Source organism: Mastacembelus armatus, chromosome 23, assembly GCF_900324485.2.
Source record: "Mastacembelus armatus chromosome 23, fMasArm1.2, whole genome shotgun sequence".
In the NCBI taxonomy this organism is placed as follows: Eukaryota; Metazoa; Chordata; class Actinopteri; order Synbranchiformes; family Mastacembelidae; genus Mastacembelus; species Mastacembelus armatus.
In genome coordinates, this window is record NC_046655.1 from 8,659,500 (window position 1) to 8,772,250 (window position 112,751).

Below are 112,751 nucleotides of genomic sequence, written 5' to 3' on the forward strand. Positions count from 1 at the left end.
TTGTTTTGTTTTTCTTCACTGAATTTTTCCATCAAGAGCAAGTCTCATTTTGGTATCTATATTCACTTTGCAACTTTATTTTAGTGTTATAAGGCATTTTGACATAATAGAGTTGAACACAGTGTCTTATTTATATAGTCAAGCAATTTTTTTATTCAAAGAGTGCTAAGAATAGCCTTTATAGGGCAGGAATTGAGGTATCTATCTTTTGGAAAGTGATACTAACAAAATTTGACTGCGTGATTTTGTTTGCACATCCATAGTGTGGAAGGTCTAAATTATTTCTTCCACCATTTATTTATTCATGTATTTGTGGAGACTAGAACTCAGCCTATAACACATTGGATACAGGATGGAAATCCCAGAGATAGGTTGCCAGTCTGCCCCAATAAACAACATACTAATAGACAAACACATTCAAAATGATGAGCTTTAGCGTTTCCAATCCCCTAACCTGAGAACAGACTTCACAGAGAAAGGCTCACAGAAATACTACAATACCCAGAAGGTCATAGGTCAAGGTCTGAAAGACAAGCCACCTGCTGCTTTTTCCTGTTTACCTCCTGGCGCCACTGTTAATAGATGACATCCTATGCTCTGCTTTCACTGGATGTCTACACAGCCACACACACTGCTGACCCATCACCCATCCCACGCATAACTCTCAGTCTCTCTGCTCCCTCTTGTACTCTAACATTATTTTCTCTCTCCATGCCCATCACTCTGTCTGTCTTTATTTCTCTCTCTGATTGTCCGTGTGTGGACAGAAAAGACAGACGGGGTGGTGCTGTATGTAAACACAGTACAGACAGGGGTTGCAGAAAATCCCAGTCAGACAAAAGAGATACCAAGGGCAGAAACTGAGAAACAGGAAGCATCATCAATGATCCATATCCATATCACTAAAGGTCTACTACCATCCATAGCCAGTGAACCAATCAGAGCATGACACATGTTCCTAGAGTCTCATACCCCATGCCTACAATTTTTCAGACCCCCCTTGGGGCATACGATGGATGGAATACACAATGGCTCCCAATACCAACCTATGGTGATGTCTGTCTGCCTATCGGTACTTCTTTTCATCCATCCCTGCAAATTACCTCAGAACGACTCCTACCATGAAATAGACACTTCCTCCTCACAAGAGTTCAAGCCCCAGGCAAGCAAAATTAAATCATGCAATCCACTTCTGCCCTGACAGTCTAGACTGAGAGAAAGAGTAAGGCATAGAAAGGTGGAAAGGTCAGTCTACAAAGTCTGAAGTACAGGACAGAGATTATCTGGCAACAGATACACAGAAGGCACCCAGAGAGCCGGAGTAAGTTAACTAATTGGGTTTTCTCAGAGCTGAATAAACATGGAGTGGAATATATATATATAGGAAATATGGGAAGGAAGATTTAGGAGAGTAATTAGAATAAGCAAAGGTCAAGGGAGGAACAGAAGACTTGTAATAGTCACAGTGAGGTGACAGGAAACTAAAGAGGAACTAGAAAAAAGTCAAAGAGGTTATACAGGTGTGGAAGATAAAAATGGGAGAAATTTACAGCTACTGAAGAGAGAGAGCAAGGCACAATTCAAAGGATAAAATGGGGGTTGGATAAACGAAAGAGGTGACAGTTCTCAGATGAGCTGGGAAGAAAGCGATAAGAGGTTATTTGAAAGTTGTATAAAGTCCTGTTTCCACTGCAACTGAGATTTTTCTCTTTAATATCTAGGCAATAGTCCAAAAATATTTAGGCTATTCACTATTTCCTTTACCGTTCAAATTTATCATGTATCGTAAATACGTAAAGTATTTCAATAACAAGATAACAGTCTTGCTATAATGGTGGCCCTGTGATGATATACTTTGGTACAGCAGTGCATTGAACTAAATGTTAAGGCAAACATACCAAGGTTTACTAGCTCCATTTATCATGTTAGCGTGCTAATATTTATTAATTAATACTAAACAAGTAAAACTAGTGTTAGATGTATTTCATGGATCACCAAAATTAGTACAATACCCCCAAGTTTTCCCAAGTATCTGTGTAGGCCAGTTTGCTAAAACAGAAATACTCCTGGGAGGTAATAGAAGAGAGAAAAATGCTTATGCAACTGGGTGGGGGGCATGGGAGGTTACAAGTCTGCAGCTGTGTGAAGAATAATAGATTCTGCTGAAAAAGAGCAGCCACGTGAAGGGTGGTAAGTGGGGTAAGAGGTGAAAAGGGGAATGAAGGTTAGAAAGAATCTGAAGCAACGTGAAAGGGGGAGGAGGTGGTGAAAAGGTTATTTAAGATGACAAGGTTAAAAGGAGGGTCACGAAGGATACTGCAGAGAGGAGAGCAGAGAGGATAAGATGAAATGAAAGAGGAGGTGAAGATAAGCAGAAAAATAAGATGGGTGTTGCAGGCACAGATTAATAATACTAGTAATTCCACTGGGATTTGTACAGGAGAAGAGAAGAGAAGAAGTATTTGAAAAAATAAATGAGATGAGCAGAAAAGAGTGAGTGCAGTTAAGACTCCAACAACAGCAGGTTGTATTAATTATATGCATTATATTTGAAGATATACAATAGAATGGAGAAAATATGATTCATAAAATTATAATGGTAGAGAGACAACCAGTGAATGCACAAGTGTGAGGGTGAGTCAGACCAAAATGAATTACAATATCAGAAGGAGAGGAGAGAGCATTTATAGAGCAGACAGGGAGAGCAGTGAAGGGTAAGACTAGGTGAGAGAGGGTGAGCCAGGGTGCTGTGCTGCTTTATGACCAGGTGAGCCCCCAGAGGGTGTCAGGATTGCACAGAATTCCTAATGAGGGAGAAACTGCAAACAAGAGCCTGCACTACATCCGGGAATAGTGCAAACCTCCTATCAGTTAGACTGATCGTTATCCTCCCCCTCTTCCTCCTACCAACTCTGGAGGGAGCACAAATTCACACCAACTTTCTCCTGTAAGTTACAGGCACACAGTAGCACTGAAAATATCTCCAGATCAAAAACTGTATATGGACATGTATAAAATTACAATAAATAAATTACAAGGGGGAAATACACAGAGACAACCACAGCATGAGCCTATCAGAGACTGGGCATACAACACATTACTCTTCCCAACCTGACCATATGAGACAATGTGGGAGCATGGGGGCCAGCAGTCCATTCAGTAATGACTCAAATTGGAGGAAATAGGTTCTGAAATTACATTTGTAGGGTTCTCATTTTAAGTGCATGACTGCGGATTCACATTCATTTCCTTTGGGACTCGGTCAAGCATCACATCAATCAAACATCACGTAGCTTCATCTTACAACCATTCACACCCTGTAATGAGCCTAACAGGACATATCTGATGGGAAAATGTTTTTGTATGCAACTGAAGAGAGCCTGCCAAGCACCTGGTACATTATTTTCATCTGTGTACAGTCCACAGTCCTTTAAAAGCTAAATGAACATATTCAGATTTCAGGCTCAAAATGAGTCTTATATGAATAACGCCAGTAGTGGAGTTAGCTTTAAGCCCCTGTTGTTAATATTTCAGCACACAGTGATGAGTATAACACACTAAGGCCACAGAACATACATAATAGTCTGTCATGGCTATTCAGGGATATTGGCCATTATTGATGCATATAAATAAGCACTAAGCATTAAAATGCACTACATGCAAACCAGTATTATTTTTGTTTCTATGAATGAAAACAACATTTACCCATTCAGGGCCCACCCAAACCACAGGAGACTGTATCACACTGCTGCCATCTAGTGTACCATCAAAGTTAGGAGTGTTGCAAAAGCAGGTTGAAGTGTTTTCCATTCTATACTTTAATGTTCTGATAACACATACCAGGAATTGTTGTGTCTCTAACATTTTTGGCAGCATTTTCACTCTTTAATATCCAATATTTGAAGGACGAGGAACAGACTAGCTATCAGTGAAATACCTGGATCACAATTAGTGTCTAAACCAGGTCTTTTAAATCTACAGGTTTTGATGAGACTGATGCACAAAGGAGAGTCATTATGTTACATGCCAACAAGGAAATAAACATGCTGATTTCTATTCCATATAAATTACACATTTTACAGCTTCCATTATAACTGTGCCACTGTGCAACATCAAGTCTGAAAATCATCTGAATAGAAGACATTAATTACACACTAGGATGGCTATGTTTTCTGAAGCTAAGCACCACCCATGGTGTTGCAACATAATTCTGTGATATCATGAGATAATTTACAGCTCTGCAAAAACATCTGGGTTTCAAATATATTTTCTTATTTTACTCTGACTTGCTTCTCATGGGGTAATTAATATTTGCTGGTTCAATGCCCTCTGATAAATGAATCTCTGAAATATATACAGTACAGGGCAGAGTAATAATACATAGGACTCCAATAAATGAGGCAGATTAGGTGCAGGGATTAGCTTCACTTTTCAAAAGGCCTGAAATTATCTATGTAGAAATTCATTTTCTGTGATTACTCTTTGCCAGATCATGCTTAATGCTGAGTGTCTAGCCATATTCTGCCTTAAACTTACAATTAATCTTGATAAAAATCGTCTGTCTGATTTATGATTATGCTGGATTTAAAGCACAACTAAATGTGTCTCCTCCAGCCAGAAATCCTCAACATCTACATCTCTACCTCAGGAAATAAGCAAGGAGATTTAGAGTTTCTTGTGTACTGTTTATAAGCGATAATCTAATTTGTTTATGATAACTGCATTATGCTTTACAATAAATGGGAAAATGAATTATTGATCTTCAAAGGCATGAAGAATAATAGTTGCTATTACCTGCAACAGTACACAGAGTGCAGGCTGAGAGGATGAAGCAGAAGTGGATATGCAGGCTATATGTAGGTGAGTGAGAGGGAGTAATATCTTGTTAGCCATATATAATTCTGTATTTGACCCAGACTATTTGAAACTATTTGTCCTGCTATTTATAGCTGAGTCTGCTGTGCTAGTTGTTGGGTCTCTGCTAAGTGGGTTCAGGCTGGAGTTCACCCTGTGTCCAAGTGATTCTGATGGTTTGAAACCATGCAGGGACAAGCCGTTATCTCTGTGGCCCAGAAAGACCACTAATATCTCTGTTTCCTCTGAGTGCACACACAAGTACACATGCAGGCACATGAATTCACACACAGCATAAACATATACACACACACAGACAAATTGTAACTGTAACCTACAGAGACATGCTGACACTTATATAGCACTCACAATGAGCGAGCAAATACTGTTAAATATACAGTGTGAAGCTGCCAAAAAGCTAAAAAAAACAAATACACAAATTCAGACTCTCCCCATGGTAACACAAGCACAAGCTAATCTACAACTCTTTCTAAGCACTAATGCATGCATTCAGCACACACAGATATTATTTTCACTAACTAACAGACACATCTCAAACTGAGATGGTAGCACCAAACTGCACTATGAAGTCCTGTGTAGACACAATATCTGGGCTCACTTCACAGTGAGTGAAAATGAGCCTTATCTATACATCACTGTTTTTGTTACACACTCAGCGGTGCCCATCTGTGGCCACTCAGGGATATTGCAAGCCATCCCATCTGTATGAACCTACTTGTACTCTGTATTTGCCTGCAGGCTGTGTAAGAGGTTTTAAACAAGCTTCACTAGATTTGAATCAGAAATCCCACCTTTACATGTATTTTATGTTCTGTACAGAGAATGCCAAAATTTTCAGTACACCTCTGAATACACATCACCACAAACGCTGATTCACATCTGATGTGATGAAATATATTGAAACCTATTTTCAAATGCTTCTGTTTGCACAGCTGCTCCTATTCCAATACCTATTGCTAATTGTTAGTGACTTTGACCATACTTGATCGCAGTTTGCTCGTAGCCTCACATTGAGCTTATAAAATAGCTCATAAAATTTTAATTATATAGATTTATCCCCTGCTACAGCTCATTGGTAGAGCAGCAATTAGACAGTATTAAGAAGGAAGCGGTGCAAACTATCTGGGGGCTGCATTAACATCAGACATCCTAAAAAAGTCCCAACTTCCTGCAGTTATTACAAACCTATGTATCTCTTTCTTTTGAGAAAGATAAGAGCGACGATTAATTCTAATGAAAGGTGATGGATTGATCTTTTTTAAACGTGTATAGGGGAGATTGATATGGCCCTGTCGTAGAAACACCATAATCTGATGTAATTAGTATTAACGACTCGTAATTAAACAGCGTCAGGACGTCGCAGGGGGACGTGAGGTTTGTTAATGACCGCGTCAGAGCCAAAACGCCCAGTCTCCATCACAACTACCGCCTCCGTCAGGTTTTCAATTATGTTGCTTTCATGGGCTGTTGGGAATTTGGGATTATTATTACGATGCTAATGTTAAGACAAGAGCAACAAAACCTCGTCCGACCAGTTGTTTCTCTTAATTGACACTGACTAACCCATCATTAGATGGGTTAAACGGCATATCAGACATACCAAGACTATTGATATTTTTCCTGAAAATGCTGATACTATTTATATCAGCAGCAATTTGTAGCATGTCTAATCTGTTTGAAGGACATTTAAGAGGCGATAAACCAGTTGTACCAATTGCTTATTAATGATAATTATTTTGACAAATATGTCAAAACAATATTTAGTCAGACTTATTAAAACTGGCTTTCAAAGCTATATGAAAGAAAACAAATGGACTAAAATACGCTTGTTACGGAAAATGGACGTAGAGAACTTGAACATTATGTAAACAGGACTTCTGAGATCTGAGATCAGAATATCCGTTTTTTCTGGAGGGTTAGTGAATGCAGCAGTCTGTGCAGTTGCAGGAGATGCTTGCAGCCGCAGCTCACTTCACTGTATACAGCGGAATATAACAGAAAACAATGTGCAGAAACAGGACAACTGAATTTCTCCAGACAAATTGATCATGGACAGTCGGTGGCGAGACGGTCCTGGCAGCCGATCAGGAGACCTGGTCGGTGCCTCAAAAATGGTACAAATGTCCCGCAAAGAAGAACCGTCCGGAGAGATCGAGGACGCGGCGGGGTCACTGCGGGAGCTGCCGCGGTGGATGCGGCTTTACTTCTACGGGATGCACGGCGTCACTCTGGATGTCCTGATCTCCTCCTTACATGGGGTTTTCAATGATCGGGACCCTAAACTGGTGGGCTTTTCCTCTCCGTACCTTTGCATCATGCATTCACTGACTCACTTTGCTCTGGAGAAGATTTACTCTCAGAAGAGGTGCTTCCGAGGTCGGCCTGTGGTGTTTCATCTTGTTTTCTATCCGTCTGTCTACATCGGGCTGCAGATCCTCATCGGGAATGTAAACACTTTGACCGAGCAGGTTAGGATGTTATCAGGGACGCAGCTGGCAGTGCACTACATCCTGGCTCTGTACTTCGCCCAGGTGTTTCACAGAGGACTGTCAAGGCTCAAGTATCACGCCTCTTGCCCGGCCGACCTCCAGAGAAGCCCTGGGCCGGACCACAGCGGTCATAATCGGGTCTCCTTCCAGGCTCTCCCCGGCTTTTTGCGGTTCTTGTTTTTCGGGATGCATGGCTTTCTGGACGAGGTGCTTTTCACTTCTGTATTCAACTTGTTGGAAAGGTCGGACCGGTCCCTCAGCGGCTACACCTCCCTGTGGTCGTTCCTGATGTACGGGAGCTGCAGCTTCATGGTGGAAAAGCTCTACCTCCACCTGCACTTCAGCAGAGGCTGGGGGACGTGGAGGCGCCTCCCCATCTACATCTGCTTCATCTACACCTGGGAGTTCTCCTGGGGTCTGGTCCTGAGGCAGTTCGGCGCCTGCTCCTGGGACTATTCCCACTATCCTCACAACTTCATGGGGCTCATCACTCTCCTCTACCTGCCCGGATGGGTCTGCCTCAGTCTGTACCAGGACGTGCTGTCTAATGTCCTCCTTAGGATCAGGTGCACCAAAGATGTAAATGAATCGAGTAGTGAGAAGGGAGAGGTCAATGGGGAACTGGAGTCAAAGGAAAAAATACTTTGAAGTTTTTTCATTTTAGAGATTACCATCTGTTCACCTTAATGACAAGAGACAAGACATTATTTATTCTAGACATTATTTATTCAGGGCATATATAGTAGGTCTTTAGCCCTATAGTTCCATCCATCCATCCATCCATCCATTTTCTATACTCGCTTATTCCTTAACCAGGGTCACAGGGATCTGCTGGAGCCTATCCCAGCTCTCTTTGGGTGGAAGGCAGGGGTACACCCTGGACAGGTCAGCCCTATAGTTCTAGATTAAAATTTGTCAATATATTGAAGTCCTGAGAATAATTCATTTGGTTCACAGAGCAGAAGATGCGTTAGAACATTTTGTGCAGTTTACTCTGGAGTCTGGACATTTGTTACCAGTAGCAGATTAGACATCTTCCAGATATCAGCTCTGCAATGCCCAATATCCTGGGACCATTAATGAAGATAAAACACCTAGGACCCTAATTGTTTACCTAACCCGTTTAAATTCTTTAAACCTACTGCCATTTTTATCTCTCTAATGTAAGATATTGTTATATTAGCAAGTTTACAAGAAGTATGAAATATCTTTTTTACTGACTGCAGCAGACTTGTCATCTTATAGACATTATGGCAGGACTAGTTTGGGTCAGATTTATGTATCACATATGCATTGGCATGCTTTAACTGTAGCACATATATATGCATGCTAAACAAGAAAAAACTGAAATATATATTTAAAAAAAAAAAAAAAAAAAACTGTTTCCTAAAAATCAAAAGCCAGTATTTTAAAACAGAGTTATTAAAGCAACTCTGCCAATTTTCTCTCTTTCCTACAGTTTTTAAAATGATCACCTCTATTTTTAGCTTAATTTTCACCTAATGTGATAATGACCCCCATGTAAAAAATGTCAACTATTAGAGCAGAGATAAATCCCGTAATGTATGTAGCAAAAAAATTGTAGCTGAATAGATATGAGGAGCCAAATCAGATTTTACTGTGAATCTTTCATGAACCACACATTAATTTGCTGGTGTGCCTTCCTGTGCAAACTGAGTCAACTGGACCCAAAGAACCAAGGCCAAGTATCCACGAGGTTCCTCTTATTTAAATGCTACAGTTTTAAATTTGGGTCCGTATCCCATGAGACATTTCAAAACCATGTCAACATTTGGAGCTAAATATTCTTTAGCATCAATAATTGACAGGCAGTTTCTTTATGTTATCATTAATTAGTTACACAGAAAATTTATCTCATCTGAAATGAAAAGAGCAATAAATAACAAATGTCAATACACACCAACTAAAGTCATTCTCCTATGACCACCAGTGGTGGTCTAACCATCACTTGATGTTTGCTCATTGAAAGCTGCAGGTGTAACTTGATGATGTTCTGATATGCACTTAAACAGGACCACTTATTCAGCCACACTGTGCTAATTTTATACTAATACAGGAAGAATGGCTCATAACTGCATAGTCAAAGAATTAAGGTCTTGCACTTGTCAAATAGTACTAAATAACAGCTTTGCTTCGTCACCTTTTTAACCTTACATAAAACTTTATTCCATCCCCACATCTAGCCAAGTCAAATTATCTCTACAGCACATTTGCTAAGCAACTTTATGTCAAACCAGTGGACATTTAAAGTAGTTTTTGACAGACAGCCTTGTAACAGTAGGTTTTGCAGTGTGTCAAGCAGCCTCAGAGCTGATGCAAAAAGAAAAACCATGGTTCAAGAAAACATATAACTTAAATCCATTAATCATCTTAACTTTAAATGACTGTAATACAGAGTTTTTGTAAATTCAAATGGAATTGGTTTTAGTAAAACATTCCCTAAAAACTCCAGTGGTTTGGTGTTGCAGTGGTCTTATGGCTGCTGAGCAAACCAACTGAAGTTCCTTACACTGTGACTAAAGAAATGGTGATGAATTTAACAAACTTGTTATAATTTTACAAGTTATATTAGGTTACTAACAGTCATTTGGAGTTAATTTCTGAAACTAAGCACCTGGTGAGTTGATGAATTTACTAGCAGCTATAGGTGTTTTACTAACAGTTGTATTTTAAGTCAGTGCTGGAATCAATCCTGTAATTTAGGAAACTGCCGTTTTATAATTTCCTTATGATTAGAAAAGCGTTTGTTCTAAATACAGCTCTCAAGGCTGATTATTTGTATTGACTTGTTGTGGAGCTGCATTTTCTTAAATCTATTGATAGTGATTTACTAGATACATAGCTTGAATGAATGTGAAATCTGCTCTTGTAGAATTGAGTCCATTTTAAATCATCCTACATACGTCAATACAGTGCAAAAGTAATGTTTGTATGGCCTTGTATGCTCGGGAGTGACACTGAAATATATTAGAATATTTCATTTTATAATAATTTATTGTTTGACTTTTGATGATTTCTATTGAGCAATCAAATTGGATTTTGTCTGGTGTATTTAGAAAGACAACTGACACAAACATTGTATCTTATAGTGTCAAAAACACAGCCTGTTTCAACCATGTCAAAAACACATATTGTGTGTTTTGTTTGTTGTTCTACTTGGCAGCTACACTGATGTTCTTAAACATGAGACATTTTTACTTAAGCTTTTCCATGGCCGAATAACTGTACTTTACTTTTGAGTTGTGTTACTAATTAACTGAAAAAAATACCAAACAGCTTACAGCAAATCTATAAAACTTTGGAATAAAATGCAATTTGATGTAACAATGAAGTAGTAGCATGTACTGTATGACTTCTGTTTCAGTTAAAATAAAATTTTTCTGTGACATGACTGTGCCTCCTACATTTCTTTACTTTCAGTACACTTTTGTTCATGCCAGATTACTTGTTCTTGTCATAAAATAGACAAGCAGAATCCAGGGAAAAGGTAGGATCTCCTCTTTATTTGACCATTCTAGTTATAAAGGAGAATGTAAAGCAAATGTTAGTGTTTGAGTAGCTAGAAACTAGATGATTTGGTGCCCTGGGTGTTTCAGTTCTGGACAAATGTTCCCTATCATAAGCTACAAAAAAGCTCTGCAACCTATTTCCTGGCTGACTCATACCACTGGTATGGTTTTGTTAACTGTACACAACAGTTTTGTGTAGATTTGTGTTTGATCATATGCAGATACCTTAAACAAGTCTCAGCAAACACAAAGTCCAAAGATTGTCCCAAATACTTATATGGCAGGTAATGTTGGCTTATGCCTGTAAGTTGCTTTTTATAGCAGAATACACAGCAGTTCCTGGTACACATAAACCTACTTGTGTTATTTCTTCCTTGATGAGACAAGGTAATAAAATAAACAAATGAACTAAGACAGGAAGAGGAGGAAGCAAAAGGGTTCAACAAAAAGCCTACACACTAGTCCTTGATGTTTGAGTCCTGAACTGGTCTATATGTCATGTTTGCATGACATTCAAATACTTGCTGTTCTAGGGAATACTGACAACCATATTAACTGACGTAACAACTGGACAAGTCTAATTAATTGGTAAGCAACCAGTAAGTGATTAAACTGAGGTGCACAGTCAACAAATGGTACTCATTCTCCTTATACCAGAGAAGATCACTGTGACAAAAGCAAACACTCAGCCACACACACACACACTCACCACCCAGAGGAGCCTGAGTGAATACACACATGGCCTGCAGTATCTGCTGACAACACCACAATGGGAACATTACACACTAAGTCTTTCGTAAGGACTCATTAGCACTCTCAGTCAGAAATATGCAACCACTGTGTGCAAACATGAAAACCAGGCTTCATACTAATGAAAACAGGAAGTTGGCCTGCTTGTTTACTTCAGCACAGGGCTGATTTTAGATCCTTTTTTAGGGGTGGTTAAGCACACCAACATTTTGTCTCAACATAATAATAATAATTAATCATCTGGCCCATTATTAACTAACATAAGATGTTGTAAACATGCTAACTCAAAAATATTGTAAATCAATATAGATCAATTTAGACCTCTTATTAGATCATAGATCTGATGTTATCATAGATCAGATGTTAAGCTGGCCATTTGGTTGACAGTACAGAGAGGGAGAGAGGAGGACACAGGGAGAGAAGGGGAGAGAGCAGAATCAAGTTGGCAGAAAAAGCACTGGGCACATAAGGTCCTGCGTGAATGTAACTGTCTGCACCCATAAAACTCTGATCCTAGAATCGACCCTGCTTCAGCATTATTTCACTATTTCAACTACTTGGAAATTACCCTTGTAATGTTATGGCTCCATTGATCAAACCTGTGATATATGACTAGAACAAGACTGGACTCACTCTAGGCTGTGGTGAACAGATGCACGCAGAAGAAAGTAGAGGCCATTCTGGACTACACTGACCATCTTCCTCACAACACCCTGAAGGACCAGAGAAGCAGCTGCAGTGGACGACTCACTTCACTGCACTGCAGGACTGAACCATACAGGAGATCCTTCATCCCCACTGCCATCAGGCTCTACAACACCTGAGCCAATGGAGGATAAACAATGGACTGTTAATTTGTTTGCTTTATTACTAAGACAGATAAACATAGAGAGAGAAATATATAGAGAAGACAGATAGACAGATACAATTAATGACATACTATGTATAATGTTAAAGAGGTTCCTAACAGTGGCAGGTAATACTCAACCCTGCTGGCCCTTTAGCTTTTGCCTCACCAAAATATTTTGACAAAGTGAAAAACCCTGCAGCTCTATGCTCCTTCTGAAGTTCATTGTTTGGATGTGGTTTTAGAAAAAAAAAAAACATCAACACAACAAAACAAACACAGTAACTTGTACAATTGCTAGTTCAAATACCAAACCTAAGTGTGCTACTCAGCTAGCTGCTAAGCATATAACTAGCTCATTAGTATAGTTAGCAAGCTAAATACCACTGTCTGGGGAATTGGTGGAAACAGAGCAAAATGAAGACTGAATATTGGACTTACATTTATTCGAGTAGTCGGGAAGGCAAAAATACCTTCGCTTCATGTCTGCCAGATGTGTAAGTAGCTAACAAGTAGATAACTGTTTGAAGCTAATGGCTTCTGTGACTAAAAAGACCAATAAAGCACCTGCAGCCTGTACATGTCCCCACAGTCAATCAGGATAAATAAGTGAAAACACCTGTGGAGGAGCATGGAGCATGGAGTGGGAGTGAGCAACCTTTGTGTTATTGTTTCATTAACAACAGCATACTACCCCTAAAAATACAACATACAATATAGTCCAATGACTAAATACTAATTGAAGTAAGTAAACAAAGTATATTTTAAAGAATATAGTGAATAAAAGACTGATTATTGAAAATAGAGTCAATCTGTTCTCTCTGTATTGTGACATATTCAACACAGAAACACGGTTACACCCTGTCTCTTTTCGTTTTATTTACATACACAGTCAAATCAGACACAAATATCAACTGTGAAAACTAGTCACAGACATTCCATATGTTTTTGATATAGCACACTGTTTGTTAATGTTTCCTCCCAGGAGCGGATGCATAACTGTATACAGACCCTTGATGTTAGCCCTGGTCTTTGGCAAGACTATTTATCATCACATACTCTATATGTTTTCCTGGGTCCTTTAAGCACTCTAAGTTTATTGATGGCAGCATTTATTTTTATTTTTTCATTTAGAAGCAATATCAAATAGATCCATGTTCATTCAAGTTGCATTATAATGGCAACCTGATTTTGTGGTTCAAGAAAGGCAATAAAGGCAATTCAGCAGAGGCAATACACCTTTGATCACTGGTGATGCAAATTGATGGAGCAAACATGTAAAAAGGGCTTTGAGTGCCTGGATTTCAGTGTCCAGCACATGATTGTGACTGGTCTGTGTAATTCCTGTGCATTCCTGTGCATAACAGCAAGGAAACAGGCATATAAATGACAAATTTTATCATTAAAATAATTTACTCCAATAAATAATACATTAAACATATCAAACTGTAAGAATACAAAATAAACTTTACATGATGAGGTTACATTCTGTAGATTTTAACCATTCAGTGAAAGTCACTATCATCAAGCTAACCACAGTCCTTCTATGGGTATTGTCAAGGGACATGACTCCTGTATTATCTAACAGAACTCTGTGTGCTTCACTTTCTATTATCACTATTCTGTCGTGTCTTTCAGCAGTCCAGCAGTGGTCTGTGGTGTGGTGTTACCTGTTTATCATAGTCCGCACTGGCCCCCCCACAGCACAGCACCAGACACTCCCACTGCTGCACTCTCCCCAGTGGTGCTGAGCAGATCCCCCTGTTCACCAATGCTTTTTTACACATACACTAAAAAACACCCATAAAGATTCAAAAATGAGACAAATAACAGTGTGTATGCATGCGTGGTGCACAAATGCTTGTACTCTTTGGTTGTAGGCATCAATACACACATCGTACAAGGGGAGAACAGAGGATAAGGATTACATGCTCAGGTGAGGTCTACCACCTGAGCAGGGTGTCGTTACAACAGAAACCAAACTCCTCTTAAAACTGCACCTGCGGGCTGAACCTGAATTGCTCAGATGAAGAAGTAACCTAAGATGTATGTAATCTAGTCAGTTGTGTCACCCATTAATGAGATGTAATCTGTTTGATGGTGGCTTTAATTACTTAGTAAAGATTAGGGAGTGGCTGTTATTAACAGAATGTCAGGGATGAAAATGAGGCATGTATAAAACAAATCAAATTTAAATCACGATTATTTACATGGCTGAGAAAGTGTGTGTTCTGATCAACAAAGACAGGCTGAGTGTAAACAAATACAGGTGCAGTGTCACTTTGTCTGGGCAGGGCAGAGACTGTCAGTGCTCTCAACACGACTATTCACCGTTGGTGTAGCTTTGGGGTTATTTGCCCAAGAGGCCTGAAGCACAAGGATGCAGGGAAAATATATATATATATTTTCCCTGCATCCTTGTGTGTGTGTACATATATATATATATATATATATATATATATATATATATATATATATATATATATATATATATATATATATATATATATATATATATATATATATAAGGAATTTAAAATCTGCAAATAAAATATTATATAGATATTACTTCATTTCTACCCTGTGATCCTAACTATCCCGCAGGTAGACAGAAAGGTAGTGCAAGACTCCTATAGTCAGAGCAGCTCATCATTCTTCCTCCTCTCCTCCTTGGAGCACTGGCCTGTGATGACTGGCTCCAACAAGCCATAGTCATAGCAGTTAGGAAACAGGTAGAAGCACCAGAGATAACTGGGTCTCATATTTCTGCCCATTGCCAACATCCCTGACATTAATGTCCTGGCTGCCAAATAGAAAGAGAACAGTTATCTATTAACAATTATTAGTTCTCCCTAATTAAATAATTAGTTTCATCAGTCTTAATTCTGATCTGGCACTCTGTTTTGCTTTTTCTGTGGCCTGCTGCACTCTGAGGGAGCAGTTGGCTGCAGGCCACAGATACTGGTAGATTCTTTTAGTTACTCAGTTTCTTTCCCATAGGGGGCACCATTAGTCTCCTCCAAGCCTCAGCTTTTCCTGGAAGAAATGAGGAGACGTAGAAGCAAGAAAGACAGGATGTTGAAGAAGGTGTCAAATGTGCTTTAGTGGAAAAGAAACGTGAATGTTTGACTTTTAAACCTACGTACCTGGATGGGATGTAATACTTAATATCTGCTCTGGCCTTGTTCATACTGGCTTTTAGGCTTCTTCTCTGAGGGATGTCACCATAGAACTGTTTTCTACTAGTGAGATCTATGTGTGGTTGGAACAGGACAGAACAGGAACTGACCTGGGACCTACAGCAGAAAAACTATGACTTCACATTTATAAGCTCCTGTCAATGAATACCAGCAGTAAAATAATTTAAAAAAACAATACGTTAGAATGTTCTCACACTATATGTTGTGTAAATTTAATTAGATTATCACCAGCTATTCAGCAGATCATGTATTATATTGTACAATGTAATGACAGCATGTGCTTTGCAGCTTTAGTAGAAATATAAACAAATTTTCCAACATTCAATAAGGGTGAGGTGTCCAGTGAGATATTGAACCTACCCATGTTGTCAGGGCAGCTAATGCAAGAACTGACTTAGGATACCTTGTTCACTAATAGCATTTAATCCAATTTTGACAGTGAGTTTGTGGTTTCTTCACCAAAAGGCAACACGCTGGCAAAGAAAAATAGGTGGTTCATCAGAGGTTGCATTTCTTGATTAAAAAAAAAAAAATCAACTGTGCAATGTGCAGCATCTTTCTAGCTGTCTTTTTTTATACAGAAAGGATCCAAGCTTATGGAAAGTGTTAAAGGTAATATATTAATAATCAAACTGGATGACAGGTTGGTGTAAAAATGCATTATAATATAGTATAGTTTGAGACAAAGATGAATAATATTTCTTTATATTTTCTAAGGTACAACACAACACAAGTAAAAGCCATGCACATGCTGCTCTCCAGTAAATTTAAGTTTAAAGATCTTAGATTAGATTAGATTAGATTAGATTAGATTAGATTAGATTAGATTAGATTAGATTAGATTAGATTAGATTAGATTAAAACTACCATTTTTGGCTAGCATCAAATTAGAACCTCTAACTACCTACTAAGCACTGGTAATAAAGAATTTCTGGATAGCCAAGGATTAAGCACCTTAGGATAAAACACAAATGGTCTATGTACTGATGCATATCTCCTTTTTTTAGAATACATTGTTCAGTCAAATAATAAATCACATCTCAAGTTGCTCAGGTATGGTTTACACGATAGCAAATGAATAAATAATACACAATGGACCTATTCCTGGTCCTTTCTACGAATGATAAAGGAAGCCTCAGCCACCAAGCTTTGCTCTTTGTGTGTACAAATACTTTGCATAACTGTATGAGCTGTATTGTTTTCTTCCAAAACAATGACAATGCAATACTGCAGCCTCCATTGTTAAAATGAAAAGAACACTTTGATAATTGCATCATCAGATGGGCAGCAACCCTCATCACTGACTTTATAGGACATAGTATGCAGTATTAAACATAATAGACTGGGGTGGGGATGGTGGTAAATGGAATTTGATACAGTAACCAATGTGCTGCATGCTCTGTGCAGCATCAGAGGTTTGATATTCAGAGTAGTGCTGCCATCTGTTGGTTAAAATGCACAGATTTACCCCAAAACAGTACAGCACCATATGTTATATCATAGTACAGCTGATGCTGTAATCCAGTGGTTCCCTTTTTGGGGACCACCGAAAGAGAAGTAGATGTTTCTCATGATTCTCTCTCAAATGTTATGGTTAGTCATCTTACAGAAACCACAGTAAACTACAGAAAAACTGCCCGGCAACTATTCTGTTTTGAACGTGCCAAACGACTTTTAGTTTCAGCTTTTCAGGATGTAAAATCTTTAATCTTAATCTTTAAGAGGACTTGGATTAGTAAACTGGATGTCTGTGGATTTTGGACAGATGGTTAGAAAAAACAAGAAACGTCACCTTGGACTCTGGGAAATTCTCACACTTTTCTGACATTTTACAGACAAAACTATTAACTCATCTAAACTCTGATCATAAGGCAAAATTCTACCCCTGGCAAACCACAATACTTATTTCTGCTTAGGAAAACCCATTGTGTTATTTTCAAAATTCCACAGTCGATCATGCTGGGTGATGAGAAAAGACCAGCCAGATTAAATATGCATACATGGGCCTGTAGGGGATATCTTCCTTTAGAATTCAAAATATAATATTCATAACCTCAGTTCTATTTTGTTGTGAAAGTGGGTCAGGACAATGTTTCTGGGTAGCCCCCATGTGTCTGCACTGGTACAAATAACTACTATAACACATTCAGTATTTTCACCTAGATACTGCAGAGCTTCCCATTCCTTAAATACACATAAGGACATACCCAAACACACATACGCATGCATTACGGACTGTCCTCATGCCCACACCTCACACATTTTGGACAGCATTGTTCAGAAATGTCAGTTAGGTATTTTACGCAATCAACAGTATCTGTTCTCACTTCAGCTTTCGTGGTATTGTCTGAGTAAGTGCATACCAGGCTGCATTAGCTGTCTGCATCATTGAATCTATCTGAATAGGGCATCTGTATCCCTCTCAGGATGTGTATGGATGCAGAATTTAATGCCTTATTTATTTAACTACTTTTCCTATGTTACAACAGACAAAAATATTAGGTTCATGAACTAGACTGAATTTGTCTGTAAATTGATCTTTGAAAAAGAAGTTTAGAAACTATTTTATGAACCACAAGGAACTGAAGCCGTGTGTACAATAATCAAAAGTTTCGTAGTTAGTCACCTCATGCCACCAGCATTATTGTAAAGTACAAGGCACGTTTCAGGGGGAATAACTGTAAATAGGCTATTTCTCAGTAATATTAAGCACATTCTTAGGTTTGACTGCTTCTCACTTGCTTTTTTTAAAAATGTTCTATCTCTCATCAGTCCATCAGCTAATTTCTCTCTTGCATCCTGTTCTCTCTCATTCATAGCTTCAAAATTCAATTTTTTTTTTCATTACCGTGCCTGAAGAACATAAGTGCTTTTATAACCACTTATTCAATAAGAATATACCTCGCTAAACCGAGGCTAGGTGGAGTAGTGCAGAGTTTCCTCAGGTGTTTCTCTGCCTGTCACTCAGGTTTTTCAAGTTCTGCAAGACTCTGTAGCGCAAGTAATTGAGGTGAAGTGGGTGGAAATACATGGAAGTACGTGTAAAATGTATATTATATGGTGAGTCAAGGTGAGAATTAGTTCACATCAGCTTTGTTGACAATGTCATGTACTGAAGACATCTGTTTCAGTCTGAGAGCGATTTTCTAAGTTCATTTGCTATGTTCAAGTAAATAAAATTTTGCAAATATACCAGTAAAATATGTAAATGTGTAAAATGTGGATGTTGTATTTCAAATAATAAGATATAATAATGAACTCATGGCTCATACTCATCCAGCAAATCTTATCTAACTATTCTTGTTTATTAGAGTTTAGTTAATATCAGTGCCATTCACAAAGGCTGTTGTCTTCATAAGCTCTACCCTCATACAGGCAGTAAAAATAACCTGAGGTTCAAACACATCACACACAAATATTATTATATGCACATATGTTTATATGCAAAGAAACAGAATAAGGACTCTCTGCACCTCCAAAGGGAAACAACAGAGGCATGAAGTTATGAACAAAATAAAGTATAGCAGGCATCACTGGTTTCTTCAATGAAAGTCCAAAAGACCTGGACTTATATTTAGTATTTTCATATTTAACTTACTCTTAGCCTTACTAAATGAGATTACTTTATATGTGCAAGAAATGTGTTTCAAAATAATAATGTGTTTAAAGGAGCTACACAAATATGGACAATAGCAAATTCACTTCTTCGTATTAGTCTGTCAGTGAATTAATCTCAAACGAAAGTCTTTTCTTTATACCACTTCACGCCCATTTTAAAACATGTTTCACACCCATTTTAAGCATGAGCATTACTAACGCCCTTAGGCACATTATTAAAATATGTACAAACCAGCTGCCCTTGTTAAAGGCCACTTGCATTAGCCTTCGAAATACATGTATGTAATAACATTTGAGTTCCCCTTATTGTGATCTATAAAACATTCCCTACTGTATATAAATCTTTGCAAATGTTCGTCATATTTGTTTCTTTTTGTGGTTCTCGTTTGACCAACATTCTGGAGAAACACACTGAAATGTACACTTTGAAATATATGTCAAGCATGACACTACTACCCCTGAGGCTATATATAGTAACTGGAGCACTTAATTCTGTTCATTTTATTTATAGGCAAACAGCTGTATCATTTTATTGCAATGAAAGGAAATTATCTTTGCATCACCCCTGAAATATTCCAGTTCAGTGGGGCGAACCATTTCATTTCCCAGAGAATCGTTATTGTCTACGACATCAGTGGCCTTCACAGCTCTGCAGCTGAACCATGCCCTGACCTTTCTGACTTCGAGAATAAAATTGCATATTATTATAATCAGAGGGAAGTGGGTCTTTTATGAGTAGCTATTAAGGCTCGAAGTGGACATTTTAAATGTAGGCTATTGCTTTGCATTAATTTTAAGTTAAGTCATTTCTGTCACATGAAGCATTATAACATTATCTTGGCAACTTGCACCTTATTTCTTATCTCCTCCCTTTCTGCACTCGCACACATTCCTGTCATAAAAGCCACGGGCGGGCAGGACCAAACCATTTCTATGGAGAGTGTCCTGGAAAGTGCTTTTTTTTTTTTACAAAGCTGAATTCCCTCATCGGGGTTTTTAGAAAATATATCTGAACGTCAAAGCTAACAACATATAAACTTCTCAGCCTTTGTCGTGACTATATTTTGTTTTCATGATTATCTAGGACGCAGCTGGGAAACGTGTGAACCCCATTCCCGGAGAGTGGACTGATCCTAACACTGCCATGTTGGATGGAACTGGCTCCGGGCTCTCTGCTGATTGTACTTCCCAGGAAAGTTTTTAACGTTTTCCGTCGTCGCCCCGTCGCTGTTATTTTGACCTCACTTTGAAGAGGAGTGGGACATCGCAGTGCATTCCTGAACGGCAGACGTTTTGGCTGCACCCCAGTCTTGCGGACCCCCGGGATAAACGGAGCCGGTGTGAGGGGGTCGGAGGCCACGGATGACCGAGGGATTGTTTATGTACCTTTTGGGTCTCACATAACGAGCTAGAGTCGGTGCATACTTCAGAAACCGATCGCCAATAATGAGTGGACACCAGCCGCAACGGCGGCAAACAAATGTCGGTTCGATACTACTGACACAGCAGGAAAATGAATGCCTTTTCGCCCACCTTGGCAGGAAATGCATCGTAAGTTTTTTTCCATCAAATTGTTGTGTGATAGCTGGCTAAGAAAAAAAAGCTAATACAGCTAACTTGCACCGTGTTTCCTGTCCCGACACGGCACACAATGCTAACTGTGAGGGGTGACTGTGTATTTGTGGCCTGTAGTTTTATGCTGTGATTTTTGGAGATGGCCTGTGTGTTTTCCTCGGGAAATATTTGAGACTTCGAAAGTGATGGGGTTGGTTTGTTTTGACAGCAGAGGCGACTAGGGAGGGCTAGCGGGTGTTGGTAACGTCCCGTTTGGGACGGTGACATTTGGGCAACCAGCAAGTTTCGCTCAAGCCCTTCAGGCCTCCGCTGGTTCGCCTGTTCACCTCGAGCCTGACACACCTGAAATCACCCAGGAAATCTTGAAATACCTCTGTCACCCAGTCTAACCGCACCGAGACTAGCACAGGCGCAGCGGAGTCCCAGTCGGGAGTTTCGGGGCTGTAAAACCCATCAGGGCAAAGGGATGATTTTACACTGGCATTACATAACACAGCTGGACCTAGGTTGTTTTCGGGAAGCGTGTGCGTCCATCGAGAAGAATGTGCCGAGTAGTTAAACGTCCTCCTAATAAAAAACCTGCCACTCACCAAATCTGACGATGGCGGTGGGAGTATCCCGCTATACCAGTGTGACTGCAGTCAACATCATTGGTGCACTGTCACGACTCAGTTTTGTCAGTCCCATATTACGTAACACATTTAGCATTCAGCTGACTCATTTTTTAAAATCATCTTCGTGCACTGTGTCTGTAGCATATCATAGTTTAATATGGTGCATTTGTAGCTGCATCAACACTATTAGACCTCAAAGCTAATCCTCATATTTCTTCAGTGCTTGATTATTTATTTTTTCCTCTTTATAATCTCGCCGGGCAGGTTTTTCTCCCTTTTTTGTTAATGCACGGCACATCTTAATATCCATCGACCATAAACCATTTCTGAAGGAAAACTGGTATTAAATGACTTTGAGGCATCAGAACAGTGGAAGTTTGCCCACCAGTGTCTTTGAACTAGCCTTTAGTAATTTCACACCCAGATTATGGTTATTCTCACACATGAGACATGACACTGAATGTATACTGTTAGACTTAATATAGTAATGCTCATGTACATCCATACTCTGACTGGCACTGTGGTATAAGTGGTTGCTTGTGCAGGGCTGTTAGGAGTATCTTATGGTGACCCTTTGTTTTAATCAACACTGTAGTGCGCAAATGTTGTTTCCAGCACCACCAGTCTTTTGCCATAACCCAGGGTGCTCTCAGCAAAATTAGTTTACTTCCTTAAAAAGGTGTGTGTGGCAAGTTTCCCAGTAAGAGCCAAATAAATGAGAGATCTATTACAACGGCTTTACAGCCACAAGATTTTCATGTTTGAAATAATGAAAGGTGTCTTTTTTTTTTTTTTTTTTTAACCTAGTTTGCTTAGGTCATTGTTTTGCTTAGTCGCTTAGGTGACAAGTCTTAGGTGATAAGACTTGTCACCCAGTCTTATCACCTGGAAAGAATGTCACAACTTCACTTGTTATTGATTGTCTTTATAGATAAAGCATGTTTTATAGTTTAGGCGCCCAACATTATTACGCTGTTGCTGTATGAGATACCTGTGTGCACATGTTTGCTTTGGGAAGCTACATTTCCTCTCCCATGATACACCATGTCAGACCTGTGTGTGATCACATGTTGGGATGTCCCCGCCTTCTCGTAAAATATGAAAACACAGGTTTCTGAGGCGTACCTCAGTGTTCTGTTTAAAAACCCAGTGACACTGCTCATTATGGCATTCCGGCGATTGTGTCACTCGACGTGATAGAGATGAGGAATCAGGAAAATTCCTGTCGTGCATCCAGTGGGACGACGGAAGAGACTGACGTGTGTTAACCAATCTAGTTAGAATACCTAGGAGTGATATAATGGCAGACTGTGTGTTATATGTTTTACGTATTATGATGAAATGAGAGTATCACAGTCACCTTTGCTTTGTTTCTCTGTACTCTGTATTTCCTGAGACAAACAGCCCTTAGCTGACTATGTGCAAGTGAATTAGACTTGATTTATTCAAGCTGGGGATGGTCTGTTTGTGTAATAGCTACTTCATTGAAAGTAGCAGAGCTGTTCTTGCCTGTTTGACTGATTCTATGGCTGGGGGTAAAGACCTAAAGAGGGGAATTTTGTGCTTAACAGTGATACAAAGGGTCATTTCTTTGCAGAGCATTGCCTCATGAGTTGTCTTAGTAGTGTGCCTAAAACATAGAAATAAAAGTGCTCACACAAATCCCACAGCTATCATTGTTGCCTGTAACTTGGACTGCACCCAAATCACTTTAGCCACCTCTAAAAGTGGCAAGTGCTCATTAAATCATTAATAAATTATGTCATTTTATTGGGGGTGCTTTATATAGTTAAGTATTTTCATTTTCTCAGAGCATATAAATATTTGATTCAGTAAATCGCTGTACTAATGCGGGTTTAGGAAGTTAAACAAAAATATGCAATCAGTCATGGTCATGTTTGCTTGCATCATAACTTTGCTTGGAATTACTCACAACCTGCACACTGTCATTCACTTGCATTCACAGTGGTCTTACTCATTGGTTTTGCTCATTGAAATTCCTTGTGCTGTTTTCACCATCAGCAACACTGTCTGACTGGGCAAAAGGTGGAAGGGATCCAATTCACACTATGTGTTGTGTGTGCTTTTCTGTCTGTTTGTGTGTGTGTGTGTGCACGCAGACTGCCTGATCAGCAGTCCTGTCCTACAGGAAGTCCCGTGGTCAGCCTCCTCTTGTGTTTTGTGCAGGAGTAGAACATGACTCCTCTTTTCCTCCCTCTTTCTAATTTTCTCTCCTTCCTTTCTCATTTGTAGTCTCACCTCTATTTCTGTCCCCCATCCTGCCCTTCTGTCATTTATCTTTATCATCCTGCCTCATTCAGGCCTCTTTCTTTTCTGCATCAGCCTCTTATCCACTTATCCTCCTGTTTATTTCACCAGCTTTCACTTGCTTCTCCTCCAGGAGATTTTGTGAAGAGGTGCAACTCTACCTAACGTGGACCAATGTGGAACATCTTGACCAGATGGTTGATGGGTGACATTCAAGCAGAACGCCAACCATAATTTTCTTCTCCATAGAGCAACAAGGACATAGCCCTATTTTCAATATATGTCCACATTTATTTCTAATTTTTCAGTGGTGTATTTCTCACATCTATCAGTATTGTTCTTACTTACGAGATTACATGCATAGCACCGTGTACGTAAAATACAAGGTGAAGCAACTTCATTCTTTTTCACTTGGCTCACCACTAAGTTTCCATGGAACCTGTCTGCTTTTCTACATTTCTTGTTTGGTCACATGTTTTGGTCACATGTGTGGCACTTGTGCCTTCAACACTTATGATCACACAATATGACAGTGGTTTCACTGCTTTCAGTATCTCAAATCTTAATATTTCACTCCAGAGGTTTGTAGTTTTTGGCATCATTAGCTTTGACTTTTGACATCAAAATTACAATTGCCCCTTTTAACCACAGAAGTCTTATAGATAAAATTTGTAAGAACTGTGTGTAATTATTTGGTTTCTTTGTTCTTTGTGTGAACAATTAAGATTGTGTTTGTGACTGTGTGCTGGATGGGTGATCAGTGAAGCTCAGATCACTACGCATGTATGATACTGAGTGCATTTGAGAACAAGTGCGTAGGACAGAAAGAATTTATTCGTGAGAAAGCGAGCATGTAAGGGCGAGCGGGCGTTTTTGTCGGGTTTTGATGACGCAGTAGACAGAGCTCCACTTCCTGCAGCCTTTGGCCCTGTCAAGAACAATCGGTGCTCCTTGGGAAGATGAAACCTAAGGGACTTGCAGCCTGGGCACTGTTACAGCCGCTGTTGTTGAGAAAGCCCTTCAAAAAGCAGAATTTGTTTTAATCTTTGAATTTTAGATATTTCTGATCCAAATCCAAAAAGGCAAGAGCTGTCACCCTGCTATAAAAATATCTTGTGCATGCAGTGTTGAAAAACAAACTGCCTCTCTGGGGACATAGTTTAATGTCTATAATAATGTCAACAGGGAGGTGGAGGCTGGGCTGTACAGTTAAAATCCATACTGCTACAAACCATCACTACACTGTAACATTTCTTCTGCATGTGCGAGCTTGGTCTGTTATCTCGTGGCTGTGTTGTGTGCAGTTCAGTATTAGTCATGCAATGTGGCTGCATTAACCTCAATGCTACTAGCCTTCCATGCCCTTTACCCCCCAAGGCTGTGTAGCCCATGTGGCCAACCTCCTATATGAAGACCTGTTTTTCATGGGCTCAGTCCTGCATATGTGAATTACCGCTATCATAGCGCAGATAAATGCCAGATGATTGCTGTAACATTTCCCTAAAAGCTTTTTCTTCCAGTCCAGAATAAATCATTGCTTCTGCTTAGAGTAGTTTTGCAGGTAAAACCAAGGACAATCCTTAAATTGTATAATAGCCTCCTTTGTTCTGCCCTCCCCTGCATTTAGTCTGCAGCAGCGGCTGTGCATCGTAAAAACGACGACTAACACCATTTAGTCCTAATAACCCACAAAGAGAGCCTGCTGTCAGTGTTCTGAGATATCAGTAACAGATAAGTGTTGCTTGCTGTCTGACAAAAGATTTCCAGAAACCTAACATGCATTTTGACCCACAAGTATGTAGTTTCAGTCTCTGGTTCCTACACCAAGAAAGTACTTGGTTTCAGATGGTCCAGGAGCTATTCTCATAGAGATTGTTGTGCTGAACCCTGCTCCAAGCTGTGTGCACTATTCAGTCATACTGTCAGCAAACACTGGTTGTTGCTAGTATCAATATTAGCACTAGGGACAGGTATTGCTGTTAATGATGTTTAACCTGCAGCAGTAGTCTGACAGCCAGACTGAAAAAACAGCAACATAAAAAGAGACACAAATGTGAAAGCAGAAACATATCCACACAAAGGTTTCACATGTGGTCTCATTGCATGCTAAGTCTCCTGAAATTGTGAAAATATCACCAGGAGTTTCCATTAATGCCTTTGCTTTCATCTCTGTGGTGATGGCTGTGAACCTCAACCCCTCAGTGTGAGTAAATCCCTGCAGCAACCTGTAAAATATGTGGAAGTCTGATCTGGAGCTTTGATTGGGTGCCTCCCTGTGTAGCCTGTAGGTTCACGTCATTATACAATGACTGCTTAAAAACATTGGTAAGTAGCATGGAATATGCTACATAAGATGAGATGCCTAAAACTGGCTCATCTCTGTAAATTTAGGTCATGTTATGAAATAGACTGACTCAAGCTCAGTCATGTTCTCTGAGCAGCCATCATTCCAGGTCATTCCACTGATTTTTTTTTTTTTTTTTTTGGAGATACAAGTGTGGACAAGTTAAAGGCTTAAATATTGGTTGTTCTGAATGTATCCCTGTATAGTTATAGCCCTGGTTTTATGCTCTGTCTCAATAATGCCTCAAAACTGTGCCTTTATTGCTCTCTCGCTTTGCAAATTTACCATAAAACCACAACTTCTGCGCAGCATGCACTTATACATCCACACTGAGTTTAAGTGGAAGACAGTTTACTATTTTATTAGTTAAGACCATAAAGATGATTTCTGTGTAATTTTGAAGCTGCAGGATATAGCACAGGGGAGGCAAAAATGCCTAAACTGTGATTTGGTAAGAACCAAACATTAGCTCTTCTGTCTTTCTATTTTTTGAGGCTGTTGAGCTCTTGTTTTGCGGATTGGCAGAATAATTCATGTGGCGTGCTCTTTAAAACAAAGGAGTCACCCAAAACAGTGTGTGCTGCTGCTGCTGTATCACAAACATCCTAGCTCACAGATCTGGAGTTTTGCAAACATTGGCTTTACCGATTTGAATAGTCAATTAGTTCACAGAAACACTGAGGACGTACAGTACTGCCTGCCACCATTAATTTGTTAAATTACTCTTGGGATTAATAATATTTGTCTTTTATGATCTTATCTCCCTTTTTTCTGTTTAGAATAGATTTTTTTTTTCTTCATGTTTTGTGCAGTTTTAAATACATTTAAATGCCTGTAAAAAAAACAACACTATTTATGTTAATTAAGCAACACAATGTAAGCATGCCTCTGTTTCTCTTTCCTCTCCTCCAGACATTGTCTTCAGCAGTGGTCCAGGTGTTCACAGCAGATAGGAACTCCACCTGGAACAAAAAATGCTGTGGGGTGGCCTGTCTGGTCAAAGACAACCCCCAGCGATCCTACTTCATAAGGGTCTTTGATATCAGGGTATGTAGAACACAGGCAAACAACAAATCTGCCTATGGATGATTTTGGCTTTTTGGTTTAACACTTGGGCAGCATGGTGGCTGTTAGCACTGTTGCCTCGCAGCAAGAAGGTTTTTCTGTGTGGAGTTTGCATGTTCTCCCTGTGCTTGTGTGGGTTTTCTCCAGGTGCTCCGGTTTCCTCCCACAGTCCAAAAACATGTATGTCAGGTTGATTGGTGACTCTAAATTGCCCATAGCAGTGAGTGTGAGTGTGTGAGGTTGCTTGTCTCTATGTGGCCCTGTGATGGACTGGTGACCTGTCCAGGGTGGACCCCTGCCTTTCACCCAGAGAGAGCTGGGATAGGCTCCAGCTGATCCCTGTGACCCTGGTTAAGGAATAAGCGGGTATAGAAGATGGATGGATGGATGGGTTTAACACCAATAGTGGCGGTTGTTACAATATCAGAGGATTGCATTCACCACAGTGAATATCAGCGGTGGTTTACCACTGTTTGCTATTTATTACGACCTTGTTTTTTTAGCCACAGAGTGGAATCTGTGGGATATCTTTTTAATAAAAAGCTACAGCATTTAGAGTCTGGTGTCATAACTGATTCATATTGCATGAATTCTTCATTCAGCATTGTCTTTGTTTTTTTCCACAGGATGGTAAGATACTGTTTGAACAGGAGCTGTACAGCAACTTCAGCGTACACCCCACCAAACCCTACTTTATCACATTTGCTGGAGATGTGAGTTGCTCACTCTACAACTTTTCACATTTCATTTTTTTGTTTCATTTGAATTTGTTGTTCATTTGTATCTGTTCACATCATAGACTATATGTATGTATATATATATATATATATATATACACATATTATACATCTATTTTGGTCTGCTACAGAGCTTCTGTGTGTGTTTACAGACATGCCAAGTGGGTCTGAACTTTGCCAGCGAGGAGGAGACCAAGCGTTTTCACAACCAATTGTTGGACCTAATGGGGAGAAGACAGAGAAAAAGCGGTACCAACTTATTGCTGCTGCCACTCAACTACAAACTATTGACCTAACACTGAAAAAAAATGACAGGTTTAGCACATTTTTATCTTTTGTTCACAATAATTTAGCTTTGTTGAACTTTTTCAGTCAAACCATGTTCCTACAGGGATGTATTAAGTTTTTAAAATAACTAATGTAGCAACAGTTTTGGAGTGGCCACATCTGTCTTTACTGTTGTTGAGTCTTTAAAAGGTGCAGTAAGAGCTGACTGACTTTCTTGACTAATGCACAGATGAAATTCAAAACCTGTCATTTTTTTACACTGCTTACCCTCACAGAGCTGAGCAAACATGGGATAAGCAAATTCATTCATAGCCACAGGTGGTGTCTTTTTAAGGCCTGGCCTTTGAATCAGCTTCCAGTCTTTTACCTTAGTGCTGTATACTGAAAATTATTGTTTGTTTTTTCCCTTTCCTTGTAACTTTCTTTTAACCTTTTTTTTTGCCTGGGTTTGGTAACTACTCTTTCCGTGCTTCTTGTCCTGATCTGTTCTTAGGACTGACATTTTTTTTAAACCTGTCAGTCTGCAAAGTAAAACTTCTTAAAAATTCTGATGACTGGCCCAAAGGGGGCACTGCGGTTTCAGATAAAAATGGGCAAAACAAACAAATGATAAGCTGTGAGGACTTTACACCTTTACACCTTAATTTGTCACGTATTGAACATAGTGATTTTGGTGAGAGGGCATTTGTGACCATTTTGCCCATAGAATGTGTTTTTATAAGATAAAATACACAGATAACACTTCAGAAGTGTATTTCTGTTCAAACTGTTCAGTTGCACTCAGTCCTTAACTTTCATCATTACTTGATTATAACTGTCCATTTTCCTTCTTCCTCTTCTGTGGGTCATTTCCTGACCTTTCCAGTGGATCGTTTCCTTTCATCTTTCCCCTTTAGCCCTCTGCACTGGGTGTCTGATCCTATCTACAAGGCTTCTTCTGTAAGATCTTGAGCCATTGGCAGTCTGAAGCTATCAAATTTCAAAGTGTGTGTCTGTCAATGTCGTGTCGATGTGTAATTTTAATATTCTTTATAATGACAAACAGAGATGTGTGTATTAATGTCTGGAGAGTTTGGTTATTTGTGGATACAATGCTCGCTGTGTGTGTGTGTGTGTGTGTGTGTGTGTGTGTGTGTGTGTATGTGTGTGTATACAAGAATGTCTGGTTTCCGTCTCTTAAATACACTAACAGAACACTTTGCTTGGCGATTTTTCCAAGTAACTTTCCTTTCTGTGCAGCACATGCACAATCCCTCCGAGCCCTTCGCTTTAAAACCAACAAACTCCTCTTCTCTTTGTTCATCTTCCCTCTCACACACGTTTGCTTCTCTCTGACCCACCACAGTGCTAAGCACAGGATTGTAATGATTTCATTTGTCTGTGTGTTCACAGAGAAGAGACGCGACCCTCCAAATGGTACGTTTTCCACCATTTCCTGTTGGTAACATCAGAAATGATCACAGAAGTGTAAAACCAGTCAGACTTGTCAGAAGACATCAGTTATTCCATCTGTAGTCACAAACAAATCTAAATACTTCTTTGTTGATTGTAAGTCAAAATAAATAGAATACTATAGGATAATATATATGATAATGATATATTATGATGATTATGCAAATCTAAACAGTCTAACATATTATTCACGCGCCCTTTATTTACGTCGTGATCTGTGAACTACCTGCTGCCACTCAGTCTCCTCTAATGGAACAGATGAAAACATTTGTGGATGTGTGCACATTTGTTTTGACATATGGTATTAGACACAAAGCCTAGTTTGAGACAGTGGGGGTGGAAGATGAACTGGTTTATGATTGACAGACAGCATGATTTGACCCTGCTGGCTTATTAATATTTATGTGTGCGTGTGTGCGCAGCAGTGCAGAAGTCTTTACTAGACAGATGACACATTTAAGGATTTAGCTGATGCGGAACAGTTTAATGGTACTGAGCCTATGAATTAAAAGGACTAGGGTTATTTAAAAGCAGTGTGTTCCATGTTCTTGTGCCCAAACTTGCTGTCAGGCAGGAGTGTTTATATTGGTTTCTGTTATGGATTTGTCATGCAAGGTTTCAGTTTCTGAATAGGTGTACTTTTGGTCTGTGAGCTGGTCTAGCTCCAAAGGAAGCCTTCCTTTTTTTCTTCTTTCCCTCTGTCTTACTCTCACTCCATTCACTGCATCATAGCCCTGTGTATGATCAGCTTCAGTCTTTTTTCTCTTCTGGCCTTTCCAATATTCACCTTCTTACCACTTGTACCCATTTGCCCTCTGCACTCCATTTAATCTTTAATTTTCCTTTTTTCTCCCTCTCTCTGTTACTCTGCCTCTCTCACTCTTTCCCCCACGTTCACCCTGTTTTGGAGATTAATGTGGGATTATGTCATGGATGGGTTTTAATGGTTATGTAAAATCCAGAACTCAATCCAGAATAGTTTGCTGGGATTAGATCCATTTGGGTGTTCTGCAGGGGGTGAGACTAGATAGGAATGGAGGTGGGTGGAGAAATGCTCACAGTGAGTCTCGAACATGATAATCTAACAGCGTACCCTGCTGAGATGGAAAGTCGGGGGAATAGAAAGCAATTGCAAAACAGATCCAAAATATGCAGAGCTCAGACAAATGGATACAGCACAGAAACAGAAATTTGGTGAACAATCCACATAGAAGAAAGCTATTGCAGTAATGGAAGGAATGCAGGAAGAAGTGTAAACTTTGGCTGTTGGCAAGCCAAGTGTTGGCTGGCTCTTTCCTGTTCAGATGGCATTGCTGGATGACAGCCTTCACAGATCAGGCAGTGTGGGTGTAAACTCCACCACATAAGGATATTCATTCAGTAAATGCAGACTGTTCAAATCCATCAAGTCGGTTTATCTTCGTTTTGGAAACTTTGGCTTTCAGTTTTCTGCAAAGAAGAATACTTTATCTAAGACGACTGGAATCACTACTGAGACGAGAAGTGAATTGTGTTGGATGCCCCTTTGGGAAGCAGTCTGTCCCTGTTGGGAGTAAAGACCTTCTTGGATGGGATACGTCTGTCAGAACTCCTTCTTTATTTCTGCACATTTATTTCTTGACTGAGAACGAAGACATTTCTGGAGCCAATACAACCACAAATCTGCACTCTAATCATTTTTCAACCTTAGTCTTTCTCTGTGTTTCTGAGTTTGCTCTTGCTATAATGCCTGTGCTCAGCCTTTGGGTAAAATGATGTTCTGCACCACATTCCTGTCCACTCCCTCTGAGGAACTTAATTGTGAGGGTGCCGGAGGAGGATCAGCAGTGGAAAGTGGCAGTCTGGGTCCAGGTAGCTGCCTGTCTTCCTTACACTGCCTGGTTCTCCCTCAGGACGAACTGTACCCACCTCTTGCCGACCCAATTGCTCGCCTCTCAATTTGTTCTGAAGAACGGGCTCACAACCTAGTCGGCAAAATGCTTCTTGATGTCAGCATAAACACTTGTGCAGCAAGAGAGGGTGGGTGTATTTGGGACAGGGTGAGAAGGCGACGCAGTCGGTCAGCCTCCCCTTCGCTCAGAAAAACTCCCAAAAGTCCATGTAGTGAGAGTGTTAAAGGTATGTGTGACTGCTGAGGCACTGATTGAAATTGTTGTAGGAATGAAAAAAGAATGAATATGTTCTTATGGCTGGCAGAAACATGAAAATCATTTATTAACCTTTGCTAAATACATGGTACAAATCTTTAATATAATTAGCATTGAGTTTACATTTTTTAGCTGTATGTGTATGGCTCAGTTGCTTAGTGTCAGCCATAGTGCACTTATGGGAAATATTGCTATGACTGGGCTGCTTGCATCTGTTCAAGTTAATTTAAAAGAAATCTTTACATTTCCATATGGTTCTTATTTATTACAGTGTAGATTAGTCATGTCCATCATCCTGTAAAAAGCTTGTGGAACTTTGTATTGTCCTTACTTTGGTAGCTCTTTGCTGTTTCTGCCTGTCATGATCGATTCAGTCATGCACCAGCTGCAAAAGTGAATTTCACTGAGCGCACAAAATGTTTGGGTGAAGAGTTGGTTACCAATGACACCAAACAGGTTTTAGAACAGATTTAAAAACCTCTACATGTGAGACATGGTCAGTCTTTGGTAACAGCTTTTTGTTCAGTATCAGCTTTCAGTCTTTTCGTTCTGTCATTTTGTTCAAATGTCTGAGTGGCAGTAATGAGGTGACGCTTTAATCCCACATGTCCTGAGCCAGTTTCACAGCCTTAAATCCAAATAAAACTCCCATTTCTTTTAAAGTCAAACAACGTCTGTAACAGTCATTAAATATTTGGTTACGTATTTGGAGAGAGGTTGTTGGCCCTGAATATCCCCATGCTTGGATATCCATATGGAGTTAGGATCATTGTTCTTATTTATGACTTGCTAAACACTTAATGCTTCATTGTTTGCCTTTAATCATTTGGTGGCCTTTAAATATGATGGTGTACACATTATTCCACATTATATAAACTGTAACATTTTCCAGGCCCTACGCTGCTCATGGCCACTGTCGACATCAAAAACCCAGAGATCAACAATGTTCAGCGTTACAATAACAACTCTCAGGTGAACAACATTGTGCACTCCTCCTTCCCCAAGAGGGAGAAAAAGGGCAAAGGGAAGAGGAAGAGGTTGACAAAGGCGGACATTGGCACACCTAGCAACTTCCAGTGAGTCAAAGGAGCCTAAAATGATATGGTCATAACTTAATATTATAACAATACACCCCCTTTTTAATAAATAAATAATATTTATTATTATTTAATGAAAGGACTTCAGCCAGTCAGTATGTTTGCTTGTCCTGCTGTGCATATCTGATACAAATGCCAATTAAACAATGTGTAAAATCTGTTATTTAACTACTATTTGGAAAAGTATTCACCCCTTGTTGTATTTTATCCTATGTTACAATGATACAATTGATTGAATAAATAAAAACCCATGTTGAACCTAGATCACAATAGCTCCAGGAATGTTGGATTTTGAGTTTGCAGTTATAGATGTGTTTTCCCATAGGGCATATTGGTCTAGACTGTGGCTTATCCCTATGTCCCTCATGTCATGTGACAAGAGGGATATGGTCTAGGGGATTAATCCAACCCTATGGAATATAAGATTAAAATGCAGAAAAGCTGTTTTTTTTTTTGTTTTGTTTTTTTCTTCACAAAGTGGTTAGATACCAATGAATGATATTATGAGCTAATTGTCCCCCTTGTTTGTATACATAATGTACTGTGTAGCTCCTTTTTCAGTTACTTCTTTTAACGTTTACACAGTCACACATCCTCTCTTTTGTTTTCCTCACAGGCACATCGGTCATGTAGGATGGGATCCAAACACAGGCTTTGATGTAAGTGGAATGCACATTACCTTGATTTACTATGTGCACTTGTTTGTATGTGAGCATCTGCACATTCTTAAAACCTAGCCCATAAGTTTGTTTGTCAGTCAGCCATCCCTCCAGGCAGCTTTTTCAAATTTAATATGAGCTATGAAATAAAAGCCAAGCTGCTTGGCCAAGTCATCAGGAGAGTTACACAAGGAGATTTTAGAGGGAAGAGAATCAACCTGCATCTGCATAATCCGCGGACTCATTCCCAAAAAGCATCATCAGTAATTATGCTGGATGATGAGCATGAGATCATGCAGGTCAGAGGGTTTAGTCTCCATGTAAATGAAAAAGATGAAATTCAGTTGAATCGGTTTCATAAGCTAATGCTTTCAAAGACTTGATTTGAACAAAAGCTTGCTCACCTCAGAAATCCTCGGCTTTAAAGCTGAGACACAAATAAGCAACGGATACATTTTATAGTAGGAACAGCTAAAAATATCTGTTTTTTTTTTTTATTCCCTATCCTTATACCATAGATACTACAGTTCTACAGTAAAAGTAAAGTACCTCCAAAACTCTCACCTTTTAAAGAGATAATCCACCCAAAATGTAGCTTCACACAGTGTGGCAGCTGTGGTCATAATGAATCAGTTGTCATGGTGACGAAAAATACTATTGTCTGAAAGTTATAGTCACTTCACCTGCTAACTGCATGGTATTAACATTTTTTATTCACATTTGTTTCTTTAGTGGCAGCTTAATAGTGCTACCCCTACACCACCAGGTGGCAGCATTGTTACTGACATTCCAGTTTGTTTTGCAGTAATGTCTCTCCACAAGGACACTGTAATGTCATATACTCATTGTTTCCCAAATGATTGATGTGCTTGATCATATTTCTAAGAGCCGCACTAGGTAATCCTACTTTTTAAATTCATCCCTGATCCTAACTGAGCCACATAACGTGTTACTCAGCCGCAAAGCTCATAAATACAGATTAAAGCTACTAAAATCGCAGTTATGAAAGCAGCAGGGAAGTCACCCTGGTACAGCCCGTCTGTTTAGTTACTGGTAAGGAGGTTGATATAGTTTTTATTTAGGGAACCCATCAGTGTCAGTTAATGAAAAAGCTCCAGTTTCAATTACAGTTTAAAGTCAGAATATTTACCAGCCAGATATGTTTTGATAAAAATACCAAAGGGCTTGTGTTCTTCTGTCCTATATCCAGTTGAATAATTTGGACCCAGAGCTGAAGAACCTGTTTGATATGTGTGGCATCTCTGAGGCTCAGCTGAAGGACAAGGAGACCTCTAAGGTCATCTACGACTTCATTGAGAAGAAAGGAGGAGTAGAGGCTGTCAAAAATGAGCTCCGAAGACAAGGCAAGACAGACACACAGCTGGGAATACAGATTGACCTGGGTCCTGTATTGGGATTTAATACATTATTTTCTTTAGAGGGAAAAAAATAATATAAAAGGGAAAATTCATGAGGGAAGATCCCACCAGTGAACATTACTGTACAGGAATCAGTGGTCAGATTTGGTATTTTGATGTAAGCACTGATCCTGTATTGTTAAATGTCATCTGTGCACACGTATTTGTAGGATACTGACCCTGTGAATTACATTGTAAAGGGTTGAATGACAAATGAAGACAATCTAACTAGTGTGGTGGTTTTATCCCCAGGTCCGCCCAGGTGGAGTGGTAGGTTCCTATGCATGACCTGCTGTGTCAGCTCATGATTGTGCATGTAGAGTCATAATGAGTTCTACCTGTGTGAGGCCTTCACAGTTACTTTAGTGTTTGCTGTTTTACATTTGATTGTACTTCAGATGGATGTGCTATCATTAGCAGAGTCTGAACTTCTATGATTAGAATTGGAGACATACCAGACTGATTGGTCATGAGGTTATTGTTGTGCAGTGATTTTTTTTTTTTTTTTAATACCTTTTTGCTGTGAAACTTCTCTCTAACCCTTACATGAAGCTTAACCACTCTTGTAAATGCTTCTTCAGATCCACTATATTATAAACACTTTGCATGTGAACTGACACTTTTGTAACCAGCAGTTGGCCTTGAGCACTTGGTCAAAAGATTGGTCAAGATTTAATATATAGAATTAAAAAGCATGTTTCTAAGTGAATCCTTCTTATGGATTTGGAGTGAAATTTAAGCCTAATTTCAATTTGTTAACATCTTAGTTGGTTATGAAAAAAGGTTGTTGAAAAATATGGATATATTTTATGAGAGTTTCGTTCAACAACCCTAGTTACATGGTAGAAAGCTACCTCAAGGGGCTTAATTTATAACTGCATGGCTTATAATAACCAAGAACTGGGAAATTTACAAGCATTTTGGACAGATATGCTGTGAGACGATCATCCACATCTTCCGAACTGTCTTTAATGGAAGTAATTTGTAGAAAAAATTCTGAAATAGCGTTTGGATGCTTTAAAAGCTGCAGTGTGAACTGTGATTGCTGCATCATGACGATGACAAGTTTCTTTTCCAACTTTACATTTTTCTCCTCTTGTTTCTCTCTTCAGCTCCTCCACCCCCTCCATCCAGAGGTGGCCCTCCACCCCCACCCCCACACCACAGCTCAGCCCCTCCTCCACCACCTCCTGCTCGAGGGCGCGGTGCCCCACCGCCTCCACCCCCCTCAAGAGCTCCCATCTCTGCGCCCCCACCTCCCCCTCCATCGCGGCCAGGCATGTCTGCTCCACCACCTCCCCCTCCAAGCCGAGGCTATCTTCCGCCTCCACCCCCTCCAGCTCATGCCTCAATTCCTGTGGCTCCTCCACCGCCACCTCCTCCCCCTTCATCCTCAATTCCATCCAGTACCGGAGGACCGCCTCCTCCTCCTCCCCCACCTCCTGGACCTCCACCCCCTGCTCCGCCGCCACCCACAGAGGCTAATGGAGGGGACAGCAGTCTGACCTCACCCGGGAACAAGTCGGCACTGCTGAGTCAGATCAGAGAAGGCACCCAGCTGAAGAAGGTGGAACAGAAAGATAGACCGGTGTCCAGCACCGGCAGAGATGCACTTCTGGACCAAATTCGACAAGGAATCCAACTTAAATCAGTCAGTGTTCCTTCATAACATACAACTCATCTATTTTTTTAAATCTGTATCCATGGCTTTAACTCTCGATACTCATGCTATCTTTTTACAGAGGGATGATGCTACAGATTCAACTCCTTCCACCCCGGCCCCCTCGGCTGGCATCGTAGGGGCCCTGATGGAAGTGATGCAGAAAAGGAGCAAGGCTATTCACTCTTCAGGTACGTACACATGTTCACTATCATCTCAACTACTATTCTGTGTAACTTTTATTTTGAAGGCTTATTCCAACTGCAATAAACATTAATCCTATCCTATGTTATTTCCTATATTGATTAATTAAGTAGATTAATTCATAGTGATTTCTTTAAAGATAAACATCAGCAAAAAGTCATACATTGTGAAAAGTGAAATGATCGAGTTTAAAGATCCAGCTAAGAGAGGATGTTTGTTACTAAGAGTTTTATTTCACAATAAATTTGAGTGGCTTCCCTTTGCACCACTTACTGTATATCACATGACACACTGTTGCCGAATTATAGATGAAACTTTCACCACTTCCTCATCAGTCTCAAGCAAACCTGTGATCATTCTTTCCATTATAAGCTTCATTAGTAGAAAATGTTTATCCCCTGCTTGAAGTCAGTTCTTAAAACGTATTAAGAGATGAAGGTTGACTCTTCAACACACAAACACACATTTCTGAAGCTGTTGCTACCACAAAATACACAAACTTGATGTGGAAAGGAAAGTACTAGGAATTTTCACTGACACATAATTCTGTGTATTTTATTATTTAATGGCCTGTATGAGCATCATTTTAGGTGTTTGTCAGATTCATGTGAACGTTGGCTTCTTTTCCACAGATGAGGATGATGATGATGAAGAGGACGAGGACTTTGAGGAGGATGATGAATGGGACGACTAGTGATTTCCCCCCCCCCCCCCCCCCCCCCCCCGCCCAATCCCTGGATAATGATGACACTAAAAATTGTTCTCATCTTTCTAAAAAAAAAAAAAAAAAGAAATCTTTAATTTCAAAATTATAAATGTAAATGTTCTATCAGTTTGCTGTATATTTTTGTTGCCTTTATGCTTTTTTATTAATCTGTGCAATACCTCATTTCATCTGTAAATGTTTGTCACTTACATATCTTAGGTGGTTGTTTATCTTTGTCATGTCAGTCTGTGTTGCTGTCGGCTCCATCTCCGTCTCTTTATAGCCATGTGTCTCATCTTTCATTTTAACGTGTTCTGCTTTTTGCCACCTCTATGTATCTTGTTTCTCCTCTTCCCTCCCACCTCCCCAACTTTTTGATGTTTATCACCTCCATCTGTCGCTCATCTTCCCATCATATGTGTTCTCTCCCTGTCACACACTCATGTTCCAAGTTCCCAGATTAACATGTGCAATTTTACATCAAGTTGTCTCTCAAACCTTAGAGACGAATGTTTTTGGTTTTTTTTTTTCTTTTTGGGGAGGGGGGGCTTAAAAACAAGTTGCCACAAAACCTTCATCAGTCCTATCGTCGTCGTTTGTCAGGAGAAAAAATATGAACTATTTTCATACCCTATTGCTCTGTAGTTTATTTTTACTTATTCAAATGATCCTAGTTTAGCACTCATATTTTCTTAAAACAAAGAAGAAAAAAAAAAGAAAATGCTCTTTTTGGAATATTTAGCTTCATTACTGTCAACTGTAAATTGCTCCAGAGTTTGAGTCTTGTTATATTTTTGCACAGACTGAAAGAGGAGACTCACTGCATGACTACAGGACATTTTCAGGTCTGTATCATTATGGGATATACATATGCTTTAAGTAATGAGGCAAAATACACGTGGACATTAAGTGGTAACACCACCACACTACATACAGAGACCACATGGGGGTAGCCTGAAGTGTTATGGATGGCTATCTGTTGTGAATTTAAGGTTTTTAGGGTTTGTTTTGGTTTTTTTTTTGGTCACTGTCACACTACAGGTAAATTTTTTTTCTTTCATTTTTATCTTTTTATTGCAGGAAGCAGAGTATTGATAAATGCCAGTTTGTTGGAATCGGGTCACTGCTCATGTAAAGTCTGAGGAATAAAGGCATTTTAGTTTTACACATCTGATGCTTATAACATGCTGAGGTTGGTGTGCAGGAACAGTGGGGCTAAAGTAGCGTTCTCCCTGTTGTAGACACTAAGTGCTGACAGCATAGGGAGAAACACTACATTCATGGCATTATTCAATCAAGAATCAATATTTTCTTGACTAATTAGTACACATTAAGGTGTAACATAGGAATCGCTTATATTAAGAACCCAGTGCTTGTTATTCCCTACAGAGACCAGATAATCATGTTTACATACATTTTATTAAAACTAAATATTTCTAAGTGCTATGTGTTTATTTAAAGGTAGATTGATCACAAAGAGCAATACTTTAAATAGCATATTTCAAATAATTTGAACATGTATTTTGAATTAAGAAACCACTGCAATGTTATCAATAGTCTTGGTGTGGTAAACTGTTTCAGACTGGCTTAAAAGTTAAAGTAACCTATATGAAGCTGTTATTTCAGCAGTTAAATTATAACCTTGTGTTGCTATTTCTGAATTTGTTATAAACCAGCTGGAGTATATGTGTGTTTCTGTAACTCTCAGCTGTTATGGCCACAAGTGCTATTTTTGTTGATTTCCTAATTGTCACATAAACTGATATTGGACAGTCATTCAGCCGGACTAATGCTTAATGTTCATTCTCACCCTGAAAATTCAAGGCTTTGTTTCCTAAAGCATACTAGCATTAAATTAGCACGATGGCAAATAACACTTTTAATATTACTTAATAAAAAACGTGGTCTTTCACATATCTATGAGCATTATGTAATAAAACTAGCTGCTAGTATTGGCTACATAGCACTCATTGACTAGTGTTACACCTGAAATGATAACATTTAGCGTTCCACTCTGAGGCATGTTCATTTTGCATAGGCCCATACACTAACATGGTTTTGAGTTACAGAAAAGCTGATGCAGAAACTTATGTCCCACAGTGTCAATAATTCGAAATGAGAAAACACTGAATGTCTAAATGTGTCCGAACTCCCTTTTTTCTGTCTGCCATATAGCAAAAAGAAATGTTTAAATTCTGTCTTTGGGAGAAAAGTTGCCTCTTGTCTGATGTAAGAGCTTACCTCTTCTGTCAAATACTGAAATACTTTTTGGGGAAAAAAAACAAAAACCTAGCCATGTTTTCACTGATGTTAGCTTCTGTAGGTGACTTGGTTGATAAGATGTTACAGACACCAAGCCTTATCAATGAGGCTGGACAAATAATGAACTCTTACATTGTACACTCCAATAAAAGGTTGATTTACATCCTTTGGTATTTGGGGTATTTTGGCTTCTTTTGCTTTCACAGCATGTTTTTCTGGATGTCTCCTCCCTCAACTTTGGCTTCAGGATGCAGAATTTGGGAAATTTAATTTTATTATATGTGACTTCTGTCTTATTTTTGCGTTTACATCAGACAGATTTGCAAAGAAATCAAGTTAATTGGACAACTAAGCAAAGTACCATCTAATTTACTTTCAGGTACACATGAGCCCAGTAGAATCAGATATAAAATGGACAATTATTTTAAGTCTCTGCAAGAACTGACCTTGTAATTAAGTGGTAACACAATAATGACCACAACTCTATGCCTATATTGTTTATTTTTAGTTATCACCGCACTAACCCTGTGTCAGTTCTGTGCTGCAGAGCTTATGAGAGGGATTAGAGCAGGTATGGCACTTTCCACTAGCTACATGGATACAGTGCTTCCATAGAGACCCGCATCAACACACACAGAAAGACAAAGTTAACGCAAATGTGCAGCTAAATGTCTCTTCACAGATAAATTTATAAAAAGACATAAGAATAATCCCATGAATTTGTTACAGTGAGGCCAGATAACCTGCCAGTAGCTAAATAAAACATCACAAGTATTGAAGAATTTTCCTTAAAATGCACTTTAAGCTAAATTTGGCCTTTAAGCATGCAACAACTTACACAGTAGAACAGTTTTTATCTGTAAATCAGTAATACAGCATGGATATATTAGTAAGCACTGGTAAGGTCAAGGGTCCAGATTGTTGTGGAGCTTGGTGGCTTCAGGGATGTACTGTGACTTAGTGTAAAATGGAAACATGCAAACCCTGCATGCTTCATTTTATTGTGGTTGAGAGACTAGTATTGTGTTTCACTGTAGAATGTGAAAATTTCATTTATAGGCAGAAACTTTACATATAAGGATGATTTTTATGGAAAGATTCCCCTGTTGACAGTTTGACAGATATGGCAAAGTGCTGTTCTTGACTAAGGGAAGCTTTATTCTTATGACACTTTGCTAAAGGAATGCATTGTGCAGGCTGAGCTGCTCTACTAAGGCTATTGAGCTTGAGTTTAAGGATGAGGTTTCTTCTAAATGCTGTATACATGTACAATGTGCTGTACAACACTATAGCCTACCAGTACTAATGTTTTTGAAGGTCAGAACTGTTCACTAGCACTTGAAGACATTGACATGCAACCCTTCTGCACTATAATTTTATAATTCATATCCAAATTGCCTGTAATCTGGGAAATGTGTCCAATAATGTCTGGTAAACTTTGCCATAATGTAATTTGAGGTTTTCTCATTGTTGACACCCCTGAGCCCTTGACTGTGCTGTCTTTGAACAGCTGCACTATGGATTTAGGAGTCGGGCATCTCTCCCAAGACACACAAACAAACATAAGAACAGGATTAGAATGACCCAGTACTAACAGGTCACATTTCTCTCTGGGTCTTTTGCTTTCGCTCTCTTATCTATCACCCCCTTCTCACTTGTTCTTGTTCTATCCCTCAGGACCTGTCACCCCTGTCCTCTGTGTCCCACTTTAAAGGCACTGTGTAGTGCAGCTTTTAATAAGGTTTATATCTCATCCTGTGGTATTTGTTCAAAGTTTCTTCTGTGGTGTCAGTGGTACTAGTAGCGAGTGTTTATTTTTTTCCCTTCACTTATCATGCATTGTGAATTGTTGAAACGAAGTGCGCAAAAGCCTCTGCTTTAATACGTGCTAACTGTAGTGGGTGTATTGTGAATGTGGCAGAGTGGGAAAATGCATCAGTGGTGCTTGACCAGTAAACTGACTCACTGATCAAAACGGTGGCCGTGCGTGCCTCCTGTATTTCTGCGTAACAGCTTGACCCTTTTTTTTTCAAAATCATCCAATAAAGGATGAGAAAACAGGGAATATACTTTGATAAGTGGTACTGTAAACACCAAACGACTATATTTAGAAATGAACACAATATTCAACCAACAACAGATCATATTTACAATTTTACAATATAATAGGGAATTAGAAAACAGTAAACAGTTCAGTCAACTTATTCCAGCATGAAAATACAAATACCACTTTCTGTTATGATTGAACACAGTCAAAATGTAAAGCTGTTATCGCAGTGCAAGTTTCCAGAATATTTTGTTTTCCATGAGTAAGTATTTTTTCTCACCATGTGCCATCATCACTGTTGGTCACTCCACTGTCATCATCACGCAGGTTTCCACGGCAACGAATAGAGATCTTTTATTTCTGATGGTATTATCGTAGATAATGTGGGAGTTCCACCTGGAAAATGATATGTCAGTTTCAAGTGCAGGTCATAAAATATTTTAAGGAATTACTGCTTTAAAAAAACAAACATCTGATGAGATAAGATGAGTTGCAAAGTTAAAGCAAGTTAGAGAAATGGTTTTATTTTTTAGGAAAATGCTCTTGACAAGACTTAAATGATACAATTGATACCACTGTGTTTAGCACTATAGACAGTTACTAGTTAGTGTAGCTGAGCATAAACAGGGGGAGGCAGTTACTGGAAACCTGCATCATTGTCTTCCGTGGTATAAGAAATGAAGTATTACTTGGCTGTTTCGTTGAATGTGTGTTGTTTATGTGTGCTATGGTGTCATATCTGACTTTATCAGAGCTCCAGTGAAGAGCTTCTATAAATACCTGCACTAAGTGGCAAGTATTTCACAGCCAGGAGACCCCGCCATCTGAGGCCAGAGCTGATTTTCCACTCTAACAGTGTAACAAGCTGTGCTGAAGCGTCAGCCAAAGTAATGCTCTCGTCAGACAAAAAATGACGAGCACCTAAAGTCAGATCGCGAAAACGAGGTTTAGACGTCCTTGGTTTCTTTTACAGCAACAGTTCCCTCTTGTTTATTCATTTCTCTCATGTCTCTGTGTTCTGTGTCAGTTTATCTTCCTCTCTGGTATTATGACTGGTATTTTTGCTGGCGATATCTTGGCCTTTCTATACCTCTCTGTGTGAAACCATTGTGATCATACCACAGTGGTGACCAGTGGTGACTGGTGCAGTGTGGAGACAGAACATACCATGTCAGCCACAGAGATGACTCAGGCAGCATTGACTCTGTGTCTAAATTAACCTTGTTCAGTCTGCCTGCTGAAGGACTGCAGTTTTATTGTAGAGTTTATTGCTCAACTGCTAATGGAGGATGAATGTTTGTTTTGTTTATTTTTTTGCCAGTTTTCTCTTTCTAAATAATCCAGGCTCTGTCTGATACAGTATTTACGGGACAATACCATTAATAGTGGTGTTAGGATGGTTGGAAATGAAAATGATGATCAGATTTTAACCATCTGATATAAAAAATCATTTAAATGTCTCTGTTGCACAAACCCTTTCGACTTACCTGTCTCAGGTTGCGGATGCTGCTGCTGCGGATGGACTCCATCAGTTGGTCATGGGCTGATCTCATTGGCGTGGACGGCCTGCTGCCTTCCTCTCCTCTCTTCTCCACAGACACGGGCCTCAGCGCGTTCTTGAGCTCCTTCAGGATGCTGCTGGTCTCGTCTTTCCCTGACCCCTTCCCCTTCTTGGCTTTTTTCACTTTTGGCTTTGGGACTTTCTTGCTGCTTGCCTCGTGTGCTTTGATGACCTCGGCTATCATCCTGGTGGGCTTCTTCTTCTCCCGCTGTGGGGGAGGCGGTGGTGGAGGAGGTGGAGGAGGAGGAGGAGGTGGAGGGGGAGGAGGAGGTGGAGCAGGTGGAGTCTGTTTTTTAGCCAGGTTGCTCCGAGGCAGTTTGGGTGAGGACCAAGGAGAGCCCCTGGGTGAGTTATAGGGTGATGAAACCGGTGTACCTCTCTAGAGACAGAAACAGGGAAATACATGGATCACTGAAGAAAATATTAGCCTACAAGTATTCAAGACATTTACTCACTGAAAATTGCAGACATAACAACTAAGCAGAGTAAAGTTACATACCAGTGCAGTAGTTCGGGGGTTCGCAGCTCCCTCTGTTGCCCCCTGTTGGCCCTGCTGCTGCCTCTGTTCCTGCAGTCGTTTCTGTCTTTGGCGGTCCTGGTTTCTGGTGAGGATTCCTGTCATGCTCATTCTGGGACCTGGCAGGTTGAACTGGTAACCCAGCTTTATCAAGGTGTAGTTTTCCCTCAGAATCTTCACCATTTCCATCTCTACCTATAGACAGATTTAGATATTTACCTAAAGGTAAATTGTTTACCATATCATTGGTTGCACAGATAATGGGTTTATTTGATGAAAGGAAATAAGCAAAAGGGGGTGGAGGAGAGGACTAACCTGTCCTCCACACATGTGTCTCTGGTTGTGGAACCGAAGCTCAGTCAGGGTGTTGTTTCCTGGAAGCGCTTGAACCAGGGCCATGACGCCCTTCCCAGTCACATAGTTGGACTCTATATTCAGACTAATGATAGATGAGTTCTCTTTGAGCATCTTAGCGATGGCCAGAGCCACGGGATCATCAGCTCGGGTGTTCGCGAGGCTAAAGACTCGCACATGTGTGTTGGACCTCAGTGCTTCTGCAAATCTGATAAGGGTTTCCTAAGAAGTAAACAAGAACCTTTATGTTTTCCAGAACATATGAACACACATATATTGTAGAATATAATTTTACTTGTATTGCAGTAAAATAGTACAGTAGAAGTATGCTTTCTACTACATAACCACAAGTAAAATGTCTAAATATTTAAATGATGAATAAATATAGTAAAAAGCTAATGTACAGCTAATGTACTAATTTGGTGCAAACTGGAGACACTGAACACAAACATGTGTTCACAGGTTTTAATTAAAAACAATTGATAACTTCAGATTATTGATTTTATCACACCACGTTTTCACTGTATTAATACCTCACTTTGGCTAAGTAGGAAAAATCACATATTTTGACAAAAATTGAAAAATCTCTGTACTTTTTTGCCATGAATTGTCTGTTTTTGTACCTGTGAGATGTCGTCAATGTTGTTGAGATTAACCTCTGTGAGTTCAGGGTCATTATTAATAACTCGTTGCAGAGCTTCATCGACAACAGTTGGGTTTAAGGATGTGTTGGTGTCAGCAGGTGGAGGGGGAGGAGTCAATCTCATAGGCTCCACCCTCTGAGGTTTTAGTAGCTTTGTGGTGTCCGCCCATGATATCTGTTGACCACAATCCTTTGAGGGTTCAGGTTTTGATTCGCTTTCTTGTTCTTCCTCCTCTGAATCTTCTTCTTCTTCTTCTGTCACAGCTTCCTCCTCTTTGTCACTCTCAATTTCTTGTTCATCCTCATCGTCCTGTCCATCACTTTCTTCCTTACTTTCAGAGCTTTTCTGTTCTTTCTCATTTTCATCATCTTTTTCATCCTCTGCTTCACTGTGTCCTTCTGTCTCACACTCCTCCTGTTCTTCTTCCTGTATATTGAGAGTTATTCACTGTTTGAAATGTGGTATAGTCAAATATATAAAAAATGTGTATTTTATATATATATAGATATTTTAGATATTTTAGATATATATAGAATATATAGTAAAATATAGTAAAGCTAAATTAACAGATGGTTTTAAGTAATGTCTCTTCCCTCTGGGTCAACTTATATTTGTTAATTTATGCAGGGGCAAGTTAGATTTGCCTCTGGAATGCTAAGGAAATATAAACATATTGCCCACACTGACCGGTTTGGGGCTTCCTCCACCAATCTCATCCTCCAACAGTCTACGCGTCTCATTTTCCCAGTACTTCATGAGGGCCTCTCTGCTGAAGGTGCCTGTCGGGGTCTTGTCTGTCTGATCTCTCTGTCTGAGTCCTATGGGCACGTTGGCATCAGGGTCAATGTCTGCCAGCTCTTTTTCCAACTCAGCCAGCTCCTCTGGGCTGAGGGAAGCCAAAAGCTCATCCTCATCGACATCTTCATACTTACTCAGCTCTCGGCGGTAACCGAAACAACTCATGGCCCAAGCCTTTTTAGCGCAGTCCAGTTAGAATCAGTTCAACACGAAACAATCCGTTCTTGAGTCACATATGATCTAGGGTAGACCCAGGAATAAAGACTTGTGAGGATAGAGAGTGCAATAAAAGAGAAGTTCCACTCTAAGGCTACTACAGATCCAAGGACAGAAGGGGGTCATTGGAAATTCAGAGTCCAGTCTAGGAGATCCTTGGTGGTTAAAGTGGAAAGTTTGAGCCAGCTCTGCTCTGCCCCAACAAGTATGATATGAGGTTGAGAGTGTGTCTGTGTCCACTCCAGCTCTAATCTCCACAGCTGCTGTTTAGGCCTTAAAGAGAGGGATCAGAGGGGAACGTACCAAAGTGTGGGCCCCATGATGCAGCGTCTTTTTTGGGAGGCACTGCTCTGAGACAGAGCCACAAAAAGCATGTGAGCTCAGAGACTGTGTGGCTTGTCAGCGTTACAGTCTGTCACTAGGGCCTGAGTGGCTTTGTTCATGGCCAAAATAGACCAACAGCACCCAGCAGATACACAAACAAGAAAGATAAACCAAGACATTGTGTCTCTATCAGCAGAGACGTATCAGCACAGCCTCCGCTGGTAATGTCGGTTGATCTGGATGAATATAAATATCAATAACATGGCAGAGAAACATATGGAGGAAAGAGATATTTTCAATTAATTTGACCTTTTAAATAGATTACATATGTGTGAGGTCAACATTATTTAAGCAGACTGATCTGCAGTCATACTAAATCAAGTTTAGAAATGAAATCATGTTGAAGACCTAGTTGTTGCATGACAGGATTCTGTTGTTTTAACACTGTATATCTCACACACAAAAAGCTTTTATCGAAAATACCATTATTTATTATGAAATGTAAAACATTCAAAATGCATATTGACTATAGACAATCCAAACAAAAGCCGGGGCTCGAAGTGAAAACGTTGTTGTTCACCCACAGATGTGTTTTCACTTTAATTAGGCCTCTTCTCTGGACTGTGTGGGTGTGTATATATTGTGCTGAAGTGACATTCCTCTCTCAGGACAACCTACGCTTTAATCATCCCTAATGCTTAATGTATTCTTTGGTAACATCATTTATACAGGACATGCATTTTTCAGTTAATTAATGGCAAACATATCAAATTTTTGATGCTTGAAATGCAGCTGACTATATAAATCTATAGGTGCAATAGAAAGAAACCTAATATATTATCTAAGGTATAATATATTGTATTAGTTCAGGGATGGACTAGGGTTGATTTTCTGACATGCCAGTGTTCATTTAGACAAAGCAGATGAAATATTCCTGTTCTTTTTGTGATTTATAATGGAAACTATTCACAGGAGAGGTCAAACACAACAAGCAAAGAATTCTGACTCTTAACATATAAAACTTAACTCAATAAGTAGAAAATCTATTCCCATTGGCTAATTTTTAGGTATGACTGGTGCTTTTTCACTAACAGTGTTTTAGTCACGCTGTAACATGTCACATAGAGGAGAGGTTACGGTACAGGTCGTACTCTCTGTAGGTCAGGTAGTTTTTGAGTCTTGGAGGAAAAGGGACAGCCTCCATGGCGTCAGGGTCATTCAGAGTCCTGAGGTTCATGCGACCTCTGATTACCAGTCGACACAAGTGCTGCAGAGTCCGCGGTTTGCCTGGGGACAGAATTTAAAAAACATATATAATGTTTCATATGTAACGCTGCATTTTACTGTGCTTTTTTCTGTCCAAAGGAATTAGCTGGTAGCTTTACTCAGTATGTCAGAAATCTCCTCCCACTCAGGCCTCTTCTCCAGGATGCGTTTGAGGCTGGGACAGATATTGATGTGGCTCACGTAATCCAGGAGCATCCTAACCACGCTGCCAACCAGATGTGTCAGCCAGGACACTGACACAAATTCACAGAACTAAAAGAAACAGAAAAGTGTGATCACTATATTGTGACTGATGGGTAATTTACCTGTTTGTTGTTTTTCGCAGAGAAGTGCATGTGCGTGGCTGAATCAGCTCTTACTGAGATAACATTATGTTGACTGTAAATCCGGTAGGTTTGGTTGTGGAGATCTGCCCAGGTACTATTCATTTCCTCTTTGTTACCATGGCAACACAGGAAACACCTGCCAGGGTAACGGTTGCAGAGGTAAAAATTAAATACAGAGCTCTCTTTTTTTGAGTACAGTCGGTAGTAGGTAGGTAGACATACTTGTTAGCTTGATATCCACTGTTGAGCAGCAATCGCAGCATGATATGGTCCTTGAGGCAGTACTGCAGGGCTGTGGGGAAAACTGTGTTGCTGATCACTGTGAAGTAACAGTTCACCTCGGCTCCATAGGACAACAACAGCTGCACCAGCTCATATCTGAATAGAAAGATCAAAGGTTATTGTAACACAACCCTGCCACCAGCAGAGATTTACTATGAATGAAGAAACACACATATAATTCATCCCAGACCTCTCAGCTCGTATTGCGACCAGGATGCATCGCAGTGGGTCCAAGTCAGTTCTCGCTCCAGCTGCCAGCAACGTCTCAGCACAGGTCACATCGCCATTGGAAACAGCAAAGTACAGAGGGGTTTTTCTCAGGTCTCCGTAGTTCTCTTGCAATTTAGAAAAGATCAGAGGGCAAGTTCCTTAAAGCCACTTTATAGGTTCACATCTTAGGTCTATGATCAATTTGTTGTTAAAGTGGTTCCACTGTAATTGTATTTTAGTGTGTGTGACTTTTTGAAATTTTCAGCTAATGAGCTGTCTTCATTTTGAGATTTTTATGCCTTTGAGCAAGCATATACTGAACTTTATGCATGAGAGTTTACTGTAATTACTTCATGTCCATTCCAGCCATTATCCATAGCTGCTTCTTCCTATTTAGTGTCACAGGGATCTGTTGTGGCCTATCACAGCTCTCTCTGGGCAAAAGGCAGGGGCAGGAATCATCCTCACACACTCAACATGCAAACTCCACACAGAAAGGCCCCTGCCGGGTTTCAGACCAGGAACCTTCTTGCTGTGAGGCAACAATGCTAACCACTAATCCACCGTGCTGCCCTACTTTCATGTCTTTAAGGTATTTTACTTTCATGCACCTCCAGCTCTACTGTACCAGAGATGTGTGTGCCTAGCAGGGCATTGACGTTGTATCCTTTTTGCAAAAGCAATTCCAGACACTCAACCTGTCCCCCATCAGCTGCTGAGTGGACAGGGCTCTGGCCTGAGAGGCGGATGGCTTTCTTTGTAGTGATGGGGATCAGAGTCCTCAGGGCTCTACAGACAGAGGGGGAGAGTGGCAGATTAGAAAGAGGAAGAGTGTGATGGACAGAAAGTGGAAAAAACAAAATACTAGAAGATGAAAACAGGACATAGATAAAAATGTTCATTAGATTGTGGTTTGAGCTACAGTGTTATTCAGTGACAAGTGAAAAACAGCGATTAACAGAAGGCTCTTTGTGGGAATGACTACAGTGAAAACACTGCAGAGCTGTGAGGTGGAGGAAGAGACATGTTTCAGGCTACAGCTTGATCAATTTGGCTGCAACATAGGAGCAAAAGAATGCTAATTTATCAAGCGATTTCTTTGTCTGGAAAAGAATTATACTTTAAAAGATATTGTTTGTTACCGCTCTGGCATAAGAAAATTGCCATATCTAGGGCATGAAGATGAGCAGTTGCTCAACTGGTCATTGCAGCGTCACACAGTTTGAAATCATGAAGGTTAACCCACAGTATGTGTCCTTCGTATGCAGCTCTGTGGATGGGCAGCTGGCAGGCATAACTAGCCACATTTGGGTTGGCTCCATGCTCCAGGAGCAGCTTGACACAGTCCAGGTTTCCAGATCCTGTTGCATCATACAGGACTGTGTCTCCATTGCTGGCCTGAGCATTCACATCGCTCCCTAGTGGAGGGCAAGGAAAGCACAAACCAAGCTGATGAGCTGATGAGTAATTTGGCATTACAGCCTCATACACTGGTTTGGGTTTTTTTTTTAAACAACACTTGAGCATTTTACCATGCTGTATGAGTATGTCCAAAGCTTCAGTATTGCCATATTCAGCTGCAATCCCCAGAGGAGTCACGCCATGCCCATCTCGAGCATTGACTTTGGCACCATGTCGAAGCAGTAGCATCAGAATGGCTGCACAGCCCACCTGTGTGTAAAAGAGGGGAAACAAGGTAATAAAGAAAGTGACTGATGGGTAGTTTAGGGGAAGAAGAAAGGAAATGTGGACTCTCTCATGCTTTAGCCGCTATAAGTGCCACACTGTTCACCTTCGCAGCTTCATGGGTGGCCGTCCACTTGGTGAGGCACACCTGCTCCACAAAGGCCCCACCCATAATGAGGGTTAAAACTATGTCATATGAGTTCTGCCTCACAGCTGCAAAAGGTAGAAAATACAAGGTGGTGATGTGGTGTGTGAAGAATATAGACTGTCCAAAAATATCCATCTTTAACCTGAAAAACAAGCTTGTTTATTTGTGGTAAATGACCGATTTATGAATGAATTAGTGTTTTGATATATAATACATGCCACAAGTACTGAGTAACTCTGTTTATGAACTATTGTTAATGAGGGTTAGTAAGTGAGTAACTTGTCGTTTGTGTGCATTGTGTGTGCAGGTGCTACCGATGAGCAGAGGAGACTCGTTCATGCCGTTGGTGTTGTGTGGTGAAGCTCCATGCTGCAGCAGCATCCTGACATTTTCCACCAGGCCGGCCTCTGCTGCCAGAATCAGAGCTGTGTCCCCGTCCTCCGTCTGCTCCTCCAGGGTCAGGTCAGTGGATGCTGCAAAAACACAGTTAAGAGTATGTTAAAGTTGGACATATACACAGTTATACTGCAGGTGTTAGATGTTGTTTATCTTTCACCCCCAGCCTTCTGCACTGAGCTCTCACCCTGCAGCACCGCCTGTAAGAGCTCTGACTGTGGCTGTACGGCTGCTGCGTGCAGAGGCAGCCAGCCCTTCCTGTCATTCTCTCTGAAGGCAGACACACAACCTGACAGCTCCTGCAGCACACACACATCACCTGTGGACACCCACCCGAGACCCAGGACACAGACACAGAAGCATTTGTAATATTCATGGATAACAGTGAGGTCATGCACCTGCACACACAAAAACTAATTTATTTGTACTTCTACCTATTGCAACTTTACTCAGTATTGTCTATCAGTCCACATGCACATTTTATTGTTATAGAGGGAGACTATTAATAGCCTTACCTTTGTAAATGGCTGACATTATCTTCATAAACTCTCCACTGTTTGGTTCATTTCTAATGGGCCAAGGTTGAATGAAGTTTTAAATGAAAGATTTTTACTGCAAACTAGAACACTGTAAAGGAGCATTATAACAGAGTCAGATATACACCCCCACCCCCACCCCCACAGAGTGATATACACCCCCACTTATAACTGTTAACAGAATCATTTTGGACATGTGGACGAGTCAGACAGCCTCATACCTGCTTGCTTGTATTGAAAATGGCAGCTTGTAGGCATCTTGAATGCTCTCTCGAATGGCAAACTCAATTAGGTCCTCATTTATTCCTTCCTGCTCGTAGTCATCCATCTCTATATCAAAGGGCAAAAAGACAACCATGCATTTTCACATCTTTCCCTGACAATACTCTGCTTTGTTTTATCTGAATGATTTGTTGTAAGCAAAAAAAGAAAGTTCTGTCACATATGCAGGGAGTTTATATTGTGTTAAAGTCCCATCTGTCTGCACTTCAGTATGTTTAGTGCTGTAGACATGCAAGTTGTTTATCAGTAATGGTTGCAGGCACAGTTCAGGCTTGAAATGGTGCGTTATGTGAGCACGGTGGTATGAATCTGTCAAATCCGAGATTACACCAAAGAATTAAGTGGCATTTCATGTTAGTCATGTCAATCTTTCTCACCTGTTGATCTGAACGCGTGCCCTTGAGAGCTCCAGCCTGCAGCCTGTGTGTTTTTGTTTTGTGGGATCCTAAGCTGTCTGAGTTATATTTAAATATGACCTGCTTTAGATGACCTGACTCAGCTCAGGATATGCCTGTCATGTTTCGCTTCCAACTCCAGGGAACAAAGTAGTCCCTGGTTACAATACTGTGACTTCATTCAAATGAGGTAACTTTGTTATATGTAAAAAAAACACACACAGTTTACATATCTACAGATTAATCTCATTTGTAACAGACTGGAATTGATAGGATAATGGAAATCAATGCTAAATATGTAGCTAAAATTCTGCACATCTACTCACGTAATCAGTAAATCCAATAATAACAGAAGAGTAGTTTTCATCCAAAATAATAAAATAATAAAATAAATAATAAAAATCAAACATATAAATAGATCATAATAACAAAAATGATAAAATAATAAAACAAAGAATGTTTGAATATCTGAAATTTAGGGATCCAAACCCTCAATTTAATAAGCACCTCTCTCTTTATTTTCACTTTCTAAACAACAGCTTGGAGAATAACCTTGACATATTCTATGCGAAATATTCCCTCGAGTGAACAAGCACCCACTTATTCCTAACGAACAAATTGATACGTGGGAGTTTATGGAAAAAGTCTCAGACAGCGTCAGTGTGTGACAGTGACTCAGCCTGGAGGCGGCCTCTCTACCACGTCAAGAGACTTCACCAATCTGTCTGGAGGGAAAGCAGACTGCCAGCCCATCCTCAAGTTTCACTACACGCTTGGACATTACACACATACACACACACGTTGAGATGAGCTCTGTCTTTGAATTGAGTACACTGAATTTCATGCAGTGGATTTGAGCGACCTTGGATTCTTGCTCCATATGAGGGAGAAAGTAAGTTTAATTTTTCTATTTTTTGTGTGTTGTGCGTAAAATGATACACTGATGTTTTCGTTGTGCTTGTAGCTTATTTGTATTTAAAGTAAGAAATTTGAATATTTGCATACTCTTTCCCACTTACACTAAAATTCAATTGTAGAATTTTAGAAAGTGATCTCACTGTGTCTGCATTGTACTAAAGAGTGCCAAGTGTTGAAAAAAGTACAAATATTATTAATGTGGATTATAAATACTGCATTTAAATTATATTCTTGTATATTTAAAAATGGACCTCAGCAGTCAACACTAAAAATGCTCATAATGAAATTGGTGAATGCTGTATTTTGCTGTGTTGCACCCTGTTTAAGTGGCGAACACATGGACACAGTTTGTTTTCATTCAATATATTGAAAAGATAGTACAATATATTGAATAGGAACCACTCCATATTTTGAACAGGAACACAAGTCCTATAGTATATTCACATTGTTCTGCTGGATTTTACAAGAATGAAAATTCCTTTTAACCAAATGCATTTCTGACTGTCACACTGGCAACTCCAAAGTCTAGTATGCAGCTCATTTTGTGTTTGGTGTTTAAAGCTGTTACTCTTTAAGGTAGACAAGCATCATTACATCGTCCATTTCCTCCTGCACTGTAGCTGTGCTGAAGTGTTTTGTTTTTTAATGACAAATTGGTTAAAACACACCCACTGCTCATGGAATTTGTATTTTCAATTAGTGTCACAATTAACAAATATTTTTATTGTAATTTGATCTGCTGGTTATTTTCTTGACTTAATGTCATTCACAATTTCTGTACAATACAACATCTGAGGGTGATGTAGAATTTTTTTTTTTTTGTCTTCATAAAGGCTGAAAACCTAAAAATGAAATGAATTGTTATATGTTGTCATATGTGACAATGTTAAATAAAATTAACAAATCAAAATCCTAAAATTAACAAATTATTAAAATATTTACAGATCACAATGAGATTGTAAACTCAACCTGGGAAAAAAATGAATTTTGATTTGTATGGACGCAACAAATACTTTGACATAATCCTTTATATTTTTAACACCCTTTATGCTTAGGAAATGCATCATAACCATCTACCTGTCTGGGTAGAGAATGTTATTGTGCTGTCCAATACAATAATACAGACATACAGATACCCTTAAGCAATTAAAAATAAATACAGCAGATTTGATCAGATGTATAGACACACATTTTTCCTCGTTTGTTCTCCAGATCTTGAAATCACCTTGTCTCCTCTTGAGTCTGTTCACAAGTTTGAATCTCTGCTCTGGAAAATTTGGGACACCAATAACTGATGATGTGAGCAAGCTGTCATTATTGGTGAGATTACTGTTGCTACGGCCTCTGATATATACCACATACATATATATTGCTGCCATGTGATTCAATCTGTGCTCATCTATCAATGATAATGCATTGTACAAATCCTTCTCTGTCATTAATGTCATTGTAGAAGCAGAATATCCCATCTGATTATGAGATTCCTGTCAGTTATATTCCCAAAGAAGTGGTAGGTATGAAGTCATGAAAATAAAACTAATGAGAGACAATCAAGTAGAGATTATTCTTGGTTTTATGGTGAAATGAGGATGTTAACTGTTAGTTTTTTTCTGGATTTCCAGGCTGGCACGTGCTGGGTGGTTTTAAATATCTATCCTTTGGAGCAAAGCCTTCGGAAGCTGGCCAGCATGTTTGGTACCATTTCCTCCAACAAGGAAAACATAATTGTCTTCATTGCAATGCTGAAGAGTTTACGCTTCACTTTTGATCATGAGGAACTAGTAAGTAATCAGCAACTTCACCCATGCAATGCAAAGTAATTGAATATTGAACTAAGCTGTAAGCTTGTAGAGTGATATGTACAATCTGCCTTGAAGTATATGCGAGACGCGTTGCACAGCAGCCCAGTTTTGAGCATGAGTGCATAATGTTTTGCACATTCAGTGACTGTTTTGCACATTTAATTCCATAATTGAGTTATTTCAGGATTGCTTGTTGTGTGATCCCCCAGGAAACAGCGATGCAACTCTTCCAGTGTCACTACCAAGAAGGGAGCTTAATGTCTGGTCTTTACTTTGACTACATCAAAGACGTTTTACATAATGCCGCGCAAGGAACATCTGGCTTCTCATGCAAGCCACCACCCTGCCTTAATCCAGAACAAACACCAGGTACACCAGTCATTTGCACTTATAGCTTTTATTTTTAGTGGATGCCTAAAAAGCTCTAGCAGCTGAGTAGACTGATAGTGGGCATTTATTGATTTGGGGTCAAAGTCTCAGAGATGGGCTGGATTCAGATATTTAATCTTGAACACACTAAAAGGAACAATGTGCTGAAAGGTCAGTGCAGCTGCTTGTAAAAGCCACCTAACTAGGTTTGTGTGTTACTGAGCATCTCAATAAAGAACCAAAGTGAATATTTCTAAGAAATAAATAAGCAAATTAATGGGATTAATGGAATAACTGTAGCTACACCTGTGGCTGAGCTTGAGTCCGACCAGAATCCTCCCTTACTGGTTCAATAAATATCAAGGGGACTATCAGATTTAACTGTAATCAATAAAATTTCTAACAACACTTCCTTCTTTCAGGGGGTCAGGAAGAAGGTCGCACATCCAGCTGGTTGAAGAGAACACCTTTGCTTCTGGCTTTCATCCCCTTTGCAGCTTGTGTTGTTCTCATAGCATGTCTGGTAAATAAGTGAACCATTAACTTTCTCCATTCAACTCAGTTTATTAACTCCTTTTTGGTGAAACATGGAAATTCATTTCCAAAAAAGATTATTATTATTATTATTATAAAATGCAAGCTCGCTTACACACTGAACTACACTGCATGGATGTAAATGTATGTGCTGAACAGTAGCATGTTATCTCAAGCACTGCTGTCTCACAGTGCCGCTAGAATGGTTTAGTGTTGTTAAAAGTCCATCTTGGCAATTTTCCTGCTATTAAAAAAAAAAGGAAAACAAATAAAAGCTCCTTTTTACTGTGAGCATTGGAAAACAGTTGTTGCACCATTTAGGCTGATAATTGCATGTATGTATAAAAGGTCAATGATGGCATGAATGGCAGAAGGCATGAATAGTTACTATACCACAATGAGCACTTACTTCAATTTGTAACACTGGCCATTTCCACCATGGTCTTCCTGTTTCCGCCTCTTTAAGGATGAAAAATTCTGCTGAGAGCTATTTCATAATTAGTTATTCAGAAAGGATGGTGTCCTGGGTATATATTATAGACTCCATTCTCCCAATTATAGTGGGTTGCTTGTTTTTCATGATATTGCTCATTGTGAGAAACCTTATGTTAAGACTTATATTAAGCAAATGTCCATGGTAGTAAATTTTCCATCAAGTACTCTGACTCTTGTGCCTTTTGGTCTCCATGGACCAACCTAATAAAGCCTGCATGGTAATGTGCCCTTGTTTTAGTGAGCACTTCTTGTAAAGTCAACAACTGCTCATCAAATATTCAGCAGTACTTTGAGGCTTCGGTATAGCTCTAATGTAATGATGTCAGCTTTGGAGATTTATTATAGTTCATTTGTTCATCTTAGAAAATAGGATACGAGAAAAGAGTTTAGGCTGTGGGTGTGATTTTCTGTATTTCTTTTTTTATTGTAGGTCAAGTCTAGAGGGCGATTACCAGTGTGCACTGAAAATAGCCAAATGGCTCCTTCTGACATGATCCCAACTGTGTCTGTCTCCATCCCACTTCAAACACTCACCCACGCTGCTGACACTCAGCCAGCGAGCGAGATGATCCCTGAACATGAAAGTGGATGAAACATGATTAATAAGGCTGGAAACTCCAGACAGCGGTATAACAACTAACTGTCCAGGTTCTTCTGGCATTAACAGGAGCCTGCTGGATAAATGAGTGTGGTATTCTTTCTCATTCTTCCTCGGCTTTTGCTCATCTGAGTGCCAGGACCTGCACTCTGAGAGAAAACTCACCTGCTGTGAAAATGTGTGGCAAAATCCCCCAGGGCACTTCTAACACTTAACCACCCAAAGAGACTTTTTTTCTGACCAGAGGACGAACTTCCTACACAATGGCTGGTTAGCTGCCAAATAAGCTGGTGAAGTACAGTAATTGTCCAGTCTTGGACACCGTTTAACAGCATTTAGTTGGCCTGAGCAGACCACATCGATTTATTTTGTAACTCCTGCCGCTCTGAATTGGAGCCATTCAGGGTGTTCCCATGCTCTAGAGCCTGAAGCCTCAATTTATAATGATAAACACTGTATGGAGGAAATCATTTCATTCAGAGCTGGGACTCCTGTCGTCAACTTGTTGGCTGTGTTTCGGTGGTTGAAGAGACTTAATACAACACTCAACACACTGAATCCCCACCTGCTCCTGTATCCTGACTTCTACTTAAACGAATGAGGAGCATATGTAAAGATGTACAATATCTTTATTAAAACAATGCATCAGAAGTGAAAGGGTGATTGAAGAGGTTGCATTTGATCTACTGCTGCATATCTCTCACATGCTGTTGCTGAAGTTATTATGATCTGTCACAAATTGCGAACCTGCTAGTCACAAACAGCACGCCACACAGTTCAACAAGAGTCCTACTTTGTGTATCAAAGATCTGACCAGATGGCAGATAGCCATCGCCAGAGGCACTTTGAATCCCATCATTGTCTCTCAAAGCTGTTGCCCAGTGATCTATAGCTGCTGCTCGGCCACAGTGAGTGTGTTAGAGATTTTAATGTCTTATTCACTGAGTCAATCATGAGAGCATGACTCCCCGAGTGTGAGCGCTCTCGTACTCTATGTGTCAAAGAGAGGGAGCAAGAGACAGGACAGACAGGACGAGCAAAAGTGAGGGCGATAGAGATAGATGGATGGACGGATGAGCTCAGTGAGAAGCATAAGGAGGGCTTGTTCTCGTCACAAAAGAACTGGCCGTAGGCTGAAGGAAATGCCAGTTACAAACACGACTGATGTCGACAGATCCCTATGAATCAACAGACTAAGAATCTTTCCAGACCGCAGGCTATGTAGCCTCATCTGCAGAGGATGGTTAGTATTTCAATAACAATTTTCTGTATTCGAATGATTTACTTCCAAAACACATCAATGAATTATGGAAAGATATACCTTTATTAAAATGATCTGTTTTCTTTTGTAGACTAGATATACAATGTATGTACATATTTACTGTGTGCTTGGTGATTTGTATGATTTCATTTTTGCCTTTGTTTTCATTTTTGTATGTTGTTAAAATGAGTATTTGTACTGTACATGAAGTATTTAAGTTATTTTGTTACATGATAAACCACGTGACTGATATATCTGCTTTATTTCAAATTCTGGTTGGTGTTTCTCTTTTATTTGTCCTGACTTCTAATATTTTTCTGTATTTTCCATTTGTTTTGCTGAGCCTCCAGCATTATGGGTAATGACTTAGGACGGTTTCTCATCTAATTTTGCTTGGTATCTCATCTCATTTTGAAAACTCATCTGTTTTGGCTGGCAAAATGATAATGAATGCCACATGACCTACATTTGTAGTGAGTTATATCAATGATTGTTTATTTGTTTTTTGTTTTATAAAATGTTTCTTGTGTCTATCCCCTGCAAGTGGTTTAAAGTGGCAGAAATTATTTTGTTACTTATATTATATGCATATTCTGATAGTGTTAGTGAACAATATAAAATATATAAAAGCAAGCGTTGTTGTTGGGTAAACAGTGAAACACCAAAAGTCAAAATGTTTCCTTAATATTTCCAGTATTGTGCTATTTAGGTAGGCAATACTAGTAAACAATTCACCTTGTGAAAGAAACACTCTTGGTCAAAACCCTTATTTTTGGCTTAGAAATGAAATGTTTTACATTTGAAAATATAGAAATGGTGGGCAGACAATCAAAGCCAACATAAGCATTTCCTGTGGTTTTGTATCTTCGTCATAACCTTCAAAATACAGTGCTTTTATTTTTTACAGCAACATCCGCCGGAAATAGTCAGACTTTTGTTTTGGAAAGTCGCTACCCAGCGGTCGCCATTATTCTTCCTGGCTTGACGTTCGACTGAAACACGGTTAAATACTTTTAACCTCATATTTCAGCGTAAATTACATATCGCCAGGTTACTCGGTGCAGCCGCTTGATTAACTCATGAATTAGCGCCACATCTCGGGCACAAAATGGAGAAGCGCTCTGATTCTACAGGTAAGTTGCTAAGCTAACTTTACCAAGCTAACAGTAGCTGCGGTGGAGAGCGGTGGACAGAGTCAGATTCAATATCAGCCGTCAGATGTTGCAAAAAGGAAACCAAACTGGGTGGTCGGTATCAAACACTGCCCTACATTTTTGTCGTAGGGTTATTTTTGGGCGACGTATAGTAATTTCTCTCGCATTGGCTAGCGGATACTAGCTGGCTGTCCCGGCTGTTGGATTTCAAATTAAATCATTAATCTGCCGGATGCGCTGATCGGTCATTACAAGGTGTAACACCATCTATAGTGGCTCTTAAACTGCAGTTTACTGCCCGCAACATCTGCTTAAAGTTTCAATCTAACTCGATTACAGTTTGGCGCTCATTCTCTTCGCGACTGCACGTGCACGCGCAGATGTGCGCGTTTTCAAACCCTCTGCAGTGAAAGCATGGGGTTGACGCTGCAGCGCCCCCTAAAGCAGCTCCTGCAGAGCCAGATGTGCTGGTGGAAGCTGGCTTTACACACACAAACCCATTATCACGTTATAGTGCACAGATGGTTAGCAGACTTCATCATTTCTACTTTAAATTGAGTTTGCCAGGGATTTGGTGTTGATGAGTTGAATCAAAACACTCATACTGACTTTCTGTTCTGCACAGGTATGGGTGGCGCCCTTCCGCTTGCTTCCCTTCGCTTGATGGCCTCCCCACTGCAGCTGACGTACTCATACATATGGCAGGTCATACGGCAGCGAAACGTGAAGCAGTATGGGAAAGTGGAGGAGTTTGTGACCATGGTGACGCAGACTGTTCCTGAGCTCATGAGTTTCAAGCAGACTGCCCAGCTCATCTTGGGGTTGAGGGCAAGGGTGAGCAACAGTTAGATGATGTTCTGATTGATAAAAATGAGAGTTGTTATATTTAAGAACCTTAAAACGTTCCTTTGCATGGTTAAATGCAGCAGCATGTGTTCGTCTAAAGTTTGTGTTTAGATTTAGATTTCTGTGATGACTATAATCTGTATCTGTTCATCTACCATAGATCATTTTGGATTTGCTTCAGAACGACGGCCCGCCTGATTCCCGGGCTATTCAAACTCTCATAAATAAGTTGAAGGTCTCTACTACAGGGGTAAGAATGCAACCTTTTTTTCATATAGTTGAAGTGTTTATGCCAAATTAAAATCGTGAACATTTATAGGGATTAAACTTGACTGTCTGTGCTTCCTGTGTTACAGAAAGACTCAGAAGTTGAGAAATCGCAAACAAACTTTATGGTGCTGGTCCAGAATCTGCTTAAAAACCCTGCTGAGAGGAAGCGCTTTTTCCAGGTATCCACATCTGTGTTAATGTGCTATTACACAGTCTTTGATTGTTCACAAATACACACTTGTCAAATGCAGTAACAAATGCTTTGTGGATGTATTTGAATGCGACAAGCCTTTATTGTTAATGTTAAATTGCTAAATTATTGGCCCAGATAGCCCATGGTCAAATTTCACACTGGCTCTGTTGTCTCCCAATAGAAGCAAAGAAATGTGTGAATGAGAACTACTATGTTATGAATTCTGCTGACTGTTGACATTCAATACAGTAAATCCATATATAGTTTCTTTTGAAGAATGTTTTGGGCTCTCACAATTTCCCTGTCACAGTGAGTTACACTCGTACTTATTTCTGTTTCTTCAGGAAGTGTTCCCTGTTCAGTACGGTACAAAGTTTGACACAGCTCTGCAAGCTCTGACCGCGGGCCTGGTGTGCAAGCTTGAGCAACTTCTTCCCATTCCAAATCTGTCCCAGGTTTGTATGTGTTCAGTCACTGGATTTAAATATTAACTGTAGGACAAACACAGCAGACGGAACTACTGGTCACCACTCTAACTTATCTTTCATCTCACTGACTCTGGATCAGCCCTTTCTTTTTGTGTGCTTTGTAGGGCAAAGCTAACTGAATTTTTGTATAGGTGATCAATTGCACATTACAATATGTGGGCATATATTGAGAGTGTTTGCGAGAGTCATTAAATTAAATTCCATATTTTAGTAGATGTACAGCCTTGTTGGGCATTACTATATCGCCACTCTTACCATGTACATGCCAATGTAAATTAAAATACCACAAAAAATATATATATATATATAAATTGGCAAGGTAAAGTTTCCTCGGATGATAAAGAGGTGTTTCGACATTGGACATGATCAAGCTTAAGAGGTAAAATCAAATCAGTGCAAACACATTCATTACAATTTCCTGTCTCTCAATCTCAGCTTGGTGCCATGATCTCAACGGAGCCTACAATCCTGGAAGCGTGTGGAGGCTTCATCCCTGATCCCAGTGACCTGAAGACTCTCCTCCTACACCAGCAGGCCAAAGGACTCCTTGGTGTTAAAGGTATACTGTAGGATGAAATACAACAAAAATAATTGTTCAATAAGTAATAAATGAGCATATTTATCAGATTATTGCAAAAAGGTATTTAATGATAAGGTAGACAGATGTACAGGTGTTCAAACTGTGTTGTAAATCATTAACTATGGTGAATAAGAAATTAAAAAAGGCTTTTCTTTTTGTGAAGCAACCATCTCATCTTCGGTGGGTGACTGTGTGCTGTCTTCACTTGCCTTCCGGCCCGTATCAGTAGAACCGCCGCCGCCGCCGCCGCCACCACCACCACCACCAGAATCACCAAAGCGATTAGAGGTTACTCTCAATGAAACAAGCCCAGCCTCCATCAGTGACACAGAAGATGTGGGAATGATGTCAGATGAATCAGAGAGCCCAGCAACCCCTGCTACAAGAACACCACGGAAAGGGCAACACAGTGATAAAACAGCCGATGCTGCAAAGGAGAAGAGTGCCACAACAACACCTCAGACGGAGAATCTTGAGCAGGAGACGAGTTCAACACAGGAACAGTCTGCTGAGCCTCTGCAGAATAAAGGGGAAGATGCAGCACAAGAGAAACCAGAGATACAGCCGCTGCCCTTGAAATCAATCCCTTTCAGGGTAGTTCAGGTGCCCGTCAAACCCTCTTCTACCTTACAGAACACAGAAAGTCCAGGAGCAAAAAACGGCCAAAAACCCAACACTCAGCGGGTCACATTGCATCAGTGGGTGTCACATATTGCTACTAACTCGCTCTCGCTCCCAGCCTTGCCACCACTTCCTCCAGTCCGGTTGAGTGGAGGAGATGACATGAAGCCAAGCATTAGAAGGAAAAAGCAGGTTAGGCCTCCAGCTGACAGATTCACTTGCGGCGTGTGCGATAAGAGCTTCCCTTATCAGTCCAAGCTAATGGACCATGAGCGCATTCATACAGGAGAGAAGCCTTTTGTGTGTACAGCGTGCAACAAAAGCTTCAGAACACAGGCGTTCCTTAACAACCACCTGAAAACCCACAGCACGGCACGCCCTTACATTTGTGGCCAGTGTGGCAAGTGTTTCACCAAACTGCAGAGTCTGACGAAGCACATGCTCGCCCACAGCGGCCAAAAGCCCTTCTACTGCAACATCTGCAACAAGGGCTTCACACAGTCCACCTACTTCAAAAGACACATGGAGTGCCACACAAGCCAGATGACATTTCCCTGCAAACACTGCAACAAAGTCTTCCCAACAGCCTTCAAGCTGTCAAACCATGAGCGCTGGCACACCAGAGATCGTCCTCACATGTGCGAACGTTGTGGGAAGAGATTCCTCGTCCCCAGCTTGTTGAAGAGACACATGGGCTACCACATAGGTGACCGTCAGTATCTCTGCTCCCAGTGTGGAAAGACCTTTGTTTATTTGTCTGACCTGAAGAGGCACCAGCAAGACCACATACCCAAAGCAAAGATCCCGTGCCCTGTCTGTCAAAAGAAGTTCTCCAGTAAATACTGCCTGAGAGTTCACCTGAGGATCCACACCCGTGAGAGACCCTACCGGTGCACCATATGTGAGAAGACCTTCACTCAAATTGGCAATCTTAAGGTCCATATCCGGTTACACACAAATGAGCGACCTTTCAGCTGCGACGTGTGCGGGAAGACCTATAAGCTGGCGTCTCATCTGAACGTCCACAAAAGGACCCATACGTGCAAGAAGCCCTGGACGTGTGACACATGCGGGAAGGGATTCTCTGTCCCCGGCCTCCTGAAGAAGCATGAGCAGATGCATGCAAGGGACGCTAACCCTGACTTCTCTGGTAAGAGGAGGCACAGAGGTAAGCACAAGAAGCACTCCCTGAAGAGGAAGTATGATGAGGAAGACGAGGGTAGCGATGATTATTAATCTAAGAGAAATATTTTGTAACAGCTTTGATCAAGGGTGATAAAGTATAATCCAGAAAGCGATTGAATAGATACCTTTCAAACCATGTAATTTTCAAAGTTTAGACTTGTGTCTTTGTTGTGGTGATCAGTGTCACCATGATGGTTTGGGTAGTTAAAACCAAGTTATAATGATGTTATAATTTCTCTATTTAGAGACCACAATCTTGAGCTATAAATTACATTATAGTAAATATTAGTCAGCTCCAGTCCTGACTACATCAATGCTGTTTTTCATATAATCAAGTGATTAAAAAAAGACAATTTTAGGTAATAAAGTTAGCCTGAATCTTAGCGGTCGCATTTAGAGAGATATAATGTAGGAATGGAGTATTTCTGATGATTTTATTCTGGAGTTGATTGTTGGTAATTGTTTTGATTAGAAAATAAGCTGATCGTTTTTACAAAGTAAAGAAAATAGTTGCAAGTGTTGTGCTTTTCAAGCAACTACCTTAATATAGCAAATATTTCAGTGCATGTGATTAGGTCATTTGTCTGCTGTCTAAGAAAATGTTATAGTGTTATTAGGAAACATTTCACTTTGTTACTATGTGGAAATTGTAGTAAGACAAAACTACTTTCGCCACACACATTTTTATGTAATTATGAAATGTAAACTTTACAACTACTCTGCTTTGGTTTAGATTAAAGTAGGCTATTTTATGTTTATGTTTAGATTGTTTTCCCCAGCAGTAGATGCAGTTTTATTGCTCTAATAGCGTTGAATTAACACAAGAAAACATTGTGAGTTGTAATGTAGATTTGGCACAATAAGCATTTAACATGATGTAAATGTGGGATGAGATTGTGCTGTGAATGTCCCCATCACTTATCCTATTGTGAGTGTCCTTGTACATAAAACAGCCATAAAATAACGTCTCTGTTTTCAGTATTTTGTTTGTTTTTTGATATTTTGCAGAAAAATAAATAATGCAACAAAGCATTTCTGTTTTATTAGTTTATTTTCTTGTGAATGTCATATTTGTTCACTGCATTTTTGATTTCACTGCTCATCATAAGCCATGAGATGGAAGTTAGATATAGGATTGTCTTTATTTGTTATTCAGATTATTTATTTTGCAGCAGGCTGAACATGATTTTCATGTTCCGGGGTCTGGCTCACTATATTCCTGGTAGGAATCTGCTACAAGACATTTACGAGACTGACAGAATATACAACGTGAACAAATGTGGACGTCCAAGGTGGGGGACAGCGTCTGGGCTGGGGGACGAGGCGGTCCTGACGGAACTAGAATCCTTGGTAAGAAACGAGAAGGTCAACCAGATGATTTCCCAGAGGCTGGCAGACATCGGGATCCAGCACGCAGCAAAACAATAAAGGGAGAAAATCAAGAAGATGAAACAAGATTGCAAGAAAGTCCATACGCACCATTCGCACACAGCAGGGGAAAGAGAAAGTGGTTTGACGCTCTGGATGCTGTTTTGGGACACCGATGTGGATGTGTCATGAAGAACCGACGGCTCGGCCCCGGGGCCCCAGCTGTGCTCTGGGTTCAGCTCGTGTGGTTCTGGGGTCCATGCTGGGAGACACCGACACCTCATTTGTGGGTAAGTAACGTTCGGACTTACCCGATATCTCTATGTTCGTTTATGTGTCTAATATTTATGAGGAGGCATTTTGAGTTTTGGTTTTTGTTTATATTTTACTGTTTTGATCACTAACGTCAACTCCTTCCGTGTTGCCTTTCGCAATAAAAGCCTGCGCCATCTTGTCCCATCTTGGCTGGTTTTGTTACCGCCATTTTCCCAGTTCTTCTCCGCTGGTGTGCGATGTAAACGGAAACTGTGTTAATGTGAACTTTACTTTTTTTTACATCATCCTTATTTACCAACAGCGACTCAAGACAACGTGAGGACTGCCCTGCTGCTGTCAGCAGCCCCAGACCCGCTACAAGCTCGGGTAACTGGACGGACATGGAAGATGGAGGCCCAACACGACACATGCACCTTAAAGGTTTGTTTTTAATTACATTAGACTAGATTAGATTAAGTTTATTAGAGACAATTGAACTTTGAAAATAAAAATATAACTTGGACCCACTACTGAGCTTAAATAAACTGAAAAGCTTTGCTGAGCTGCAGTCTGGTTTCTTGCCACTGTATATATACTTCTATAGTATGCTTTTAAAGGCAGAATAGACATTATTGAGGAATTAGGTATCCCAGCTGCTGTTAATAACCTTTTAATAATTTTGGCAAACATATTTTATAAAGTGGAACTGAGAATTTAAGACCATTATTGACTTTGTCTTGATTTTGTCCAAATGTCTCCAATCTTGTTAAATATTAAAAGGAAATCAGCAAAATCACCATGATGCTACATCCTGGTCCTACCATGGAGTAGAGTTTATTTAGCACCTTTGTATTTCTTTGTGTTTCCTCTTCATCCTTTGCACCTTATCAAGGCTTAAGCTCCATGTGGTCAATTTAAACTGATGTACAGTTGTTGTCACGCAGTAGGACAAGCTCTTCTGTTGTTCCTCTAAGAGACAGAAGGTCCAAGGTCAATAACAGACTCTTCAAAGTCTAAATTCCGCTTTTAACCCTCTTGGTCCTTTATAGAGATCATTCATGACATCCTCCATGGATCTCCACCTCATTTCACCCGAGGCAATGATTTTCTCCCTCTCTATCACTCAGAATGAGTCTCATGTTGTTTAGTCTTTGCCTGCACTTATTGGTACTTCTTTGATTCTTGATTTTTTTTTTCCCCTGCTTCTTTTATTCCCATAGGATTTTAGTCCAGGCAGATTTCTCCTTGATGTTTAATTGCTGCCCTTTCATCTGTTCTTCAGTCAAGCCATTTTTGATTTGTGCCATTTTCACACAGTTTCATTTTTTCGGGTTTTCAAATTTGGCCTCTTTATTTACGATGAAAGTTTAACTGCTCCACAACTGCTGCATGTTTGTATAGTGACACCTGCGAGCCCCCATGCCCCTCCCATTCTTACTGATACTGGCTCTCTTCTTCTAACATCTGTCAATCATTATAGTTTATTCATTTACTTTGCTAGTTTGTCAAACTTTGTGGAGGTTGTTTATACTTTTCTTGAGGACCCAGAGGAGACAAAGATGTTCTTCAAGGTCAGACTTCCCTAACAAAAATACCATAATTCTGCACTGTGATTTAGCGATGTTTTAATGCTTTTGTAAGCAAATATTAAAATGGAGATAAGTCAAGTTTCTCAAATTTTACCTTGATGAGAGAAGATGGAATGGATATTTCTTATGTAATGTATGCAGGGAGAATAAAGCCAGTTGTGTGCACGTTTCACTCTTTTTTTTCTTCCAGGATGTCTTTCCACTCCACTATGGCCAACAGTATCAAGCCATGCTGCACACATTAATATGGAAATTCATCTCTAAATTGGAAACTCTATTGCCCATCCCTAATATGAAAAGGGTAAAGTACATTATTATATATTATCTGGGTTTCAGAACATATATATTGTATAAATGTAAGTTCTCATCATAGTAACCACAATAGACTTCAATCAAACAAATACTGCACCATCCAGAATTACAGATTAATGATGTTGCCTTTGCTGTAGTCTGTGTGTTTTGCTGTTGTACTCTGTGTTCTGCATACACCTTCCAGACTGCAGAGTGGCTGAGCACAGCTCCCTCTGTCATAGAATAATGTGGACAACTAGTTTTGGAATCAGATCACCTAAAGGCACTGATGCACTTTCACCACCAACGATCAGGAAGCACAAATCAATGAGTGATCTGCTTCAGACTTTAGGAAAAATAGTAAAATGCAGTCCCTTCCCTGGGACACCTAAACCATCCAGTCTTCAGTAAGAATCGCAAAGTGAACATTTTCTGACAAAACTGACTTCTGAGATTCCTTTTTCTTTAAAGAGAAAATAAGAAACAAGACAGGTGACTTACTCCCAAAGGTGCTTAGTTTTAAACATCATCAGTGTATGGTGCAAAAGCACATACATTCTTCCATTTCAGTATTTATATGAACAAGTTCATGTGCTTGACTGTTATAATATTAGGACATTATTCATATTCATCATTATAAGACATTAATGCTTGTCTTTCCAATTAATATGAATATCTAAACCACTTATATTTGTAGAAGTTTACTTAAACTAAATCTCATTATCTTCTCTTTCAGATTTAAACAATAATACAGACTTTAGAGCGCAAACCTGCTCTTTGTGTCTCTACTCTGACAGCCATATGTCAGGTCTTCTGCAGCATATCAGAATGGAGCATCTGATAGAGGAAGTCAGGCATCTTTCCTCTGAAGAATCTGGGAAAGACCATGTTCTTCAAAAGGCCAAGACTGAAACATGCACTTCTGACAGGAGGACTAGAAGGAGGACTTGTGAATACTGTGGGAAGGTCTTTAAGTATGTGTCAACCCTGAACTGCCACATAAAAACACACACTTTACCTTTCCGCTGTGGTACATGTGAGAAAAAATACTCCTCCAGGGAGTCCCTGGACGTGCATCGCCGGATTCACACCGGCGAGATGCCGTATTTGTGTTTACTCTGTGGCCGAGGCTTTATTTCTTCATGCAGCCTTGGACTGCATGTTCACATACACACGGGGGGACCGTCGCTATAAATGTCACGTTTGTGGAAAAACTTCAGTCCAGCATCTCACAAGATGCATGCAGATGCACAGAGGGGAAAAGGAACTACCTGTGCACAGAGTGCGGGAAGACTTTTCTCTCCTTCGGGGGAGTTGGGGCTACACATGAGGCTTCACACAGGCGAGCAGCCGTACACGTGCAGACACTGTGGCAGAGGTTTCAGAGCGAAGTGCCTGTTGACAGTTCATCGCGCCATCATACAGGAGAGAGTCCTTATAGGTGCTCGGTGTGTCCCAAATCCTTTCACACTTTAAGAGCGCAGAAGAGACACATGATGATCCACTTGAACAAAAAGTCTTTCCAGTGTTTGAAGTTCGGTCAAATATTCAGGCATGAAGACACTTTTAAAATGCACATTCAGACACAAGGAAAAGTATTAGTTAATGTTTCAATACAAGATGTTAGCAATTAGATTCCAGTAATTCATTGTGCATGTTTTTTTTTTTTTTGTTTTTTTTTAACTACATTGACAACAAAATATGGTTACTACATAAAACAAAATACAGAGCAATTCCATTAAGGACCAGTATCTTTTAAAGACTATGCAAAGCTACCACTTCCAAAAACTGTCAGTATAGTGCAGAGACAATCTTAAGGCTTGGTATGAGATGATTTGACCAAAGTTGTTTGACTGGAAGTTTGTTTTGAAAGTGACAGATTTGAGGTAAAAAGGTAATCGGTTGCCAGGAGTGTTTTTATTGTTATTGTTCAGAAGACTTACAGTGCTTTAAGGGTGAAGCACTAAACTCACAAAAAAATATTTTCTCACTTCTAGGCTTACCGTTCTATAGATTTTTATTTATTTATTTATTTATTTATTTTTATAGGATTTATTTTTGCATAGTTAGTAGTAAATGTTCAGAGATTTGAGTATAGAGGTGAAAGTCACCAATTGAACTGGATTAGCCATTCTTGTTAAAATGCTTTTTATCTGAAATTTCTACCAAAAAAACAGTCTGTGTCTGTGTTTTCTACTTTGGTGAAATTTCCCTTTTATGTAGACGAACTGTCGACAGAAAATGCATCTGAAATTAAGATTTTCTCTAACTGGAATATTCATCTTAAGGTTAGTTTTTATAAAACTGATTGTTTCTGTACAATTTTTGCTACATGAACGTCACTTAACAGTAAAAAGTGTATATATATATAAAATATTTCACCAGTCTAACCTGTGAAAGCTGCAACTCATGACTAGTATAAATTGCATTTAAGCGGCCACTTCACTGATTTTACATAGGAGTTTCATTGGGAATACTTCACAACTTGTGTGTGTGGTTCCAAAGGGAGATGTTTGAAGTTTGAGAAACTATGAAAGACTCATCAGGATTATCTTGGGCTGTCTGATCTGTGTTATCCACATTTTCAATCCCGTGCTTTTGGCGTTTAAGTTAAGTGTGCATCGATATTAAAGTGCCTGTTACTGGAGAGGCCTGTGATGTGTTTTTTCCACCTGTACATACTAAACAGAATAGTGACTGACAGCAAGGTAAGAAGACAGGAAATCACTCAAGGTGAAACATTTTATATGAAAATAGAGAAATGAATTGGATATTGCTAAAGTTTGGGAGCCCTGCAAGTTCAGCACTTTGTAACAGAAGTACAAATCTGATTTTGCTTTGTGTTTAACAGGGATATACTATGTCCTGCTCTGAGAGGAAGAGATAACTATCTGAGCTAAACTGCTTCTGTTGATGCCAGGCAGCGTATCCATTTGTTCAGGACCATGGCCGACTATCTGCACTTATCCCTCAGCTCTGTCTCCCAAACTTTACCACATGAAAAAATACAGGTACCCTCAACTTCTCTTTTCTCTATGAAGCAGACAGTTTTTACTCATTTCTATATGTTTAAACAGTTTAAAATGCCGCTCACACTTTGTTAGACAGGCAAAGTTTTAACACCAGCACACTCTCAATGTTACTTTTATCCAGACCACACAGGATTTATTCTGCCTCTGACCCCAACTTCTTAGAATGTCACTTCCACGCTGACACATGTGGGCCATCAACAGAGAATAGTTTGCCACTCGTCTGACCCGCCGACCTCCCCAGAAGGAAACCCCCCCTGTGGATTGAATCTTATAGACTGGACCGCACTGACTCAGACAGTCAGTGCACAGTGAGTTCACCGGGTAAGTCTGTTGCTGTTCTTCTATATGACTATATGGGATTGTTCCAGGCACTTAGTCATTCAGATCATATGTTGGAATGACTTGACCCTGTTTAAAAAGGGCCCACAGCTGGACGGAGCTCGATGAATGTATAAAAGGAAGAACATATGGGCTAATGTACTGATGGAAACATAAGAAGCATGTATTGGAGGGAAAACAAATGACTATGTTACAGTCATTTTGATGCTCATAAATACATGCTATAGAAGCCAATTAAGATAAACACACAACAGATTTTTGCCACATAAATCAACGTTTAAACAGACTCATCTAGTTTATGCGTTTACTTTTTCACAGGTTACATCATCTTTACACAACACCCATCCAACGAACTGCAATCTTCCATCGTGTCTCATCCACTTCTCCCAAAGAATTCTAGTGGTGTCCTGCTGCTGAACTCCAGATTGATGCCAGTTCACTCACCACCATCATCAAACAAATGTTGTCAACTCAACTTTCCAGATGCGTCATCAACCTCCTATTTAATGACCGAGGAATTATCAATAACTCAGCAGACTGGGACAATTCAGCATCTGTCTCCTGCTCCATCTGGGATGAATAAGGATGTTATGTCTCAGCTATTGTAACAATTGGGAATGAGTTATCAACCACATTGACAGGTCAGCTGACATTGTCTGGACAAATTATGATGGAGTCATTTTTGGCCAGTCTGGAGGCCTCGATGACAATGTTTATTCCAGCTTTACCTTCAGTGTAGCTGCCTTAGTGGACAACTTAAACCCATCCCAGCTTAGTGAAGACTCTGAACGCATCTTCACCTTGAGTGCAAGTGTTGCAGACATCCTTCAAACCTTTGCTTCTTGATATTGGTGCCTCCTCTTTGCAAAAGAATTTGGAAAGCCAAGACTCGTGTTAGAAATATGTTGTGATCCAAACTGACTAATACAAACATTTATAACAAGTATGTGATTAAATTCATTAGACCTGAATAGTTACACTGAGCCCAGTAAGAATTAGACCATTGTCTGAGGAGACTCTTGGTTCAAGAGCTCCCTCTACTGCTCAAGAACTAGATCCTACATCCCCCAGTTCATCGTAGTCCTGACCTTTAATTCCCATTATGTGCCCAGTCTGTGGCGAAGTATCTTGATTTATTAACTGATTGTATTTTTTCTCAATACGTTTCATGAAAATGATCAGTTCTTGCTAACACAGACTTTGCCAGTGTGACCTCTGGACTATTGGAAATAGACCAGGCAAGAGCTACTCAACAAAAGGACATGAAGGCATCAGGTTTTTGATCTATTTGATAAAACCTCTTGAGGTAGGTGCATGGACAGGTACAAGTTAATAACACAAACTATCCATATTTGTCACTTTTACATTTAGTATCATTTGTGCAAAAGACAACACCAAAGTTTTTTATTGGCAGCTTTTATTGTGTTACACAATATGAGGAGCATATCTACAAAATAATGAGTAAAAATTAAAGTCTTTATAAGAGTTTACTGTCTATTTTACTGTGATGTCCTTGTTTTTTTTTTTTTTTTTTTTGTTTGTTTTTTTTACTAAAAGATAACATCCAAAGTCTGAAAAACACTGGTCCGTAGTTCTCATCCCTCTATCCAAGGACGAAGCATGATGTATCTGTGCTGAAATCATCTGGAGGCTTTGCCATTTTCATGAACATCCATCCTGCAACAAGGTAAATGTCAAGTATGATACAAAAAAATAATATTTTTCAGGTATAATCCTGTTTGAAGAGTAAAAACAAAGACATGCACAGTTGTTTTGAAGAAATTCTTTTATACTACTATGCGTTCCTTTCTGTAACTGTTAAGTCTATAAGGGAGGTCTCTGTGCATGTTGGCGGTTAAGAGACAGGAAGTATGCAGTGTGAAAAGAATGTGAGATGCATAAGGTGACTGCTATTTCACACACCCGTTCTCATCTTTGAGGTGCTGATACAATTCAAACTTGTTGTTGACAGAGCTCGCTCTTCCAACAAACTCTTGGTGTTTCCTGGAATTGACTGCAGTGATACGATTGGTCCACATAGAGAGGAGTGAGACGGGACCTGCAGAGATGGGGAGACAAGCATGCAGGTAAAGGAAAAAAAATACACACACCCAGTGGAGCCTCACTGATGTTATCAGGTGATACATTCTTTCATATTTACAGAGTCTGAGTTGTTTGTTTTACCCAAGAAAAATGCAGATTATGCAACAAAATTAGTGATGTGTGTTATCCAAAATATCTCCCATTTCGATTTCAGAGTAATACCTGATCCAACATTCTTCATCAGTAGTATCATCACTACTGGAACCACTTGATGAAAACTATTATAATCACTGATGTTCACTGTGACCCAACTAAATTGTAAGTCATTCGAAAACTGATTGTGAAATAATTGACTGGTTGAATCTACAAGGCACTCGAGGGGTGTTTACTATTCTCAACAGAGAAAATGTGATGAGGGTTGGTACCTTTTGCTCTCTCCGGAGGCTGGACGTCCTCTGTGGACAGACGAGGCTTCTTGTTAAGTGGCTCTGGCGAGTCTGGTGAATCCTTGATCACCTCCGACTCTTGATCTTCTTTATCCAGCAAACCCTTTAGCCTTCAGATAAAAAAAAAAGACAATGTAACATAAGGGAACATAAAAGTGATGCATCCCAACCCAAAGGACACAATACATATCCAAGCACCACCGACCTTTCCGAGTCCTGCCAGCTTTTGTCGTCTGTGTCCTTGCTACCGTTTTTCTCCGTCCTGTCTTCCCTCTCCTCCCTCTTCCTCCCCCTCTTCTTCCTGTCCTCCTCCTCTGGAGGTTTGCTGCGGCAGGCAATGATGCAGTCCAGAACTCGCTGGTGTCTGTCGGTGGCTCCGGCGTGAGTTTTTACTAATGTTTCCAGCTCGTTCCACATTATACGATACTGTTCATCCCTGGAAATGACAACAATGCAGAAACATTACACACTGACTGGCTATTTACCTTCATAAACTGTGATGCTCATTTTTGCTGCTAACCAAAGGATGGAAGATGTAATTTTTAAACATACCTTTTGGGGCCTTTGCCCCTGGATCCCACAGTGGAGATAGGAAGAGGGTCATTCTTCCTCTCCATGTCTACCAGATTGTAAACAGTCTTCTGGCAGGTCAGAAGATCCTCCTCAGTCAGAGTCTCCTTCACTATCAGGTTAGCTAGAGGAACCACCTAATAGAGAAAAACATGAGGACAAAAAGGCAAAAGCTGAAGGATGATGATGTGAAGGAGAACAGCATATTCTCAAAAAAAAAAGCTGATCTTCTGATGTTATCCCCATCGCAAATCTTGGACAGAGATAACAGAGTGAAATCCACAAAAACTATTTGCATGCTGCTCACGGCCTGCATGTTGAAGATAGTGGTCTGGGAAATAATCATTGGCCAGTATCGAGTGTGCCGCTCTAGCTGAGCTTTGGCCCTCTCAGCTGGTAGCTTCCCCGAGGGATCATAGGAAGACTCTGAAACTGGAGTCAACCGGTTTTCCCTCATGAATTCACCAAAATCCTGTGGGAGAACAATGAAACCCATTACTATCATGAGAGTTTTGGCAAATACTCCAACACAGTAGATGGTAATTAAACTCACTGTGATGCGGTAGTCTGTGACTCGCCCTCCGCAGCCCTCGCTGATGGAGGGTGGGTCCTCAAGGGTTGAGCGGTTGCTGTTGAGCACATGCAGGAAGATCTCGCCACCATGGCTGCTGAGCATGTGGCTGATGACCTTTGACCCAGACTTCCGCGGTTGCTCCAGTAGCACTGATCGGCCTGTGGTCAATCGATTAGTCAGAAAATATAAATAAGTCAAATTTAACAATAAGGGTTTATCAGCTATAAGCCCAGCTTACCATTAAGGAGAAAATTTGTCAAACATGACGAAGGACGACTGTTAACGTCTGTGGGGGAGATCCGATAGGCTCCTGTACAGTAATGCAGCTCTGGTGTGGAAGGAAGAAAGACCAAATATATTCAGCAAAAATCAGGAATCTCAAAAACCAAAGTAGATTCTGTAATCATACATGCATTAATAATGAAATTTCAAAATAAAACATTACATTTCAGTAAAATTAATTATCTAACCTTCTAGTATACTAATTTTCAATATTTTCAACAATACTTCCATATATTCAAAAACAGAACAGCATAAAGTGTTAAGTACCTTCCCCTGAAAGTCATTTAAAGCCTCAAAACACTTCACATTAAAAAAATCTGACAAATAACTTCAGCTGGCTGTGCCCACCTATGCTGTTGGTTCGGGGAGTGCACCATTTCAGCGTAACCGTCTCTTTGAGTCCATTTTCTCGTGTGCTGGTGCCTGCCATATGTAAGTCCCCTGCACAACAACAAAACATAAGTTGTTCATTTGACCATCAATCAATGACTTTCAAACATTTCAAAATCAGCACGTGGACCATGAAGAGCCTGTAGACTAATTTCCCAATATGACTGTTAAATAACAGAATCACTGTGAGCACAATAATAGTTTACTTTTCTGTCTTAAATCATTCTATGGTATTTTACCAATAAATCAGCTAATGGCCAAAAAAAAAAACATGTATAAATACACCCACCACTTTTAAAGAACTCCAGGTGAGCGTCTCTGTGGTGCAGGAGCTCAACGTCATAATTGGCTGATGTGTTGGCGTGCTGCTCTTCCTGCCCATCCACAGACATGACAACAAATACATGTCAGTATACATGTGTGAGCACATACATACACATTAAGGCACAGCACTTTAACACTGCTGATTTCATGTTCCAATGGGTAAATCATAATGAAAAAGGTGAAAAGGGAAATGTTAACCTGACTTTATTTCCTTCTCTTCACACCAGAGACTAGTGTTTAATGTAAATTCAATTGACACAAGCCTGTACTAATTGACATTGAGCCTGTACTTGTTTGACAATGTTAAACAAGGAATTTAATAAAAATGTAGCTTTGCAATCTGAAAACATCTTTTAATCACAAGCTTTGAATTTTCTACATTTAAAAAAAAAAAAAGCTGTTAAGTGAAAACATTTAAAGGATGGCCAGGTTTTTCAAACTAGTTTTTAAGACACCACAATGGACCACACCAAGACACTAAGAGGGAGTGATTGGGAAATGATGGAAAACAGAGACCTGGGAAAGGTTTTGACAACTTTAAAAGGTGAAAACAGCTGAAGGACATAAACAGTATTTAATTATACAGAAGAGGCAACGCTAGTAACATGTTTGGACATAAAACCAGATGAATGCAATGTTCCTATTCTTTTTTTCCAGAATGCCAAAATAATCGATTTTCACAGAATGTCTTTTTTTTTTTTTAACAAATAGTGAGTCAACTTAGTAGTTCATCATTTAATTAAACCAAAACATAATTTGAAGTGTGCACACAGGCATTAGACTTTTTCCAGCAAACCCACCAAACTGCATTCACTGACTGTCCACATGAGACAAGAGTTGCCTGTCCTTCACTGGAGCCTCACCAGAAAATCTGCAGAGCAGCTGTCAAGAGTAATGTAATGACATACTGCAAACAGTAGAGTTCAGAATATATACTGCACACTACGTGGTGTAAGCTCTGCCCCTTCCTAACTTGCGTGTGTGTGTGACAGGAGTACTAACCTGTTCGCAAACATTTAATGTGGGCTAGCAAAACAGAAAATACAGCATGAAACCAGCAGCAGGTTCACAGTCATATCAACATGCAGATGTGATAACCAAAAGAACAAGAGTGTAAAGTTTCATGGAGTCTTTATAGGTGAGGAAGGGCTCACACATAAAGATTAAGCAAGCACGAAAGAAAATGTGAAGGCTGAGAGAGAAAAGAAAACATAACAAAAACAAAGCAATTAAGTAAAAAGAGGGAGTGATGCACTGCATTCTGAAAATGACAATATCATTATGCTCACAAAAATAAATACTAATTTAAAGTTAGTGAGTTTTGATGGAGCACGTGCAAGGCCAGAATGAGGTGCAGAAAGCCACCTACCTTCATAGGGATGTTTGTAATGGTGGTGGAAGCCAAGTCAAAGTGCTGCTGAACCAGAATGTTGAGTTTGGAAGCCAGGTGCCTCCCAGCACGAACACTGTGAACCTCACTGGTGAGCAGAGGAGAAACCTGGAGTGAGAAAGAACAGTTGTGAAAACCTGTCATGTTATTTTTCTGGATGAGTCCAGTTGCGATGTACTTGAAAACCGCATTCTGTTGGCACCCACCTCTTTTTTCGGTCGGTCAGACACCAACGTGTCATCACCCTGTGGGTAGATGTGAACTAAAACCAGCTCACACTGCTGGATGGCCATCAGTCTGAAACCGAAAAATGAGTCAGCAGCATAAAAAGAAATCTGGAAGAAGACCTAGAGAAACCTCCTCAATAGTGACAATTCGCTACAAAGAGGCTGCCATGTCACATATGTACAATCAAATCAGTGAGACATTTCTTTGGACTTCATCTTCTACTAACCTGTCTGAACCTGCTGCCAGCTTGTTCTGTTCTAAAATGGTTTCCTGGATGCAGTCTTCCAACATGCGCACATGAGTATCACTGTATGTTCAAATCCAAAAAGAGAATTGAATTAGCACAGTCCTCAGTTTTGTAATGCATCTTTCATTCATTTATAAGAAGTCTATGCTTACCTTTTAGCATTGGTTAGGCAGATAATACGACCCCTATTGGCTACCCTCTCAGCTGTGTCCATCAGAGCTGTGCGCTTCTCGTGTTGCAACTCCGTGATCTTGCACAGTGCCTCCACCGCAGCAACCAGTCCATGCAGGATGCTGCAGCATTCAGGGTCCTCACGTGGGTTAGGTGGCCCAACAGCTGCCAGAGCTGACATCAGCTGCCAGAGAGTGGAAATGACCGCATAATCATATCACGTCTAATTCTGAATTTCTGCAAAATTGTGGTCAGCATTGTTCATTAGAAGTATACAGTACAGTTACAGGTACGCTGGCTTTAATAAACAGTTTATTACCTCATGAGTGCTCTGCTCCTCCTGCCTCCAGCTATTCAATATGTGGAATTCTGAATCACTTACAATGTAATTAACCTGTAAAATACATAAGCCAAAAAAATAAAGTTTGATAGCACTGGTGTTAATGACGGTGGTGGAAAGTTGCTAAGGACATTTACATTTACTCAAGTACTGTAATTATGTACAATTTTGAGGTATCTACTTTACTTGAGTATTTCCTTTTTCTGTTACTTCATACTTTGACATACTTTGGATGCAGATTTTTACCTATACCAGAGTATTATTACACTGTGGTATTTATACACATTTGTAAAGGATTGCTGTCCTTCTTCCACCCCTAGTGTAAACAACACATCCAACAGTGAATTAAGTTGAGACCACAAAATGAAATGAGCTAACCAGTTTGTCCATTGGATAGATGTCGTAGAGGATCCGACAGTACTCCATGGAGCACTCCACAGCACAAGTCCAAAGAGACTTGGACACAGGGGCCAGAGGAATCATTCCTTGAGCTCGACTCTTTGTCAGCACATCACACTCCACCTGCTGTCGACTGGACTCGGCCATGTAGGGGCAGTGGTCCACCACAAACACCGTCTTGTGGGACACCGAGAACATCTTCATTTTGGAAGTTTGATCTGTGAGAACAACGGGAAAATACACCAACGTGAATCTGCGGGACACTGTTAATACACATAAACCTCCATGCTCACACTTTCTCTATTTCCCTGCTGGTCTGTAAACTTTGACTCACCTGGAGGAAATCAGATTAACGCTTCACGGTCCGGAAATAATAAGAACCGACTAAAACTTTGGCTGTCAATCAAATCCCTGTAATTGAACTGGTTAGATGACTGCCCGACAAGGGACCTGATCGATCAGGACATGTTATTCATCGATAACTCCAAATCGTCTATAAGCTAACATCTCACTCTTTGCTAAAGTAGCATGTCAGTGCTAACGTCAGGCGGAATCATATCACTTCCTCACGTTTAACAGCAACACACACACATTCACCCATTGTGCCATTTGTGTGAGACTCAGCTGAGAGTGTTTTCTAGTTACCCGCTTCCAAATAATCACCTCAATATTTTACACACTTAGCACAAACACTGCACTTCAGAAACGACTACAAGCTAGCAGGTTTATTATTGGCGGAAACGCGCTTCTTCTTCTTCGTTTGTTTATTGGCATTACTGCCCCCTTCGGCACCGGAGTGCACTGACACGCCTTTCCTGGATCCAGCTGTCGGTAAAAAAAAGTTTAAAAAGTGCCTTTTACCCTTCATCCCCTGAACTTCTTTGCAGCTTTAACTTTCAAACTAACTCCGCCTTCACTTTCTGTTGTATTTTTAAGGATTTCTCTCTCTTAATAACAGCTGGAGTCTGACCCTGTGGACACTTTATTATTATTATTATTGTCTGTGTTGGGGTTAGTCTTGTTTACATTAGTGATGTTTGTTGTCTTAGCAGTAAAATGCTCAAAATCGAAGCCACTTTGCAGTTTCCCTCCTCCCACATCTTATTCCTGTGAACCGCTAACTTGTGCAACCAAAGGGGCGGAACATGTGTCAAATGTGGCCGCACAGTGAGCGCCCTCCTCCCCCTCCGACCCCACCCGGTTCATTTGCATTCTCTCATGCCCTAACTTGAAGAAAACTTTAATCTCGCTGAGCGAGTTGGGAAATAAAGCGATAATGGCGAGAGGACTGGGCTGCGCTTTAAAACCGCGGTAAAAGAAACAAACAAACAAACACCACCTGCTGTTGTCAAATATTTATTTTTTGGAGATGTGACTGGAGCCCCAGACAATATGAGCGAGAACGACATCCTCGAAATGGACTCCGTGTCCGACACTGAGGAGCCGGCGGCGGGTGTCGAGTCTGGAATGGTAAACGAGGACGTCGGTGAGAGAAACGCTTTTGGGTTACGTGTTGTTCCGGTGGTCATGAGGTCTGGGTTAACTTTAACCCGATGATACAACACAGACATGCGCCACTTTTCTTCTGGTGCTTTTCTGCTGTTTAACCTTCACTTCTGTAACGTGCTGACTGAGCATTTGTACTTAGAAAACGCATAGACCTTAAAATAAACGACCTGTGATTTCTCTGCTGCTGACCTGTGATTTCTCTGGAAACGCAGCATTGCTCACCTGTAACCTGTCATTCTGAAAAATTAGGCCCTTGTGTTAAAACTGTGTCTTAGGAGTAGAAGTTTGGTGCACATGTTTTTAATGGGGCACAAGCATGTGGCACTATAGCTGTAAAATAAAAAAACACAATATCTGTAGATCACAGATATTAAAGTCCCTGTTTGTGTCTCCATCCACCATAATCTGTTGTGACTTTCAGTGTTGCATGCTTTTTATTTTCACTCATCCACAGACAAATGCTCCTCTGGGTTACAAGTAATATGTGCACTGTTTTTAATGGAGCCTGTATTGCCTTGTAATGACTTAATAACGTTCATACTTGGTTAAATAGAAAGTCTGGTCACAGCAGACTGGCTCTTATAATGTTTTATACAGTGGTTAGTTTCATCCTGTGCACCACAGCATGTCATTGTGATGTTTGACATCTGGCTATCTGATGCTGTTGGTGCAGTCAGCCTGATGCCTGCTTTAACTTATATCTGGGTTATAGATCAGCAGATGTTAGGAGCTAAGCTTCCTATATGTTCACCCTTGTTACTGGACCACTCTTGTAAATGACATCTGGAAATCAACCATCACTGATCACATTTCAGCTGAAAAACATACACTAAGCAGCACTTACTAATACTGAAAGCAAGATCTCAGGAGTGATTCTGTTTTGAGGAAGGCCTTACACTCGCCTGCTCCTTATGTCATCAGATGGTTCAGTGTTTGACGCAGAGAAAAATATCTTATCAGATTTATCAGCCTTGTCATGGAGGAAGAAAGTGAAGAACAAATCATAATATAAGGTCCTTACATTACATGTGATTTGTGGATTTGGCTCTACTAGATATAAACAGGTAACCTGCTGCTAATATACATTTTGTGCTATTTTTCACCATACTAAAAAGCCAGAGTGCTGGACTCCAGGAAGTCACTGCATTGTTTCAAAATAAGACTAACCTAAGGCACAAGGATTAACAATGCTTTTCTTACTGGTTTATTGGCTTTCTTGTACAAGCTTTGTCAGAGAGAGGACCATTTTTCTGTAGGCGTGGTAAAAGGAAACTCTTGCTTGATGACTAGCGATTCCACAGTTAAGTTCCCCAGGGTGCTATGGACAATGTTTTGAAAACAACATCTGTCTTTAGTTAGTTCCATTTGGAAATATTAGAGGATTTTCCACATTGGATGACGGGTCATCTGCTTTGTAAGGGAAAAAATGGTCTTATAACATAATAGGGAGACATATAACAGAGCATATCATAGTTTACACTGCAGTAGATACAGTGACCTATTTATGTTTCCAGAGAGAAACATAACTTTGTGGTTAGTGGGTAGTTGTGACAACAGCAGTACAAACAGACTTGTGACAAGATGGCCACTGGTTTAAACTTTCCAGCTTTTACTGGAAGTACAAAGTAGAATATCATTAATTTTGCAGGTATTTGGTCCCAAAACAAAATCTTCAACAAATTAAAACTTCACCTTATATTCAGTTAATCATGTATTTTTAATAGGGATATTTAATATACTCTTAAAAACTCCTATATCTTCTCTGTATTTTTTTTACACACCTGAACATATAGTGCATGATAATAAGCAGTATCTGTGTTAATATTGATTGATTATTATCATGTCTATATTCTATCTGATATGTCTGTTTTTTTCCCACAGTTTACCCTGAGGAGTTTTTACCAACATATTACAGTATTAAAGAAGGAACAACTTTAGCCAAAACACAGCTGGTGAGTCTGAGCAACGTGTTGCAGTCAACTAGCATCTTATTAATGCATTTGCAAGATATGTACTGCGTTTTGTGAAGCTTGATAAACTGATTTATTATTGTAAATAAGCTGTTGTATGTTGGAAGGGTCTCGGCTACATGCAGGACTAAAACTCAGCCTGAAGCATATGTAGTTACATATGTATACAGGAGCTTTATTTATGCTCGGATGTCATACATTTGATTGTGTGCAAAGTGAGACGATGGGCGGGTGTCATAATGTTTGTTGGTTCTTCCCACTTCTCCTGCATGTTCCACATCACAGGTTTAATAGGTTGGCCAAGGTCAGTATTTACAGTATCTCCGCTCAGACAGCCTGCACACTGGCCTTTCCCTCCTCTCTCTGGTCGACATGTACAACATTATGGAGAGCGAGGTGTACGAGTTCTCTGCTGCAGACCTACCTGATAAAATTTGCTTTTGCCCTCAGGCAGAGTTTAATGGCAAACCAGACTCCTTATTCTTCAACGATGGTGTGAGGCGGATTGATTTCATCCTGGTCTATGAAGATGAGGACAAAAAGGAGTTTGAAAAGAGGCACACGTTCCAGAGGCACAAGGTAAATCTCATTTTTAAAAACTTTTTTAGCTGGTTATGAAGCTGGTACAGTTTCATACTAAAAAGATTTTAAGTATTTTAAGACAAATCGATGCTGAGTTGTAAAAAGTTAATATGAATTGGACATACAACACTTTTCAGGATCAAGATACTTAATACTACTTCTAAGAGGAAATATGACAAAATATAATTTTTTTATCTTTAATTACACATGCAAACTGTATCGACTCTTGCCTATTTGTAAAGGGAGTTTTTATTTACACCAGGATCACCCGGTCTGTGATGTTAAATTAATTACTCGTGACAGTGGATATTGCAGTGTGCCAAGGCTTACATATTGCTATCCCTTTTCATTATACAGGAACTGAAACAGCTGAACATGTATTGTTTTTTTTTTTTTTAGTACCTCTTTCTATAGTACCAGCTAAAGTGAAGATTCACAAATGAACAGCGTTACTCCTTCACTTACCAAGACAGTTTAAATCAGATCGGTCTGCTGATAAGTCTCTGTATCTAAGTTTAAAACTCTTCTCTAACTTACTTTTTATATATAACAAATCTAAATTTCAAGGATATATTCAGGAATTTAAGTGCACAAAACAAAAGACATGCACCGGCACACCAAGGTGTGTTGTGTGTTGCTAAACATGTCTTTCACAATAGGTTTGCAATGAGGGATGTGTAATATAATACTTGGAAACACTGTAGGTTCACAGAACTTAAAGACTGCTACCTGCAGTGTCGCAACTCTAAACATCAAGTGGTTTTTAAAATGCAATAGCAAAAGGTTCTTCCTTTAATAGGTGCAAAACAAAGCTTAACCACTCATTAGTGTAGCTGGTTTTCTGCTGCAGCAGTAAACTGAGGAAGTGGGTTCTGGCACAACATGTGCCCTTGGTCCTCAGAACGACAGCTGTAAAAGCTGATCGGCCGGTTTTAGCCTCTTATTCATACAGGAATGAAAGTGCCATTACAAGTCAGAGTTCATGGGCTTATTACCTTACCTCAGACCCTCTAAGTCTGCAGCAATTCCTCCTTGTTCATAATCATCTAAAACCAAACAAAACCCAGTGAGGCGTGACACTGCAACAGTAAAGTAAAGGCACACCCTTTTTTTTTTTTTTTTTTTTTTTTGTTCTTCCAAAATATCAGACAGGAGTTGCAAAACTTTTTTTGCACTGTCCTAAAGGTGTGTTTCAGTTCTGATAGCGTTAGCTTCATTGTTAAATTATCTCTGAAATATTTTATTGTGTTTGTGTCCACATTTTCATACACTTCAGTTTGTCCTGTGGGTCATGAAAACAGGTTTGGTTGCTGCAGACAGCGAAGGTGTTTTAATTCTGGTTTGTCAACAGTTCCTAGGAGGTGAATATTGAAATTGGGACTGACATAATGAGGTTCATTAAAAATATGGAAAGTTGACACATTAAAGTTTGTATTTTCTGAAATAATGATGATCTAAGCTTATTTAAAAAGTATAAAATCAGTTGGAACAAGAAGATTCAATCATTTTATTCATTGTATCTAAGCCTTTTGGCTGTGGGGAGTCTGGGTAAAAGTTAAAAAGGTGGCATCTGCTATTTAAATGTAGTATGTCATCAACAAGAACCTCCTCAGACATGCTGGCAGTTTTGTCATTGCAGTTGTATAGTGTAAGAGATGACAATGTTATGGAAGTGTAATGAAACATGAAACTGCAAATAAATGAGCTGTCAAAACAACAGTAATCACATAAAGGGTTTGAAGGTGACATTATTCGAATAAGCCCACTCTAAATGTTTCTGTTCATACTTTGTTCTAGTGTTGTAATATGCTGTGTACATTTAGATGAATAGCTCTGGCAGTCTTTATTATACAGACCTGGGATTCACAGTAATGTAATGAAGTTGAATCCATATTTCTTCATTACATGTTAGAATGAAGGGACAAGCATAAAAACAAGAAGCTCATTGAAACCTTTTTTTTTGTGTGTGTTGTCCGTAGAGACGGCGAGAGTACTTTGAGGCCAGCCTGATGAAGATGGGAATGGAGCTGGAGGCCACAAAATCTGTAGGTGGATTTCACGCCATGTGATGTTTCTCATCCTCTTTTCTACTTCAGCAAAACTCTCATTCTGGTCTGCAGGTTGTAGATGAGAAACTGCTATTTGTGAAAGTCCACATGCCATGGGACGTGCTGTGCACTTATGCTGAAGTCCTGCACATCAAGGTCCCTCTCCAGCCCAATGATCTGACCTCTCACTACTCCCCGTGGCGTATTTTCTCCTGCATTACCAAGCACTTTCAACCCAATGAGGAACTGATCGGCAAGGAGTCCGACTTCTTCACCGCCCCCTTTGAGAAAGAGCGTCAGGGGTACTTTCACATAAAGGACAAGGATCTCTTCTTCACTCCATCCATGAGGAGCAAGATGGCAAGTTGTCTCACGTTGCTGCAGTTAGTTCTTTTTATGAGAACTACCACCTAACCTTTAAAGTTCTTTCTTTTTTCTCAGGCGTTTTACATCCTGACTCGAGCCCCCTATGAAATAAGAGGAAACGTAAAGAAGTTTGGCATCACAAAACTTCTGAATAGTGGAGTGTACAAAGCTGCCTATCCCCTCCATGACGTAAGTGTGGTTAAATGCATACTGTAGCATTTTGGTGACATTAGTTTTATAGTATATACTGTGTAATGAATATACGGTGTAACGTATATGCTAGTATGGTCTATTGTGTTTTGGTCTTTCAGTGCAGGTTCAATGTCAAGTCCAAAGAGCCAGACTGTCCCAATGAGCGATATCTGCTCTATAACGAATGGGCTCATCCAAAAAGCTTCTACAAGATGCAACCTCTTGATCTCATCAGGTGAACACAAGCATCTATTTCACAAAAACTAATATCAAGTACTAGAATTACTCTTTTCATTTGGTCTAGTGTGTTGTTGGTATTAAGGTACGAGTGTCTGATTGTGTTCGAGATTCATTTTATTGGCGAATCAACCAGGTTGTGTTTGTGTCCATCAAAGATAGGACACCAGTGATCACTAGAGCCATAGTAGTTTATAACCTTTTTTTTTTTTCCCAACAGGAAGTATTATGGGGAGAAGATTGGTATTTACTTTGCATGGTTGGGTTTCTACACAACTATGCTTGCTCTGGCTGCTGTTGTGGGACTGGCTTGCTTCATTTATGGATACAAAACTCAAGAAACCAGCACTTGGAGGTATGTCTAGAATGTTTTTTAAGAACTGGTAGATTAAATCATACTACTTATGACCTTACTAGACTGTATTTTATTGTAAATTGTAAATAGTTTATCAAAAATATTACTACCCTTAATCCATACTTTTTTCTTTACAAATTAATTTCATAGACTTTACTGTTTCTGTTCTGCAGCAAAGAGGTGTGTGACCCTGAGATCGGAGGGCAAATAGTGATGTGTCCACAGTGTGACCACTTCTGCCAATACTGGAGGTTAAACAGCACGTGTGAAGCTTCAAAGGTGAGTGACATTTCAACATAAACAACATGAACAGGCCTGTAAAACTCACTGGTGCTTCTCATTATGCACTCAAGGAAATAGGAATTAGAACACAAATAAGTCTAGATGAAGATTAAAGTTTTTGACTGTTTGTGAACTTTGGTTTCTGAGATTGTTTTAATTTTAGAACTACTCAGTCTTCACCGCACCAGTGCACATTACAGCTACAGGATTTACATAAATGTGTAGTTGCTGTTCTCAAGTTGCACAGTCACTGGTTTTCAACTGATTTGCATGTGTGCTGGTTAGGACTGGGACTATTGTGATATCCATTTTTTTTTCTTCATGTTTTTTAGAAACTTTGTATATTTGATAACTATGGAACGCTGGTGTTTGCAGTTTTCATGTCTGTCTGGGGTAAGTTTTCTTTAGGACACACAATATTGTGTATACATGATTGTTTCACTATTTCTCATTGTGGGCTGCTTGTTTTTTCCTGTTCCTGTGTGTTTCCTGCCTTCAGTAACTTTGTTCCTGGAGTTTTGGAAGCGTTACCAGGCGGAGCTGGAGTATGAGTGGGACACTGTGGAGTTTCTGGAGCAGGAAGAGCTGCCCCGGCCAGAGTACGAGGCCAAGTGCATCTATGAGAGGAAAAACCCCATCACAGGGGTAAATCACACAGAAAGGCTCAGTTTTATACATTTTCCAGCTAATAATATGTCCCATAGCCAGAATATGGTTTTGTGATTTGAGAGCTAATCCAACCAAGAAAATATGAACATGGTTTGAAAATATGGATGTGATGTTGTTAAAGCCTGTTTTTTTTAAACTGTTTGCTTGCAATTTAGGTGAAAGAGAAAATACCCTACACAACCTGTGGACGATGCGTTCGGGTGTCAATAGGAATTGGTACAGTCCTTTTCTGGGTAATGTAAATATATTACTATTTATAATGATTTTGTAATGCTTTTATTTAACAATTTTTTTGTGAAGAAATAAAATCTAATACTCATGGGGAAATCAATAATTTGTGAATGTGTAGTGAATTGTATGCTTATAGATAAAACCCTATATTACATGTTCAGAAACACTCAAAGGTCATTCTATTGATTTACCTGATTGAAAGTGAAATGATTGCACTCTATTATCACCAGTGATTGGAAATAGAGCAAATTATTATTCATTATTTGAAAACTCATTCATAAAATAAAGGATTGTCTGCTTTGTCATGCATTCATCTGTGTAACTGTACTTTCTCCTTCAGATTATGTTGATCCTGGCATCTGTTGTGGCCATCACTGTCTACCGCTTGGCTGTCTTCTTTGCCTTCTCAACTAGCCTCAGAACTCAGGGCCTGAAGGAGTTGGAGCCCATAAAGGAGTATGTGACGCCTCAGATGGCCACTTCTGTCACAGCTTCGCTCATCAACTTTATTGCAATTATGATCCTCAATACTGTCTATGAGCGAGTCGCCATCTGGATCACTGATTTTGGTGAGTTCGAAATGTACTTCAAACTTTCTCAGCTTGAATGTGGTTTATTTAAACCCCTTTCTTGTTTGATACACAATAACAGAACTTCCACGGACCAAGACTGACTACGAGAACAGCTTAACCCTGAAGATGTTCCTCTTTCAGTTCGTCAACTACTACTCCTCCTGTTTCTACATTGCCTTTGCAAAAGGGAAAGCAGTCGGCTATCCCGGAAAGCCTGTTTATCTCGTGGGAGCATACCGGAATGAAGAGGTACTATTTGTTCACCGACGCATTACATGTTTAACTTGTTCCTTTTGTTCTTGACGCCTCTGTGCTTTGTATCTGCAGTGTGATCCTGGTGGTTGTATGATTGAGTTGACAACACAGCTGTCTATCATCATGAGTGGAAAAGCCATATGGAACAACATCCAGGAGGTCTTGTTACCGTAAGCAGTCTTTTTTTTTTGTCAAAACACAGTGTTATCATAGATGCACCATGTCTACATGCCAGTAAGCATAAGTAAACCTGCTGGGCTAACAGTTAATTATACGTCACCTCTCCACTATCATACTGAGTGACTCTTCCATGATCTTCTACACCAAGGTGGGTGAAAAATTTGATTTCACGCCATTGCACCCGTGTGACCTCAGAGAACACGATTCCTCGCTGGGAGCAGGACTACCGACTCCAGCCTGTTTCAAAACTAGGGCTGTTCTATGAATATCTTGAGATGGGTAAGAGGAAAAAACATTTTCGTCAGTCCCTTTGTTTCCCATTTTTACAGTTGCACATGCAGTCCTCAAGTTCAAACTTGAATTATTACAAATACCCGGTGCGCCATAGTCCTCTTTATACACATATCTTGTCTTTCTCAGTCATCCAGTTTGGCTTTGTGACCTTGTTTGTGGCGTCCTTCCCTCTGGCCCCGGTCCTGGCTCTGGTCAACAACCTGTTTGAGATTCGGGTTGATGCTTGGAAAATGGTCACTCAGTTCCGCCGCATTGTGCCAGAGAAGGCCCAGGATATCGGGGCCTGGCAGCCCATTCTTCAGGGCGTCGCCATTTTAGCTGTTGCAACAAATGTAAGTAATTGTTTCCACTGAGCTGTTTGTTTGTTAGGTATAGTTGTATAGTGTGATGTAATTTAATACAAAAGATTTCAGTAATTCTTACTTTTGTGAAGTAAAATGTTCATGTTTTGGTTTCTTTGCTAGTTTGTTGATTCCATTCTACACCTCTCTGTAGGAAAACTAAAAAATATGATAAACTTTACAACAGTAGGATCTAGATCACAGCGTATCACTGTCTGTTAGAGACTATGGGTGTACCTATTTAAGCAATGACTCACTTCAGATGCATATACTCACAGTATCATTATTTAACAGACACATTAACAGCAAAATTTGCTGTGACATAGTTAGTGCTAGAGGCACATCCTATAAAACCATAAATATTGATTGACATTAATGTAAACAGAAACACTTGTTCACTACATTTACTTGGTCTCCTTGTGTTTCAACAGGCCATGATTACTGCTTTTACGTCAGACATGATTCCACGGCTGGTCTACTACTGGTCTTTCTCTGTGTACCCATATGGAAGTAACACTGATCACACTATGAAGGGCTACATCAACAGCTCGCTGTCTGTATTCAGCACCAGTGATTTCTCCAATGCAAGCAGTCCCATTGATTCATTCAACATCAGCACTTGCAGGTACAAAGATTGGCCTGTTGATATGTGCTGTATTTTAATTTACCCTAATCATTTTTTTTAAATGTCATGGTTTTTAAGAATAATTGTATAATTAAAACAAATGTCAATACTTTTACACTGAATTTTGCTCATAAAAGTCCTTCTTAGTCAAAATATTGATTTTTCTTCAGTATAAAAATACACATACATGATTCCGCTTACTGTGGGATGTGGTTTATAATATTAATCCTATTAGTTAGTATATACAATTTAACAAATTAGTTTCAAGGTACTGCTTTTGAGTAAAGCCAGATATCTAGTTTGCACATGATCTCTGAAGTTTATGTAAATTTTAAAAATGGTCAGAAATGGAAATCATGAAGGTGTGATGGGAATTTATGAACAAAAGACACACAATAAAATAAGGCTAGTTGAAAACAGTAACAGGAAATGTCATCTTTGTGTTATGAAGAAAAATATCAAAAACTTTTCCTTTTTAGGTATCGTGATTTTCGGTATCCTCCAGGGCATCCCAGGCAGTATGAGCACAATGTCTATTACTGGCATGTGATTGCTGCCAAACTGGCTTTCATAATTGTTGTAGAGGTGGGTAGAAACATAACAGAAAATATCCCTGACACTGAAAATGTTCTGTTAAAACATTAATTACTAAAAGTATTAATATGTGCTTTGTTTTCTCCTCACAGCATATTGTTTACTTTACCAAGTTCATCCTGTCCTACATGATCCCTGATGTCCCGTATGCTGTCAAAGAACAGATCAAACGAGAGAAGTACTTGACCCAGGTTATCCTCCACGAGACCAATCTCAAGCTGGTGACCAAGCGTTTAAAACCAAGTGATGATGACACTGCAGATCACACAGAGATGACTGAGTCAAACGAAGAGACGGATCTTGATTTCTGACATGACCGTAGCACCTTTTGTTTTTAAACGAACACTTTGTGAACCAGTAAAAGATTATGACATGAAATGATTTACGGAGATTTAATATGAAAAATATGTAGCGACCGGTTAGACACAGAAAGGAGAAACCACTATCCTCACACTCTGAACTCTCTTTAGTGTGTTTGGGTTTGGCTCATGTCAGGCACATATCACAAAGCACGTATCATGAAAAAAGGTTTAATGGACACAAATGCCGTTTAAGGTCTTTGTCTTGTTTTTAATGTAGTTGTCTGACAATTACCAGAGAAACAAATAAATATCAGATGGATCATAAATAAAGCTAAACTAAATACACAAGATCATTCAATAATCACATCTAATACGGTTCAGTTAAATAATAAAGTATATTAATCACAATTGTGTGAAGTGGTTTAGCTGATGATGTGAGTATCATCTATCTATCTGTGTACAGTCATCTACTGTTTTGCCTTGTTCTGTTTTGTGCCATGACATTTTTACTCCGTATTATATCCTGTGATATAAGCAATGCAAGTAATCATTACCTGACACTCAGTACCTCCTCTGTATTATTGCCTTGCCTTGTGCTGTTTGTAAATTACATATGTGACATATAGGTCAGCAGTATTTGACCATGCATACCTGTGTTGTTCTTCTTGTTTAATACAGTGTCATTAAATTGTTTTATAAAAATGTTTCCTGTGTGTTTCTAATTTTCTTCTCCTTTCAGCTGCTCCCTTCAGGGGTCGTCACAGTGAATCATCTGCCTCCATTTAACCCTATCCTCTGTATCCTCCTCACCCACACCAACTATCCTCATGTCCTCCTTCACTACATCCAAGAACCTCCTCTTTGGTCTTCCTCTAGGCCTCCTTCCTGGCAGATCTAACCTCAGCATCCTTTTACCAATGTATTCACTGTCCCTCCTCTGAACATGTCCAAACCATCTCAATCTGGCTTCCCTGGCTTTTTCTTCAAAACATCTAATTTTCCGTTGTGTTTATTTACTTTGAACAGGCTATAAAATTAATAACTGTGTGAACTGGATAGTCAAAAAGCTAAATTTCATTTTTCACATTTTCTTAAGAAAAGGAAAAACTTTGTCCCTTTGACAAGGCAGAGCCGAAGCTGTCTACTACATTTTTGATCAGGCGGATGTTTTAACGCTCTCTTGACGTCATCTAGGCGCGACCCAAGCCCCAGTCTAACTCACATGTACGCCCACTGTGTGCATAACGTAACCAGAAGTAAATCGGGTTAGAGAAGAGTTTTTATAGGTTTTACAGGATTTGGTCGATAAAGACGCTGTTTCTTTACAATGAGCTCACAGATCACTTGTGTCGGTTGGGTGAGTCGAGGCGTCGCCAAGGAAAACCCGGACAAAGTAAGCTAGCTAACGTTAGCCGACCGGTGGCTAATCTGTCAACATGGTGTTTAACTATTTCAAATTAGCACATTTTAAGTCTTCTGGCTGTCACTTAGACTCCTGGGTGACTTTACAGATGATGTCTCATCTCACACTGTAACGTCTGAACGTTATATGATTTAGTTTGTGCAGCATTAGCTGCTGTAGCTACAGTACATATCAGACTGGACACAGGAACAGCAAACATAAATAAATTATGTTTGAGAAACTTATGGTCATTTTTTTAAACATCTCCACTTCAGGTTGAGTTGAGCCAAGAGGAGCTTCAGCGCATCATCACCGAGGCAAAACAAGAACTGGGGTATGTTGTGATGAACACATACACACAAAGTCTGTCTCACTATCTTTGTTCCCTTGACACACTACTGTCCACACAACCATAGACATGTGTACACACACAGAGTTTGTTCCTCTGTTTTTGCTCCTGATATCAGTTTATTCAAAAATTCAGAGAATGAACAAAACTAGAGCTGCAGTGATTAGTTGAATGGACAAATTAATTGGCAACTATTTGAGAATTTTCTTTGTCCCATATGAATATATGGGTTTTAGACTGTCAGATAAAATAAAAAACAAGCCATCTGATCTTTAGCAGGTGTTTTTCACAGACATATACACCAGACAAATGATCAAAAGAATTCAGTTCATCAATACAGCTATTAGTTGCATCAACATATGAAATATCAGCTGAAATTGATATGTGTTTTTTTCTCTACTCTGGTACATCAGAGAACTAGCAGCTGAGGATGATGAAGACGATGATGAGGGTATGGCTCCTGAACAGAATCCTAACTCTGTGACAGATGATGTTGCTGAAGTTTCAAAGGATGAGAATGAAGACAGGAAGGAGGACAATGATGAGCTAGCAGAATATGGTCTGGATAAATATGATGAAGAGGACACAGGTGAGTGGGGTGTTTGTGTACAGTATGTGTATTTTTCTTCTGTGTTTTGATGGGGTTTTTTTTTTTAACTAATTACATTTGCCTGTCTTCAATTTAGCTACTGCTAACCTGGGCGACAGTTTGGCGGGGCTCACAGTGTTCAGCTCTAATGACGAGGATCCTTACATCACTCTCAAAGATACAGTGAGTAGTCAGTGATTTGGGACACACGGCTTTAGTTTCTCTTCACGTTGTCATTAAACTTGTGGATTCAGATTTATCTGCCGTGTTTATCATTGTAGGGAAAAAGGTGTACTAGAGTCATCTGGAAACTTAAGCAAGTTGCACTAAGAGCCAAACCAACTGTTACACCCATGTGTAAATATGATTTATCAGTGTCAGTGTTTTTTTTTTTAATTTATATATATATATATATTTTCCTTTAGGACCAGTATGAACGAGAAGACTTCCAAATCAAGCCTGGTGACAATCTGATCCTGGCAGGCAGGGCAGAGAAAGACTGCTGCAACTTGGAGATCTACAGTAAATATCTTCATCTGTGGCATGATAAGATGATGGCGAATATATAAATGCAGATAATGTGTAAAAATACCTGATTTATCACAAATTCACCAACAGATTTTTTTCTTTACAGTTTATAACTCTGCAGAGGACTCTTTGTATGTTCATCATGATATCCTGCTGCCAGCTTACCCACTGTGTGTGGAGTGGCTAAACTTTGACCCAAATCCTGGAGAAGGACCTGGTAAGAAAGTTGATCCAAGCTTTTCCCCTAAATTAAAGAACATTTTTAAAATAAACCCTGTTCATGTCCAAACCAAGATGTATTGACTCCAGTCAGTTAGAGCCTGATAAAGTGAATTTCTAACAAATGGTTATCTCAGCAGTCTGATTCGTCTTTAACTCTGTATCTGATTTTATCTATTTAATGTACACATGTCACTGTACTTATCTGACCTGGTTCTGCTCTGTGTGTCCTTACTGTAGGAAACTATGCTGCTGTGGGCAACATGACTCCTCAGATAGATGTGTGGGACCTGGATGTGGTGGACTGTTTAGAGCCAGCCTTCTCCCTGGGGAGCAAAAAGGCATCAAAGAAGAAAAAGAAGAAGAAGAACAAGAAGGTACAAGCATCTGTCAGACAGAGTGGGGTCTGGTGACCTTCGTTTAAGTTGAAGCTGTAAATCTTCACTTAGCTATTTAGTAATTTTGTGGGTCAAGTGGTGTTGAATCATCTATCTTGTTGATATCAGGGTACAGGGGCAGAGCCTGTGGAGGGGCACACAGACGCAGTGCTGGATTTATCCTGGAACAAACTGGTCAGGTCTGTATTTTGAAGCCTGAGGACGTGTTTATATATTTTCATTTGGTAATAGAAAAAAATCTGCATATGGTAAAGTTAACATTTTCATTAATTCTTATCTGGCGTACTGAGTTTTTGTCCATATTATACTTATTTACTGTAGAGGTGTAAATGTATTCTTATGCAACTCAAATTTTCTAACTTAGGAATGTGTTGGCCAGTGGATCAGCAGATGACACAGTTATCTTATGGGATCTGTCTCAAGGCAAACCAGCCACAACTCTGCACAGGCACACTGATAAGGTATTCAGTGAGGGGGAAAAAAATGAAAACCAAATGTAATTTTCCATGTAGATTTGCTTCCAGAAAACAAAATATTTTTATCTTTCAGGTTCAAACATTATCATTCCATCCATTTGAAGCACAGACTCTTATCTCAGGATCATATGACAAGTAGGTGTCATTCAGCATTGTTTGTTGTTACAAAGGAATTAAACAGTAGATTGTGGAAGTGTGTTCACAGTGGGTTTAGGACTAACATTTTTCTTTTTCTCAGGACGGCTATCCTGTACGACTGCCGTAGTCCAGACAACAGCTATCGGACCTGGAGGTTTAGCGGTCAAGTGGAGCGTCTGGTCTGGAACCACTTTTCACCCTGTAACTTCCTGGTGGGTCCTCAAATCCTCTTGCTGGATTTTAAAGAAGAATGTTTTTACTGTCAGAATAGATTAGAATAAAAATGAGAGTGTTTTAAATCATATTTAATTGTAAATATATGTGTTGATTGTGAATAATGCAAGATGTAATCAGCACTAATTTCATGACATTTAATTAAGATTCCCCAAGCAGATTCATATAGAGCAATAAATCAAATAACACTTGGACTTTGCATGTTGGCAAATGGAAAATAATTAATAAAAAGGGAGCTGTTTTAAATATAATATTAGGCTTTTGCTTTTAAATTCAAAACAAATTCAAAACAACTTTAAAAAAATAACAGTTTAATTTGACAGAAAAACAAATCAACTGTGCTTAGATCTGCGTTTTAATACTGGTATAATTTGCCAAATACCTTCAAGTCTCTTGTCCTCCTGGTGTCGCTATTTAAAACTCTGGTAAGGATCAAGTGATGCTACATCACCTGAGCTTCAAAAAGGGCAATGATATGTGGAACAGTGGCTTGTGCAAGTACTTTTTTTTTTATCCAGTGTTTGTCAAAGGGAGAATAAAGATCATACCAAAAAGCACAACCACACTGTCAGACTTACTGTTGATCACATATCCTGGTGGTTGTAAATAGCAATTATGAATCAAGCTGTTGCATGTTCTTGTCTAATGTTTTTTTTTTTTTTTTCAGCTCGGTGGTTGACTTGAATATGTGTTTGTGTTTCAGGCCAGCACCGAGGATGGTTTTGTCTATTGTCTGGATGCCCGCTCAGATAAACCTGTTTTCACGCTGAGGGCACACGATGGAGAAGTGTCAGGTTGGTAGATGTGTGTTTGTCTGTCTTTTCATCTATACTTTACAGATTTCATTGCAATACCGTTGTGGTGGGGATATTTTGGCTAGTCCTCACATCTTCAAAGAACTGTTTGAGGGTTAAAGTCCTGGTTTTAAAGTTAGATTTAGCTTTGATGGACTGACATAATGCATTGTGTCAATGAGTGTCCTCAACTATAGTAAGACCAACAGGGACACATGATGATGATCCAAAGAGAACATACAGATGAAGTCTTGAATACGCCTATCTATGTATGTATGTAATATGTTTGTAAAATGACGTTGGACGTCTGTGGGTCATAAATGGTTTTAGATTCACTTCTATATGGACGAATTCATTAATGCCAAAAAAATCAAATCTGTATCTCATCTGCAGGTTTGGAGATTAGCAGCCAAATTAAAGGATGCCTGGTCACCTCCTCCGCTGACAAACACGTTAAGATTTGGGACATTTTGGGTAACAAACCCAACCTGGTGCACTCACGGGATATGAAGATGGTAGGAACTGTGAATTTTTAGCATGTAGATCTCAGATCCATTCACCCATCACTGAAGGGTTGCAGTTCAGTTGGTCATTTCGTTATGTCAAAGTCGTGATGATTGTGGTCATTAAAGGTGTTATAACAATGTGCTCTCTCACCTGTGAACAGGGTGTTCTGTTCTGTGCTTCGTGTTGCCCTGATCTGCCCTTTGTCCATGCCTTTGGGGGACAGAAGGATGGCTTGAGGGTTTGGGATATAAGTGATGTTGCAGCAGGTATAGTTCACAGCAAATGTGACCTTTAGTTATGAAGATTGTTGTGAAATCAATTATGCTCACGTGTTATTGTGATTTTTTTCTTTTAGTTGCCGAGGTCTTCGGCAGTCGAGAGCGCTTGGTGGTAAATACAGGATCACAGGCCTCCAGCAGTGCAGCCACAGCAGAGATGGAGCTCTCTTAAGTGATGCTCGTTGTGCAGCAACAACCTGTAAACATGAATAAACTGAGCTTTGTTGTCATCAGGCAGCTGCGTTTGGGGAAAACACTTGGGCCTAAAAAAAACTGCAAAGACTTTGAAGTTTGTTCATCTTCAAATGACAAATATCAACAGTGGCTATGCCAAAAATTTAAGACAAAAACCTTTATCCTATATTCATATTAGTGAATATTCCAATGAATTTATTTTTGATTCTTAGGTGGAAGCAGTGATTCAAATATTTGTTAATATTTTGCCAATATCCCTCTGTTTGCTTTTCTTTGTACAGATTTACACGCGAAGCATACAAAGAACTCATTTACATGATATATGTTATTATATGATTCAAACAAATTATGAATAGAAACCTGTCTACAAACAGATTTTTCGAAATGACTTGTATTTAGTAAATAAATACACTTCATAAAATGTATAAACCTTGTGATTCTTGAGCTCCTGCACTGTACTGTCCTTGTATCATCCTATTGTTTGCCACACAAAGGGAACATAATAATTCTGTTTGAGATGGAGCAGGTATGGCTCAAATTCATAAACATGATGGGCACTAACAATTTAGTGGCAGCTGCTGCAGGTTCATGTCTGTGTGATTCATAAAGATGATATAACCCCAACTAAATCTGGACAGACTGTTGTGCTGTAATTACTAACATTAAATCTTTCCGTCTATGTTGAAGTATGACTCTCACAGCAAATGTATTTTTAGAAAACGTACTACATCATAATATCCTGCAGCTCTCAATTCTCGTTTCACCAAGAAAGAGGAACTACTGTGAGTGAGTCGCAGCACAACGACGGACTTATTACAGTGATGCACCCAGTGACAATTTGAGCATGGCGTCAGGTCATTTGTGCAAACTACATAGTTTCCTAACGAGGTTTTCTGTCGGTGCCACATTACGGCATGTACAAAGTAGGTTGTGTTGTTATATATTTAACACGTTATATGTATTAGTTTATGAGTTTATGGTCGAAACAGTCGTGGCGCTAACAGCTAACAGGCTAACCTTGATATCAAATACTTAGCATTAAAAACCATTACGTTATTTCTGAGCTTTTATCAGTTTTAATGTTTGTTTCTCGTTTAGTGATAGTAAAAGTCAAACCGATGGGACACGACAACATCCAATAAGTCATGTGTGACCTGTTTGGGTTTCTGTTGCAGCGTGTTTGGTGCCAGTTCGACAGAAGTCCAGTGATAACCCGAACTGGTATGTTAGCTCCACGTTGGACTTTTAAAATTCACCATAAATTAATTTAAGCCACTGAAATTCGTTTATTTAAACCTAGATATGACAACATTGATGAATAAATAGGACGTTTTGGTCCTAAGTCTTTAATTTGTACAGATGGATGGGCTGTTTTTTTTTGTTTGTTTTTTATTTTGGTTAGTTATTAGAAACTCTCATGTTTCTTATATTGGCTGTGCACTGTTCAGTTTTAAATAATCCAGACTGGAGATGATCAGGTGCTTTGTTCAAAGGTTTGAAGTAGTACTTTGTCGTGATCAGGACAGTAACCTTCCGATGTCTTGGTTTTAGTCATGTGGATATTGGTGTGACGTCAGATGGGAAAACCATAGTGTGCTACCATCCTGCTGTCGACACTCCCTATGAGCTCACACAGGTCAGTTTGTGCTCACAGGCCTCAGAGATATCAATGTCAGTTGTCTGGTGATCAATAAAAAACGAAGATTGATTGATAATGATGCAGGGTTGTTGAAGATTTACATATCGTTTTTAAATAGGTTAGAGAAAACCTTGCTCTTAACTGTTCATCTTTGCAGCCTATAGAACGACCTGACCCCCTGACCACCCCGGTTGAGACCCATGACCAGGTTTTAAAGGCCCACCTTAGTAAGGAGGTACTGAAGGACAAGAAGGGGCCCACTATAGAGGAGCTGAGCAAGATGTTTTTCACCACAAAGCATCGGTGGTATCCAATAGGACAGTAAGTACACAAATACTGCTCAACACTGGCAAAGGCTTTTGTCTTTACTCAAAACTTGACAAGGAATAGAAGTGGTTTAACTCTATATTTACACCATAAACTGTAAAAAAGTGTATGTTGTATCTTATTTCCTTCTGTCACTATTCGCAGGTACCACATGAGACGCAAAAACAAGAATCCTCCAAAGGACCGATAGTTGAAGGCCACAATTTCAGATCTACCCAACTATCTTATTTTGTCTTATTGTCACGTTGATGTATAATAAATGATTAAATGTTGACTCGGCTGACGTGAGTCTGTTTTAATCCTGTTATGGTAGAACAATAATATGGCTTTGAAATCACACTTCACTGTAGTATGATTAGTTATAATGATACTCCACTAGATTGTATGAACAATCTCCTCATAAATCTGTTAGTGGAACATCCTAAGGATTTTTCTACCTTTGCATTACTAGGCTTACTGGGCTTTGAGATGTGTTTGAATATCATTTCAGTTCTGATTCACTGAATTAAATGATGTTTTGCTGTTACATATTTAGTGTTTCTACCAGTGAAACTGATTATATTAAATATATTAAATACACTATTAATAATTGATAATGCACTAAATGTAAATACATTTTGCAGAGAAAAGTGCCTCTGCACCCCATGTGGTTGGAAGAAACTACCAATGCAGCTGGTTGAGTGATTAACACTGTTGCCTCACAATAAAAAGTTTTCTGGTTTGAAACCCAGCAAGGACTTCTCTGTATGGGTTTTCTCCAGGTACTCCTGTTTCCTCCCACAGTCCAAAAACACATATGTCAGGTTGATTGGTGACTCTAAATTGTCCATAGGAGTGAGTGTGAGTGTGTAAGGTTGTTTGTCTCTATGTGGCCCTGTGATGGACTGGTGACCTGTCCAGGGTTTACCCCTGCCATTCACCCAAAGAGAGCTGGGATAGGCTCCAGCAGATCCCTGGGACCCTAAATAGGAATAAGGGGGTATAGATGATGGATGGATGTAAGTAAATTGGTTACTTTCATAAATTATCTTGACATTTAATTTTTGCTTATATTGTTGGAGAAGCTCAACAAAATAATAAGTTTTGTTTGTTTGTATTTATGAACATTGTTGATGTTTATATTTTGACATGTTGAACGCCAGCAAATTCCCTTACGTCATCTGAAGCTACCGGAAGAGAGAGTTATCTGGCCCCGCCCCGGCAGCTCAGTCAATCCAAGCTGAAGAGAAGGCGAGTCCACGGCTAAAAATATAATAGCTAACACAAGATGACTGGTTTGCCTCGTAGGATTATAAAGGTACACATTTTACTGAACAGCATATGTACGTGTAATAATGAGTAAATATCAAATAGTGTAAATATTTGTTGGATACGTTCAGCGCGTATCCTGACGTTAGCGCGGCTAGCACAGCTAGCTCGTATCTAGCTAGCTATCGAGCTACTTCCTTCTGCTCAGCCTGTGGTTGCATTTTCGAAAGACTACAATTGTTATCGTATTTCTATTTTAATTTTAACTCAGCCGGGCCGCGAATTTCTAGCGTGTATCGACACATTACGACATTTGGTCCCAGTCGCCATATGAATGGATTGGCTAAATAAGCTAGGCTAGCTGCTGTAGCATCGGTGATCGGTACACATGTCTGACGCCGATGTGAAACGCTGCCCTTGCGGTGTCGAAACGTTTAAATGCTCGCAATGGAGCAAACGTGTTTGTGTTGGTACTTTTGTGTAAACGCAAGTAGGGAAATAATAATTAGGCCTCTTGTCTCCTCCCTCAGCGCAGCTTCACGGGGCCAGGCCCGGCTGTGGGCGCGATCAGCCTTTTCCGCCACATCTAGCAGCTATTTCTCAGGTTGAGCCGGTTTTTACGACCGCTAACACCGCGCTGACAAAGTGAAAACACGACCCAGCTTCTATTATACTTGTTTTCTTCTTATTACAAAGAAGTGATTGTATTTTCAACTAGACTGAACCAGTTTTCTTCCCGTTGACTGCAGATGTGTCGTTGCACCTGCTCGATCAAATGCAGAAATATGACAAAATGTTCCACTTCCTCTTTGTGATTTCTGTTCTTGGTTGTTCCTTAGCGTCGCACAATTATTTATTATGCATTAAAACATAAAACCTACCTCAGATAATAAAAATGTACTCAACTGTTCCCATCTCTTAACTAAATGACTGTGTAAAAATTGATTAGGAACTAATTTAGAGCTGTAATAGCAGGTTACGATGAGTGGATTGACGTTGTTTTGATAATTCATTAATCATTTTAGTCATTTTCAAGTCAAAAATTCCAGAAATTTAACAGTTGGAGCATCTTTATGTGAATATATTTAATAGAAATGTCAATAAATTTAGTCTTATGTTATAGTAAATGCAATATCTTTGGATTTCGTTTGATAGTTCAGGCAAAACAAGATATTAAAAAAAAAAAATATGTGGGCATTTTTTTGTAATTTGTGATTTACTTTGCTAAATAAAGAAATAGTCAGTTAATCTATAATGAAAATAAGCATTATATACTGCCCTTAATTGTTTTATGTAAGAAAAACGCAGTTGTGTTGCTATTAATCCAATGAAGTGGCTGTACAGTACACGGGAAGCGCTCCAGCAGCTTCTTTCTCTTTTCTGTCTGTAAACAGCTTGTGGAATGTTGTTTCATCTGTATGTGGGTGAGGTTAAAAGTGTACATGTGACTAAGCAGAGCGAAATTGTACGTTGTCATTCTTTATATACTTAAAGGATGACAGTGGAGGTGTGTGGTCTGATCACACCTCTGCAGTCCACAGTGGTGTTTTTATTTTTTTTAATTCACAAATGTCAACAACAATGTTGTTTTTCTCGTTCTGACCACACTCAGGAGACACAGCGGTTGATGGCCGAGCCCGTTCCAGGGATCACGGCTACACCTGACGACGGGAACGCACGTTACTTCCATGTGGTCATTGCAGGGCCTCAAGACTCTCCTTTTGAAGGAGGCACATTTAAACTTGAACTATTTCTTCCAGAAGAGTATCCCATGGCAGCTCCCAAAGTGCGATTCATGACCAAAATCTACCACCCCAACGTTGACAAACTGGGAAGAATATGTTTAGACATTTTGAAAGGTAAGGAAACATGACTGACACAATGAAATAGGAAACACTGCATATCTCTTTCATCAATGTGAAATCAGATTGAATCTATGTTGCTGGATGTGAATTAAAACTTGTTTAAAACAAACCACCAAAGCTGTTTAGAAGTTACCATACAGTCAGAATGTGGGCTGGTGAAAAACAATGATAGAGTAGTGAAGCAAGGTGTTTATTGTCAGTGGGTTTATTGATAAAATCAATCCTTTCATTTTATACCGAACTGTTTGATTTATTTTAAGTGGTACTGTATAGTTGGAAGGTTGGGCAGTTTTGTAAAACAGATTTTTATAATCTGGAGGTAAAGAACACCCAGAAATTAGCATTTCATAAAAATAACAATTGGAATACAAATTGTAATCTGGAGCCATACACTCATGGCAGTCTTACGTCTGATGGGCAGGCTTACACATCGCCAACACCATAGTGCCAACTGAGCCACCATCACACATACACACCAGCAGTGTGAGGCATAAATTTATAATCACAAACAGAATGTGGTAATTGATATGTATGATATGAGATGGTTGAAAAACAGCTGAGTATGATCCAGAGCGTGCTTGTGTTAAAGCCTGAGGAAGCAGATCTGAGTACAAACAGTAAAGTTTTGTGGTAAACAGACTCAAGGTGACGTTTACTGGGCAAGAGGAAAACACACAACAGCAGACAGGTTACCAAACTTCCTTTGTGTTAAAAAAATACTGCTGGAGACTTTGATTTATATGTTCACTTTTGTCACAAGCTCATTTTTATTGTTTTGATGGATCACATTTACTGACTGGTTCCAGGCAGCTTCAGGAAAAGTGGTTCTCAGAACATTTCCTGATTGGCTTCACATGTGAACAAGGATAGTTGCTGCTCTGTGTGTGTGTGTCACTGACTAACATCTGTATATTGTACCACCCTGGTGTTGTCTTTATTTTGACCTTTAAATTGTCATTTTTGTCTCGTCCTCCATGTTTTTCCAATCTTTCAGATAAGTGGTCTCCAGCCCTGCAGATCCGTACAGTGTTGCTATCTATCCAGGCATTATTAAGCGCTCCCAATCCAGATGATCCCCTGGCAAACGATGTCGCAGAGCAGTGGAAGAAAAATGAAAGCCATGCTATTGAGACAGGTGAGGAGTAGATTTATGTTTGTTGAACTTTATTGCAACAGTTCAGATTTCCAGTTTGAGAAATGCTTTGCCAGATGGCGACAACCATTTCCTCAGTTCCACTACCCACATTTCAGATTATCCAGAGTTCAGGTGTTGCCCTTATGAAAGGCTGTTTTCCTAGTTGGAGGGGGGAAAAAACAACCACCCTGTCAGCGCCTTTGCATAATGATGTTGCACTGATGGAACTGTGTTGATGACCTAATTTGACTGTACATACAAATATGACAATACACATGACAGTGGACAAAACTGTAATTTATTGGAGGAATCCTTTCAGTTAAAAGATGGTTTTGCTCTTCTGACATTTTAAAAACTAATTACAGTCAGTAAAAAATGACACAAATGATTATGAGATGTCAGTGTTTATAGTAATTGTTTAGTAAATAAAGGAAGCTTGATGGGTGGGTAGCAGTTTCTGTTCATGTTTTGCAAGCACTCTGTTGTTTCACTGACACATTTTCTGTCTGCCATCAAATTCCGTCTGATTAGTTTAAGTCGAGACCAACTTAAGAACTTTGTTGAATGATCAGCCAAAATTTTAAATGTAAAGAACTTAAAATGCCAACGGTTTAGTCGACTAATCAAGAATAAAACTAAAAATAATCACACTAGCAGGTATCAAACAGAAATCATTAAACTGACTGGTGATTAATTTTGTCAGTTTTTGCTTTCATATTTGCCAATACTGGGGCGTTTCAGTTATTTTAGGATGCCTGTTCTTGGAGTTTGTATGATCAAGCATGTCTGTACACTCCTCAGTACTTTTATTCTTTAAATTCCCCCTCACACCCTCCACAACCGTGTTATCTTTCTGTGTCTCCCGCAGCCCGAACATGGACCAGGCTCTACGCGGGCAAAACTGATGTATAGAAGAAGAGAGACAAAGGCGTCTGAATGTGATCCACAAAAATGTACTCATATTCTGTCAACATTTGAATTTAACGGACACAAAAAAAAAAAAGAAAAAATGAGATTATAAGTCCAAATCTATTCTAAAGAAATGACAAGATATACTGCTGCAGACCTCTGAGTGACTTATTTTCCTCTCTAAGACGCGTTAAATGTGTGTTAGCCCCTTTTTTTTTTTTTTTTCTCCCTCGTGTTGCTATTTAAATGCATGGACAGAGAATGACACCCTCCCCACCACAGTCTTAAAAATAACATGCAATATGTTGTCCTGAACTTAGGCACATACTGGTACGTTGGAAAAATATACACCCATTAAAGCTGTCCTTCTTTTAACACACTTCATTTGTCAACACATCTGTATGTCTTTTTGTGAGAGATGGCATGTTGTGTTATTTCAGCTGTCTTCGCTCCCCTGTTAGCAGTAAGCAGAACAAAACAAAAAAAACTGAATATAAATGAAGTTTCTCTTTACTTTTTTTAGGGAATATGATGAGCTATGGGTTAATAAGCCCACACATTCAACAAAAAGGTTAGTTGGATTTTCACACCTTGGCATACTGGCACTTCACTACACTGAATATGTAGCTGGTGGTGCAGCTACTGTAGTTAAGCTTCGTATTAAAAGCACTTGGGACACTTAATCTTGAACACAGATGAAACCTAATACAATTTTTCACCGCACTGCCACGGGGATCTCATTGATCTTTACCGAGTTGGAAATAAAAGCGAGTAAATGTACAGGGTTACACACAGGAAAGAAAATCCTCAAACCCAGTTACAATCCCACAGACTAACTCAAGTGAGAGTTGTAAGAGCCTGTAATTATATACATGCTGAACTTAACAAAAACAAAAGAGACCGTAGAGGGAAGAATTTAAATGTTTTAATCCACAGACAACCAAGGAAGGTTCATTTCCTATTTTTACTGTAAAAGGCGTCCAGAAACTGTGTATACATGCTGAATTTGCCTCCAGTGAATCCACAGTGTTTTATATCCACAGCTTAACTTTAAACGCATTTAGTCCATATAGTGTCAATTTGTGGCCCCAGCAGATGTAATTTTTTGCTCCTTTCATTAGATTACATATAAACTTTGGTCTTGAATGGATAGAAAGGATAGGTTGTGTGCATCTCTGGATATGTTTTGCTGATTTTTTTTTTTTTTTTTTTTGTCCCCTCAGTCATGGGGTTTTTTTTTTTTTTTTTTATCTGAGCAGAAATTTTTGGACAGTTTGGGGAGGGTGCATGAATCAACTCCGCACACTTAAAAAAAAGCATTGCCAACACATCTGTAGCAGACTACAAATGCGTTGAAGACTTTTTTTTTTTTTTTTTTTTTTTTAAAGAGTGTAGGAAGCTGAGCAGTTTTTGTTTTAAATACCCACTTTTTCTTTTTAATTCTGTCCATGCTGTATCTTTGTTGCCTGTACTCTTATTTTATTTTCAGTGTTGTTATGTTTAGAAAAAAAACAGGCATGTACCATAACTAAATGTCAGCACAGTTCAAACTAGTTTTCCCCAGGGGTGATTATGAGAGCTGAGGTGTTTTCTTTAAAGGGGACAGATGAGTCTTTTTGGTTTTTTGTGTTTTGTTTTTTTTGGAAAGTTTTCCACCAAGAGTTTCCCAAGTTGGTGTTAACCTGTTTCTGCTGTTTCTATGATACTGACCTGTGATGATTATGCCAGTGAATTTCAGTGATTCCTGGGAGGAAATTGGGGTTGTTATGGTAACAGAACAATAGATACTACAAATAAAGGTCATTCAAGTTAAAAGCCTCTACGATGCTATTACAGATTTTCTGCTGGCTCAAAATTGCATCTTGTTGCAAATTTTAAATAGGGATTTATTTTTGACATGTAGAAATGGCTTCTAAAAATCCTTCAACTGTCCCTTGAAAAGATACTGTGTTGACGATTTCATAGGGATCAGTGTCAGACTTTAACTTCTCGTCACCCAGTAGCTTAGACCTCCATGATCATACTGCTTCTGTACATCTTAGGGAGGACTGTAACGTTATGTTGTAGTAAAGCTATTTTTGTTCAGTATTCTTTTTTGCTTCCTCTTCTTTTCTTTGTCTTTATTGGATTATCGCTGGCTTGGTGTTGCTTCGATTTGTCCTCTCCCGGAAATATTAACTATTCCCCGCCGCTGCATTTACTCAAGTCTGGAAGATGGAGCACAGATTAAAAACTGGGTTAATTTATTGTTTCCCTGAGGGACTTGATAGTAATCTGAAACAGTCACTCACTGGATTTTTCGAAGCATCTAGATCAAGATATTAAGAGATCAAACAAATAAATCAGCTCCATGTGTGTAAAAAAAAAAACTGTCGGTAATTTCAGTACATTTACATACAAGGCTCTTCAAATACTCTGTAAATAAACTGAGTTGAGTAAGTACATAGAGGCTTGTCTGATTTATGTTCTGTGGAGTGTGTTCACTTAAAGGTGGAAGGTTATAACTAAGATTATTTAGGGTTGATGGTGTCATCAGTTTTATCCATCAGATGCTGCCATTTCTGCTGTGACAGCTTTTGAAATAAACCCTCAATCTGAGCAAATACATAAGCAAGTTGCATGGATACTATGAGGCTGGGAAACATCCCTGGAAAAGCCAAACACTGAGAAACTTAGAGTTAAGGACTGCTGGTGTCCAGCTGAGGGAGGCATTGACATTTACATTGATTAAAGGATCTATGGACTGAGCAGGTACGCACATACATGAAGCTGTGTGCAGATGTTCATTCAGGCTCAGTCTTGAGTAGTTTTTCCACATATTTACTCACTTGAAAGTAGAAAAAGAAAGGGAAGTATGTTGTGAAATCTATTTAGTGTTTGGCTTGAATAAAAAACTGCAGACTTAACTGCTGATATAGGGGGATATTTATAAAGCTTTTAATAAAGCTCATTTTTCAGAGCAGAAACTATAAAATGAAATCTATTTATTGTTTAAATGCAACTGAATTCAAATATTTTGTCCAATATGTCTGTCCAATAAGACTATATTCAGATTACTGAAATTCATCCATTTCAGATCTAAAAGTGGAAACAGTCAGATTCAGGGGACAGTGATTGATAATAAATTAAATCAACCAGACCCTGGAGCAACCAGGTTACACTGTGTTGGTCCATGTAAAGAAAGAAAAACTCTCAGTAAAGTTTTTCAAATTGCAAAACCTACATCAAACTGAAAATTAGTTTTCAGCCACACAAATACAGATGAATGGATTTCAAAGTAAAATGTTTTAGTTCACCATTAGATTTTTAGCAGTGGTAAAATTTCACATGACATTTCTTTGCTTCAGTAGGAGAGAAGCTCTGAGCAGCAACTGATTCCCTGGCTGGACTAGTGGAATTCAGTCTGTGCTGTTCCTGTTGTGACATGTTGAAATGTCTGCTGTGAAGGTCTACTATGAGGCCCCCATGCCCCTTTCTCCTGCTGTACCACATTATTTCACAAGATGGTGCTATAATCCCTAAAATTTAGCTGGACCACACAACTACCTGTGGGCTGCTGTAAAGGATGGACCTGTAAAGATAATGTTGTTCTGATACATACATTTCTTTTTGGTGAGTTTTAACCAGTATCCCATTTAGAGTAGATGTTTTTTTTTTTAGTAGAAGAGATGTGTCAAATACAACCTTGTTTTTTGAATCATGCCTGGAATAATATGGGGCCGTCTTCACTGCACCGTTCTACCAAGCTGATCCTTTTCATGTTTCTTAACCAGAAATAAAGGTTTCACCATGTAGGACCATGTATTGGTTTATATGGAAATAGCGTGTCATTCAGTCTGGTATGCAGCTGTGCTTCACTGTCGGGAAATATCTGACAAAACATTAACTGACCCCAGAGGTTGTTGTCTCAGAGAACGGAGTGACCACAGAAAAAGAGGCAGAAGAAGAAGAGCGACAGTCACTTATAAGTAAGGTTTTGAGCGATTTCCCTGAAACCATCAGCAAACTACCCAAAGCCCACAATGGTTTTCCATTTCTACACAGAGGAATCCCACGTGCCGGACTGATGTCAGGATTCTAGACACATTGAGGCCAAGTCTCTCAATAATCTTCTATATGACAATACAGTGTTTTGACTACAGTGATTCCCTCCACAGATGATATGGAGCCGCATCCTAAACATAGCCCTGGTCCCCTCACAGAGCAGATCATCTCTCGCTGCGACTGCTGACTGCAAGTGAAAACAGTCTCATCACATGCTGGTGATGCTGATAGGAGAGGTTGCCACAACATCCTGTTATGGCTGTCGCGTGTCACGTGCATCAGCACTTCTATGAAAGCTGACACCCGTGTTGGTCAGTGGTATATGGTGCAGTTTTCACGATGGAGAGTATGTTGAAATGATCTGTTTGTCATAACAGCTGATGGCTGTGTGCTGCTTTATTTGCTTCTGGGTTTTTTTTCTGTTCGATTCTTCCCATTTCTCATCCCAATGCCTGTCTCCATCTCTTCAGTTTCCCTTCACTGATTCCTTCATTTTTAGTTTCTTTCAACCATTTCCCTCCTCTTCCACTTTATTCTCTCCTCCTCCTCCTCCTCTCTCCCACTGCAGATGAGGTTAAAGGGGGCAGCAGTCAGTCTCTGGCCTGTTCCTCCTGATATTATGTGTAATCATCCTTATTTATCTCTCATCAATAAAAACAAAAAGGAATCCCTCTTGTGACCGCTACAGGATTGGACTCAAATGAGTCTCATTCTCAGTGTCTCTGTTTCTCTGTGTTCCAGAGTTCGATAGGCAAAGGACGCCCCTTCCACAGATGTTATACAATAGAGCTGCAGTGGAATACTAATGAGGAAGTGCTTAGGCATTTGTGAATGTAGTTTTACTCGCAAGATGTGGGTGATGTGCGGTGCAGCAGTGTGGTGGGTAGCACTGTCACCGGACAGCAAGCAGGTTCCAGGTTTGAATCCTGTTCCACCTTATGGCCTTTCGGTGTTGAGTTTGCGTGTTCTCCCTGTGTCTGCGTGGGTTTTCTCTGAGTACTCTGGCTTCCTCCCACAATCCAAAAACATGCAGATTAGGATTAGATTAATTGGTGATTCTAATTTGCCTGTAGGTGTGAACGTGGGTATAAGTGATTGTCTCTGTATGTCAGGCCTGGACTGGCAGTCTGTCCAGCCCACTCCACATGACCTTGGATGTGAATGAGTGAGTGAGTGAGAGAGAGAGAGTGATGACAGGGATTCTTCTTCTGCTCCTGTGAGTTTTCATCCATAGTGAGAACATCCTGTCCTAGATCGTCCTCCCTCTTCTCTTCCTGTATAGCATCCACTGTGAAAATATGTGTGTGTGTTTGTTTTTGTGTGTGTGTGTGTAAAAGAGAGAGCAGTAGCTTTTAAAAAAACCCTCATAACTCTATCATAAATGACAACATGTTCTGTAAAAGTTATTTCACTCTTAATAAAACACAGTAACCCTCCTCCCTCATTCTTAACATACTCAGAAGTCAGTTTGTACTTATTTAGGAGCTTCTCTACCTTCATCGTCTAGTAAATGTTCACATGCCACGTGCTTGATAACGAAACAAATATCTACCCTGTGTGTGTGTTTTCAAAGATGTGAACATCGTCAGATACTGGAAATGATTATGTCTGAAAGCTGATCTTGTCAAAAGCCACACACATTCTGTTCATACAGTCAGTAGGGGCATGATGGGAGCATCACCCAGCGCTGTTAAATAGGTAAACCCCCACCCATTTTTGAAAATAAATCAAGTATGTGATTAATAACATTTTACGATATCAGAGGGAATGACACCGGTGTATGTCATGCTGGTGCTGACAATGCTGAGCACTCAGGGTTCAATATGTCTTATCTGTCTGACCGAGTTCTGCTTAAGGGGGTTTCTAGGGAGGGATTAGATTAAAGCAGCTTGAGAGGTTTGCACACCAGATCGCAATATCTAACAATTATAACCCCCCGTTTAAAGCAACATATGAAACTTAATATTTCTAATTTATGAATCAAATTAGATCAAAGTTTCAAAATTGTGTAGAGACAGCAGCTTTGATGGCAGACACCTGCATGTTTTGTTATGCTGATGTGTTGCTGTAGTGCTGACCCATGACCTATAACCTTCATGTAGAGCAGGCTGAGTGAAAAAAAAAAAAAGACATTGTCAATTCTTAAATCAAAGTAAAGTAAAGTTTCATCGTAGGAATTTATGCAGGAGGAATATTCACTAACATGGCATCTGACTTTGATTATTGATTAATCTGCCAAATGTGCCGATCAGTTGAAAATGTCTCTTACATCTCCTAAAGCCTGTACAACGTGCCACTTTGCAAGCCAGCTAATCATCACTTTTAAGAACCAGAGAATTTGGGGCATTTTTAATCAAACCTGCTGTAGCTGTAGGTGATGACAGTGTCACTTTGGGTCAAACCAAAATACTCACTCACTTTTTTCTTACAAATGACTTAAAACATTAATGTTTAACAGAGTAGTTGCTGGTGATGGACTAATTTCATCCTCTTAGCCAAAATAATTAAAATAAAAAACAATTCTGACTGATCTGTCAGTAGAGCTGTAGATTCCCTGTTGCACAGAGAGGACACCTAACCTGGAATTCACACAAACATCAGACTGAGATAAGGAAGGGGTGGGGTGGGTCAAAGATAACAAAGCAGGCATAAAAACGGCTAAACGTAATATAAGGAGGTGTTACAAAAAAATGTGTGCTTTTGCAAAACATAATCCATCCATGAATCCACCAGTCTGTGTGAAAGTTAAATCCTTTATCCTTTTTCATTAATCTCTCCAAATTGTGTGTGTTTTCATTTCATTTAACCAACAAACTCACAGTTTCATCAGCCTAATTTTTTTATTGGCAGATTTATAAGGTTAAGTGGATTATTTTTCAGAAATGAATGCACAGTTTAAATACAGCACTGTGAGGTGGAGAGACCCTGTGAATCAATTTTCACATGCACCTAAACCCTTGTTTCCTTGGCACAGTGTCACACCGTCTGGCAGAGCTGCGCCGAAACCACGGCAGAAGTATATTATCAGGTTTCATTGTTATGATTATACCTTCAACTGGTAATAAACACTCGTAAATCTCCAGCTTTAGTGCGATTACACTGGCAAATACAACATGTATTTATAATGGCACCTGATCTGACCTAAATAACAGCACTTATTGTTTAGCTGCAAACAAACATAGCAAAAAAAAAAAAACAAAAAACAACAACAATCATATGATTTGAGGCCTTTTATTTTTATTTTTTTCACAACACAGTAATGTCACACTACGCCCTCTGTCCCACCTCCGTCTGTATTCAGGTCACTTTTTCTTGCATAACAGCTCATTCATAAAACAGCACCCACATCTGAATGGAGGGATGAGGAGAAGGCTGAACAGCTGCGGAGGCGTATGGAAAATATACACACAGGGAGGATTTGCTGCAGTGTAAAACCACACTATGGTGCAATGTACTGACTGTAAACAGTCAGATGCAAAACTTTGTATATCTAGTTAGAAGGTAGAAGGAGTTAAGCATTATTATTGCTGAAGCTGCACTTCCAGGGGATGCTAGTCATTTTAGCTGTGGGAGCAACTCCTGTTTTCCATATTACTGAACAGCTCTAAGTTTGTTTGCTGGTCCACGGGGATTTATCGAAGGTTTTTCCTTGATTTACATTTTGCGAGAACAAAACTGATGATAGCATTTTCTGTTTCTGAGTTTTATTTTTTATACATATAAAAGCAGACAGATGTCATATCAGAGTGTGACATTAAAGTGGTAGAACTGGACCTTCCATCACATCAGAGCTTTAAAATGTTTGTTCATCTCAGTTTTAAAAAGCCTTTTGCGTATAACAATCAACTTTTCATTTTAGCTAACCACATCAGCTTTTCAGTCAGTAAGCTGCTGTTTGTTCCTGCTGAAAAAAAAAACCACCCCAAAGTCAGTTTGTTCCCTTAAAGTCTCTAATTGAAGCAGTGCAGTAGAAATGAGCGTGATGAGACGTCTGCCACTTGGAATGTCCTCGAAGACAAGGAAAGCTGCACCTACTTTGCTCAACTAATAGCTATCACTGACTTGCCCTTGCACGTACTCCTGAAACGTATCAGTATGCATATACTCTTAAGGCATGTGTGGAAGTTCGATTTCCCCTTCCCTCGTCACTGCCACGTGCCTCGCCGTGACCATGTTTTGATTTTTAACCTGCCTATTTGGGTGGATGACATCTTTTTCAGCCTGTTTGTCATCATCACAGAGGGTTTTGTTTTAAGACAACTTTCCCACATTGTGGTGATCACACTGTCATTGTCTGCCCCTTAAAGCCCAGTCTTCCCATGATTACAGAGTGTCTGACTTTTTTGTTCTACCTTGAAAAACAGGAACATGAGTGTGAGAAACATTTACCTTCAAAACTCTCAGTATTTAGTATTCATGAAGTTTTAAAGTTTCAGTCTAATTTTTCTTTACATTAAAAAACAAGTTACACAGATATTACTGTGTGATTTATTTATATTGTGTTTTATATTAAAAAAAAAAAAAAAAAGCTATGACCACACCCTATCACTCTGTCTTGGTGATTATGTGGCACAATTCATGCCTAAGTGATGTTTATCTGTGTTGAGTCTATTTTATGTTCAGCTATCGTAATGACAGGCTTTAATACGCACCAACAAGCACCCATTGTGTCCTTCAAGTTATTGTGACTTGTATGTGCAGCCTTGAGACCTGTTTTTATTCTATTGTATGAACAGTTGAGAAAGATGTTGATGGGAGTTGTTTTTCCACTGTGATCTCATGGGGATCAGAGTGATCCGTTACCCTCAGCTCTGCAGAGTCTTTCATCACCAATTTCAGGTCATTGTTCTAATTTTGCAGATTTTCCATTTTACAGACACAGTTTTAGCAAATAGCTGGCAAATGCACAGTGTTAATAGACTGGTAATAGCCAGGGTTAGCTGGTGATGGATTTCGTGGAAAACATCTGTCCTCATCTCCCAATATAAATTTAAAGTTGACTGAAACAGAACTTAAAAACTGAGGTTTGGGTAACCTAACACTAGGCTCAGCTCAAAGGAGAAAGGCAGAAACACTTTTGGACAGGACACAGATGATGTTGTAGACGTGTTACAGGCTATATATTCAACCGTGACAGCCACTCACATCTATCTCAGCAGTCTTGGCCAGGTGTCAGGAGCTCATTTCATCACTGGATGAGCTCCATACCATGAAGATATTAACCTCACCCTGTGTACCTGCAAACAACTGTGCTATCTTTAATTAGCTACCACAGTGAATGGAAAGATGACTTGACTCAGGCTTTATTTTAAAGTTAATGTCTAATAATGGAGATCTTACGGGATAACAGATGGCCCAGTCTAAAGAGAGCCTGATAGCCACTGCATGATTATCCATGAGCTAAATTTAGGAGGGAATAGATGATGCCTCATTGTCGTTATCTTGATCAAAAGACTTCTGTCTTTTGTGTTAGATGGCATTTCAGCTTTATGGCCCTATGGCTTATGACTTTCCCTGCCTGACAAGGAGCCATTCCCTCACATGCCTCAAGTCTGAAGGCTCATCACCGAGGTCAAAGAAGAGACTTACTGGGTGAGCTAATCAGCTCAGGATTTTATATGTGTAATCGCAGTTGGCTGCAAACACTGAGTGGATCACAAGCAAAATTAGGCTCCATGTGTGAGTATGAGAGGGTGGATGTCTGTGTGTGTCCTGTAACTACACAAGTGCACTAGATCTCAACTGAATCAGTGCGGCTTGTGTATTTATGTATTTGGGGAGTGTTTTCATATGTTACAGTGTTTATTTTGAGCTCACATTGTTGTCAGAAGGCAGATGTCCTCTGACTTTCCTGATTAATTGAGGACAGTGATAGACAGACATTCAGTTTTGGCTCCTTTGGCCCTCCATCTGTCTCAGTGTGTGCCAGGAGAAACTGGATCCCTCCATCCCTGCTAAAAGGGGCCCTGTTAATTGCTTCCTCTTGCTATGCAAGAACAAGATCATAAACCACGTCAAGCAGCTCGATGTGAGAAAGATTTATTCTCCTCTGGGGGTCATGAGGTGATTCCTAATTATAGTCTATTATGAATTACCTCTCATATGTTCTATGCAAACATAAAAATTCTATAAATACATGAATTTTCTAACACGTCTCCCTAAATCTGATACAACTATTCTCTAAAGTTGTACTAATCCTGCAAAATGTTCAGACTCACTTATATAATGAGATTTATCACTTTCGGAGTTTTACATCCTCCTAATATCCATCAGATATACAGTTATCTGTTCATCTATACATATTTATTATATAACTATCATCAATAGCAATTATTTCAAGAAGTGCATAACTAGAATTTGTTATTTAAATTTAGGAATTTACGTCAGCAGAAAGTTAGTCTGTGTAAGTAATTTGTTATTTAATGTATTCTCAGCAGGAGTCACATGTTTTTACAGCATTGGTAAGA

General features: G+C 39.6%; 11 protein-coding genes and 1 long non-coding RNA gene across 16 annotated transcripts; 9 read left to right on the plus strand and 3 right to left on the minus strand.

Moving 5' to 3' along the window:
* The first annotated feature begins 6,908 nt into the window (after positions 1-6,908).
* Positions 6,909-8,141, plus strand: tmem229a (transmembrane protein 229A). Its single transcript, XM_026327201.1, has one exon. It carries the CDS (start codon positions 6,924-6,926, stop codon positions 8,010-8,012), a length of 1,089 nt encoding a protein of 362 aa, XP_026182986.1. The 5' UTR covers positions 6,909-6,923; the 3' UTR covers positions 8,013-8,141.
* A 12,320-nt stretch (positions 8,142-20,461) lies between these two features.
* Positions 20,462-39,811, plus strand: LOC113141885 (neural Wiskott-Aldrich syndrome protein-like). 2 transcript variants are annotated; one of them, XM_026326505.2, is made up of 12 exons: positions 20,462-20,860; positions 27,023-27,157; positions 27,802-27,888; positions 28,065-28,161; positions 29,593-29,616; positions 32,692-32,875; positions 33,513-33,555; positions 34,766-34,919; positions 35,226-35,243; positions 36,086-36,624; positions 36,716-36,824; positions 37,470-39,811. In XM_026326505.2, the coding sequence occupies exons 1-12, from the start codon at positions 20,756-20,758 to the stop codon at positions 37,529-37,531; spliced, it is 1,557 nt and encodes a 518-aa protein (XP_026182290.1). In that variant the 5' UTR covers positions 20,462-20,755; the 3' UTR covers positions 37,532-39,811. The 2 variants fall into 2 exon arrangements, with proteins under 2 accessions (XP_026182290.1, XP_026182291.1); XM_026326506.2 differs by lacking the exon at positions 35,226-35,243.
* Positions 39,812-40,464: 653 nt separating this feature from the next.
* On the minus strand, positions 40,465-46,230 carry lmod2b (leiomodin 2 (cardiac) b). The gene is made up of 6 exons (XM_026326504.1): positions 45,616-46,230; positions 44,908-45,354; positions 44,246-44,506; positions 43,913-44,125; positions 43,340-43,792; positions 40,465-42,248 (listed from the first exon to the last, which is right to left on the minus strand). Exons 1-6 carry the CDS (start codon positions 45,889-45,891, stop codon positions 42,222-42,224), a joined length of 1,677 nt encoding a protein of 558 aa, XP_026182289.1. The 5' UTR covers positions 45,892-46,230; the 3' UTR covers positions 40,465-42,221.
* A 698-nt stretch (positions 46,231-46,928) lies between these two features.
* On the minus strand, positions 46,929-51,857 carry asb15b (ankyrin repeat and SOCS box containing 15b). The gene is made up of 14 exons (XM_026326990.1): positions 51,797-51,857; positions 51,359-51,467; positions 51,117-51,169; positions 50,789-50,920; positions 50,520-50,678; positions 50,164-50,270; positions 49,904-50,042; positions 49,618-49,789; positions 49,000-49,160; positions 48,352-48,496; positions 48,102-48,257; positions 47,913-48,015; positions 47,652-47,805; positions 46,929-47,553 (listed from the first exon to the last, which is right to left on the minus strand). Exons 2-14 carry the CDS (start codon positions 51,463-51,465, stop codon positions 47,384-47,386), a joined length of 1,758 nt encoding a protein of 585 aa, XP_026182775.1. The 5' UTR covers positions 51,466-51,467; positions 51,797-51,857; the 3' UTR covers positions 46,929-47,383.
* A 712-nt stretch (positions 51,858-52,569) lies between these two features.
* LOC113142248 (uncharacterized) lies at positions 52,570-57,269 on the plus strand. Its single transcript, XM_026327169.1, has 7 exons — positions 52,570-52,706; positions 53,945-54,052; positions 54,186-54,242; positions 54,355-54,513; positions 54,744-54,903; positions 55,326-55,426; positions 56,363-57,269. Exons 1-7 carry the CDS (start codon positions 52,695-52,697, stop codon positions 56,522-56,524), a joined length of 759 nt encoding a protein of 252 aa, XP_026182954.1. The 5' UTR covers positions 52,570-52,694; the 3' UTR covers positions 56,525-57,269.
* Positions 57,270-58,724: 1,455 nt separating this feature from the next.
* LOC113142239 (zinc finger protein 250) lies at positions 58,725-64,160 on the plus strand. The gene is made up of 7 exons (XM_026327158.1): positions 58,725-58,924; positions 59,571-59,779; positions 59,952-60,041; positions 60,148-60,240; positions 60,599-60,709; positions 61,178-61,301; positions 61,486-64,160. Exons 1-7 carry the CDS (start codon positions 58,900-58,902, stop codon positions 63,177-63,179), a joined length of 2,346 nt encoding a protein of 781 aa, XP_026182943.1. The 5' UTR covers positions 58,725-58,899; the 3' UTR covers positions 63,180-64,160.
* Positions 64,161-69,486: 5,326 nt separating this feature from the next.
* LOC113141765 (uncharacterized) lies at positions 69,487-71,361 on the plus strand. The gene is made up of 3 exons (XR_003296814.2): positions 69,487-69,642; positions 69,785-69,984; positions 70,321-71,361. It is a non-coding gene; the product is annotated as an uncharacterized LOC113141765 (long non-coding RNA).
* A 41-nt stretch (positions 71,362-71,402) lies between these two features.
* ints13 (integrator complex subunit 13) lies at positions 71,403-78,169 on the minus strand. Of its 2 annotated transcripts, none has more exons than XM_026326288.2 (17): positions 77,741-78,169; positions 77,386-77,624; positions 76,987-77,061; positions 76,649-76,851; positions 76,476-76,556; positions 76,228-76,318; positions 76,001-76,129; positions 74,597-74,681; positions 74,266-74,358; positions 73,874-73,963; positions 73,615-73,793; positions 73,369-73,533; positions 73,044-73,198; positions 72,697-72,927; positions 72,471-72,601; positions 71,926-72,061; positions 71,403-71,679 (listed from the first exon to the last, which is right to left on the minus strand). In XM_026326288.2, the coding sequence occupies exons 2-17, from the start codon at positions 77,608-77,610 to the stop codon at positions 71,643-71,645; spliced, it is 2,106 nt and encodes a 701-aa protein (XP_026182073.1). In that variant the 5' UTR covers positions 77,611-77,624; positions 77,741-78,169; the 3' UTR covers positions 71,403-71,642. The 2 variants fall into 2 exon arrangements, with proteins under 2 accessions (XP_026182073.1, XP_026182074.1); XM_026326289.2 differs by having other exon boundaries at positions 77,386-77,644.
* Positions 78,170-78,594: 425 nt separating this feature from the next.
* On the plus strand, positions 78,595-89,714 carry ano6 (anoctamin 6). 2 transcript variants are annotated; one of them, XM_026326286.2, is made up of 20 exons: positions 78,595-78,892; positions 80,797-80,867; positions 81,336-81,464; positions 83,447-83,512; positions 83,588-83,875; positions 83,957-84,070; positions 84,193-84,308; positions 84,531-84,665; positions 84,839-84,944; positions 85,280-85,340; positions 85,447-85,592; positions 85,772-85,849; positions 86,188-86,416; positions 86,499-86,668; positions 86,747-86,844; positions 87,003-87,133; positions 87,275-87,480; positions 87,921-88,114; positions 88,594-88,699; positions 88,801-89,714. In XM_026326286.2, exons 1-20 carry the CDS (start codon positions 78,799-78,801, stop codon positions 89,017-89,019), a joined length of 2,757 nt encoding a protein of 918 aa, XP_026182071.1. In that variant the 5' UTR covers positions 78,595-78,798; the 3' UTR covers positions 89,020-89,714. The 2 variants fall into 2 exon arrangements, with proteins under 2 accessions (XP_026182071.1, XP_026182072.1); XM_026326287.1 differs by lacking the exons at positions 78,595-78,892; positions 80,797-80,867 and adding an exon at positions 80,945-81,189.
* Positions 89,715-90,208: 494 nt separating this feature from the next.
* Positions 90,209-95,561, plus strand: pwp1 (PWP1 homolog, endonuclein). Its single transcript, XM_026326290.1, has 15 exons — positions 90,209-90,403; positions 90,688-90,746; positions 91,175-91,350; positions 91,448-91,533; positions 91,776-91,872; positions 91,985-92,095; positions 92,338-92,474; positions 92,604-92,674; positions 92,860-92,956; positions 93,045-93,106; positions 93,210-93,321; positions 94,047-94,137; positions 94,531-94,652; positions 94,805-94,910; positions 95,000-95,561. Exons 1-15 carry the CDS (start codon positions 90,338-90,340, stop codon positions 95,092-95,094), a joined length of 1,488 nt encoding a protein of 495 aa, XP_026182075.1. The 5' UTR covers positions 90,209-90,337; the 3' UTR covers positions 95,095-95,561.
* A 338-nt stretch (positions 95,562-95,899) lies between these two features.
* Positions 95,900-97,357, plus strand: mrpl42 (mitochondrial ribosomal protein L42). Its single transcript, XM_026327086.1, has 5 exons — positions 95,900-96,040; positions 96,293-96,338; positions 96,669-96,753; positions 96,914-97,077; positions 97,228-97,357. The coding sequence occupies exons 1-5, from the start codon at positions 95,962-95,964 to the stop codon at positions 97,271-97,273; spliced, it is 420 nt and encodes a 139-aa protein (XP_026182871.1). The 5' UTR covers positions 95,900-95,961; the 3' UTR covers positions 97,274-97,357.
* A 906-nt stretch (positions 97,358-98,263) lies between these two features.
* Positions 98,264-103,120, plus strand: ube2nb (ubiquitin-conjugating enzyme E2Nb). Of its 2 annotated transcripts, XM_026326977.1 has the most exons (5): positions 98,264-98,380; positions 99,944-100,190; positions 101,191-101,331; positions 102,200-102,284; positions 102,764-103,120. In XM_026326977.1, exons 1-4 carry the CDS (start codon positions 98,351-98,353, stop codon positions 102,241-102,243), a joined length of 462 nt encoding a protein of 153 aa, XP_026182762.1. In that variant the 5' UTR covers positions 98,264-98,350; the 3' UTR covers positions 102,244-102,284; positions 102,764-103,120. The 2 variants fall into 2 exon arrangements, with proteins under 2 accessions (XP_026182762.1, XP_026182761.1); XM_026326976.1 differs by lacking the exon at positions 102,764-103,120 and having other exon boundaries at positions 102,200-102,620.
* Positions 103,121-112,751: the final 9,631 nt, after the last annotated feature.

Excerpts from the sequence above, each read along its gene's own strand:
- tmem229a (XM_026327201.1), top strand. The coding sequence starts at position 6,924 with ATGGACAGTCGGTGGCGAGACGGTCCTGGCAGCCGATCAGGAGACCTG.
- LOC113141885 (XM_026326505.2), top strand. The coding sequence starts at position 20,756 with ATGAGTGGACACCAGCCGCAACGGCGGCAAACAAATGTCGGTTCGATA. Across the intron at positions 27,158-27,801 it reads TAAGGGTCTTTGATATCAGG|GATGGTAAGATACTGTTTGA; the intron begins GTATGTAGAACA and ends TTTTTTCCACAG. Across the intron at positions 36,625-36,715 it reads AAGGAATCCAACTTAAATCA|AGGGATGATGCTACAGATTC; the intron begins GTCAGTGTTCCT and ends ATCTTTTTACAG.
- lmod2b (XM_026326504.1), bottom strand. The coding sequence starts at position 45,891 with ATGAGTTGTTTCGGTTACCGCCGAGAGCTGAGTAAGTATGAAGATGTC. Across the intron at positions 43,793-43,912 it reads ACCCCCGAACTACTGCACTG|AGAGGTACACCGGTTTCATC; the intron begins GTATGTAACTTT and ends TTCTGTCTCTAG. Across the intron at positions 42,249-43,339 it reads GCATCCGCAACCTGAGACAG|GTGGAACTCCCACATTATCT; the intron begins GTAAGTCGAAAG and ends ATCATTTTCCAG.
- asb15b (XM_026326990.1), bottom strand. The coding sequence starts at position 51,465 with ATGGATGACTACGAGCAGGAAGGAATAAATGAGGACCTAATTGAGTTT. Across the intron at positions 51,170-51,358 it reads TTTTCAATACAAGCAAGCAG|AAATGAACCAAACAGTGGAG; the intron begins GTATGAGGCTGT and ends TTGGCCCATTAG. Across the intron at positions 49,790-49,903 it reads GGACATACTCATACAGCATG|GGAGCGATGTGAATGCTCAG; the intron begins GTAAAATGCTCA and ends GCCCTCCACTAG.
- LOC113142248 (XM_026327169.1), top strand. Across the intron at positions 54,053-54,185 it reads TGAGCAAGCTGTCATTATTG|AAGCAGAATATCCCATCTGA; the intron begins GTGAGATTACTG and ends ATGTCATTGTAG. Across the intron at positions 54,514-54,743 it reads CTTTTGATCATGAGGAACTA|GAAACAGCGATGCAACTCTT; the intron begins GTAAGTAATCAG and ends GTGATCCCCCAG.
- LOC113142239 (XM_026327158.1), top strand. The coding sequence starts at position 58,900 with ATGGAGAAGCGCTCTGATTCTACAG. Across the intron at positions 59,780-59,951 it reads TCTTGGGGTTGAGGGCAAGG|ATCATTTTGGATTTGCTTCA; the intron begins GTGAGCAACAGT and ends CATCTACCATAG. Across the intron at positions 60,241-60,598 it reads AGAGGAAGCGCTTTTTCCAG|GAAGTGTTCCCTGTTCAGTA; the intron begins GTATCCACATCT and ends CTGTTTCTTCAG.
- ints13 (XM_026326288.2), bottom strand. The coding sequence starts at position 77,610 with ATGAAGATGTTCTCGGTGTCCCACAAGACGGTGTTTGTGGTGGACCAC. Across the intron at positions 76,130-76,227 it reads CTGACCGACCGAAAAAAGAG|GTTTCTCCTCTGCTCACCAG; the intron begins GTGGGTGCCAAC and ends TTCTCACTCCAG. Across the intron at positions 72,602-72,696 it reads AGCTGGCAGGACTCGGAAAG|GCTAAAGGGTTTGCTGGATA; the intron begins GTCGGTGGTGCT and ends TTTTATCTGAAG.
- ano6 (XM_026326286.2), top strand. The coding sequence starts at position 78,799 with ATGAGCGAGAACGACATCCTCGAAATGGACTCCGTGTCCGACACTGAG. Across the intron at positions 80,868-81,335 it reads CTTTAGCCAAAACACAGCTG|GCAGAGTTTAATGGCAAACC; the intron begins GTGAGTCTGAGC and ends TTTTGCCCTCAG. Across the intron at positions 87,134-87,274 it reads CTATGAATATCTTGAGATGG|TCATCCAGTTTGGCTTTGTG; the intron begins GTAAGAGGAAAA and ends TGTCTTTCTCAG.
- pwp1 (XM_026326290.1), top strand. The coding sequence starts at position 90,338 with ATGAGCTCACAGATCACTTGTGTCGGTTGGGTGAGTCGAGGCGTCGCC. Across the intron at positions 91,873-91,984 it reads CTGCAACTTGGAGATCTACA|TTTATAACTCTGCAGAGGAC; the intron begins GTAAATATCTTC and ends TTTTCTTTACAG. Across the intron at positions 93,107-93,209 it reads ATCTCAGGATCATATGACAA|GACGGCTATCCTGTACGACT; the intron begins GTAGGTGTCATT and ends TCTTTTTCTCAG.
- mrpl42 (XM_026327086.1), top strand. The coding sequence starts at position 95,962 with ATGGCGTCAGGTCATTTGTGCAAACTACATAGTTTCCTAACGAGGTTT. Across the intron at positions 96,754-96,913 it reads CTCCCTATGAGCTCACACAG|CCTATAGAACGACCTGACCC; the intron begins GTCAGTTTGTGC and ends TCATCTTTGCAG. Across the intron at positions 97,078-97,227 it reads CGGTGGTATCCAATAGGACA|GTACCACATGAGACGCAAAA; the intron begins GTAAGTACACAA and ends CACTATTCGCAG.
- ube2nb (XM_026326977.1), top strand. The coding sequence starts at position 98,351 with ATGACTGGTTTGCCTCGTAGGATTATAAAG. Across the intron at positions 100,191-101,190 it reads ATGTTTAGACATTTTGAAAG|ATAAGTGGTCTCCAGCCCTG; the intron begins GTAAGGAAACAT and ends CCAATCTTTCAG. Across the intron at positions 101,332-102,199 it reads AAGCCATGCTATTGAGACAG|CCCGAACATGGACCAGGCTC; the intron begins GTGAGGAGTAGA and ends TGTCTCCCGCAG.